The 118,772-nt window shown below is 40.8% G+C and overlaps 2 protein-coding genes across 8 annotated transcripts; both read right to left on the bottom strand.

Moving 5' to 3' along the window:
• Positions 1-14,740: 14,740 nt before the first annotated feature.
• On the bottom strand, positions 14,741-70,845 carry adamts3 (ADAM metallopeptidase with thrombospondin type 1 motif, 3). The gene is made up of 22 exons (XM_018758914.2): positions 70,734-70,845; positions 70,184-70,205; positions 68,392-68,810; positions 57,258-57,414; positions 45,548-45,735; positions 39,821-39,904; positions 39,513-39,669; positions 35,575-35,680; positions 34,550-34,693; positions 34,149-34,281; positions 32,777-32,890; positions 32,386-32,531; positions 31,115-31,290; positions 28,203-28,336; positions 26,744-26,867; positions 22,622-22,702; positions 20,498-20,661; positions 19,298-19,454; positions 18,623-18,755; positions 17,610-17,817; positions 17,218-17,335; positions 14,741-16,226 (listed from the first exon to the last, which is right to left on the bottom strand). The coding sequence occupies exons 1-22, from the start codon at positions 70,812-70,814 to the stop codon at positions 15,700-15,702; spliced, it is 3,573 nt and encodes a 1,190-aa protein (XP_018614430.1). The 5' UTR covers positions 70,815-70,845; the 3' UTR covers positions 14,741-15,699.
• Positions 70,846-89,070: 18,225 nt separating this feature from the next.
• On the bottom strand, positions 89,071-118,400 carry smarca2 (SWI/SNF related BAF chromatin remodeling complex subunit ATPase 2). Of its 7 annotated transcripts, XM_018759235.2 has the most exons (36): positions 118,305-118,400; positions 116,452-116,711; positions 115,672-115,801; positions 113,776-114,105; positions 113,600-113,701; positions 113,041-113,287; positions 112,643-112,769; positions 112,243-112,416; positions 111,027-111,200; positions 110,623-110,793; positions 110,460-110,510; positions 110,120-110,250; positions 109,621-109,678; positions 109,303-109,403; positions 108,606-108,753; positions 106,262-106,425; positions 105,919-105,985; positions 105,612-105,722; positions 104,915-105,157; positions 104,434-104,547; positions 104,241-104,348; positions 104,079-104,165; positions 103,502-103,548; positions 103,123-103,289; positions 102,579-102,742; positions 101,871-102,098; positions 99,712-99,738; positions 98,634-98,711; positions 96,802-97,020; positions 94,053-94,270; positions 92,448-92,553; positions 92,074-92,175; positions 91,204-91,342; positions 90,967-91,103; positions 90,705-90,718; positions 89,071-90,483 (listed from the first exon to the last, which is right to left on the bottom strand). In XM_018759235.2, the coding sequence occupies exons 2-36, from the start codon at positions 116,677-116,679 to the stop codon at positions 90,432-90,434; spliced, it is 4,764 nt and encodes a 1,587-aa protein (XP_018614751.1). In that variant the 5' UTR covers positions 116,680-116,711; positions 118,305-118,400; the 3' UTR covers positions 89,071-90,431. The 7 variants fall into 7 exon arrangements, with proteins under 7 accessions (XP_018614751.1, XP_018614758.1, XP_018614757.1 ...); XM_018759242.2 differs by lacking the exon at positions 90,705-90,718; XM_018759241.2 differs by lacking the exon at positions 99,712-99,738.
• Between the last annotated feature and the right edge of the window lie 372 nt (positions 118,401-118,772).

The following is a 118,772-nucleotide window of genomic DNA, read 5'->3' as shown; positions in this document are numbered from 1 at the left end:
GAATGCAGCTCAGCACAACAATCACTCACATGAAAAGCTATGCAGCACATGAACATTTTAACAGCGAATTCCACCTTTTTCACAAAAAAATAATAGTTGGTATAGCACTGTGTTCCAGTTGGCTACAGTAAAAATGTCTATAAATATATTATTTTGCACAGATATTGAATGATTTTTTGAGATGTTGAAAACTCAAAGAAGCTTTGAAATTGTAACTTTCCAGGTGACCCAGGTACTGAGAAAAGAATACAATATATGAAAATTTGTGCGATGAACATCGGTGCATAAAGTGGAAAGAAACAAACTAGATTTACTTAAGAATCACGTCTGCAACTACGTCTCTCTCCTAATGTAATGTACAAATTGTATTTCTCTGAGATGTACATCGCTTTGGAGAAAAGCGTCTGCTAAATGAATAGATGTAAATGTAAAATAACTGTGTTTTGTGGATGCACGTGCTCACCAAATAATAATTATTAGCAGCAACAGCAGCACAGATGAAAGTGAATTATAACAATTTTGTGCAACAGTGAATGTGACACGACCACTTTTTCGCTCTTCGGACAGATTCCCCGTCAGAAAATTGCCAAATGTCTGTCAAATCAAGCGGGTTTAGGTGATGATTGAAATTTTCCACAATTATTTTTTCATGTAACAGTCTGGTGTTCTTATAATATTCTAGATATTGTTATTCAGTCTCAAAGGACTTCTCTACAAATCTTGAGCTATTGAGCTTCTCTTGAAAGTTTTGGGCCCTTTGAAGCCTGGGAAGGAAAAAGTAACAAATGTAGAGGATTGCCACCTTAGTGTATATATAAATAAGTATAAACACTGGGAAAAATGGGAAAATATGTGTACAAACACTGGGAAAAGAGGGAAAACATGTGTACACACAAACACTGGGAAAAAGTGGTCACAACAGAGCAGCTGGGGTAAGAATCACTTTTGGGGTTTATAAGGGTGGAAAATCTCTGGTAAATATACTGTATGTGTTAGAATTGCTCGATAAGAAGGGCTGCATTTTTATCTTGGAAATTATTGGCCACGGTTACCATGGCAATTTGCCAAAATATCAGGTGACATTTATTAAGTTTGCCTCAATGGCAGGGTCTTAAAATGAATTGGATGATGCTGTAGGAATGAGTGGGATTGTTATATATTATTTATATTATACTTTATAAACTTGTGGTGATTTTTTTTCAGTTGGACTCAATAAACAATATGTAGCCTACACAGTGTACAAGTTGTGCTTTACAGTAACGTGCTGTACTAGTAAGAGTTGTAAAACAAAATGCTTACAATAAAGTAAAAAGTGGCAGCAATGCTCAACCAGCTGCTGCTGCTACTCAAGTATAAGATCAGGTTTATTGTTGTTTTCATATCCATAATTACTTATTAATCACTATTGTTTATTGAGAAGAACAATTGCCCTTTTTATCACGTCAATTTTCACAACTCTCTTATTTCAGACACTCTCTACGAAAACCAGCATCAGACAAAATGACATCAGTTGCCAAAGTCCACAGTTCTCCTCAACAGGAGTGCGGCTAGGAATTCAGTGACCCTTGAGATATTTTTGCTTTGGCCTTCCAGAAGAAAATAAATTAATTACATCTGGAATTTTTTGTGGACCCTCTGCAGCTGTGGGACCCCAGAATTCTTATTGCCATTCACCCCACTAGTGACTTGTTCTTAGAAACTGTCAATGAACTATCAGTCCTGATGGAAAAATGAAATACTGCACTCTCAATACGCTTAAAGAGCAACAATAAATCCAACATTTATAGTTATTCTTCTGTATCTATATTGAAAGGCAGCAGGTGGCATAGTGGCTAGAGCCATCACCTTGCAGCTGCAAGTTCTGAGGGTTAAATGGCACTCCTGCTGTAGTGTCCTTGAGAAATGTTCTTACCCTGATGTGCCCCTGTTGAAAAATACACTGCTGCATAAATGGATACATTGAAGTTCAAGGAGCAATGTATTAATATGACATTTGTAGTGAGTTTCATGTACTAAATAAAATCTTCCGCTTTCACATCATCACCTGAGTTCATGAACATATACGTACCAGCGAGTTTTAGTAAAACACTCTGTTCTATATGAAGTGTCTGGCTGTATTACATTCCTTTTAATTTCTATTAGTGGAAGACATTTGCACGAAGCTGGCAGTGGCCGTCCATCCCTGAAAGTCTGAGATGTACAAACGTGAGTGCATGGCCAGTGGTGTAGTCCACCGAGTCACAACACATCATCCTCCTCAGCAGAGGTGATCCATTTTGGTGTGAAGAAACATCTCTGGGGTCCCTTTGTTCATGGATGAAGCGAAATGGATTGTAGCCAGGAAACGATAACTGGAAATATGTGCCCTGCAGGTTGTTTTCAGAAAAGCTTGTATAATTCCAGCTTTAAATAGACTAAAGGGAGTGTAAGTTCAGGTTGCCCAGTTCAGCGCACCAGAGGAAGCCTTAATGGGAGCAGTAGGGGTTTTGGACTCTTAAAGAGGAGGGTGAAAAGCTAATGGTGTGGTAGTTTCGCACTGAACACATCTTTTATTTCTATTAATGTTGGCATGTTGTACTAGTCATAGGTACAGTCACATTCATTTGCACGAAAGATTGACACACAGGGGTACTGCACATTTATCTTTGCTGGTGAGATGTTGACTGACAGCACTGCTGACACGGTGGTAGCTGACAAATTACAAATTACAATTACACATGTATCTGACAAATGACAGTTACAGAGGTATCTGAGAAATTACAATTACACGGGCAGCTTTCAAATTACAAATTACACTAACACGTGTAGCTGATAAACATCACATCACATCATATCTCTTCTCACACTCCCTTGCATTTGTAACTAGTGACTATTTTTGTATATAATATTGGGTACTGTATATTTTTATATATTTTTCATCCCCTATTCACATACTCTATCTTCTCATCTATCTTGCCACTGTCATTCTGTCTGTGCTGTGGAAGTTCCTGTCACCAAGACAAATTCCTTGTATGTGCGAACATACTTGGCAATAAAGCTCGTTCTGATTCTGATTCTGATTCTAAATTACAATTACAAAGGTATCAGACAAATTACAATTACACATGTATCTGACAAATTACAATTACAGAGGTATCTGACAAATTACAATTACATGGGCAGCTTTCAAATTACAAATTACACTTACACGTGTATATGATAAATTACAATTACAAAGGTATCAGACAAATTACAATTACACAGGTAGCTGACAAATTACAAATTACAGTTAAACAGGTAGCTGATGAATGCTCCACTTGATGCTTTTTTCTACAGTTTGCTCTGCAGTTCACATTAAGGATATGAAAAAGATTAAAAGGAATAATTTGTCGTTCAAAACCGAATTTTACCAAGGAATAATTTCTGTCTTTGCCACGTTCACGTTTAACGCAGCACATTACAAGAAGTATGAAAACAGCTTACATTTGCATTTATTCGATTAGCAGATGCTTTTCTACAAAGTAACATACAACTGACAGAAAAAAATAGGTTAATGTCACCAACAAAAGAGACACATGGAGACATGTGATCCTCGAAATAGTCAGCTGTTTTTGAACTAGCAGACATTCCACAGGGAGCTGTTTATAGATTGGTCCAGAATTTAAAGCTCCTGTATGAAATGACAACCATATTTTGATATAATTTTAATTAAATTATATTCATAAGAATTTGCCATTTTCTGCAGGTTTGTTCATTCCCACTGTCAGTAACAATATGCAGATTAGTCAATTCAATGTATCTGTAGGAAGAATTTAATGCAAATGGTTAAAATGTGGATTGTTTCATTAAAAATGTTGCTTCTTTCTTCATTTGTCTCGGCAGGTTAGGTATGATCTATGAGATTTTTAGGAGAGAACACCTTGGTACACAGAGGAAGGGAAATACTGCAGTGCCTCTTATCAAGCCATTCACTCCGAAATCTGTGCAGGAGCTGCTGCTGCTGTTCAAATTCAGTTCCGTTCTAACAGGCACAAGTGTAGTGTGTGCAATGTGTCACAAGTAGTGTGTCAGATTCGCTCGTTTGATGGTATTCATAATTCTGCACTTGGAGTTTGACTCTCAGGAAACGGATAGCTTGGCAATGTGAATGTAAATATTGAAGATCATTTAGGGGGGCACGGTGGTGCAGCGGGCTTGGCCTGTGCTTGCTCTCTGGTGGCTCTGGGGTTCGAGTCCTGCTTAGGGTGCCTTGTGACAGACTGGCGGCCTGTCCTGGGTGTGTCCCTTCCCCCTCCAGCCTTGTGCCCTATGTTGCCGGGTTAGGCTCCGGCTCGCTGTGACCCTGCTTGGGACAAGCGGTTTCTGTGTGTGGTGGTAATTTACACTGTAGTTTTTCATCTGAAGCTGCACAGTATTGCTTGTTGTAATTCAAAATGCAACACCAACATACTGCTGTTCAATATTGTACTATTATTGACTCGCTTTGGGAGTTGTTATTTTTTTCTTTTCTGTACTACACAAATTGTGTAGGATGGCGGAATTTGAGTCAAAGAAACAACACCTGCTATTTATGCCATTCATTTCACTGTTACAGGTGTAGGAATCCACAATTCAGGGTCACTTTGAGATCAACCGATCGTCTGTCTGTCCCATGTTGTCATGCGAAAACATCAGGGTAATACACATTGCTTGTGGGCATTCGAGACAACGTCCGCTGGATGATTAGATCAAACCTACAGTTGAATGGGTCTGCCTGTTGATGTGATCACAGTGATTGCTTGTGATTGATTGCATCTAAATGAAACTGTGTGAGAATGTTGACATATCCCAGTTTTTGTCGCTGGATGGTGGTCACATCATTAGATCATTTGGCGATGAGGAAGTTTGGGTTAGCTAGCAGTCGGGGGTTGGGTCCTGTGAAGGCTTCCTTGCCTTTGATGCTTTGTTTGAAGGTATCACCTCTAAAGCTTTGTGTAGGGTTACACCTTTAAGGACTGCCCACAGAAAGCCTATAAAACCACAATGCATATCCCCCTTAGTTAGACTTGATGACTACGGCGCGAAACGGCACGTTCTGACGTTGCGGGCCGATGCTCTCGTCTGCAGTAAAGAATCCTGCTGAAGATACTTCCAAGTCTCCAGGTCTTCTCTGCAAAAATTCACAACACAGGATTATGCCCCTTCAGTTTCCATTTTTAAAGCTTTCAGTAAGAACAAGAGTACCTTTAAACAGATTTTTTACAGCTTTGTGGTTGTACTGAAAACTTGAAGAAGTGAATTTTATATATAATTCACTGATTTTTACAGTAATTGGCTGTTTTAAGACACCAGCTGGTGCCTTTGCAGTTTAGTCACAACCAGAAAGGCTTAAAGTCACTTTCCTTTAACAATGAATAATTTAATATTACTTATAATATTTACGTGCTGGGTTTATAAGCAAAGTACATTGTCAGATTGGATGACGGCATCCAGCTGCGTTATGGAATTAAACAGTTGGCTTGTATTTCTTCTGGACACATTTCAAAGCACATCCCTCAGGTCCGCAGCAGTGCTTGAGCAGCTTTGCCTTTTCAGATTTTGAAAGAGCTCATATTCGGTCCCGTGATGCTAAATTCAGGCTCCTCTCAGCAACATACCGTCTGAAAAAGTACTTGTGATTGGCAGCTCTCGACAAAGACATTCTAAAATCCTCTTCTGCAAATGCTGCCACTTGCATTTTGGATTAAGTGGAGTTTTGAAAATATGTCTAGTAGAAGATACAGTGGGTTTGGCCTGTGCCTGCTCTCTGGAGGGTCTGGGGTTCAAGTCCCGCTTGGGGTGCCTTGTGATGGACTGGCGTCCCATCCTGGGTGTGTCCCCTCCCCCTCCAGCATTGCTCCCTATGTGTCTCCTGGGTTAGGCTACGGCTCACCGTGACCCTGTTTGGGACAAACGGCTTCGTGTGTGTGAGTGTGTGTGTGCATCCAGTAGAATGTGTGCGGGGTTAAAGGAGGATGGTTGTGTAAGAGGGAACTTAGAAATGGTCACCAAAAGGCCAAAATCAAAGCACCAGCAAAGGGAGGAACAGTAGAGCCAAGGCAGACTGTGCGAGTTGAAGAGTAGAAGAGTGAACTTGGGCTCAAAGCTTGCAGTAGACAGAAGATTCACAGTGTTCTTCAGAGTATTACCGAATAGTGAGAGCATATTACTGGATTGCTGAAAATTATGTGTTATCAAACCCGTGAGAGTCTTATGATCCCGGATGACTGCATGATGCTGTCGGTGAAATTGTGACTTGGAGCAGCAGATGTGGCCACACTCCGACTGCAGGCTACGCACATCTTCAATCCATCCCCCTGCATCATACACTGTATTCCACAGCTCATACGCCACCCTAGTATGAAGTGCCATTAAAATGACATTTTTTAACAGCATTTAAAAAAAAAAAAAACTAATTGGGAAATTTATAAATATTATGGTGGAAATCAGACATCACAGAGACAAGGAAAAAAAGTGTGTGAGACAGGCAGACCACTCAAAATGCGTTACCACTTCTCAGCAGCCTCACCTCGCTGACAGTCCGAGTCCTTTCGCGGGGACCGGCTGTCAGGCTGAGCAGGCATGGGCGTCCATCTAGCCGACCGTCACACCGATCAGCAAGTTCCAGCTCTTCTCCTTCGTCTTCGGCTCTCCACCGCACACGTGAATGTCCAGAGAAAAAGGATTCTGTGCAAAATTACATTAAATAATTAATATGCCATGTTAGCCACAACTTTGACAGTGAACAAGTATAAACGTGTGTAAGAAACCTTTTTTGCTGTATTAAATACTGTATTACATTAACAGACTGTAGCCGTTATGTCAAATGTATATTTTGGAACGTAGTGTGAATCGTGTTACTGCTGCGTCTCAAGCACCGTGATCTTTCCTAATACGACACCCATTCTGAGTATCAGGGCTGTTTAATCCACATCTCAGAGATTCGGAGCCAGTGTCAGGCAGCCCAAGGTCTAAAGGAAAGAAAACATGACTCATCCTTCCACGCCCGTGTATTTACAGTGACTGCAGGGGCAACGTAGCCCCAGGTTGAGTGGAGAAACACAGTGAGCAGCTGTAGGAGGAAATCCCTTCAACACTGGGACAACATAGAGACTGACTGTGTCTGGCAGAGTTTAGTCACGATCTCAATCCAAACTCTCCTGGGTCACGAGGTGGCGGCACTGCCGCCAGCCCCAACTATATGTCGCCGCCAAATCGAAACACTCAGATGTCTTTAAAAGTTTCCAGCACGTTCAATCAACTTCTCGAACGCGACCGAAATGAATAAACCCCCCTTTATTCTGACAAGAGAACAAAATAAAACACGTTTTTGTTATTTTCTCCTTAGCAATGACTGATGATAATATTAAAGGAAATTCCAGGAATGTTGCATACATAACAAAAGTACATGTGAAATAAGTGTCTTTGGCTCAAGAGTTGGGAGTTTCGGGTTTGCGCGTGAAAAAGGTATGAAGGTTGCAGCGCGGTGAACTCATGCACCAGTGAGTTATAGTGTATAACAGGCAATTCAGCAGCAGCTCTTACCCCTGCTGTGATTCACTTTACACTTTTAATAGAAGAAAAGTGAAGAGGGAGCAGGAGAACTTGCGTGGTTTTGGTAACCGCCGTCTCTCGCTCACATTATACTGGAAAGCGGAAACGCTGCCACAGTGACGGAGCGCCTGGCACTTTTTTCTCACTGAGGGATAGTCCTTAGCAGGATGAAAAGGCCATTTTTCAGGGCTCTTTTGACATTTTCCAAAGTAACACTTTTTCCGATGCCTGCAGAGAGGGCGCTGCAATTTCGCTGTTAGGTAAGGTAAGGTGAAGGTACCTTTTCCGCCAACTCACGCCAGCATACGGCCGTTCTCAATTTTGAACTTGTGGAGGCGAACTTCTTCAAAAGTTTTTCTTTTACTCTCTAAATTATAATATTTAAGGTGTAATTTCCCAGAGGTGCGGTGGCGCAGTAGTGCAGTGGGTTGGACCAGGTCCTGCTCTCCGGTGGGTCTGGGGTTCGAGTCCCGCTTGGGGTGCCTTGTGATGGACTGGTGTCCCGTCCTGGGTGTGTCCCCTCTCCCTCCAGCCTTATGCCCTGTGTTGCTGGGTAGGCTCCAGTTCCCTGTGACCCCATATAGGACAAGTGGTTCAGAAAGTGTGGGTGTGTAATTTTCCACTTGTTCTCCTTTGCAATCTTTGAAACATTTTTCTCCGGTTCCCACAAGGTCTGTTCTTGTGCAAGACAAGTTTTTCCTATTAAATTCCCACATGTTGGGAGTTTTTAATGGTTCCACAACTTTTTCAATGTGTCATCTGTAGTTTTTTCTTTTTTTTTTTAAATAGGTTATGTTTCTAGGCATTGCTGTTTAATTATCATACAATGATGGCAATGTGTCTTTATTGAATTTCCAGAGGAAAGGAAAGCACTAAATCAAACACAAGTCGACAATTTCTTGAATTATCAATACTGGTTCTCCGATGTTTTGATTTGAAAGGTTAATAACGGTAATAAAGTTACTGTTTGGAATGGAGCCCACAGGAACCTTAGGGATAGAGGATCCAAAAGGAAAACAGAAAATGCAAAAACAGTGATAAAAAGCACAAATAAATTTTTTAAAAATTTGGCTCCGTTTGTATAAATTTGTTTTTGTTTTAAATGCAAAACCAACATTTAACTTTTGGTTTTATAAAATAAGTGCTCTTTGTATTAAAACAACAATGAAAATAGCTGATTATACTCATAAAAAAGTCACTGAAGCATAACTTGCTTTTCAGAATACATGGGAATGTGTTCAGGTGGGAGGATGAATAGAAGACTGTCACTCTCATGAACCACCTGTCCTGTTGGGGGATATGACAGTCTGGAGCCCAGAACCACTAGATGCAAAGCTGGGGGGTACACCAGTCAGTCACAGGGGAGCAACACATTGCGGGCAATTTCAAGTGGTCAGGTCACCTGAACTGCATGTCTTTGGAATGTTGCAGAACCTGGGGAAGCCACACAAAAGCTGCAAAGCCACAGGAGGAAGATGTGAACTCCAGACAGACTCAAATGGATTTGATCCCATGTCCACACAGTGCCAATTCTATGAAGCAGCAGCACCAGCCACTGTGCCACCATGCCACCCATGGGAAGATGAATAGATTCCAACTCCATGCAACTTCTTGTCCAGGCTATTGCGTTATTCCACCTGGACCACTTCATCTCTCTCCTGTTGGAGCTCTGTCATCCAACCTTAGAGTGCCGTTGTACAAGTTGTGTTTGAACAACCAAAGAATTCCCATGTCCCTCCACTCCTACTTGACCCTCTCCACTGACTTCCTGTAGCTGCCCACATCAAGTCAGCTCTGGTTATGATCTACAAAACTTTGAATGGACCTACTGCCCAAAACCTGCAAGACCGAATCATTCGCCTCGCCCCATCTAGACTGCTCCACTCCTTAACTCCTGCCAACTTCGTGGTCGCACGCACAAGGCGTCCAGAAGCACAAGATTTTTTGGTTCTGGCTCCAGTGTGGTGGAATTGTCTTCCTCTCTCACTTAGAACAGCTGAATCCCTCACGATGTTCAGACAGAGTCTCAAAATAGCTCTCTTAACATTCACTGCTCTCCAATGCACTCAAGAAATTTAGACTACATCACAAATCCTCATCTATGTCTGTTGGTGTAAAGCACTTCTGTTCTCATTGACTTGTACGTCACATTGGAGGAAAGAATGTGCTAAACTAAGTAATGTAAATGTAAGAGGTCTATCAGGTCAGAGGTTCAAAATCAAATCAACAGGGAGAAAGAAAATTAAAAAAAAAACCCACCAGTAGAAAGGTCCACTTTTAAATTCCTTTAACAAGAAGCACCTGGAGCTTATTTCTTCTTAAAAAACCCACCATCAGCAGTGATTTTATGTTACTTGACAGGCATTCATTTCACACATCACTCAACTCATATGCTGTGGTTGAAGGAATTGAATGAAGAAGACTTCATGGCTGGAATTAGCTGCTGACATGTATTAACTCATCACTTAATTTAATCACTTGCTTGTGTGAAATCTGTGCCTTCCTAAAGACACCATGAGGTGCTGCCCACTCACAGACTTTAGATGAGAGCCATATGTCAGGCAGAAGCTTGTCTTTCATGAATAACTTCTTAATGGCTGATTTAAGGAAGGAGAGCTTTTACACAAATAATGAAAGTAAACTTTACAGCGATTCATTTGGAACCTTCAATATACAAGACTAATAAAACCCGCTAAAGATGCATTATAGCCGAAATCTAGAAGTGCAGTCCAAGTAGTTAACATTTGTAGGCTTCTGGGACTATACTTCTACATTCCTCTGAAATAATTGTTTTCTTGAATAAGGACAATGTATTTGACAAAACTGAATGAAAATATTTATTTGCAGTCTTGGAAAATGTTGCTTTTGATTCAGAAACCTATGCATTTGTTTATTTAGCAGATGCTTTTCTCCAAATCGACTTCCAATGAACTCAATGTAGTGTTATCAGGCCACGCACCTTATTCACCGCGGTGACTTACACTGCTAGATACACTACTTACACTGGGTCACTCATCCATACATCAGTGGAACACACACTCTGTCTGTCACTCACACACTATGGGTGAACCTGTACAAATTTTTTACTGATATGATCTGTACAATGTACTAAAAGCAAATGACTTGCATGGAGGGGTGCTACACTAAAATATGTTAATGAAATAATTTGTATTTAACATACATTGTAGTGTTTATCTCAGTTTTAGTTTGCCAAATCTATAAAAGTCTGGGTTTGGTTAAAAAGTAAAAAATAATTAAATATAAACCTATCTGCTCCTCTGAAACTAATCCATTCCATCTGTCCAAGAGGATCTCTGTAACAAATAAGGGACCTCCATTAGTTCTTGTAAAATACATTTGAATTATTTTCCAAACTGAAATGCAAAGACACACTGGCTGAAACTACTTATCCAAAGCAGGAGTTGCAAGGCCGGAGGGTGAGGGGACACACCCAGGACGGGACACCAGTCCGTCGCAAGGCACCTCAAGCGGGACTCGAACCCCAGACCCACCGGAGAACAGGACCCGGCCAAACCCAGTGCACCACCGCGCCCCCCCTCAACAAGTACAGTAAATACAATAATGTCATAAATCTGTCATTTCTAATTTATTGCTCGAGCACCTTCCAGGTTCTAAATATCAGACAAGTTTTTTACTTCGCGAGACCCATTCATACAGGTACCTCCATCTTCTATCCTTGCCAAGTATCCTCATACATAAGGCTGATCAAATATGCTTATCATGTAAAAATCAATATCATAACTACCAGTGATCATTCGGAATCTATCCTACATTCACTGCACTTTTAGATCTTGCGAAAACCCTCAAGTATCGGTGTGAACAGAACATTTTTCATGCTTTTTAACTGGTTGCACAGAGTTCTCGAGTCAAATTATTAAAATTTATTAATAATTTATTAATTTTTTTCAAATACAAAAGGATATTTAGGAAAAACAGTTCAATTTCGCGAACCGTCAATAGCGCAAGCATAAAATTTTAACCTGATGTTGTGAAATTAGTGAGGATTCTAAGCTGTAATGTCAATGTATGCGAGAACCGTCCCGTCAGAGAATCTGATATGACCAAGAAAATTATTCTTGTGGGAGTAAAGAGTCGTAATCACTCAAATGTGACCAATATGACACACTTGTTCGGAGTACTACCGTATGCCTTCGCATGACTGATGGTTCAATGTGAAATAAATAAGCAGACGTGGCAGGTGTGCGGCAGTGGCACCAGGGACACCCATCTCTCCACATCTGAGTCTAATTAATGAGCTGAGACTTTGTTAATCAATCTTTTTGAGCCGAACCCTTTATATAGGCGAAGGTACACTAGTTTCTAAATTAAGTTATAAATTATACATTATAAATTATCTTTAAGCGTAAAATGTTCAGGTTAACATGTCTGATATCTTACTTTTCCTCCCTTTGTGTGCGGGTCTAAGTACAGTATATAATAAGCAAACAAATAATAATTAGCATTCCGTTGCAATAAAAAACACTAAAAAGAGCGGGAAAGGTGCCCGACTCATTAAGATGAGTAAATGATGTTTAGTGAAGTGCCAGCTGCTCTTTTTTCATGCGAAAGAAAAAGGTTTTATATCATGTTCATTGTTAGTTTGTGTATTTATTAGCGTTGACTTCTAGGAAAGTTAAGTATGTGCTCACCAAAAGAAGACATTAGGAACTCTTACATCTGGCACTGAAACCTCTAGAAAAAACTGAAATAAAATGTTATAAGATTAGCACTCAGTGGTAAATACTTTTTTTTTTTTTTTTTTTTACGCGAAAACAAAAGTAACGATATCAGTGAAACACGTCTCGGCCACAGGCCTTCCTTAGCGTGTTATACCATTTTGTCATATACCCACGGCCACAACGCCTTCGCCTTGTATCATTACCTTTGTGTTGCGTCTTTGCATCGCAGGAAGAGTGCAAGTCAAACATCAATGTCGTGGCAATAAATGCCATTTTACCAAATTGTAGTCCTCTTGTATGAAAAAAGTACACGTATGTTCACAAGCCAGTGTAACAGCTTTTAAATTGTACCGGACCCCTTTACGTGAAGGACACGTGTGCTTTGCAAAAATTAATTAAATTCAGTTTATAAAGATGTTGTCAAGGTCATCATGTCTGTTTACTGATTGTAAAAATCCTACATAGGAGCACATAGCTATTTTCCGAAAGCACAGCACCCTCGTTATGTTATTAATAAATTAATAACATTACTAATCCTGAAATGGACTATATTTCTTCACATTGCATTTGGTTTGCAGGTTTGAGCAGGAGATGATGAGCTCGCATTTCTTCACAGCTCTTCTTCTGCAATTCCCAGAGATGCAGGACACTTGTGCGTTGCTTTTTTTTTCATTCTTCAGTCCAGTTTATCCAACAAAAGTATTTCCCAGGTAGCCCAGGTGTACACACGTTTGACTGGTACTGTGTGTTACAAGAATGATATCTAGTGCAACACACTTTGCCAAAGAAGAAGTTACTAGAACATTCTTTTTTTAGTGCATGAAAGATCAGCTAAATTTAGTAGAAGAGTATATTACTACTTTACCGGGGCGAGATGGTAGCACAGCGAGTAGTGCTGCTGTCTCACAACACCTGAGGATGTGGGTTTGATCCTGCTCAGTCTGTTTGGAGTTTGCATGTTCTCCCTGTGTCTGCGTGGGTTTCCTCCCACAGTCCAAAAACATGCTGTGCAGTTTCCCCCATAGTGTGCGAGTGACAGAAAGAGTGTGTGTGTTCTTCTGATGTATGGATGAGTGACCCAGTGTAAGTCACCTTGGTGAATAAGATGTGTGGGCTGATAACACTACAGAGTTCATTGGTATTTGCTTTGGAGAAAAGCATCTGCTAAATATGTAAATGTACTAGGAGTATAGCAGAACTATGCTTAAGAGAAGTTCAGTTCTGCCTTCTGTACAGAGACCAGTTTCTCAGCTTTGTGTTAAGGAGTTCTGGAACATTGTTTAAAATATGCAACGCAAAGCAAGTTATGTTTTGTAGATCAACAAAATTATTGGAGAGCAAAGAAAAAATTCTTGGTTTTATATATTTCTTTATTACTATGTGCTCCCATTACAACAAACAGCATCAGTAGTGTACACAAATCTATAATGAAAAGAGAAATTGCAAGCATGTAGAAATGAGAAACTGACAGAGGAGTCAGTATGTTAAAACTGAAACACACGAGTAGTATGGGGATATACGTATAAGCCATATATCCTGTATAACATGTCTGTCTGAGGCTCAGGGATTGTCGGTTAAAAAATCTAAAAATTACTAGCTTCTCTCAACTTTGAATGTCTTGAATAATATTAGCAGCAGTTTATAGGCAGCAAGTCAACAACATTATAACAAGAATAATAAAATATTTCTAACACAAACACAATGTGCTTGAAAACTGTCAAATAAAAAACGACAACTACACACACCTGCAATGTCATTTGTTTCCCTTAGTCCTGGTTTTGGGGATCAAAACATTCTTTCTCCAGATTGACACAAAAACAAATGTGCTTGACATATTAGTACTACTATATTTGGCTGTGAGAAAACAGCTTTGTTGAGATTCAACTCTAATTTAATACTAAAACTGCTTCACATTAACATTTTTTTTCAAATGCAAGTCAATTTCTACATGCCTGTTGAAAACACTGTCAAATCTAAATTTCAGAAAATGTTCTGAGCTACATTTTTTCCATTTTTTCTATGTGACTTTTTCCTGTCTTCTGACTTTGAAACTCCATTTTTCAAACTGAATTCTGCTGGTTACACCTTCTTTGAGAAACATTATTGTTAGCAGAAGCAACTAACAAATGAAGTAGTGGATTAAACACAAACAGGATGTAAATTAAAATAAATACTTTAAGTCCTTAATTCTATATACAAGACCTATACACTGACACACAGAACAGGGTATGTGTGGTTGCACTGTGGACACAACTGAAACATTAGCATTTTTTTCTTTTCCTATTGCAGTCAGATGCATTGTGGTTGTGATACAATCCTTTTAAATAAATAGCTATCTTGACCTTTTCTCAGAAGAAGTGAAGGAAATCTTGTACTATATGTTCTACATATATGCCTTTGCAAGTCCAGCTTTACATATTCAGAAATAACCTTTAAAATTCACACACCTTTTTCAAAGCATAAGGAGGTCATAGAACATTATTTGTCTTCAATAATTTTGTTGTAAAAGAAATGTATGTCTTAAAAATTCTTCCCTTTTTTTTTTAGTTTAGCTCTTGGTTATATGTGAATACAGTACTTGTTGACAGCATAAATTGTACTAATATAACAGTAAAGTAAAACAGATTCGATGTAAGAATAAAAATGCATGTTTGACAAAGTAAATTTACCAACAGCACCAGTTAAAACCAGTTTTCACAAACACTGAGCTTATTACATCCTCACATTTTTACCTTTATACGGAATCTGTCTTTATCTAGGGCCATCCAAACTCTTGATAAGTGGTATTGTGCATTAGCTGCAATAATGTAAACTCTGTAAATGAAGTACTTTACAAAGCGTACATTGTATCTTTTATATCAATAGGAAACACGATCGTAAACACACACACACACACACACACACACACACACACACACACACACAATCCTACTGATACAGGTTTGCAATGCTTATCTGTGTATGTAAAGCTATGTTGTACCGTAGGCACCAAATGATGTCCTTTAACATATATAAAATTATCAGTTTGCCTTTTTTTAAAATAATACTGATATTTCCCATATACATTATGTACAGGACCGCATATAAATATTCATTTGTCAGACAAACAGAAGGGAACCAGTCAGTGAAAATAGCTGGATTCTGTAATTCTATACAACTAGAACCATTTCGTAGTGAGTGCTGTTGTGACATCTCATAGCTTCAGCGGATGTGCAAACCACAGCAACCAGAGCTATTGAAAGGGACAGTCTGACTATTCTTCCAGGAATCTTTGGTACATTTCCTCTTTGCGAGGCGTATCGAGCAGTAAAGCAGGAATCATCTTTGTGAAAGTGAACCAGCACTTTTCTCTTTCTCTTTCTCTCACAATGGTGCTGAAATGGAAAAGACGCAGGATGTTGCCAGATATCTACATTGACAGAGTTCAGGTGAGACCATAAGATTCCATTCATCTTTCCACCTTGGGAGATGAAGGTGGCCACTGATTCTCTGTGGACATGTCGTCCCTCCACAGCAAGGCCACTGGGGATGCATGGGCTGCTGTGCTGCTATGATTCAGGGAGGACATGTCATGGTTCACCATCACAGGCAGATTCCTGCCTCCTACAGCAGTCAGTGGCGGGGTCCGTCTCTGCGTCTTGTTCATCATGCTGGTAGCTTTCCTAGGGGTAGAACTTGCAGGGGCAATATTTTTTACAGTGCTCCCAATTGTCCTGGCTGTTTTAGGGTTGACTCTCTGGTGTCTTTCCGAAAGACTGCCAGTGCCATTAAGCCCCATGGTAGACGATGAAGTGTGGGCGGTGCCAAATCGGACCTCTTCCACAACCTCTGAAGTTTCAGGGTGGTATGGGGTAAGAGTGCTGCTCCGTTTGCTGCAGGACTCACAGCACAATTTGTTGTAGCCTGGGATGGAGCAGTATCGGGCTAGAACCTCCATTTCACAAAATATGGACTTATCTCCTGTGCATGGTTCATCTGGGAAAAAGCACATAGTTGGTTACAAAATCATGACTTTAACTTTATTCTGTGTTTTAAGTATAAACCTAGTCGGTTTACTTTTTCACAGAGAATATAAACACAAAGCTCTATTAGTATCTTCTATCATCTGCAATGAAATATGTAGTCATTCTGTTTAAGACAAGTATATCTCATGAATACAGCTGGGTAGTCTTATGGGATGAAGAATATCATATTTTTTGGTGAAGACAGAGTGTACTCTTTTTGTCCTGAAGTCCCTGCACCTCTTTGTGTTAACTGAAGAGCAGTTGGTGTATGAATGAAAGCACTCTTATCCTAAATATTCGTCATATATTCTTTATCAAGAGGGCAGCCATTTAAATGAAAAAGAGTATAAAAGTACAGAATCATTTCTGTGTAGAGTGCCATCTTTTCATTTGCCTATTAATCATATGCTTTAGTTGAAGATATAAAGAAAATAATACACTAAAAAGTATTAAAAAACATTACAAAGCTTTATGGCTTTGTCTTTAATCTCTCTAATGTCGCTAATACAGCTGCCTCGCTGTTCTCTGCATCTGGACATGTGTGAGAATCAAATTAACAAAATGAATAGGATTATTTTTATATGTAGACTATAAGAAATATCAATATTAGTTATTACGCAGCACGTCTTTCCCTAGAATTTCATTGCTAATGTATGCAAATCATTTCACTGTGAATACCTTCTACAAATAAACAGTATCAGTCCACATCACTTTGATTAACATCATTATTTATTACTGCTACGCTTGCAGCAGTGGGTGATGTAAATCATTTATCTTGCAATGTGTTTGTGAATGGTTGGGGATTGAGGTGGTGACAGACCTGATAAGTGTTTGCCTCAGGGTTGCAGAGTTACAGGGCAATGAAGCATTTCATCGTAGTTTTCAGAAAAATGCAATCATATAAATATTGCATCCTAACACTCACAAGAAGTAACAGGCAGTGGAGCTCTTACGTGCCTTACCATGGCAAGGCCCAGGTTTGCATGGCCTGGTGGCTTCTGGTCTCTCCCCGCTGCACTGGTCTCCAATCTTGCAGGTCACCGAGCGGCGCTCCACACCTTCCCCGCAAGTCACTGAGCACTGCAAGAAGACACAACCTGTTTGCACGTGTAACAAAAAGATGGCACATTTTAATTATTCACTTCAGCAATGGTTAACATAGAAGTGAACAAGACATATTAAGTATTAACTTTTGAAATCTTTAATAAAATGTATTTTCATTTTACGAACATCTGGGAAGGAGGACGCATATGTTCTTAAAGTGAAGAGCAGTTCACTTGCAACTCTAATCAGTCATACAGGAGAGAGTGTGAGTCAAGCCAAATCAGTCATCTATCTCCAGGCAGATCTGCACCTCTGACCAGGGTCCAGTCCTCCACTGAGCAGGACAAGGAAGCCTGTTGCAGGGCCTGCGGCTCTCAGGCTTCACCCCACTACAGTACTTGCTGTGGACCGAGCGGTTGGTGCCCTCATGGAGCAGCTGCATGCAGCGCACTGTGCGAATCTGGTAGCCCACGCTGCCGCAGGTCTTGGTGCAGTGCTCCCACTCCTCGGCTATCCACCTGGACAGCGCAGAGACACAGGAGCAGATTACACAGCTGCCTTCACAGGCAGACTTCTGAACACTGTCCCTAAAGAACATCCAAATATTTATTTCAGATTAAATTTGTGTTTGTCATGTCCCAGACTTGCTTGTTGTATGTACTTTGCCATTTTACTGAAACGCAGGGTGTGTGTTTAAATTTCTGCTAGAAAATTCACATTACATTATATATATTACAGACAAACTGTAGTACTACAGCATACTCATTACAGATCTGATCACAAGTACTGCAGAATATAAAATAGAAAATTTTACAATATAAAATAACAAAACAACATATATAGTAATTAAAATTAATTGCATTCATGTGATAATTTTGTCTGTCAGAGTGGGGGAAATACTGTTACAAAAATCTGTTTAAAAATTCAAGAGTCAAAAACTGCATCTACCTTTGGAAATAAGACATGCTCAGCTAAAACTGTGCTCATCAAAAACTCAACCACAACATATTTTTAACATACTTAGCAACAACCTAAAGAAAACTAAGCTTTATATAAAGTCATATCCAGTTGTCAATCAAATGCAAAATGAAAGAACTATACATTTTTAAATGGCCTCTGTCTGAACAAACCTGCTTTCTGACTGATTTTGTACCAGTATTAAACAATAATAAACTTGATGAAAAAACTCAGCGCGGTGGTTGCATACTGTCAGACTGACAACAAGGGTGTTCTCTACTGGGTTGAACCTCCTGCGTTTTAGACTCCAGGGTAGATCTAAAAGTGGGATGCAACCCTGAGGTGTTTATAATAATAATTACTCACTGTGGCTGTGCGCAGTCTTGAAAGTTACACATTCTGCGGATCGGTTTTGGTTTCTTACTGACATCGCAATAGCTTCGGTGTACCATCTTGTTGTCCCCTTTTTTGCGACATCCATACTTGGTAAACTGAAACCCTGAAAACAAATGTAAGGTTAATATTATTTATATACAAATCTTGTAAAATAATTTATGTTAAATTATCAGCTTCATCACATGCCTTTGTTCAAAGCAATTTATAATGTCAGGTTTGTACGACAACAAGCTATTGACCAAGATGCCCCATTTATACAACAGGCTATTTCTATCCATCCATCCATCCATCCATCCATCAACAACCGCTTGTCCGAAGCGGGGGGTTTGCGGCGAACCAGAGCCTTATCCGGCAACACAGTGTGTAAGGCCGAAGGGGGGAGGGGACAGCTCCAGGATGGAATGCCATCCTGTCAGAAGGCACCCCAAGCAGGCCTTGAACCCCAGACCCAGCAGACACCGGCTGAACCCAACATGCCATCATGCCCCCTTGGAGGGTATTTTACTAAAGTAATTCAATGCATTTAGGGTACTTCAGCAGAAGGGTATTTTCACTGAGATGTTTCAAATTACAAGGCAACAGGTGGCACTATAATACCTGTTGCCCCAGTGTAGTGTTCACACCATTGGTAGGGAAGGGCATTACCTCCAGCACAAGGTCTGGAGCACTGTGACCAGCTCTTCAGAGCCCATTCGTAGACATCTTCTTGGATGACGTTGTTGTTGTTGATCGGAACAGAGTCCTCATGTATTATGTACTTGTACATGAGAGCAGATCTTGTCTCATTGTCCTGGGGTATTACCTAGAAAAACATAAGATTTGTTTACCCCAGTTTGCCTCATCCTGTAATTACAATTCAAGAGCATATTCCGCTATGACAGGACAGCTATAACTATTCCAAGTATTAGCGTTCACAGCAAAAAACAGAAAATATGACAGCTTAGATCAATGTCCAAAAAAGGGAGCGAGAGGAGGGTAGAGTAGCTTGGGAGCTCATTCATCATCCTACATGATTTTACATGTCCTACAGAACACAAGCATGAGACATCAGATACCCTTCACAACAATTAGACATGACACCATGAAAAAACAAAACATACAAAGGTGATCAAAGATCTTAAGGCGATCTAAATCTCAAACTTAATTTGTCCAAGTAATGGTTCCTAGTACATAAAAGCATAAATAAGCTGTATGAAGATTAACCTTAAACAGAAAAAAGCCCAACTCAAAGTGCTACCAGTATAGCCATAGACACACAATGCATTTTTACATGGTTTACTGTAAGTTGTGTCCTGTTTTAATACAATTTTGGTTCCAATATTAGACATTAAGTTTCAAGTACACACACACACATAATCAGAACCGCTTGTCCCATACAGGGTCGCGGGGAACCGGAGCCTACCCGGCAACACAGGGCGTAAGGCAGGAAGGGGAGGGGACACAGCCAGGATGGGACGCCAGTCCGTCGCAAGGCACCCCAAGCAGGACTCGAACCCCAGACCCACCGGAGAGCAGGACTGTGGTCCAACCCACTGCGCCACCGCACCCCCCTTAAGTTTCAAGTACTTGCAGGTTATTATTTTTGGTCTCTGAATTTTTCAGTTTATTGGAGAAGGTGGCTGCACATTTGTGAAAGTTTGCTTCACAAGCAGCCCAGCTGCTTTAAACTAACAAAAATGATGAAAACCAGAGTTTGTGTAAACATGTAAAAAGTCATACAAGCATGCTGATGTAACAACAGGCTAAAATTGCAAATTATACATATGGCCTTTTAATTAAAATTGTTCTCAACCATTATGTATTATGTTTAGCTTTCATAACATGAGTCATTAGATAAGCAGTTACCAAAACAACCACAGCGTCATGCAGCGGTCCATCTGTGCTCAGAGTTTCAACACCATCCTCAGTAATATATTCCCACTGCACTCCCAGATCAATGAAGCTCCTTGATTTCACTTCTTCTCCCTTTCCATTCAAAATGTAATGTCCAGTTGCTTGATTCTTGACAGCTGAAAACAATAGTTTGTAAGAGGTCACTTTGCCTGTACATAGAGCAACATTTTAAAAAACAAACAAAAAAAAAAATTCTAAAATTGGCTAAATAAATTCAGAGTATCCTTAGAACAAGAATGTGCTTTGGAAGGCTGTAAATTTTTTTATTATCTGAAAGTGAGTCCGAAGGTATTTTAGTTTACAAAGTTATTTTATTTATTTTAACAAAATGGTGGACTTGTTTAAAGCAATGCAACAATGTAAACTTAATCAGGACATCCTTACCTTTGGTTAATTAAAATTTCAAATTTATTATCATGTGTTATCTTTAATGTCAGATAACATAAACCACTCTGAAGTAAAATGTTACTTAAAACAATAACATGGATGTCTTTGGAACATCCACAATGAATAAGAATTATTCAAACAAATATACTAGTGTATCTTCTGAATAATTGCTATTGTCACTGACTGTATGGGACACTGTGATAACGCAAAGTGGTACATTTTTAGAGAATATACATTTAAACTGGCAGATGATATACTACAAAATAACATTTTCTAAGGAGCAGCTACAAAGCAGAAGCAGGAACAAAGACAAGATGAAATATCACACAGTCTGCAAAATGAAGCTTGTAAAAAAGAAAGCACCGCTGTGGAAGCACGGGATGTTGCACATTTTCTTTAACTTGTGCAGTGTGGTAGCACAAAATAAAATGTGCTTTGCTTTCATAATAACCAAAAAACCTTTTCTGACATAATCATATCTTCACTGTACTTGTATTAACTTGAAGCACTGTTTAATGTGGATACAATTACTAGATGAAAATATGTTACTTGAATTATAAAATGGGATAGGGAATGCAATTTATTCTGTGGCAGCAAAAAAGCTGCTCAGAAACAGCCAGAAGGGCTGGAGTCATTTCTTGGGAAAAGTTGATTTCTCCTAAAATTAAAATACTTTGCAATGAAGAGGTATGCAGCAGGAGTAGTTGTAAGAATGTCACATGACATTTCTGTTCACTATGGTGTAAAACAAAACCCCTGCAATTAGATGAACAGGAGACATATGACTTCAAAAAGGGGTCATTCAAGTCTATAAGATAGCTGCTATTACAAATGAATTGCTAAACCAAATATTTCTAGTTAAGCGTTTGGCACTTCATGCGTGTTCTGAGGTTTCACATTAATATTTAATCAAAATACCACGCAAATCTGTGTGTCACCGCTCCGGTACTTTCATCCTCTTGCATAGGATTAGGAACCTTATATAATACAGTCATTAACAGATCAGTTTCAGAAGTGATGTGCAACTCACAATTTGAGCTCATGACAGCGTGCCCCTTACAACATACGACTTTAACCAAAATTTTATAATTTCACCTTAATTTACTGTGTTCTTGATGGGTGTAAAATCGGGGAAAGGTGGAAGGTACGTAACCCATCAACTAGATACACACACATGCACGTGTGATGATTTTAGTTTTTCACTTCAGTATCTGACTTATGATTTTTTTATTTTTTTGCATTTTTTAATAAAATGAGCCCATCAGTAAGCGTAACATTGCAGCTCCATAATAAAAACTGCAGTTGCTTCAAACAGGCTTCACATACAAGTCGTATTTAAAATAAATTTCCCAGAAATAAATAAGGGCATTCTCTGACATGTGCGTATAACCTGGTCCAGGAATTTTGTTTAAATCTTCAGAATGTTACAGCTCATTAATCCTTCACATGTCATCTATGTGAAAAACCACTACCATACTGACTAAAGTGATGTATCTCTGCACACCCTGTAATATATATGAATATATAATGTCGTAACTGTGAAATGTTTCTGAAAATAAATTTTTTTTTTTTTTTTGCAGTTTTGATTTTTATAACAGACTAACCAAACAGTAACATATAAAATATATATTGCTCTCAGTATCTGGTATGTCACAGCTGCTGTTAAAAGGCTGAAATTTGACAACTTACCAAGAATGTGAGGGGAAGCCTCATGTTCTTGAATGATCACATGTCTAGCACCAGGTGGGATGAGAAACATCTTAAGGTAGCCTTTGTATTTATTTGCATAAGTAGCATAAGCAAAGATTGGGAAAGAACAGAAGCAGTTAGTCAGAAAAAAGTAAGGTTTATTTACAGAAGTGGACATCTCCCTAGTTAGAAGCCATTAACTTTGTTCTATGAGCAAAACAGCATGAAATAGTCTGTATACAATCTACAATAACTTTCATTCAGCAAGGTTATGACAACTTGCAAATGGAAGTTAATTTGTTAAATTAACTGACAAAGGTTTATTTGTTCAGATAAAACTATTTAATGCTCATATTCAGACACTGTATAAGAAAAATACATTGAAATACCATTCACTTTAGTGATTTTCTACCCCGGGGTCTGTTTCATAAAACAACTGCACCAGTATGATAATGTTTAGTTCACTGATGATCTCTGATCTTTGTAGTGCCACAGTGCTTTCGGGAAGCAAACACCAGATAAAACTGCTACCATCTGTACCAGTAGCACTGACTGGTGATAATAATGGCAACTTTGTGTATAAAATACGCTGAACCGTTAAACCTTTGTCAGTTTATCAGCAAAGTACACAGAGCACAAGAGCACTGCAGCTGTACAGTGGCAACCTTTAAGCTCTACTCCATGGATGTCCACACTTCTGCAAACCTGTTAAGACTCACCAAGAAATGTTTTAGAATCCTCTGTTTCATTGAGAAACACATTTCGAGCTCCCTTAGGCAGTAAGAATGCTCCTCTCGTTTTCCCTTCAAATGAAATAGTTAGTTATTCTTTTACAAGGTGTCTTCTCTTTCATTGACTTTAGCTTGCAGGTTAGTGCATCATTGCCTCTTGATCATTTAAAAACTTCAGTGCACTAAAATATGACTCTGTCAATCCTAAATACAGGCACAACTGCATAAAGAATGTACTCTCATGACACGAGTCAAGAAAATGTGAACAAATTAGCACAAATGTTAAAGAGGGAGGGGGAAGAGAGGCAGCCAGAGCTCTAAATAAACCATTTAGTCCATAGCCAATTGATCAAAAAACCAAGAAAAACACCAGAGAAAAGGTCAAAATACTTCTTTAAAAGTACAAATTACAAATGTTTCCAGTATTTTAACATTTTAAAATATTAAAAACATTGCCTGGGTAGTTCAGGCACAGGTTAAAGTCCTGCTCAGTCTGTGTGGAAGTTTGCATGTTCTTCCTGTGCTTGCATGGGATTCCTCCAGGTGCTCCAGTGTTCTTGCACAATCCAAAAATGTACCTACCGTATGTTTCATGTTGACTGGTGACTCTGAACTGCCGGTAGTGTGAGTGCATGTGTAGCTAGAACCCTGTGATGGGCTGCCATCCGGTCCAGGGTGTACACTGCCTTACGCTTCTGTGATAGTCTCCAGACCACCCTGCACTGCAAAAGTGCTTACTAATAATAGATGTCTGGATGCAAGTATTACTCTGTAATTTTTATTGATAATAATTTTACCTGAGGTATATAGCAGATCCTAATCCAGGAATAAGAGGGAAATCTGTGTTATGTAACTTTTATTGATGATGGCTAAGTGGTAAAAGTAATGCCAAGTTAGAAACCAACTACTGATCCAAACTCTGTAAGCTAAGGAGCCATTTCACCTTGGACAGGAGTTCTACAGCAGGACTAGGATTCCAGCTGAGAACCTTCAGAGTGTAAGTCAACAGCTCCAAACACTTCACTACCTCTTGGTTGCAGCAAAAATGCTGAAGTGTGCTTTCATCCACAGCTGAACTCAGCCCTGCCAGCCCTTCTGATGGTCAGTAAAACTACCATGAACAAGTTTTGCCTCCAAAACATACTGTCTTTACATCTTTCTGCAATGTACCTTTATATTTCACAGTATCATACAAGGCACTTTAAGTGTGTGCCAAGAAATCGACAGCTGCACAAACTGAAATCAAAGGAACAGTAAAATAGCATAGTGTGGTATAATTGACAGACAATAAACTGACCAGGGAAAAAAATCTGGTGTAAACATGTTTTAAGGCCTCTCAACAAGCAACAATCCACCTTTCCCTCATCTCCAAATGTGTGCACACATCTGCATTATATATAATGTATACAGTATATATAATAGTGTAACATAATCATATACACAATATGATTATGTTGCATAAAACACTGTTAAATAAGTTACAACATATGTGAAGTTCTGGAAATATTTGGCATAAATGAATGAAAAGACGTTATTTTATTTGACTAACTCACAGAGCTAATAGTCAATGAAATAGAAAACATTACTACAGGAGAGAAAATTAAGATTAGATAACACTGGATACTTGCAGGTTTTGCTTTCCAACAAAGGGATTTCTTTTTGCCATCTCTTGCTTAACCTTTTTCCTGAAAGGTAAGTGATCCAGGTTAAAACAGGAGGTTGAGAAAAGATCGTGTGCAGCAGCTTCTCTTCATCCATTCCACCATCCACAAAGTGAGAAAATGTGTGACACTCTCTCTTATTAAAGCTTTACAGGAATTAGTGTGAAGTCTCACATATTTGCCAAAAAAAGAAATTGCTTGCATTCCCTCCTCTCTGGAAAAAACCTGTCTGCAATGCAAAGAGCACAAGGCAGGTGTCTCTTGAGAAATTATGATGCAGCAATATTGCCTTTGTTATTGTTCATTCTGTGTTCGACACTATCTGAGGGGGATTTGAAATAGCTGCCTCAAATGTGATTTTATGGTACACTAACAAGCATGGAGGGTCTCTTGCTTCATGTTATTTGCATGCAGCCAGTGAACAGACAGCACGGTCCGGTACACCCGATAGCACCAAATTAATAGTGCTGACCATGGAGTGACATTAACTGCATTCTGCGTGCTGCAGACCTGCCCTGTGCACCCCAAAGGGCTTGGTCATATTTCCAGGAGGATACCTGGTATTTTGAAGCCTCTTCTTGCATTTTTCGTCTTTTGCCATAAAGAGAATTCCTACAGCTACATGTTCAGTAAAACATAATGTCTTGTTTGTATGTAAATAGTTACTTGGTTAAATTCCAGCAAGGGGACTTTCCTCTTTTCTTTGGCAAGGTGAGCTTCCACATATACAAGTGTCTGTCCAAAAGCAGACTGCTGCAATCCGACAGGCTTTCTCACAGGAAGAGAATATCCTCCAGACACAGTTCTTTCTCTTAGAATCTTTCCAGAAATATGATGGTCGTTTTGTCTCTTTTGGAGATAAAATATGGTCATATCTTTCACTTCTCAGAGTAATAGCTTCTTTAGAAGAATAATAAAATGTCTGTTTACATCGGCAGTGCGAACTGGTGAATAGCACTTTCAACTAAAAATAATATTTATTCCTCTTAACTGACTTTTGTAGTGTACTGAATCATAAAAATTCTTTCCAAGTTCCAAGCATATGACTGAAACTTGTAATTTTTGATCCAAGAAAACATTTTGTTTAATTAAGGTGAAAATCCTGTTACTTTGCAATAAAGGCAAGATCTGTGACACACTGAGATGATAACACAACTCAACTACTGTCAGATTCTCATTAAAAATCAGAAAAAGCGCCACAGTATCAACAACAGCAAAACTGATTGCAGGCATCGTTGTGTTGATATTACAGTTAATGAATATTTACTGTTAATGGAGAACGATCTGAAGAGAAAACATGACAAAATAACCAACCGTGAGAAATGGCATCCAAAACTCCTTCTAAGACATTCCGAACCAGTCAGTAATAGATGTGGCTGCTTTTATTTGCTCATTTTAATGAGACTACAGTTAATATTGAGTTGCTTTCTGTATAACCGGTGGCAGATCGTTTAAATGAGCTCAAGCAATAACAAGCCATGGTTCTTGAGACCATTTATGCTCAAAGTGCTTAGCTAATGATTGCTCTAGATCCACAACATGATGCTGGGACTGTTATCTGTAATGCTTTGCTGTAAACTGGAACTCTGTATAAATAAAGGTATTATACAACTTTTTTTTTTTTTTTTTGAGTGGAGTGTTGCAGGATTCTAGCAGAAAAAAACACTAGTCTCACAGTGCATTTTTTTGCAATGATCTAGATCAAGTGACAAGTTTTTAATTAGACCTACCAGCTTTCTTGGGAGTACGGGTGAAGGTCCCCTTGACAGTCCTGCAGTGAGAATTGTCCCCTCCACATACCCCACACCGGTCCTCCACTTTGTTTGAACCAATCTCTCTGTCACAACCCACTTTCTGAAAGGGGAAACAGGGGTAATAATGAGGCACAAACCCAAGTATTTTTATTTCTTCCTTTTTTATGATATATTACACTGATATATTTGAAAAATTTCTTTCAAAGAGTGCATTTGTGCCAGCACTGTAAGAAAACATTTTGACTATACAAAAATGCTAATTTAATGCCCCTTAACAAGCCCAGAAAACTTCCTAAACAGACCATATGGAGAGTTTGTGTCTACTTGGCTTCATGCCTAAGGATTATTTTTGTCCTAATTTAATAACACAACATCTTTATGCTGTGTGCAGTTATAGTCAACTAAGGACAAAAACAAATGTACCATGAACTCCCTTTGAATCTACAAGACTTGCTTTATAATGTGCATGAAGGTCTTGAAACACTCGTTAAAATATGCAAACTAGCACAGTCAAAAAATTAAAAAATTAAAATTGGAATATTTTAAACTCTACTGCAGTTTGGTTTTTCTTCAGGCAATATAAAATGTGGGTGCAAATTTAGAGAAATTAATTCTCCAATCATCATCAACCATCACTATGTAATTAAAAATGCTGAATCAGTATTATCTGTGTTCCAGGCAAGCTTCTGGGCTGATACTTAAATGGGGATTTCTTAACTCATTGAGAAATAATGCAACAACTAAATAGGAAAATGCTTCAAAACAAAGATATATAGGCATAAGCAGAGGAGAGACCAGTTTTATAAAGAGCACTATAATACACATGATACTGTAAATCATGTCTATATAACAATTATGTAAATTCTTCCATATATTTGCATTATGGATATAGGTCAAATACCCAGAAAGTTCTACTCAATGAGCAGGGCAGTGAAGGAAAATGAAGAATTATTCCTAGAACCAGAAATGACTGGATTTTTATAACAAAAAAGCTAAACGTTTTAAAACATTAAGTTTTTTCTTATTTGGGAGCTATTAAAACATTATTATAAGCATTTATATGACTGTACAGAAAACAGTGTGTGCTATCTTCTACCTCTTCCAGTGTGATGCCTTTGTGTTAGGAATTTACAGTGTTAGGTTTGTACCTTATGCTACAATGATTTTACCACTTAGTATATAGCTAGGGAATTATTACTGTCATCAATTCAGGGCAATTACTTTTCTCAGGGGTGTTACAGCAGGAGCAGGGATTTGAATGACAAGTCAATGGCTCTACAGTTCAGTACCTACTGCTCTACACATTTTTTTCAAATTCAGACTTAGAAATTCATGGTTATTATAAATTTCAAATTGTTTTTCAAATGGATTTCAGTCCACGACAAGGAACTAGCTGTGTAAGTGGTGATCTAACATGAAACGATTATTTCCTTACCACACACTCTCCCCGCACACAGATGCTGTATGGATCTTTGTAAGAACAGCGAGTCCCATCATGCAACAGCTGCTTCATGTATGCTACATCCCCTGTCTCTTTTGACTGGCAGTATAAGTGACATCTTTTATTTGCTGAAATAAAAAAAAAAAAAAAGAATGAACCTCAAAATAGACAAAAGAGAAAATTGCCTACACACTATGCTTCTCCAAATTGTTTTTAATTATGAAGTTGCTATCATTTTATTAGTTTATCAGTAAAAATAGTGACTTAAAAGTAACTGAGTTCATCTATATTTGAACAGTATCTAACGCAAAGGATGAACCACATTTATTGACAGATATGGTTGTTTTATGACATGTAATATTAAAATAAAGATTACATTTACATTTATTCATTTAGCAGATGCTTTTCTCCAAAGTGACATATATCTGAAAAAATACACACACACACACACACACACACACACACATTTTCAGAACCGCTTGTCCCTTACGGGGTCACGGGGAACCGGAGCCTACCCGGCAACACAGGGCGTAAGGCCGGAGGGGGAAGGGGACACACCCAGGACGGGATGCCAGTCCGCCGCAAGGCACCCCAAGCGGGACTTGAACCCCAGACCCACCGAAGAGCAGGACTGCGGTCCAACCCACTGCGCCACCGCACCCCCCCTCAAAAAATACAATGTGTGCATTACATTAGGAGGAAGATAGTTGCATACGTGTGATTCTTAAGTACAGTTGGTGTCTTTCCACCACATGAACCAATGTTCATCATATGAGTAGCTGCATAAAACTCAATATCAACAATTCCTGATCACCTTCTAACTCATTCTTTTTTTGTTTTTTCTTTGAGATACACAAACATTTACGTACATTAAAGGATTAGCTACATAAAGGCTTATCCAGGTATGATCTTAAAGTTATGCTGAATGAACATTTACACCTTACATGAACTGAAGAGATCATGGGTGAAGTGAGTTTGGAAGAGGTGAGTTTTCAGACCCTTTTTAAATGTGGACAGAGTTTCAGCAGTTCTGAGTGAGAGCAGGAGGTTGTTCCACCACAAATGAGCCAGAACCGAGAACATCCGTGTTTTACCTCTCATGCGTGGGACCACCAAGTGAGCAGATGTGGAAGAGCGTAGCAGTCTGGTTGGGGTGTAGCGGATTATCAAGTCTTGTAAATAGCTGGGAGCAGTTCTATTGATGCATTTGTAGGCTATAACCAGGGTCTTAAATTTGATCCTGGCAGCTATACGAAGCTAGTGCAGAGAAACGAGTAGAGGAGATACATGGGAACCCTTCAGCAAGTGAAACAACTCGGGCAGCAGCATTCTGTATCAGTTGTAGAGGTTTGATGGCAGTAGCGGGAAGGCCAGACAAGAGAGAGAGATGCAGTAGTCCAGATGGGATGTCACCATGGCCTGGACATGTAATTGCACAGAGGTAAGGACGGATCCTGTGGGTCTTATGCAGGATGTATCTGCTGGTCTGGGCTGTGGCTTCGGTGTGCTGAGGTGGTGATCAGACATCCATGCAGAGATGTCCCACAGGCAGGCAGCAATAGGCACGGAAATGTCTGACGCTCCAGGTGGAAAGGAGAGGAAGAGATGGGTATCATCACCCTAGCAGTGGTATTTGAATCCATGGGAGGTGATGACAGGGCCGAGGGAGGAGGTGTAGATCGAGAAGAGCAGAGGGCCCAGTACTGAGCCCTGCAGGACAGAGACAGGAGAGAGGCAGAGAAGAAGAACGGGAGCCCCGCCAGACCACTTGATAGGATCTGTCAGAGAGATAGGACTCAAACCATCTTAGTGCCATTCCTTTGATCCCAAGCTGATTAAGAGAGGAGAGCAGAATTTTATGGTTGACAGTGTCGAATGCTGCAGATAGGTCAAGGAGGATGAGGACCGAGGAGAGGGAGGCCGCTCTAGCTGACCGGAGAGCATCAGACACTGCCAGGAGCGCTGTCTCGGTGAAGTGATCAACTTCGAATCCAGACTGATATCCATCGAGGATATGGTTCCAGGTGAGGAATTCAGATAGTTGATCACAGGCCACTCGTTCTAGAGTTTTAGACAGGAAGGAAAGGAGGGAGACTGGCCTATAGTTTTGGACTAAGTTAGGATCCATAGAGAGTTTCTTTACTAGAGGTGAAATGAGAGCAGTTTTGAAGGCAGATGGGAAGCAGCCAGAGGAGAGCGAGGAGTAGTTGAGCTTAGAGATGAAGGTGGAGAGTTGAGGGGAGATGGTCTGTAGGATTGACGATAGGATCGGATCAAGCGAGGTGGTAGCGCTGGGTGATATCAGGAGATCGGAGATTTCAGATTTTGAGAGTGGCTTGAATTCGGACAGCGTGACTTCGCTGGGAGGTCCAGCGCGAATAGGGCAGGGTGATGCTGAGTAATTGCCCATGACTGCATTGACTTTGTCTCTGAAAAACAAAGCAAAGCCATCAGCAGTGAGAGAAGAAGGAGGAGGGGGCAGAGGACACAGTAGAGATGAGAAGGTGGTGAAGAGTCTTGTGTGTTTTTAGTTACAGAATGCATTTGGTTGTGGAATAAGGTTACTTTAGTTGAGGAGACGGCAGGGTGAAAAGTAGCTAAGAGTTGTTTGTGGACACCCAGGTCCGTGCGAGTCTTGGATTTTTGCCACTTTCGCCATGTTCTTTAAAGATTAAATAGTACCACAAAATTACAAATAAACAGTAGCAATGAAAAGTCTTGTTCTTAAAAACCAAAATGTTGATTCTCTTGAACTGCAACCATAGGGAATGGCATTCAACCTTAATGCATACTTTAACACATCTGTTTGTCAGCTGTAGACCCCCTGTGCCCTGACATACTCATTCACGCACACGCACACGCACACGCACACCATGTAAATCCAGTCCACCAAGTCCCAAACTCACCATCCGGGTGCTCGTATGGCAACCAGTGGTGTTTGGTGTTCTGGAACTCAAAATTCGCATTGCGCTGCTGGCACTGTTGCGCCCGGAAGTCCTCAAAATGCCTGGGGCAGTCGTCCGTGTTGCACAGCTGATACTCATAATTCACTCCTGAGCAATCCTGACCTCCGTTAGAGGGCCTAATGGGGACATAAAAATTTAAACGTGTCCTCCACAAGCAACACTAGAAAAAATAAACATTGAAAGGATTGTTTAATATTCTCCTACTGAACTACTGTCACACTTCAACAGGTAAACTACAAAGAAAAGTGTCCATATATATGATATCTGGATACAAATAATTCAGTTAAAGTAAAATAAATTTAGATTTTCAATCCACGGCATATTTTAGAGCAATGAGGCACATCAGTATGCTGCTGTAAGACTGGTTGTTTAATGTGTGTACAGTCTTTAGCTTTGAATCCATTGGTGGAATATCACCAGGCTGCCTGAGTGACACTGACTTTTGCAAGCTTTAGTTCATTAATTGTAATTTCTTTGTAATGTAGTAATTACATGAGTCCTATCTTCAATCGATGAGTCCAATCTCCTAAGCCTGACTTCATCTGGTGAAGGATCTACAGTTTTTTATGGCATCACAATCTGTAAGACCGGTTATATTTATAATGCATAAACTTGATCACTCCCTAGCTTTCGTTAGTCACTTGTCAGAATCGCAGGAGTCTGGAGCCCCTCCCAGAATTACTGGGCACTACGCCAGAGAGTGTACAGCCCGAAAAGAATGAGAGTTCATCAAAGGCAAGCTGCACACGCTCATTCAGACACTATGGGCAATTTAGAGTTACCAAGTAACCTGAAACATACGTCCTTGAACTGTGAGAAAAAAACTCATGCACACGTGGACAGAACATGCAGGCTGAGTTGGATTCAAACCTATGGCCGAACAGCCCAGGTGCTGTGAGAGATCAGCGAAAACTGCTGCAGCATGTACCGCCCGCATAAAAACTTATTGCTTAATTTAAAAAGTAAAATAATTTACACATTTAATTATGTTTTACCTGCAATGAAATGCAGGACTTAACTGTAGACAGCAGCATTGTCCTTCGAGAACCAGAAATGAAAGGCAAACTACTCAGAGGTCCCCTGGAAAAAAGCTAGATTTACAAGGTTTATTCTGCCATTGTCACCATGTTATGTCCAAAGTGGATTACCAATGCAAAGAGACTTGCCACTGCGGAAGCAATGTGATATCTGAGGCTTTGTAGGCATCTTACACTGGGTTGTTGCATTGCCGAGTTCTGAAGCGAATCCCAGTTCCGCAGCTTCGAGAACAAGAGCCAAACTTGGTCCAGGCTCCCCAAGAACCATCTTGCTTTACCTGGTTGGCATTCTTCCACATGCAGTGACCTTTGTAACACCACTGTGAGACATAAAAACGTAGGATACAAGTGAGTAAAATCTGGCAGAATACAAAACATGTGGCCAAGCAAGTGGGACAGTTATTATGGAACGAGACAGTGGTCAAAAAGTTAATGTTTGAATTCTACAGAGAAAACCTTTGTTTTCATTCAAGGCAGTGAGCATGAAATGCTTATCATAATACCTAAAAATAAACATCGATTAGTTACAGTATGTTGTTTTGAAAAACCGCAATTAGGACATTACCTTCCCGGGCGCGCACTCAGTTCCATCCAAAGGGGGCCCTTTCTTTGTCTTGCAGAAATAGGGGTTATCAGGGTGGCTGCACCACAGCTGCTTGCATGGGTCAAATGTACGGAACTGAAATGGGTAAAACACGTGTACTTGGAACACAGATGATTCATTGTGAAGGCTCGGTCAGAGGTTGAAAAACACAGCTGGTCCCCCTGTGGGTTTGCAGGTAATGGTGCGCAATGCACTTTCATACTAGTAAAAAACATATCTTGAATAGTTTCACATCATCTTCTGGAAAGACTGGCCACCTCCACTGTTTTGTGTTGCACTGTCACTACATGCATTTCATCATATGATCAAATACTGTACACTATATGATTAAATAGAATTTTTTTTAAATATTCTGTAGTAAATTAAACACATCAGGCATGTGCTATAATTGTATAATTCGTCCTGTTTCACAGGGGAGGCCTGCTTATTTCATTACTGAGAAACTGTATCAGCAGATGGGTACTATATCTATGATTTTCTTGCTGTTTTTCAAACATAAGTGGATTTTACGTGAGCAAAAACCATAACCTGCTGGCATCCTCGTCTATTGCACTTTGCCAGCAGCAGATATGCAAGCCGTTCAAGGATATTACTTCATGGTCATGCCAACTCCTTCTAAATGAATCTTCTGTGCTTGGAATATGAGAGTCAGTCCAAACACTAAGATGTTCACGTTTACCTCTCTGTTTACACTGGGAATATAAATACACTGGGGGTTATTCATTCTGCCTGTTCTTTGACGTGGTATACGCAACTGCACAAGAAGACCTACATACTAATAAGAACAGAGGGAATGAATGGGGAATATAGGGAATAGTAGATGCTAAAACCTATAATTTTGCTTTACACACATAATAGGCACATTTATTCTCTGTCAACTTGAATGCAATTAAAACAATAGTGTGTTTTATCTCTCAAATTATTTCTGTACAACAAAAGTTTTAAAAAAATCAATAGCTGGTTTTCAGGGAAGGAAAAACTAACCTGTTGTTTTGTATAGCTTTTATCATTACAAAACATGAAATACTATATTTAAACAGTGACTGATTATGTTATATCACCAAGAGTAAGAATCCAAGTAATACTGTAATATTACTAATAATAATCAGGCTTTGCTTAGAAGTGAGAATTCTGATTATACCATTTAAGTTTTTGCACATATTATGCCAGTCAATCTGAGGGCAAACACTTCATTCAATCATTAAAACACACTTAAAATCTGCAATATACTGTATTTCCCTGCTCATATATCACAAAGGGGAAATCAAGGTACCTAAAATAATACATGTATTAGCAGCAGTGAATTATAAGGAACAGTGCAGATTGTACTCACTGATGTGCAGATTTTGTACCCTACTCCAAAATCAAACCGACACTGTTCATCCATTGAATAATTGATTCCAGGAAGTTCAGGAATTTGGGGCCAGTCGTGCGTGAAAGGATCATCTAAGAGACAATCATAGGAGCTACAGAAAAAAAATTTAAGTAGAATAGAAATAAGGGGTAAAACTTCAAAGTAAAAATAAGTCAGTCTTTTGCATGTATTGATCAACTTTTACATTGAATTGCTTAAGTAGATTCAGGACATTTCAGCAATTACTTGAACCCCCTTCATCATTTTACTACAGATGCTGTTGTTTAGCCAAAAAACTAATGAACAGAACCATGTGAAATACAACAAGTTTTTAAACTAAAATTCAGCCTATACTACATTTCTGACAAGACGTATCTTACTTTATGTATCGCTTGAGTTCCTGTCCGCTGCACATGGACCAGTGGTAGCGATGAAAGGCTGCCTGCACAAGGGGGGCCATAACACTGCCCATGGTGGTCTCATCACCACAGCGGTTTCCCTGTCCGTCATGCTCCATCCCCAGGCTGGTACAAAGAACACACAGCCAAAGAATGGGAAAATATTTTCTCATTGCCCAGTTGACATAAGCAGCTCTGCAAGTCATGCTGTGGTACTGTGTTTCCATCTGAGCATATATGCAGTCCATATTATGTATTTGAAAAATTCTGCATTCTTTGTTTTGTTGAACAATGTTAAAGATTTTTCACTTGTCACTAATATTGCACAATATTGCAGAAGTGTCAAAACTTTATGTGAAGTGGTATTATATTCTTAGATTTTTTAACATGATGTTCAGACTGTAGCAATGTAAAATAAATGCATACGCTATTTTTTCTCTTGTGGCTGTTGCCAATACGTAGAACTTGACATTTTATCAAGCTTGATCCCTCCGACAGTTAAATTAATGTAATTACTAAGTTCATTTCTGCCAGATGAATCAGATATAAATACATCAGAAAGTGACAGGCGCAGTACATTACTATAAGACATAATGGTCACTGTGATTAATCCATGTTCACACCCATCACAATTTTTCTTGTATAAAACTGAAACTGTGACAGCAGACAAAAATGATAGAATGTATATAAATCAATGGAGGCCTGTGATAACTGATAATGACACCACATGTTCAACTCAAGCTCTGCATGGCTGTTTAGTGCAGCAGAGATGACAGGGAAGGCGTTTCTGAGACCCATTGGTGCTGTTTAACATCTGAACAGACACATTGTTCCCTGAAACAATAATGACTATAATCAAGGCAGATGAAAGTGTTTATGAAGTTGGCCACACTGTTTGCGTTGCACCGAGAGGCGACATTGACTGCTGCTTACAACCCTGCCCTCTCCATCTGGAGGGCCATGGGTTACATAATGCTCCTGTATCCACAGCTGCGGGGGGAACCTACACGTGGCCTGTCTCATGGGCCACCACAAAAGCAGAGGAGAAGCCATCCTCATGGTTCAGAGTGCAGCTCCGCACAGGATGGCACATTCCCGTCACTGGGGCATAACCTACAGTCACAAGAGAAATGGACAGCATTGTGTTCAGTAATCACCTCTGTCGGAACAACACCCCTTAAACACACTGACGCTGACAAAACGTTGGGTTCCACTACTGAAAACATCCTGCATTAGTGTGAGTTTGTTTTTAATCAAGCCTTTTTATAAAGCTCTGAATTAATTCTCCAGCTGAGTTCAAACAGAATGTGCAGAATATCAAATGCAAAGCAGGTAAATGATTACAAGGGAGAATGTAAGAAAAGAGGCTCATCTATCCTTTATGCAGTTCATCTATTTCATATTCTAGCCATGTGTACACTAAATTTTTGGTTCTTAATGGTGTCCTAAATAATGATGGAATGTACATTTTTGTATGGTCTGAGGTGCTCATTGTTCAGTGACTACGTTTTGGATTTCAGACTGGGACAAGATTAATTCAACAGACTACATGCCCTTCATCTTAAAAAAAAAAAAAAAAAACAGTTGAGATGCTGGAAGTGTTAAAAATAAGTTCAAGCTTAAGAAATAGTAGTTAAATAGAAGCTGTCCCAGTGTTTTCAAAGGTTAAGGAAAAAAGATTACATCTAATTTATGTAATATGCAGTATGTATCTGATGAAATTTATATATAATTTTAGAAGAATATAAACTTCACAGGAGGGTGCGGTGGGTTGGACCAGGTCCTGCTCTCTGGTGGGTCTGGGGTTCGAGTCCCGCTGGGGATGCCTTGCGACGGACTGGCGTCCCGTCCTGGGTGTGTCCCCTCCCCCTCCGGCCTTACACCCTGAGTTGCCGGGTTAGGCTCCGGTTCCCCGCAACCCCGTATGGGACAAGCAGTTCTGAAAGTGTGTGTGTGTGTGTGTGAACTTCACATTGATGCACATTCCATACATTTGACATACAATATGACAAATCTGCGAGTCACTGTGAGCTTGATGTAGACTAAATGTTGTAAGGGAGTAATCAGTGGGGGGGGTCAAAAATGTCTTCATAGCAAAGTAGAAATATCATTATCCTTCCACAGAAATAAAGAATCAGCGTATTACAAGTCAGGTCAAAGGGTGAACACTTTCAGCCAAATCTTTCATTGGTTCAATATCTCATTGACAAAACACTCATGCTCAGTCAAATAAAGGGTAATGAAGGAAAGATAATTCTCGAAGTATTCTGGAAGGATGAAGTTGCGTTAGACTGTACAGTTTGCTGAACTTCCTCATAGCAACGCCAATGTATTGAGTCTCATATATATGCCAGTTAGACTAAACAAAGCCTAAGATTATGAACTATGTTCTGTTGATGGAACTGTTTGAGAATGTTGACTAAGATCTCTATTAACAATCACTTTACAAGAAAAAAGAAATGTCTTAATCTTGTCTTAACTGGCAAGAAAAATCTTGACAATTAAATAAGGTTTATTATATCCGGTTTGTATTAGAAGTGTTATGGTACCGTAAAGGAGATAAAACTATTAATTAATTTACACATTTCTCCAAGCTGTAGTAAGGAAGTTTTGCCAGTAAGTTATACCACACACACACCCACACACACACACACACACACACACACACACACACACACACACACACACACACACACACATACTTTCCAAACCGCTTGTCCCAAGCGGGGTCGCGGGGAGCTGGAGCCTACCCGGCAACACAGGGCGTAAGGCCGGAGGGGGAGGGGACACACCCAGGACGGGACGCCAGTCCGTCGCAAGGCACCCCATGCAGGACTCGAACCCCAGACCCACTGGAGAGCAGGACTGCAATCCAACCCACTGCACCACCACGCCCCCTCCTAAGTTATACTACAAACTATTTAAATGATTAAACACTTCAGATGACTGTAAAACAGTAATCAGTCAATCTAGCAAATTCTTTCACAGAACAGCACTTAAGACTACTTTAATTCACAAGGCTTCTTTTTAGTTGATACATATATTTTAGTTAATTGAAAATGTGTTTATGCACAAATATAACCTCTGATAAAAGGAAAAAAAAAAAAAACAGGAACATAAACAAATGCACATGCTAAAAATAATTACTAGTGATTTCAAAGTCAAATTTGCTTATTTAGCTGATACTTTTCTCCAAAGAAGCTTACAATGTTAAGTTACTTAACATTTTTACCTCCTTATACACACACAGAATGTGTACAACCGTTTGCCCCAAGCGGGGTCACGGCGAGCCGGAGCCTAACCCGGCAACACAGGGTGCAAAACTGAAAGGGGAGGGGACACACCCCAGACAGGACGCCAGTCCACTGCAAGGCACCCCAAGCAGGACTTGAACCCCAGACCCACCACAGACCTGATCAAGCCTGCTATACCACCGTGCCCCCCACTTACACAGTGTGGCAATTTTACTGGAGCAATTCAGGGTAAGTACCTTGCTCAAGGGTACTACAGCTTGAGGTGGGATCCAAATTTGCAACCTTTGGGACCAAAGGCAGCAGTCCCAACCACTAGAATACCAGCTAGCCCACACTTAATATTCTGTACTGATTTTACTTTAGTGAGTAAAGCCCCATCCTTTAGATGACAAAGAAACTCACTTTCAATGATGCTGACAACCTGCACTGTGGTGTGCAATTTAATGTCACAAAAGAAAATTCTTTAACAATTCTCTAAAAATCAATTAGTCTGAGACATCCATTCAATCTGTAGCTACTGAGACCACTTTCCTATAATGCTACATTGATATGATACTCTGCTTGTTACAGTGAAGTACTACTTTAGCTAAATGTGTTGGAGAGACAATCGTCATATTTACTGTGTTAGTATTAAATAATATTCCATCCATCCATCCATCCATCCATCCATCCATCACTTCTTCAAAGCAGGTTTACAGTATTCCAGAGCCTTCTGCAGAAGCATATGGTAGATGGCAACCACACACAAGTTCACACGCAACTGTCACCAATTCATATGAAACACATTTTCTTTGGAATGTGGGAGGAAACAGGAGCACATGAAGGAAACCCACACAGACATGGGGAGAACATGCCAACTACATGCAGAATGAACCTGTATGGAATCTATGTCTGTACACGCAGCTCCAGGAACTATGAGGTACCAGCGCAACCCACCAAATAATATGTTGAAAGCAGTAACATACCATTATACCAACAACAAAAACTGAACATTTTTTAATCCTTACACATAACTTCAAGAGATCACCTAAATGTATCCTCATAGTCACTGCTTCTGTTTTATTTAGCACTACTGCATAAATGCATATAGCTGTACCCCTCAAAAAGGAAGCTGTGTTCATCTTTTGTTTTCTATAACTGAAGATGACATTCATAGTCACTTTTTTCAGATCCACTTTCATTTAGCTAACAATTATCAAAAAAGGTGTTTTGCATCATCATTTTTTGCAGAATACAACAGGACACATTCATTACTCAGAACACCCTGAGGCACATTAATCAGACCATGAAGAAAAAGCCTCAACATAAATTGCAAATTTCCCATTGACATCAAGTATGATACAAGGGACACACACACATTTTCTGAACCACTTGGCCCATACAGGGTCGCGGGAAACTGGAGCCTAACCCGGCAACACAGGGCGTAAGGCTGGAGGGGACACACCCAGGACGGGACGCCAGTCCGTCACAAGGCACCCCAAGCAGGATTTGAACCCCAGACCCACCGGAGAACAGGACCCGGTCCAACCCACTGCGCCACCGTGCCCCCCACAATTAAGGTATCACACCTTAAATGTCGAAAAGAATTTTTTTTTTTTTTTTTTTTGGTAAATGTGTGTGCTGTGTGCATATCAACAGTGTGGCTTGCGTGATCTGAAGCTCAGACCCTGCACCACTACAGCATGCATTACCTTGCATCCCAGTAGGACCAAAGCCCTGCCTTGTCAGAAAGATAGCGTGGTCATGGTGCTCTGAATGTTCGGGGTCAGCTTTCTGTTGGACAAAGGCCCAGCGGCAGACGTTCTCCAGGCTCCTTGAAGGGTTTCCTCTTTCAATAAGGCTGATTGACTGGTCAAAAAATTGCATGGGATACAGTAGCCTGAGCATTAAAAGGTGTAATTATGCAGTGTGTTTATACATGCCATTGTTCTATTCAGAAGATATAATAATGCAATTTTTTTTACATATGGGTAACAACATTCTGTAATGAAGCTCTTACCTTTGCATATCCCAGCATGATCATTCGCACAAGCACAACATTTATATGAACACCTAAGGAGTCATCATGGTATATTTCATTAACCTGAAAAAGAAGTATTAAGCTAGATGTTAGGTTATCAGTGTACAGCCTAAACAGCATATGAAACAACTTAGTCAATAACAAACCTTTGAATGTATGTATATACAGTAACTATGTTACAACCCCAGGTTGTCTAGGGGTGTAAATTAAAACTGGTTTTGACAGTGGTGGAATTTGGAAAGGGGAATACAAATAAAAAAGCTAAGAAATAAGGGTGCAGTTGTGTGGGACTTGCTACATACAAGTTAATATGTCTAATAAGAAATTATATACAGTATATACAAACAAAGGCAAATAGGGAAAAGGAAAAGAACAGTGTCAAGAAAAGAGCATATCAAAACCAAACAATTCAAGTTGGCAGAGCACAATCTGACCTAACTAATGAAGACAAAATACAAAAAGAAAAGGTCTTTGGCATCTTCATGTGCCCTAACTAACGAACTCCAAGAATCCAAATGGCAATGCAAGGACGGCACTCGCACCCAAGTGTCCAGACAACTGAAACAACTTACAAGTTTGCAAGGTATACGTCACACAAGTATCTTACCATTTCACTTTTTCTTCAAGGCGTACAAAGTCACAATAAACACAAAAGGCATCGAAGCCGTGAAAGAAGTGACTAATATTTCCAGTGAACTGGGAAAAGGACGACATAGAAAATGAATTGAAGGCAATGGCAATAATTAGCAAATTACTCACAAAGACTGAAAGGAGCAACAAGCCAAACTGAACGTCAAGCTGGGCAACAAGCCACCTACGATTGAAATCTTCCAAGGTTTTAAACTTGTCATGGTCAGTCGTATCGGGGGGATTTGTGACATCATCACTTACGAAAAGTGATAGGACAACAGACCAGTGAGAACAGGGGTACCTGTACTGAGTGAATGGGCATTAAGAAAGAACAAGAAATGCACACACACATGTAAAAATGTATCCGTACTTGTCAGGCTTCTTTTATTTTCCTTAAGGCATGGCTATTAGCTAACATTCTGTATGTCTAAGGTACTTTCTTCTGCCCTCAGGCACCATCTGTTGAGTAGAAATGAATACTAAAATACTTCTTTTTAAGCTGAATGTGTCCGAAATAACTGGTCAGTTACAGCGTTGGGTCAATGAAGTCGAATCAAGTTTTACACCAAAAACGGTATCCTATTATTTTTTTTCCAGTACTTCAGTCTTGCACCACAAGCAGCTTGCACTTATTTGTTCTTGTCTGCATCTAGCTGTACTTGTGTACCTGCACCATCTCAATGTGCAAATATATTAAAAATACTTTCAAATACAGAAATTAAGAAATTAAAATTATGCTAATTTCAGCATACACTAATCAATATTTGTGTGTCATACTCTGGATTCAGTCCACATTAAGAAACTGGCAATGTGACCTGTGGGGTGAATACAGTGAAACTGTAGAGGACAACACACAAATACTTAACTTAGAAAGTGGGTCCTTCTACAGTTCTAAATCTTTCTTCACTATTCCTTATACTGCTTTGTTCTCCACTTACTTCTTACATTATGTTTACTCACAGAAACAAACCACCTATGCAACTTATTAAAACTGCTTTCTCTGTAGAAAAACTTACTGGTAGCTAGTATTTTCACACATTGCGGTAAACATAATTAAAAATCCTAGAGGTCAAAGTATATAACTTGGTTCAATTAAAAATATTACAATACAGCTCTCTTTGAAAAACTTCCTGCCCTCTGAGTTTTAATTAAATCATGCTAAAGTGCAGCGTACTATGGATTATGCATTTGTGCCTAACTGCACTGTGACCCCTGCAGATGGAGCTGTACCTACATGCTTACAGGAGAGGAAGACAGTCCGTATGTGAGGTTTTCAAAGCAAACATCTGGATGCCATAGTGTTTGTTACTGTTCCTCTGTAAACAATAGTTTGACGCAAATGTGCATTAGTCCTCTTCAATAAGTATACAAGACAGAATAAAGTAATTCCATGTTTTTCTTTTTTATATACCATTGCACATTAACACAATGAAGCAAGCAAATTAAACAATAGTGAAACATGTTTAACCGTGTTTCATTACAAACTTCTGTATGTCAGTGTTTCATTTACAACTGAGTTGCTCTGGTACAAGACTGTCTGCTGGATCAGTGATTCTGCTGGTTCTCAACTGGTCTTCACACACATTATAATTTAAAAATGCTGTATAAAGATTGTGCACAAACGTAACAATTCCATTGACTATATCAGTCAAAAATCAGCAAATATGAAATGGCTCTTCACACATTATCTGTCAGGCTTTTAGGAGGCTGCAAAAGAGTTGTGGAGGTGTTAATGGAGGTATGAATAATTAAAAAGTAAATATTGCGAGTAAAGCTGGTTCCCGATTTATGATGGGGTTACGTTCCGCAAATCCATCATAAGTTGAAAATATTGTAAGTCAAAAATGCATTTAATATGCGTAACTTACCGAACATCATTGTCACCGCCGTCACTGGTGTGCCTGATGACCGGGCGCCTAACAACTACATGCCATACAAACACCATAACCACCCCCGTGACAACTCCGAAGACGCAGTATAAAAGCACCCATTCCGATGCACCCAGGCGCGGAACCTCAAACTGAGAGACGTTCTCCTCACCTACTTTCCAAGGCCCTCTGTTCTGTTCTGTGGGTGCAACTCCTATGTGATACGAATAAAGCATCTGCATTTGAGTTCGTCTGTCTCGGTCTCCTGCATTCACCATGACAGAAGGTTCCACCTCTTATGCGGACTCAGCGATGCTTGATCAGCTACAGTCTGATCCAGATCACGGAGGGGGATAAGTGGAAGACCGCTTTTAGCACCATCCAGGGCCATTATGAGTATTTGGTCATGCCTTTAGGTTTATCTAACATGCCCTCAGTATTCCAGGCATTTGTCAATCATGTACTAGGGGAACTTGTGGATGACTGTTTCTTGGGTGTACCTGGATGACATACTGACTGGGTGACGAGGGAGTGGTCATGAATCCGAAGAAGGTCTGGGCAGTGATTGACTGGCCACAGCTGAGCAGAACTATGACATTGGAAATATAGTTTTTGGCCATCAAACTGGCCCTGGAGGAATGGAGGCACTGGTTAAAAGGGACTTCACACCGCTTCCTGATACTAACTGACCACAGCAACCTAGAGTACCTCCAGAAAGCACAAAGGCTGAATCCGCACCAGGCCCGATGAACCTTGTTCTTCACCAGATTTAACTTCACAGCATCGTATCAGCTGGGGTGTAAAAACTTGAAGGCTGACGGCCTTTCACGGCTGTATGCCAGGGACACTCTGATAGAAAGCCCCAAACCAATCCTACCCGAGAACTGTGTTGTAGTCCCGGTACGCTGGTACTTTTTCCAGGATCTCCAGGACGCACAGGCAGCTGAGCCCGGTTCACCAGATGCACCGGAAGGTAAGGAGTACGCGCCAGTGAGGATGGAACCCACTCTCCTGCAGTGGGCCCATGAGTTACCCACAGCCAGACACCCCGGTGCCCGCCGGATGATTTCCTTCCTCCAGGGGAGGTTCTGCTGGCCCTCCATGCAGGAGGACGTCCAAGAGTACGTGGTGGCCTGCATAACCTGCTCCCAGGCCAGAATTCTGACCCAGAGACTCGCTGGGTTGCTGGAGCCACTATCGGTGCCCTCACGTAGCCTAGCACACGTGCGATGGCCATTACAGGCTTGCCGCCTTCATGCCAGGCAGTTATCTTTAGTTTCTCCTCAAGACTAATTGCCCTCCTCTTCATCTTCTCACCAGTAGCAGGAGAGACAGATGGATATTTCTGTGACATTACAGATGCGGAAAACACAACCACATGGCAGACTGGCAGATGCGATCACTGCCAGCATCACGGGAGAGAATCGCACCGCTTGCCTGGGAAAAATCTAAATAAAAAATTTGAAGTACGGTTTCTACTGAATGTCTATCTCTAGCTCACCATTGTAAAGTCAAAAAAATCATGTCTGTCAGATTTGTGAATTTTTCAAACTGAGAACTAACAGCATCAGTACATTTGTTTGAATAAAAGGTTTGGACTGAGGCAGCCCAAGCAGCACATGTAGGGCCATTTGTTGTAGTAAAAGGGTGTACCCTAGCACACGATACAGTTGTTCTCTGCCATACAAGCACATATTGCCTGCTCTCACTATAAAATACATTACACAGTTAACTGTCACAATTAAAAGGGATTTTTTTGAAGGCAGGGTAACAGCACACTGGTCAGATAAAAGCAACGGTTTCTACTGTGTTAAAAAATATAACTGAACCAATTTAGAAATTTTTGGAAGTGTGCAATTACTGTTAAAAGGCAAATTAATGATAAAACACATATCCAACAGATTAGCTGGGCAGTTAATTTGAGAGGACTATTCACATTTAAAATCTGGGGTTAGCATCCAGTATAAGTGAGTAATAATTCCACTGGTCAGTACTATCACACAATATGCTTGGCATCACTGTAGAGATGGTGCATCTTTACTGGACGTAGGAAGCCCTGCAGGGACATCTACCAGGGCAGCTCATCAGCTGATGAGACGAATGACTGTTATGCCCGACTAATGAGAGCTCTCTGCTTCTGTGGGATCACATTAATTGAGAGAAAGATCAACTCCTTATACTGGGCTGTACCAGTAGAGAGCAGTTATTGTAAACAAACTCGGCTCCACATGATGGATGAAGGAATCATAAAAATAAATATTTCCTTAAAGATCAATGTTCATGTATAATTTCAGCATATCTGACAAAACCAGCTCACTAAGGAAAGTGTTTTACTAGCATGTGTTGGAAGACAATGTCAGAACACTTGTATATTTTATATTGTGAAGTGTAATGAACATGAAAAACCCACCTACAAATTGTAAATGCTGAGAAGTACCCCAGTTAAATTAGTAATGCAAATCTTAAAGCCAGTTAAAATTACTGTCATGTTCAAGATCTCTCTCAACTGTAGTTTGAAAAAAGGTAAAACAATGTTTAGTGGCAGTAGTGGCTTGTGTCATGGTCAAATCCCAGATTCACAGATCAACGCTAGTAAAAGTCAACGAAATAAAAATATAGCATTCTGTGGGAAAACACTTTTGCAACACTATTCCTGATAATACTGCATTTCTGTACATTATGAAAATTTCTCATGAAACTTAAAATCTGCTAACTGCTTATCCATCACACCCCACATCAGAAGCACTATTAGTATCACATTATGAAGCAACTTGACATTTGTTGAATGCAGAACTGTTGGGAGGCAGAAATAAACAGCATCTACAATTCTGTTCCTTTTTCCATAAACAGATGGACAGATTATCACAGAGAGATTCATGACATACGGAGAGATTCATGTATCACATAAGGATAAACTGCTATCAAATGCAAATTAATGAAAACTTGGAAAGAACATCAATTTTAATCCAAGGTCTGTGCATTTTATGCAGCAATGTAGTAAAATCTAATTTCATCATGTAGGAAATAATTAAATACTTCTCTGACACCTTTTCAAGTCATAATTATGACTTATTTTGAAAAAATAAATGTAAAAGAAAATCATTAAAATTTTGCGTGACTAAACTTAAGTTCAAAGCTATGATATCACACATTTGGCCTGCAATTTCATCTGATATGGTCTTACACAGGCATGGGGTATGGTACTCACAATGTTCATGAGGGTCAGCAGGTAGTTCTGAACATGCTCCTTCCCATGAAATCTCACAACAGAGTCATCCACCCCTAGGAGCACCTCGATGTTGTAGTCATCATCTCCCGAATGCCTGCGTTTTCGGACTGTGCGGTTCACCTGCTTCACGATGCCATCCAGTGCTCCTGGGGCATCCAGTTCAGGCTCTGAAGCCAAACAAACAAAAAACAAAACAGTGATTTAAAAAGTCATTTTGTATCTCTGAATTTAGAGATAGTTAAATCAGCACACATTTTTTGCTGCCTGTGACTATCATCTTTTTTAATGCATGGCAAATCCGCATATAAACAGAAAATTATCAATCCCTTACAGTTTACATTCACCAGTTCATAACACAGTTCATGAATTTGCACTGTGGGGGTCAAAGTCAACACAAACTGAGCTGGATCCAAGCCCACATCTGAAAGTACCACCCAGGAGCTATGAAGCACCAGCCCTACCCTCTTTACCACTGTGATGCCCTATACTGAGACATACAATTTGCAAATGTGAATTCTATTATATTTTTTAAATATAACCCACATCTCTTCCGGCAGATTATGGTTATACTTAAAGCTGTTTATGTATGCAATATATGTAACCATTTACCATTTCAAGATCTTGTTATTTTTGCTTTTGCAAAATGGCTGCTTTATGCTACTGCCAAGAGTGATGAAAATCTTGCAGAGTAGCTAGTAAAGCAGTGTAATAAGCCACTACATACTGACCAAACTGAGGATAGCTGTCCTCTTTAAGGGCTGTAGAGCAGTGGGCAGGCCACAGACCTCTGGTCCCAAGTCCAGATCCACAAGATTTATACCACAGTCCCATGGTCCCGAGTCCAGTTCTCCAGGATTTATACCATAGTACTGCTTTCAATAAGCCACATTTTGTCTCTAAATCGCAGGACCAATTCCTCTCTCCTAAAGTTTTATTGACACTGCAATAACTAAAACCAAAAAACAAAAAAAAAAGAAAAAAACCAAAAAACACTGAAGAAATCTGCCATAGACAGAAATAAAATATGGCCACTTGCTCAGGCACTTCCAAGCTACAGTATGGGCATTGTCCTATGCTCCATCGAGACACCAGCATTTTTGCTCACCCAAAGAGTAAATATCACTTCTAAAGTCCCACTTCAAAGAACAGAGTTGCCCTCAGAGCGCTGAAGCTCCCCAGTGTTTCCATCCCAGCAGACCTTCCCACACTGGCACCACACGTCATCCTCCAGGGTACCAGGCTTGGGAAAGGCCAGGTAAACATAGCACACATGTGGCAAACTGGGCTAAGCAGTTCTGATTCTAAAAATGACAACCTCTGCTAGATGCCATCATATTAACTTGTAGTGGAAATCTACTGTGCTCTAGAAACTATGCATACTGCAGCTCTCTGTCATACCGCTGACTTTTGCAACAGTGCCATTCAAAATTATTGGCACCCTTTTGCTCATCTTTTCCAAAGGTGCCAATAATTCTGGATCCACAGCACTGTACTTCATTTATATACAGGCAGTAGACATGAATCATATGAACAGGTAACACAGTTACAGCATATTCTCACATTTAATTACATTCCCGACATAAAATATTTACAGCTACTGCAGTAATTCCTCTTCTTGTCCAGCTGTGGACTGGGTTTCATTTCTCTTAGCTTCTTGTGAAAAGGTCTCAGGTTAATCAGTTGCACCTTGATGTTTAGGGGAAACCTCTGTATTTTCCTCCAGCTGAGCCTAAAATTAACAAAGGCCACACGAGTCCAACGGTTGGATAGAAAAGATGCTGTAGAAGGCAGTTTATACTGAAAAACAGTAAAACACCCATGCAATTTTATACCTGAGCTTCTTGTAAATATTCACGCTGAGTTTGCACATGCAGCATTAGTACAGACATTAAACAGCTAAGGAATGTGAACTTTAACTGCCCCATAACCAGTTTTTAGTATATATTAAACACTTCATGCAGGGATGAATACCAAATAAAACAATGCTGTCATTAGAAATTATGATCAAATTAAAATGCAGACCTGTAAGTGTATGAGAGAGCAAGTAAAAATGTAAAAAGAAAACATACATACAGAATTATTGGCACATCAAGAAAAAAGAGGGAATACAGACAGTGCTCACAAGTTACACTGGTTAGCAGGTACACACGAGGATGAGTGGTTTAGTTGCAAATGTTTCGGCATCACACAAGATGCCATCTGCAGCGCATTCGGAGTGAAAAAGAGGTAGAAAATGTGACACTTTTTGGACAAAAAGAATTACTGCGCTAGTTGTAAATACATTAGGAATGTGTAATTAAATGTGAGCATATGCTGTAACTATTACCTGTGCTATGATTCACATGATTCTACTGCCTGTATATACATTATTTGCAGTACATTGCTGTCCAGGATTACTGGCTCCCTTGGAAAAGATGAGCAAATGGGCTTCAGTCATTTTAAAGGGTTTCTAAAACTACTAAACCACTCAGCTGTCACATGTTCTACCTCTTTTTTCCACTCTGAATGTGCTGAAGATAGTATCTTGTGTGATGCCGAAACATTCGCCACTAAACCAGTCAGACCCACGTGCACTTAACTAGCATTAATCAAGATACACTATTTCAACTTACACTAATGAGCTAAAACATTAAAACCACTGACAGGTGAAGTGAATAACATTGATTATCTCATTACAATGGCACCTGTCAAGGGTTGGGATATATTAGACAGCAAGTGAACAGTCAGTTCTTGAATTTCATGTGTTGGAAGCAGGAAAAATGGGCAAGCATAAGGATCTGAGCGACTTTGACAGAGGTCAAATTGTGATGGCTAGATGACTGGGTCAGAGCATCTCCAAAACAGCATGTCTTGTGGAGCTTCCTGGTATGCAGTGGTTAGTACCTACCAAAAGTGGTCCAAGGAAGGACAGCCAGTGAACCGGCAACGGGGTCATGGGTGCCCAAGACTTATTGATGCGCATGGGGATCAAAGGCTAGCCCATCCCGATCCCGGTCTGATCCCACAGAAGAGCTAATGTAGTACAAATTGCTGAAAACCTTAATGTTGGCGATGATAGAATGATGTCAGAACGCACAGTGCATCGCAGCTTGCTGTGTATGGGTCTGCATAGCCGCACACCAGTCAGAGTTCCCATGCTGACCCTTGTCCACTGCCGAAAGCGCCTACAATGGGCACGTGAGCGTCAGAACAGGACCATGGAGCAATGGAAGAAGGTGGTCTGGTCTGACGAATCACGTTTTCTTTTAGATCGTGTGAACGGCTGGGTGCATGTACATTGTTTACCTGGGGAAGAGATGGCAGCAGGATGCATTGTGGGAAGAAGGCAAGCTGACGGAGGTAGTGTGATGCTCTGGGGAATATGTTCTGCTGGGAAACTTTGGGTCCTGACATTCATGTGGATGCTACTTTGACACGTACCACCTACCTAAAGATTGTTGCAGACCACGTACACCCCTTCATGGCAACGGTATTCCCTGATGGCAGTGGCCTCTTTCAGTAGGATAATGTGCCCTGCCACACTACAAAAATTGTTAAAAAGTTCAAAGTGTTGACTTGGCCTCCAAATTCCCCAGATCTCAATCCAATCGAGCATCTGTGGGATGTGCTGGAAGAACAAGTCCGATCCATGGAGGCCCCACCTTGCAACTTACAGGGCTAAAAGGATCTGTTGCTAACATCTTGGTGCCAGATAACACCTTCAGAGGTCTTGTGGTGCCCATGCCTCGACGGGTCAGATGGTTTCAATGTTTTGGCTAATCAGCATAAATGTAAACTAATGTATGCAGCAGACATTGTTTCAAAATGTTAGGAAGTGACCCACCAATAACATCACCACGGTGGCCATTGAACCATATGTGGTACACCTATGTCATTACCATGTACACTGGTAGTGTAAGTGAGCCCCAGCAGATTCCATGACCACTAAGAGAACTTTCATGTTAAAAACAAGAAACCTGAAGCTATTAAAATACAAAAATGTATCCTTCTCTGTTCATTCACACCAAACTGTGTGTGTGCAAGACACACAGAATATATTTACACAGACTATTTAAAACAACAGTACTTCCACTCAGTAAACTTTGAAAACAGACCAATGACTAAAAAGTACTACAAAACTACCATGTAAGTGTTTGGTAAATATCGATCAAGGGTAAAGAAGACGTTTTAGCTGTTATATTTGCCGTATAATGTAGAAGGAACAAGGATTACAATATAATACATATATATGTTCACTGCAGCAGTTTTTACTGGGACAAAACTAAAACTGGCCATTGCTCTGTAATCATATATGTAGTACTCTTTATATAAAATAGGCCTCCTATGAATACATTATTTGTGCAAATTATGTCCACTTGGAAACCTTGAGGAATTACTAGGTGAAGGTTGTAATATAGTTACAACTACTCTGAATTTTTTCCTCGTTACACAGACAAGATTACATAACCACGTGTAACACTGACAAAACATTACAAAGAGAATTTAGTCTGTGGTTATTTCACTGATTAAATAGTATTCAAGGTATGTATGTTTTGTTTGTTCTACAATTTTTTCCTGTTTTCCTTCATATCAGCCCACATTTAAATGATGACAGAGGAATTCCCCACCCACAGACCTCCTTGATGTGCATGAATGAGCACCCCCTACTCATTTGAGGAGGACATTCTTTTTCAGCCATTGCACTTTGTTAAAGAAAAACAGCTGTTGCCACGCTGACAGAAACAGAGCAAACTAAAGATTGTTTACTGAGGTGCAACACACTGTCTTAGTAGAACAGTAAACATTTAATGAAGCTGGCATGCAGGAACATGTACAATTAAGGTGTTTACATTTAATTTATCTAATTTTTCTACTCTTTTCATTCATCTAAACTAATATAACAAATATAACTAACTAATACACACACACACACACACACACACACACACACGCTAGCTGAAGCCGCTCGTCCCGAGCAGGGCTGCAGTGAGCCGGAGCCTAACCCTGCAACACGGGGCGTGAGGCAGGAGGGGGAGGGGACACACCCAGGACAGGACGCCAGTATACGTATTCTTCTTCTTTCTTCTTCTTCGAAGAATATATATATAAGGGGGGTGTGGTGATGCAGCAGGTTTGGTCAGGGCCTGCTCTCTGGTGGGTCTGGGGTTTGAGTCCTGCTTGGGGTGCCTTGCGGTGGACTGGCGTCCCGTCCAGGGTGTGTCCCCTTCCCCCCTCAGCCTTGCGTCCTGTGTTGCCGGGTTAGGCCCCAGCTCGCCCGCTCAGGACAAGCGGTTGTAGACGGTGTGTGTGTGTGTGTGTGTGTGTGTGTGTGTGTATATATATATATAGCAGTAATTGACAATCGTCATTTTGATGTAAAACTGAAACTTGTTTACTAGTGACTTCCCAATACCTTGAGAATGGCACATGCTCAACAGCTCAAATACTGTGCAAATATTTAATTTGTATTGATCTTATGTGGCCAGGACAATTATGTGACCAGCATAATCAACTGCCACTGACCTGATTTTCACTTCACTATACTACCATATAGACCATATGTAAGTTGCCTTGTATAAAGGCATCAGCTAAAGAAAAAAAAAGACAAAAAGCTTCCAGCCCCATATCAAAAAGAGGGAACAGGAAAGGTCCTTCAGCGATTACCTACGACGTGATTGAATGTGGCCTATCTTAAATTGAGAAAAATATGAAAGCCAGACCCGGGGGATCTGTCACCACCTCCATTCTAGCCTATTATTCCCCCAGAGTGTGATGACTGTAACTCTTAATTGGAAACATGTACCACACTTCTAACATTAAATTTCACATGCTTTACTCTCACTTTTATGAGATGCTGTTAAAAATCAAAGTCTTTTAATTGGCCTTTAAGAAAAATGTGCTGTAGTATTTCATTTTCAGAACCGCTTGTCCCATACGGGGTTGCGGGGAACCGGAGCCTACCCAGTAACACAAGGAGTAAGGCCGGAGGGGGAGGGGACACACCCAGGACGGGACGCCAGTCCATCGCAAGGCACCCCAAGCGGGACTCGAACTCTAGACCCACCAGAGAGCAGGACTGTGGTCCAACCCACTGCGCCACCGCGCCCCCTGTGCTGTAGTATATTTTTCAAAATCACATATCTTGCAAAAGTGATATTAGGTTAACTGCCAGAACATGGGTATCACAAGTGTAGATCCTAGCAGTTAAATCATGACTGAAAATGACCAGTATGTTACCAGTATGAAAAGTCTCACCATTATGTAGTGGTTTTCTGAACGTTACTTCAGAAATGTTAATCAGATCAAAAGCTGACACATGACACACTGCAGTGACACTCTGGCTAAGCTCTGTTGTGTGGCTGTTCTAGGGTTGGTTGCCACTGCTTGGATCCTCTCCAAGCCACGACTCCGCACAACTGAGGGACTCCTGGGACACGTACCAGTAGAGGGAGTGTCTGTGCTAGTGCACATCGACACTCAATATCGATATTGATATCAAAATTCTCATGTGCTGTTCTCTCTAAAAATGTGAATTTCACACGGAACATATCTCCTATAAGCGTTGCTCGCATTGTACTGAAACTAAATAAATAAATAAATAAATAAAATAAATACTGTGATTGCCGGACTATAAGCCGCTACTTTTATCACACGCTTTGAACCCTGCGGCTTAAACAACGATGCGGTTAATCTATATATTTTTACGGGCTAACGGCCTATAGCGGGCGCTCTAGCAGGAAGCGCAAGAGCGTGACAGACAGGCAGGAGAAATAATGCGCCGAGGAAGTCGCTAGTTTGATTGACACACGTTAATTGTGTTTTGAACAGTCATTTTGCGCGTCATTCTGAGGCTGTTCAATTCCGACACTGAAGACGACGAATTCAGTGGTTTTAGTGAGGAAGATGAAGAGAGCGATCAATGACTTTTTTAAAAGGCTAACGATCAACAGCTGGTAGGCTTGTTATTTTTTTTAACCGGCATGTCACTATAATGTAATTTCACTGCTGCGTTACTGCCGTGTTAAGGCACTGTTCGGAAAAAAGCCGGTATGGTTATCTCATTTTACTGCTGTGTTTAGTAATTAAACATTTAAAAAAATCTTTCTATGTACCATCTTTCTGTGTACCATAAAGATATCGTGGTTCAGTGTGAACCTGCGGCTGATAGGCAGGCGCGGCTTATAGTCAGGTGTGGCTTATGTGTGTAATTTTTCTTAAATTTTATGAAATTTGGGTGGTGAGGCTTATAGTCAGGTGCGCTCTATAGCGCGGAAAGTAGGGTAAATAAATAAATAAAACAAACTTTTGCACAGCATTTCCCATTCTCACAAAGTGGGAAAACCCTACTCTTACATTACCAATTTTCAGGCCCGGGAGACGTGAACGGGAAGGGAGTCAATTCCCTTTATTTAGCCCTATAAAATGCACTTGAAAGCACTTTGATTCTACTACAGGAAAATATTTATGTGGAGCCATAGAAAACACAATACAGAGACTTCCAAATGCCCTTCACCGAAGCTATGACTCACAGTATGGCTGGGTTTTTACAATGGCTCACTTCCTTCTAGAGTACCACTACTCCGTTGATAGTTAATGTGCCAGAAAACCTGATTGTCCTCAGTTACTGGCCTGTCACTAAGTGGATTCCAGGCCTCCGACATTCCAGAGAAGATCAGATGCTCCTGCACAATGACCTCTGGATGGACCGAGTACACCTGCACTGCCGCGAGCAGAGTAACCACGTCAGTTTGCTCAATGCCACCGTAGGGACCAGCTGAGCATCCAGAGCCAGCTGTCAAGAAGAGATGAGTATTAGGGCCCAAAACACCTCAATCTTGCTACCACCCTGAAAGCCAGACTACTGAGATGTTTCTACACCAAATGATGACTGTCACACAAGCAGTACAGCTGAGATGCATGGTTCATTTCTTGAAACTTTCTCGGAAAAATCAGATTCGACCGTAGCCCTTTAGGCACCATACTGCATAAGAAAGCCCTCTGTATAGCCATATGTAAAAACAGATATATTAATTGTATACCAATCAACAACACAGAACATTTGTTCTGGCTAGCATCATCTTTGTACAGAGATGATGACAAAAAGTGCACCTGCAGCACAGAGCTGCAACCGACATTTCAGCTCTTAAGGCACTTAGTCAAAAACTTTGAGAAGCAGCTTAACATGGACTAAGTGTGCTTTCTTAATAGAAAATACAGGGTTGGCCTTCATCCACGAACCTATGTAGTTTCTTTTTGCATATTTTTTGTATATTAATTTTCCTGTAAAGTATAAATGGATTAGTCATTTTAGAGAGCAGTTTCCATTTTCCTCTACGCTGAATGTTTTTCATTCCTGCCAGCTCACCAAATTCCTTCTTGCAGAACAGCCCACACTCAGCCTAACACAGCTGTGTGACAAATATAAATCCCAACTTTCCAGGAAGGAGTTTCCTCACAAGCTATTGTGAGGGGATGCAGTCTTGTATCACCAGTCTTCTTGTTCCACATCTTTTTCATTCAGTAATAAAATAAAACTTTTCCTAAACGTGCAATGTCTCATTTTTTGACTAATTTCTTCAGCACATCCTTACAGTGCAACAATGCACTGCATGTGAATGAGGGCCTATATCCTTCCCCGGTGGCGCTCTGCAATTTGTTAGCTCTTTTACAGTATATTTCAGGAAATAACTGTAAATTTCATCATTGTTTATGCTCTGGTATTGTGTCCAATTGTGAGGCCAGGCTCAATAAGAGCTTGCAAAGACAAATGACAGGCAGCACAGTGGCAGCAGGTCCCTTTCAGAGAAACAAAGGGCAGTGATCCAGCGCTTGGCTTCAAATAGACACTGAATGAGGCCAATCAATGTGGTGATGTTATCTGTTCCTCAGTTTGTCCAAAGGGGGTAACACAGGAATCTGAGCTCAGAGCCTACAATTTCCTACAATGACTGACTTCATACTATATATTTTTTTCAAAGACCTCTTCATGTGAATGGCGACAATTCAGCTCACTCGTACTTCACACGAGTCACGACATTTCATTTCTATCCCAGTTTTCTTTTATGTAACTGCTGAAATAAATATGAACTGTTCAGTCCTAATCATTTAATGGTAGTCCTTTGTCGCAGTATATTTTAAACTCATTAAATTTTAGCAGGGGTGTGGTAGCACAGCAGGTTTAACTGGGTCCTGCTTCCTGGTAAGTCAGGGGTTCGAGTCTTGCTTGGGGTGCCTTGTGATGGACTGGTATCCCACCCTGGGTGTGCCCCCTTCCTCTGCAGCCTTGCACCTTGTGTTGCTGGGTTAGGCTCTAGCTTATTGCGACCCCACTTGGGACAAGCAGTTTCAGTCAGTGTGTGTGTGTAAGTTTCAGTAAAAAGGTAAGACTGAAAAGCAGACAACCTTTAAGTAAAATTGGAGAGAAAAAAAAATAAGGGTAATTTTTCGTATTTGGCAGTTTCAAACTGATTTATGGCAATAAAAAGATTAATTGCACTATTAATCATCACATTTTTTAAAAAAAATTGTGGCCTGCATATGTTTATAGTCAGTGCATTATACAACAGATGCAAAATGATTTAACATGTTTTTATTCATGTGTTGTTATTGGTAATCCATCATTTCCTGGAAAATAAAAAAAAAAAGAAGTTCCAGGACGACTGCAGTGCTGGTGTAAATAATTACGGCTTTGAATTAGCTGTGGTTGTTTGTGCATTAACAGCAGCAAAAATGCACAGAAGTGTATCTCTAAGGAACACTTTTGGTTTTTTCATACATATGATTACTGATGTTGCAACAGAAAAATTAATTTTATATTTGTACACAGTTGAAATTATGTTTGGGGGACATGGTGGCACAGCAAGTTTGGCCAGGTCCTACTCACTGGTGGGTCTAGGGTTCAAGTCCTGCTTGGGGTGCCTTGTGATGGACTGGCATCCTATCCTGGGTGTGTTCCCTCCCCCCTCCAGCCCTGTGCCCTGTGTTGCCAGGTTGGGCTCCAGCTCGCCACAACCCCACTTGGGACAAGCAGTTTCAGACAGTGTGTGTGAGAAATTATTTTCATCTGATCTGGTTTCCTTACTCAAGTCAAGGCTGCTGAGATTCCATAATCTCTAAATCAGCTCCTCTGCCATAAAACATTAAAGTGACCTGCGAATGCCTATTTCAGAGGGAGCTATAATTGAGGCTATAATTACATACATTCAAATTTATATTACAACTGTTCAGCTCGTCAGTGGGAAGTCAATGAAAATCTCATATGAATGCAGTGAGTAAAAATAATCCATGTGGCTGGCTTTGTATCTCTCAACATCCCACACAAAGCATTGTGCTATTGCAAAAAAGCGTCACGGGCTACAGTACGGATATGAGCATGTCCTCCCACTGTGGCAAGATGTTTGGGAAACTCACAATGATCTGCGTGGACAACAGTCAATTTCCCTGCCTCTTGCCTTCTTCTGGTCAGAGATTTCCAGGCAACCCAGAGAAACTCTGTAATCATCTCTCACTCTTGCGTGTTTCCCACCTGGGACAATGCCACTGAGGTGCATTGTCATGGCAACTTTAACAAGCACACAAGAACTCAGCTCCTTAGAGACAGTGAATGAGGAAGTCCTGAAAGGGAACTCGTGCGATAAAGCCCTGCTTGCCCTCTGTTTCCCACTGTTTGAATGCAATTACAAAATTACTCCAACAAAGAGCCGCTCCTGAATGAATGTGTGCCAGTCACTATCACTGAGGCCTTCTGAAGCTGAATGGCAGAAGGGAGCACATAATCTGGTAAAAATGCTGTTCACCATGAATGAGACGTAATAGAGAGGGCCACCAACAGTGAACAAAAAGTATTCTGAATACCTGAAAATTGCATCTTTTATGTCGCAGTAAACATTATTTTTGCACTTGCTTGTATGTTTGCTTGATCTTTGTTACCAGGGCTCCAGCAAAACCACATTTATTTGAGCTTACAGAGTAACGAGAGAACAGTGAGAAGTACTATAATTGCAGCTAAATGTTTTCTCATGTCATCATTAATTGAGGATAATTAAAAACATCACTGCCAGAAATGTCTGGGTACATTGTAAAAGAAAAGGTCTTTCTGCCAGTACCTTTCTGAATAAACTTTCTAAGAACTGCTGCTTTTCAGTCTAACTTCAAACTGCTTCAGTGGACTGGGTCCTGTCCCGATTGTACTGTCTGCTTGGGAAATTGTGCAGGAAACACAGTACGTTTCAAGGATAGACTCCGACCATGGCCGTGCACTAGAGAAGCAGTTATTGCTAATTAAAAGATGACTGGATCTTAAAACTGTTCAGCTGTTAAAATTGCACAACGTGACATTAGTTATGGGCTATATCTAAGCACTGAAAGTATTTGTTCAAGTCAAAACAGCTTTGTAAAGAATATTTTAAACTTCACACTTTCACTACAAAAAAGTTAATATTTGCAGAACCCCCCAAGTACACAGGCAGTTATGTAACACTTCCAGTTCTTTGTGTGGTCATGTATGTGACATAAAGGCTTTGGAGAGGAAAGTACAGTTTTGTGCCAAAAAACTTGTGGTGCTATGTTGAAGGCAAGATAAGGGGTTCTGTTGAGTGTTGAGGAATGTATGGCGTTCTGCTGAATGCAAAGATAGGAGGGCATTGGAAGATAATTGGTCTTATGTAGAGCACTTCCATCATTTATCAAGCACGTCCTGGGGGGAACATACCATTGATCTGATAATCCACAGAGATGTCCGACGGAGCACGCAGAACAGCAGATCTCCGGTAAACCACATGGACCCTCCCATGTTCCTCGTGCTCCTGTGTACCCTTTTCCAGTGGCTCAATGAAGTACTCTTCAGAGTCAGTGCGAATCATCCCGGCCTGTTGGCACAAAATAAGGTGAAGAGTTAAACACTGTTGTATTATTCTCACCGATTACAGATATCTCACTAAGTAGAGGTAAGATGAACTTTTTACTATATATTGATTTATTTTAGTTTTGCATTATATTGAATATGTTTATTTACATTCTCTTGACACTATGGAAGAGAATTTAACCAAATTAATATTTTACTGCACATATTTTTAAAGATAAAACGAAGTCATTCAGATGTTTATAAATTGTCACATTTACTGTGCTGTGTTTTTACAATTCCTGCTGTGAACAGAGGCAGCGCAAATACTGCAGTGCTAATGAGAAGTTCCCTGTTGGCAAACAGCACATAGTAAATGGTACACATAAACTTAGAAATGTCTCACTATCAATACTGGTGACCTCATACACACAGGCAGCTGCTCTTTAATACTATTCAGTTTCCACACTTAATACGTAAAGAGCACGAAATACAGCCTTTTTCTCTTTTGGTGGGTGGGCTTCACTGTTAGGACCATTCAAGTTGGCTTTGCACAATTGAGCTGAGTGATGCACTAACATTAGTTGTTATCTTCTGCATTTGCTTGCATTTGGGAGCAATGGTGCCAGATTGTACAGCTACTCATACATAGTTAACGCACAGTGGTCAGTCAGTTCATCTTGAGCACCAGCTGTTTTTCACGTGACTGGTCAAGGTTTCTTGTTAAAATGTTCTATTGCCTCTAAGCTACTGAGACTTGAAATACATTCCCCACGATACATTTCTCTGAGAAACAATCCATTCTTTGTCCTGCACAGACTGTGCTGCTGGGCTCTTCGCCTCACTAGTGCCTTAACTGTTGACACATTCATATAAGTCAGCCCATTTAGGTACGCTTAGTTTTTAGCATGTAAAACATGCACGCTGAACAGTTTGCCTGTAGTGCATGCATGCATGCATCTGTGTTGCATGAGTGCCTGTGTGTATTCATTTGTGTATATGTGTACGTGTGTGTGTCAACCCAGCCTCTGGAAACCGTCCCTCGGTTACTTAGTTCATTGAGCCCCAGCGCAGGCCTCTTGTATCGTGCCTTGGCCTTCCTGCTGGAATGCAGACAAAATTTTATTTCTCAGTTCTCGTCATCATACCTCAGCCTGGCCTCATCAGTGCAAGCCTGTGTACACTCCAAAACCGGCACATTTGCTCAACTCCTCAAAGACCTTGCACAATGTTCCTTCCCACTTCCTCTGACTTTAAGGTCTTTCTGACCAAACAGTACATGATAGCTCAGTGTAAGACTGCTCTGCGAGAAAGGTTCTCTGGCGCTGGTGAAAGTCTTCTCTGAAAGACAAATTCTGATGTAACCTAATAGCACTATCTTGGCCTCTAATGTAACACCAGGATAGGCTATTTTTTACACTTTAGCCTGACTGACATGACAATATGATTTCTTTGAAGGAGCTTATACCTTTTACACTTCTAAACAGCTCTGCATATTTGCTGCAAGTTAAATATCTTGGTTAACATTAATATGGCAGGACCTCTCTTGAAACCTGAACTGAAAACAGAGGTCACAAGTGTTTGTCCTAGACCGATCTGTTACCTGCATCTCCAAATAAAACCAAATGCAATACCATTAAGTTTACACAAAATGTATTTGATAAATTCTCTAATCATGTGCACACTGAGATATTACATTAACATTCATTCATTTAGCTGATGCTTTTCTCCAAAGCGACTTACAATGTTAAGATTACAATTCAATAAGATATCTTATTCAAAAAATTACATTTATAGAAATTGTATTAGCTTACCATTTAGTACGTATTTTTGCTCATTTTGTTTGAGAAATGTATGCATATTAACAATAACAATAAAAGTAAGTAGTTTTGTAGAGCGTTACATAATTCAGGCATGTACTGTGAACTGACAAGGTCAACAATATTAAATCCTGAAATGTATTAAAAGAAGTAAAATGCAGTGCTTTTCTAGCTCGATGGAATGCCCCCGATTTGCTTCCATGATTAGAAACAGAGAGCGCTTGAGCATGTGAGTTCCTAAATCCCGTCTGTTTGACAACTGGGCAGAGGCCCTAGAGGGGCAGAGCCCCCCCCCACCCATCCATCCATCCATCCATCCATCCAAAGTCCTACTTTGGCATCATGGTAAAATCCATGTTCATGATGCACGACGCAATAGTTCCTATGAGTATTACACAGCTGCATGTTTAAGGCATCAGTATCAAATTTCGCTGTATGATTATTTTACAATACTGAAGAGATACCATATGAGGAATATCAAATCTGCTCCTAACTACCTTTGAGGCCAATGTGTTATTTGAGGGACAGTGGGGTAATGTAGTGGGAAAACTATCTTCCAACATAAGATGTACATTAAATTCTTTTGTTGCTCAGATGTAATAGTTAACAAAACATGACTGTCTCAGATATTGCAACTATTCTGGAAATTTAGCCCTGTTGAAGAAAATAACTTACATGAGAAATCATGAATCATTGTCACAACCAAATGATTTCAAACAAAAGTTTCTCTGAGAGGGTTTAATCAGACCATTTGTAGTGACATCCAATATTGCTACACTCTTACAACTGGCTTCAATTTGCAGAAAATAAAGTAATGCAGAATGGTGCTCTTACGTATACAAAGAATGACTTGATACTGACATGGGACGCCCCTTGCATCCTCCACCTCTTCCTGCAAATTAAAAAGTCTTCCCAAAAACACAATATCACAGTATCAAGAGTGCGCGCGCACACACACACACACACACACACACACACACACACACACACACACACACACACACACACACACACACACACAGCTAATCCCAAGCAGGATTGTGGCAAACTGGAGCCTAACCCAACAACACAGGGCATAGGGGTGGAGGGGGAGGGGACACACCCAGGACAGGACGCCATTCTGTCACAAGGCACCACAAACGGGACTCGAACCCCGCTCTAACTGGCTCTAGTCTCCATTTAATCCCTGAAATCTCAAATCTGTACTGAATCGCTGAATTTTAACAATTCATTCCTGGTGTCAGTCATTGAAACACCAAACAGGATAACTCCTGCACAACTTTACAATACCTGCAGGTTACATAAAATAGTCACTCAGCTCCTCGCATGAGGGTGCAGTATTATTATGATGACTCCGCATTGACAGTTGTACCTCCCAGTGTGCATGTTGGTGGGAGCAGCTCCACTGCAGGGGAAGGACAATTGCAGGTGGTTGACAGAGGCCTAAACTGCTGTCGCCTAAATAAAAGCCCTCTGAAAGGGATCAAGAGACCTGTGTTCCATCAGTTTAATATCCCAGCATCAGCGCCAGCCAAGCAGACAGCGCTACAGTGCCAACACAAACATATGGGATTCAGCTGAAGGGGTCCAGTTTTCTAAGACGGCACTGCAGTCTAAAGTTCTTAAAGAGCCCGTATGAACGTGCGTTATTTAAAAAGGCACAACCGCTTGCAAAAAAGCATGGATTCAGGAGAGACAGTGCTACCTTTCACCTTCTGTGTTGTTTAAAGGTGTGTTTGGATTAGACATGTTTGCAGACCTTCGTCATCATTACCTGCCATTTTCATCCTCTTTTAAATGGAACTTTAAGGAAAAATTACCTCAGCTAATTTCTTCTGATATGAAAAAGTTAAAAAGTAATGTATTCTACTGAGGAAGATTTAAAAGAAATTAATTTTTAAGAAGGCAAATACAAATAACCAAAACACTTGGAAAACTAACTCACGTTATCCATTTTTATAACACGGATATTTCATAAGAAGATGTATTTTAATGACATTCAGAAATAGATTAATAACATAACACCTAACCATATCTTGGATGGCCTTTGAAAATTATATGCATCCAGTTCTATGCTGTTCAAAGGAACCTTAGCACACCATTTTGCAAAGTGGTAAGGAAATGCCCAAGTGAGCTATATAAAACCCACAGGCAGTTAACAGCACTCTGCCTATCCTGATGAGCAACGGAAACATACATTTTACACTGGTTAGGTCTAGACTGTATACATGGAGGAACAAAAAAAGTATACTTAAAACTTATACTAGCTTCAGGTATACATATAAGAATAAAAACCAGCACCACACTTTGATGGACTTAATAGCCAGTACTTCTCCAGAAAAGAACATTATAGAATGGGTTGCCTCTGTATTTCCTCAGCTAGCTCCCCCTCCCTCCCCTCATGCTATATACCCAAACAGTTCTGAGGTCAAACGCCAGAAACAGGGCAGCCTTAGCTGAATCAACACGCAACATCAATAAGTATTAATGAATACACCCTTTGTGCCCACTGCTGTTCCCTGGGAACCATGCACATTTCTTTAAATTAAAAGGAACCTTTAAAGACACAAAATGCACAGCAATTCATCAGCTAAGCACCTACTTAGTGTGCTTCTGTGAGGTGAAAGTAAAACCAGTCATAGTGAGAATCACAGTACAAGGCTGATAGTAAAAAGGAAAACCAATGAGATACAAGCAAAGTGAAGGTGTTGAATGTTTAGCAACATGACGTATCTTGCTGATGTCAATGGTCCTGTCTCGTAAATGTCACCAATATGGACATGGACATTTCCACAAAGGCTTGTGGTAAAGGGGACAGCTCTTCCCAAAAAGGGACTGGGTCCAAAATGCTCTTTTTCAGGACATATGTCAAAATGGATCTACATTTACTGTGGCCTACTATTTTTGTCAAGATTTGGTAAGAATAAAGAATAAAGCACAGGACACCTTCTCTGTAATTATAAGATTCAAAGTTGGCTTAACTGAAGAATTTATGCTTAAAAATGAATGTATTGTGGATATCCTCCTATTAGTGTTAACTCCTACCAACCATGTTTGCACGGATGTACAGTAAATACTCCTTTATGATGACTATTGCTACATTTCAGATGGAATACTGATCATGTAACGACTTTATTTTGAAAAGTATATTTCTCTTGAGCTTTTAACTTTATTATGCAAAATAACAGAAAAATGTAAATGTTCCCCTTAACAACATGTGAATCCTGAGTGGGAATTCTCAAAGTGAGCAGGCACTATGAGAACCTCTAGTAGCTGTACAGTCAACTTGGATGCTGGAAAAAAACAACACATGCATCACAAAGCACCCATCTCAAGAATAATGCCAACAGGACATTTGTAGCTGATTTGTAATTTGTACATTATCATTCTGTCAGCGATATTTTGCTGTTCGTTTAGCTAATGTACCCATTTATACACCAGGATATTCTAAGTAGAGCAATTAAGTACCTTGTTCAAGAGTAAAGTGAGAATAGGATTCAGACACAAGGCTTTCCAATTGTAAGGCGACTGCTCTGGCCACTGTGTAACCTGCTGCCCCTTGTTTGATTTATATCTGAGTTTTAACTAGCTGACAAAAGAATGAATAGAACAAATGTTGCAACAGCTTCACTCACAGCAAGCACTTGTCAAAGTTAGGGTTACAGCGGTCAGGCACCTAACCTGGAAGCACAGGGCACGAGTCTAGCAAGAATACACCAGTCTATTATTGCAGGGCAGCTACACACATAAGCACATTACACTTACTTTAAACTTATCAGCCAACATGAAATACATGTCTTTGGACAGCAGAAGGAAACCCATCCAAACACCACACAGACTGATGGATTCAAACCCATACCCGCACAGCACCAGTGCTGCAAAGGAGCAGCACTACCCACTGCACCACTGTGCCACCCATATGCACTGCAGCGGTTACAGTCAGCACGCAGTGAGCCCTTCCAAAATAAATAGTACACCAAAACCATACACAACTTCTTAAACATTCATATTAAGTATACAAACAGCACTACAGGTTTGCAATAACAGCACAACACAATTACAAATACAAATGAATGGCAGGGATACAAAATTAAATTTCAGTAGGGTATTTGGAATATCTTGATATATGTGTAAACAGAAATATTATGGTATGGAAGTACATGTAAACAGGCTATGTCCTTAACCAAAATATTGAGCATAACCATAATACTGTGTTCATGTAATTGTAGTCACTCTGTGATCCACAGTGAATAAAAAAGTAATCAGCTGTGTCATTTGCATATGAGAAGGAATTGTGAAAAATAACTCAAGAAAATGGAAGAGGACCGATTTTAACATTTTAAATTCAGCATACATAAGTAAGCTTTAAGAAATACAATGTATTCAAAGTAGCAATAATATTTGTTCAAAATTATCTACTGATTTACAGAGAAAATGTGCTATAAATTTCAAGAGCAAAATTACTTTTGTCTTCCAATTTTTTCATGCCTTATGAAAACTATTCTCTCAGCTCAAACTGGTTAAGATAGTGCCTGAAGATGCCAATTAATATTTTCCAATGTTAACATAATTCAACATACATAAAGCAAAGCATGAAGCAATTCATGCATTTTATACAGATAATAGTTTACAGTTAATTAAATAGAAATTTCTTCCATCAAGAAATGTTATTTTATTGTTTTCATTTCAAAGTTAACTGATAGTGACAAACATTGACAGGTTCTATATATGTAGACAGTTTTAGAGTAAGCAGAGATGACACATGGCTTATTTAAACAGTGAAAGGCAATGAGAAAAATATTGGACAGCAGATAAGATAAAATGTCAAATGTTCATGACAGTTAAGTTCAAACCCAACTGTCCACTAATTCTGTAGTATATTGAAGTGAGGTACCTGCCCAAACTTCTCTGGCAAAAATACTCTGCTGTATGTCAAATAATGTAACGTAATTTGAATAATACAACAAACAGTAAATAAAAAAAGATCATAACAAATACAATAAATATATGTATGCAAAATATCCACTCCTACAAAATATATGAAATAAATACACTTAGAGCACCCTAGTAGGTTAACTGCTACAGAAGAAAAATTTGAAAAGCTTGTTCTCTTTGGGGACAAAATACAATCTCACATGACATTTCATGTCCTCTGCATTCCATGACTGTTTGTTATTTTACTTGCAGTGAGTTATTTTTACACAGGACTTCAACAAAAATGGAGACTGACATACTGAGGATACAGTAGGTATTTATCTCTTTGTGTATCACTCTAGCTTGTGCCTGTGAGTTTCTCATCATTAACTAATAATATGAAAGGAGACATAGCCAATTAGTAGCTTCACTGTAAGACCACAGAAACAAATACATGCTCTGTCTATGTGCACCATAAAACTTGTACTGTTGAAACCCCCCATTTCAACACTGTGTGCTTCATTAGATATCACTGGAATATCAGGCATAAACAAAGGAGGAAATGATTTAGTTCAAAGACTGACTAAATCCTGCCCAAAGCAGAGCTTAACTATTGGACACATCATCAATAGCACAGTAGCTACACCACATTAGCATATTACAAATGTAAGAATATTTGGCATTGACGATCAGAGGAACAAATGAAGTTCAGCACCCTACCCCTGCACAGGCACATGTACCACACTGTACATCTCCACAGGTTTCAACAGAAATGACACTACTAGTAAAAATAATTTAAATACAGATTGCCAAGTAAGAAATCTGGTCAAAGAACTTGTAAGACCCTGTAAAATCTAAGTATACAGCTTCTATTGATATACGTGTGTACACACACACAAACACTTTCTGAACCCCATATGGGGTCGCAGGAAACCAGACCCTAACCCGGCAACTCAGGGCACAAGGGGACACACCCAGGACAGGACACCAGTCTGTCACAAGGCAAGTCCCACCCGGTCCAACCCACTGCGCCACTGCGCCACTGCACCCCCCCCTTATATGTGTACCCTTTTCTAAGAAATATAATTGTAACTTAGAGTATTAATGGTTCTTTGTCTATTATTTTCTTTTCTGTTTTCATTTTCTTGTGTTTTTTAAACTGGAATACTTCAAAGTACGTACCTTGCTCAAGGACACCACACTGCTAGCAGTGAATTGGTCCTGTTCTGCAAACTTTCTAATCCATGTCCTTAAGAGCTATGCTACCTACTGCTCCACTATTCAATTTGATTCCACTAAAGAGGATAAGTAGCCATAAACAGACATACTATACTGTATCTTTCGAGTATTTTCTACAAGTGTGCTCAGTAATCGCATAATCAAACAAGAACTGAAGTCAAACAAGCACTTTTATTATTGTAAGTTACCGAAAATCCATTTTGCCCTTTTCCCACTGGAATTTCCGCAGGCTTCAAACACCCACGTCAAGCCCTCTCCCCCTCCCCATGGAGGACTTTTAATGACCACACATCTCTCCAAAGTCACTAGGCAGAAAGGAAGTGTCTGCTTCCTCGGCATCAGTAATGAATCTGTAGTAAGGAGTTCCAGAATCAAAATGCCTGTAATTAACAGTAAAACACCTACATATTGACTACTGTTTTGGATCAAAGATGTCACTATTTGAAATGTCTTTTTGATCACATGGACTTCTTTACATTTTTGGTTATTCCTTAAAATCGGCAGAGTCCTCAAATACACTTTGCAAATCCTGAGCAATCATGTGTTGCCATCTTTACAGAGGTTAAGTATTTTCTATAGAAAAGAAATTGCTGTCAGATGTAGGTATGTGAAGACATTTGGCCTGCTGGCATGCAGAATTGACCACAACTGTTACCATAAGAGTGCTATCTACAAACAGAGTGCCCTTAGAACCACTGCCACTTTGCTCATCCAAATAAGCACCTCCAGGTGAGGGCCATCATCCAACCGCAACACATCTCTCCAAGGACCTTAATGGATGGCAAAACATAGCCTTGCTTCTCTGATGTTTGGAACAGTATATTACAGGGTTGTACTACACTTGTACTGTACATCTTGTGCCACAACAGTACAGAACTCCTGCTGCAGACAGCTTCTTTTCAGCAGTATATGGGTGGGCTGGTAATGAAACCTAATGTGTCTAAGCACGGTATACACTGTGAGCTACAAACTATCTAAATTAACAAAACAATAGATCAATATGTTTCATCTCATTGCCATATAAGGAAATGGGTGTTGTGGAGTACTATCACTTCCAGTACCTAATGTAATACAGAACATGCCCTGAAGTCTTAAAAAAGTTTAAAGAACTTTTTTTGCTTAAATCAAGTATTCCTGAGAAAGTTGGAATATTGCCCTTGCTTTCTAGAGAGGATATATGCCATTTCTTCATAACCTGATTTGCTAGGACATTAAAGGGTCAGATTGGGGTCAAGTGAAACTTCATCAAGTGACAAGCCTATGTTTACAAGACATCTCTTATTTCTCATCTTAGACATGAAGGACTGAGCAGGCTTTTTCACTTACCTCTCTGGATTTCCTACATTTTAATTTAAAGTTACAAGGATGCTACAGAGAGGACTTCCTTCTGCCCAGATGTTTTAGCTTGAAATTAAAACAGTCAGCCAACAGAAGGAAATAAACCCTGAAACAGTGGGTTAATACAGGAGTGTTGCAGGGTGAATGTGAGTTCAGTGAGTGGCATCTTGCCCAGCCATTCACTCTGTCACATGAAACACAGTGAAACAAAACATTTTGCTTCTAACAATCCATATATATGAAAACGGTAGAGTTGTAAAGCCTCTGTGACACCATATAATCAAATACAGGGTAATAGTGTGTTGTAGACTTTCGTGAAGTGATAAAAGACAAGGACATAAAATTATCACAGAAGTCTGGCCTCTGAACAGAAATATTATCATATGGCATGTTGCTGAAATCACACACACAACACAAGTGTGTGCGTGCAAGCTCCTGCAACTGGGGCCAATTTAAGACCATTAACATCTTCATTGTAGAAATGAAGGGGACAGGGGTATAAATTGACTTGTTACATGTTAGAGATACAAATGGCAGCAGGTGGCATGAGTGGTTAAAGCTGCCATCCAGCACTTGAAGAACCCAGGTTTGAATCTTATCTCCTGCTGTAGGAACCTTAAGCAAGGAATGTACCTTAAACTGCTCCAGTCAAATACCCAGTTGAATAAATGTGCTAAATAACTGTAATTATCTCAACATCGTAAGTCACTTTGAAGAAAAGTGTCAGCTAAACAAATAAGTGTAAATTTAACACTACTAGAAAACAAGTTGTGGGATTTATACAACTGAGCAGTTTTCTGCAAAACACATGTAATGTAATTTCTGACCTCTACATGGATTAATAAGCATGAGTAAAAACTCTTCAAAAAGTCTTAATCTTCATAAAGCATGAAATTATGCTTCCTTGCTGTTGCATGAAACGTAATACTTATGTTTATAATGTAAGCTCCTTCCTAAGAAAGCTCCAGTAGTCTACCAAAAGCTTTCTAATCTTACCACCGTGAGTGTAAACTGTCATCTAAAAACATAAACAGAAAGTATAGTAAACTTTGGCTCAAGAGGCCTTCCCATGCACTCACAACCCACATGCCTTGGGCTGTACCTTGCAGGCATGTGAAAAGAACTTCAAGGAGTATGTGAGTGCTAGTAAAAATTTACATGCAATGGTTAAGAAGTGTATATGATGAGTTCTGGACTTTATCTTCCATTAGTTCTTCTGTAAAACGGTGTCACCTTTCTAGATAGCAAGGTCAAGACACAGTGCCACAAGCCCTTGAATGTAAACCCCCTCTTCTCAAACACCAGCCCTCAAATCTACTGAGTGTAACAGGTGACATTTTCTTTTTCCTGTTGGGAATGGATGTTTGGACAGGAACTCAATAAAAACATCAAATTACTACACAACACTCCCCTTGCCTAGGCACCACTCATCTACAGTGCAAAATACAGTAGCCTGTTAGGAGTACTGACAATTAAAATAATCATGTGAATCCGTTTGTGGTACTTTTAAAACTTTGTTTTGTCTCTCATACTAATCTAAAAGTGCAGGATGAAATTTTGACTGATGCTGATTAAATGCTAAAAAAATGACAATTACAAATAAAAATATCTCCAAAATATGTGCAATTTGTTCTGTGGAGAAGGCCAGCCTCTTGTTAATTCACATGCATTTTATTCAGTGCAGGAAATCTTACCAGCCCATCGCAGTTGTTAATGGCGACAGAAGCTCCAGGCACATCGGTGATGTCACCAATAAATGTACAGTCAGTTTTAAGAAGTTCTCTCTTCAGTATCCTCTCTGTCCGGATGCTGGATTGGTTTCCATTCCCACCATTGGTGTCATTCCCGATGGCCTCCACCTCATCGTGCCACTCGACCATGGCACCCGGAGCCACCAGCCTCTCATTGGGACGCAGCCGGAGGTGAAACTCCCTTCCAAATGCCGTGATGTTGAAAAACAGCTGCTCATTCTTCAGCTGGAATCCCAAGGAAACATCTCTCCGCACCCGCTGCTTGTGGTTTGCCGAGAGCAGGTGTGACAGAAAGTGTCCCTCTGAATCTGTGCTGATGGGTGTAACGAGTCCGTATTCTTTCAGTCTTTTCTTCAAGAAACCTGGAGAGGTCAGGCAAATGAGGACAAACACTGAGGGCCATCCTAAGAGATCTTACTGCAATGGTCCATTTAAAGAAGTTAACAGACACAAATAAGGACTCCATTCATGCCTTGATCTATCCAGAAAAAAAAAAAAAAAAAAAAAAAAAAAAAAAACCAACAAGGACAAACCAAGGAAACCATCTGTGAGATTGTAATTAATCTGTACTGGAAATATTGTTTACATAGAAATCCAGTCTTTTGCTTATTTGTGGTCAGTTGGGACATGAAAGAAAGTTTATAACCTTAAAACTGTTTCTTTCATTTTGAAGCAATTTTCCACCGAAAACTGGCCTGCTTTCAAGACATGTGAATGTTTCCATGCAAACTCAGGAAGCATCGAAAGAGTGTAGTTCATTTGCATAAAGTCAAGAAACACAAAGAGATGTTACTGTTTGTCACAGTGAAAACTGATTACTTGTTGCAGGACCTTGCGCAGTTTCCTGCATTACCAAAATCCTATCAATAATACAGTGGCATTTTCTGTCTACTCTGTTAATATCCGTTACAAAAGAGTCATGTCCTTTAAAGTCTTGCTGGCTTATATTTATACATATAAGTTTACCCGAAGGAAACTTAAAGGATGATTCCTTGTACTACAGGCAAAATTTAAAAAAGCCTTGGCAAAACTGCAAAAAACAATTCACTCAACCGTTTTAGTAACGTTAAGTAGATAGTCATCACCTACAAAGCTGAAAACTTTTGATGTGATAAGGGAATTCATACAGGAACACTTTTTTGGTAGTTATCAAGGCAATTACAGTAATTTGGACTACAGCACTTTGTCCTTAACTTATTATGTGCTTCATTTTTTGAGGTTCTCATAACATTCCCATATATTGCTTTCTCTGTAGTACATGACAGAGAGATGATGGAAGTGACAAAGGTAAGGGACTCAATGGGTATAACTGGAGATGATTTTTTTTTCCCAGCGATACTGGAACTTCACGTGCCACTTTCACAGTCAACAATAAGTCCGTGCACTGCTAACCATAACATCCATCTTCGCAATATCTCCCCAAATATCTGTGCCACACGTGAGGAGCACTGAAGAACCCCAGGTGGTGCAGATGATCTGCCACCCAACCCCAAGTCATGGTGTAACAATGAGGAAATGTCAGCCATGCCCATGGTCGACAGGACCAAGATGAAAAAAATACTCAATCGTCGATGGCCTCTTTTGCACCATGCTGTCCAAACATATTATATTTCTACTTTATATTGCATATTTGAGCAGCAGTATCATTTGCAAGGGGCAAGGACTGGAGCAGGAGCCCAGTGGCTGGACCTCTTCAGCAAACTGAGGCAAGAGTACAGAGCAAATAAAGTCTTACCTTCTCTATCTACTTCACGAGCCTGAAAAGACAAAACACAGGACACGTTACACATGACTGAAACACATCTTTATAGTACAAGCTTGAAGCTTGTTAAAATGTGCAATTCTGGGCCGCCAAGGCCGACAATTTGTGGCACGTCAGAGGCTGTTGGGACGGGAGAAGTAACCGAAAATGCTTCTTTTTGGTCGCACTCACACTTCTTCTTGTCAGCAAATTAATACCACTGAGCTGAGGCGAAGATGAACTTCAACTTTCGCGACAGTTTATCATGAGGAGCCCCTGGCCGTTTGTGGAAATAATTATTTTTTTTTAAAAAAAACCGCGCAAAACTGAGGCGAGCGACTAGTAGTAGTAGTAGTTCACAGCCGTACTGTAGTACCGTACTGACTCTCTGTACTGTACTGTACTACCGCCTGCAACAGGGACTGGACTCGCTTCGCGGTTGCAGTGACTCGCGACACTAGTCTGCGCGAGTAACTGTGACACACGGCAGAGTCGCGCTCTTTGCGCACTTTTCCACCAAAAGACGCCTGAGCTGCTCACTTACCTTGTTGGCTGAAGTCAGAGCGGCCAGGAGCAGCAGCAGCAGCGCCACCAGGAGCAGCAACCTGTGTGACAGGAGCCCCATCGCGAGCCCCGCGTAGCCGCTCGCTACAAAAAAGCGCGAGGGAAGTTGAGCCTTAACAGCCTGTCCTCGCGCGCACTGACTGCACGGCACGGCGCGGCACGCGCTGGCCCCGCACTACTGCCAGTGACCGAAAAGTCACTGCTTCAGTTCGTAACGGAAAAGTGACGTTCACGTTCCACGCTGAAACTGAAAGGTCTGCAGCGAGCGTCAGAGTAAAACCGAAGGCGACTTTTACTTCGCTGCGGCACTCGGCTCAGTGTTTTCGCGGTGTGATCACTGTGTTCACGAGCTCATTCGCATCTCGCGCGTTATGCTGATGGTAACCCGCGCGCGTAGCCCTGACCGCCCTGCAGAGCCCAGTCTGTGGGAGCCTCCGCGGCCCGCCGCTTCTCCCCCGCCTAATAAAGTAGAGAAGGCAGGCGCCCCGTGACGTCATTGCCCCCTCCCCGTCCCGAGCCGTCCCGTCCGGTCCCGCGCGCTCGGATCGCCCCCACCGCAGCGCAACAGGCTAAAGACATGTGAAAGAAACACGTGGAAACACTTTCTTTCGTCAGTGGCTAATGTGGGAGCAAAGGGATTTTTTACTACAATAAAGCTGCCCCTAAAATTTAGAAAGGAAACATTAAAAAACAGAGATAAAGTCAGTGATGAATTTCATTTATCCCATGTATTATTGCTCCCATTACTCTTTCAGTACGTTCATTGTTTTATGGTTTTACAACAAAGCAGCTTTTAACAGCGTATGAGGAAACACTGAGGAATAACGGAACAACAGTTTCTGTTGCACTGGAAACCCTGGAGCTGCACTAAAAGTGGCACAATCTCATTTTGGCGCCTCTCCACCTTTTATTTATTTCTGCTTTTGTTCATGGCTACGTACAGTGTGAGATACAACACTTTACAACGATTGGCTCTTGTGCAGAGAAGGATATGGAAGGTTCATGTATCAGCTCATTGTAACCATGAACCCAGACAGAGAAGGAAGGTCCCGAGCAGCATACTCACCACCTACTGAACTCGTCTACTTAATAAACTACCTTTGTGAAAAATACGTCTGTTCCAAAAAGTCCTTACAACTCTTTATTGGTCGCCGTATGGCTGAATACCAAACAATGTGAATCAGTTATTCCAGTGACTGTTCAGCAATTACAGATATGTGTAATGTCATCCACCTTACAGAGTAATATTTTTTATTGTAAAGAATGTGATTCTGTAACAAACCCAGAGACTCAGATTGGCCAGAGGACCTTTCAACTCCATCCTCCATCCACCTTCCACCTTCCACCATCCACCACCTTCCACCATCCACCAGCCACTTTCCACCACCATCCACCAGCCACCTTCCACCATCCACCACCTTCCACCATCCACCAGCCACTTTCCACCACCATCCACCTTCCACCAGCCACCTTCCACCCCCTTCCACCATCCACCAGCCACTTTCCACCACCATCCACCTTCCACCACCCACCATCCACCATCCACCACCTTCCACCATCCACCAGCCACTTTCCACCACCATCCACCTTCCACCTTCCACCATCCACCACCTTCCACCATCCACCAGCCACTTTCCACCACCATCCACCTTCCACCAGCCACCATCCACCATCCACCACCTTCCACCATCCACCAGCCACTTTCCACCACCATCCACCTTCCACCTTCCACCATCCACCACCTTCCACCATCCACCAGCCACTTTCCACCACCATCCACCTTCCACCAGCCACCTTCCACCCCCTTCCACCATCCACCAGCCACTTTCCACCACCATCCACCTTCCACCAGCCACCTTCCACCCCCTTCCACCATCCACCAGCCACTTTCCACCACCAGCCACTTTCCACCAGCCACCTTCCACCTTCCACCATCCACCACCTTCCACCATCCACCTTCCACCATCCACCACCTTCCACCACCCACCATCTATCATCCACAGTACCTGTGATCACTAGACTGCTTTCAGAATGTTACCTCAGTCTTAGATGCACAGAGTTTTACTGTGCGTAAGTAAATGTAAATTTCAAACCAGGTGTGTTTAACCTCCTGGCTGCTCAAAAAATTTCTTGCAGTTATCCAAATGTGATCAGATCACACATCTGCAGACCTCATGGTCCATATATTCAAGAAGGAATTGTGCAGGAACCCGGTTACTCCAGTACACGGAGAACTGCGCACCCCAAAACTGCAGCAGCCAGGCAAACCGGGAGAGCAGAAGACAGGAAGTTGTCTTGAGCACAACGGTTACACTCCTCAGATTAATGGCTAATATGTGTGTGTGTGATGGTCATGTCAGAAGAACTGATCAAATGAAGAAAGTATCGCTGCTTTATCAGTCAAAGTTTTCTGCCAAGGCTGAAACTTGTAGACATTTCAGGACCACAGTAACTGCGTGAATGGCCAGACAGAGGCAGCTCCTAATCCCTGTGCCCCCACAATATTCAAAAAGTAGTCAAATGGGATGGCACTTAGTCTTTCAGCTTCATATTTTATTCTGTTGTTCTATTACTCTATTATATCACACACAGACACACTTTCCGAACCGCTTGTCCCATACGGTGTCGCGGGGAACCGGAGCCTAACCTGGCAACTCAGGGCGTAAGGCCGGAGGGGGAGGGGACACACCCAGGACGGGACGCCAGTCCGTCACAAGGCACCCCAAGCGGGACTCGAACCCCAGACCCACCGGAAAGCAGGACTGTGGTCCAACCCACTGCGCCACCACGCCCCCTCTATTATATCATTCTTGTTATTTATAATATAATGACGTATTTCATTCTGTAAAGCACACACACATTTTCAGAACCGCATGTCCCATACGGGGTCACGGGGAACCGGAGCCTACCCGGTATCACAGGGCGTAAGGCCGGAGGAGGGAGGGGACACACCCAGGACGGGACCCCAGTCCGTCACAAGGCACCCCAAGCGGGACTCGAACCCCAGACCCACCGGAAAGCAGGACTGTGGTCCAACCCACTGCGCCACCACACCCCATTCTGTAAAGCACTTCCTCAGAATTTAGTTTCTAAAAAGGAACTTGAAATGATAAAACTAAATAACAAACTAAAGAATAAATAGAAATGGACTACAACACTGTTGAAATTTGTAAAGAATGTTAATTATTAACATACTGCTAACATTTCTCTGTTCGACTGCTTTATTTTTAATTCCGCCCAAAAATCAATCCATATACTCTGTGCCTGTAACTTTAAATGTGAAAATAGATCTATTTTGTTAAAGGCTCTTTAAGGCATTTTTTTCTTGTTGGTTTACAGTTGATGTTTTAATACTATTCTTATCCAGAGTATATTACACAAATTAAGAGCTAAAAGCACAAAATAAGTTCATTGATGCTTCCTCCAGCTCCTTGTCATGGAATCCTATTTTTTCCATACTTCTCCTCACAATAGTTCTTAATAATATTCAAGTGACCACTAAGAGCTGACTTCCCAGGGATAAAATGCCGTAGGGAGAAAGTGCATCTAAGCAGTGAGACAACAGCGAGGTCCTCCTGGGATCAGCGAGAGTTTTGTCTCTGGATTTCGGTCTGAGGGCTTGAGAAACGAAGCAGTAATAAAATTCTTTGGCTCCCCAAGAGGTGTTTCACTGGAGCCACACATATGGACATAATTTAAAACATCCCTGTCATGCTGTCAAAAGGAGCTTTTTGTTTTTCTTTCTGGGGTATCACAATTTATCCTTGGTTATTTCCCTCAATTTCACGAGCATGAATGCCTATAAATAGCCTATAAATAGCATTACAAAAGAGAGAGAGAGAAGAAAAGCAGCCACTCGAAGGCTGTTTATGGTTGTTATCTGTCTTTTGCTTTTATCTCCCAGATGGGGAGAACTGCCCACAACAAGCGCAGCGATGCCGTCTTGGGTTCAGTGACTCTCACAGGGCTTTGTGTGCCGCGATGACTGTCTGATGACTGTCAGCCCTGGGGTCTCGCAGCGTTGGAGATGCTGAAGGGAATGCAGCTGTCGTGATGCTTCTTAGCCCCACACCTTCAAAATATGCTGATGACACAGAGCTCTTTTTTTACGCAGAAACAACAAAGGTCATGCAATGTAATATGTACATTACATTACAATTGGTCCCAGTTAGGAAATAAAAAGGTGTTTGAGGCATTCAGACGAACTGGAATTTTAAATATCAAAAGGGTTGTGTTTAATTGGAATGCAGTTATTGGGAAAAATAATTTTGCTTGCAGGAGCATTGTAATGTTGTTTGGATTTATTTCCTTCAGGTAATCTAAATAAATATTACTGTCCTATTTTATGTGACAGTTTTTTGTATGGTTTTCATCATCTTTCTCAATCATGAATAATCTGAAAAATTCAGACTAATGTCCACGTTAATGTCTGAGCAAAAACCAAAATGGTCAGTATCAGATTTTCTTTCAGTTCAACGAACCATCATTTCTAAATCAAATCACTGTCCATCCTTATGGTTTATTTGTAGTACCCCGAATATGGCACTAGTTAACATTGATATTCCTCTTTTGTTCACAGCCGTATGAACCAGCGTTTCTTCTACCAGCCTTTAAATTGTTAACCCCATTAATATCCAGAGGCGATCCTCCATTATTTATAGACAGCTCGGGAAGGTACTGGACAGCTAACCTTTTGAACAACCATTTCTAGGATGTTTGCCCGTTTTCCAGCCATAGCACCACTAACAGAAGCCAGGAACATTTCAGAATTCGCCAGCGAAGTGCAGTTTGTTTATAAGGATGTTCATGCATATATTAAGCATTTGAACACTTTATTCCTTTCAGTCACGTGGATATATATTTCATTTTAAAATAATGCACTAGGAAGATCTCCTCAACTAAATTAAACATAGTAGCATTTTATCATCACCTATGATCACTATACTCTCAGTTTTGGTCTACATTATTCTTTATATACAAGCGATATGAAGAATGTACGGTACCACTATAAATTAATACTATATATTACTAACACTATATATTACTTATTCAGCGCGCACAATGCCGACATACTGTGCAGTACCACAGTGAACCTTGAGAACGACTCTGAAAACCCACCTTGCGGTGAAATAAGGATTTATTTTCAAGATCCTTCAGAATGGCTGTGTTCTCTCCATTAGTTCATGAAGATAAAATTATTAGGATTTTGTCTTCTCTAGGTTTATCTTTTCATTTATTTTGTGTACGTACACTAAAACCTTGATTTAGCATTTCTATCAACCATACCTCTACATCTTTACAGCCACTTTCTTTTCATGGACAGACTACATCTTTGTGATAATCCTGAAATTCCGGAACTCCGTGTTTACAGTAATCTTTTGTGATGAAAAGTAAAGAAAGCACTGTGGTGTGTGAGTTACTCTAATTTTGATATTTACCTCCCTGAAAGACTTAATTGCTTGCTAATAAGATGATAATTTGTTTGAATATGTCTCACATACAGTATGTCTGTTTCATATTATCTGCTAATATCAGTAAAATGGTTTCTAGGAAAGGTGAAGAGCCTGTGAGTTACAGCAAAAAGTTCCATACCACCACAAAGATGCACATCTGAGCATTTCTTTTAGGCACAGTCTGAATATAGACGATTATTTGATGTACCGCGTGCGTTGTATTGTTCATGCCCCGTCAGGTTCCATCTCCAGAACCCCTTCGAAATTGTAAACATGTTTTTTTTTTTTTTTTTTAAATATCAAACATTGTTCCATCCGTTCATTTTCAAGAACCACTTTTCCAGTGCAGGACCATGTCGTTCCAGAGCCCGTTCCAGGGACATTGCTCTTGAGGCAGGGTTCGCTCTGGACCGGAGGCTCGCACTCATTCACATTCACAAACACACACTATGGGCAATTCAGAGGTAGCGGTTCCGGTTCGTTCAAACAGCTGCTGCTGCTGTAGTGGTTAGAGCTGGTACCTTGCACCCTGAAAACGCAGGTTCGTGTGTCACCTGCTGCTGCAGTAGGTACTTACCCTGAAGTGCTCCAGAAAAAAAAAGCAGCTGCAACCAACATCTACAACCACTTGCCCTGTGCAGGGTTGCAGCGAGCTGGAGCCTAACCCAGTAACACAGGGCACAAGGACAAAGGGGGAGGGGACACACCCAGGACGGGATGCCAGTCCATTGCAAGGCACCCCGAACAAGACTCGAACCCCAGACCCACCATGCAGCAGGCACTGGCCAAACCTGTCGTGCCACCGCACCCCCCAATAGCCAGCTGAATAAATGTGTAAATTGCTGTACGTTGCTTAATATTGAAAGCAGCGTTGGGGGAAATGTGTCAGCTAAATGAATATCATGCAAGGGAACTGGAACACCTGGAGAAATCCCATTGCAAGCATCTAGAAACATGTAACCTCACCAGAGTGAGCTGGATTTGAACCTATAGCCCAAGAGCTGCAAGGCACGAGTACCACTACGCCCAGCCCACCAAACGTTGTTATTAAGTGAAAATCTGTGTCTTTATTAAAAAGCAAGCAGTTCGCAGAGAGAGAGATGTGAAAACGAAGAATGTACATTTGCCTGAAGGAACTGATGGGCCATACGGGAGATGAACTGCAGCAAGAAAGTCACCCATGGAGAGCTAAAGAAGGTTTGTCTTGCTGGTCTTGGGAGGATCTCCTGAACACTTTCATATCACAAACCTGCGCCACCTCGGTACCTCGGTAGCTCGCCGCAGACTAGACAGAAGTGCTCTTTGCACCATCCCTGTGTTCATGTTGGCCAGTTAAGTAGCCATGAAACCAGCCTCGCGGGAAAGTCTAATATTTGAACTTCTCATTCTTTTTTTCACTGCGACAGACTGCTATGCTCTTCCACATCTGCCCGCTTGGTGGCCCCACGCACGAAAGGTAAAGCACGGATGTTCTCGGCTCTGGCTCCGTTGTGGTGGAACAACCTCCCGCTCTCACTCGGAACCGCCGAAACGCCATCCACATTTAAAAAGGGTCTGAAAACTCACCTCTTCCAAACTCACTTCACCCATGATCTCTTCAGTTCATGTAAGGTGTAAATGTTCATGCAACATAACTTTAGGATCGTGCCCGGATAAACCTTTACGCAGCTACTCCTCTGATGTACATAAATGTTTATGTGTATCTCCCAGAAAAAAAAAAAAATTGCTAGGAAGGTGATCAGGAATCGTCAATATTCTGATAGTTTTATGCAGATACACATGTGATGTGTATTGCTTCATATGGTAGAAAGAAACAAACCGTACTTAAGAATCACGCGACTGAATCTAAGTGCCTCTTTCTGCTAATGCAATGAACACGTATTTTCTATGAGATGTACGTCGCTTTGGAGAAAAGCATCTACTAAATGAATCAATGTAAACGTCAATTTAATGTTGACTTTATTTTTTACAGAAGTTGTGTAATCACAACGCCAATAAACAATTACAATTTTTTCACGTTATAAAAGTGCCACTCGTTGATCGCAGTTCAATAATTTACTATCATTAAAAGTGGGGTGATATACTGCCCCAATGGCTACAGTCATGGATTCAACAGTGCCAATAAATGAAAATAACTGATCGTTTCATATTGAACGCGGTGTGCGCTCGTTCAAAAAATTGTTAAAAAACGTATGTCGGTGGTCTTAAACATTACACGTATTTGTTTTAAAAACTACTGAAGCGTTAGGGTCAACAATATTGGCCAGCTCAGCTTTTAACTTGAAGACCACAGAAGCAAGAACTCGACCAAATTTAGCTGAAGGTAACATGCCAAGAAATATCAGAGGCCTCCATAACCTTCACTAGCAGGCAAAGAGCGGCTTGTTTCGGAGAAGGTCAAAGCAGAGGCAGTGAGAGGCTTCCTTGTGCAATAATGTGTAATGAAACGGAACAAGGGCCCGCGGTGCAAAACGTACGTTTGTGGGCAACACAATCTGCGCGCCACAGTAGACAAACTTTAGGGTTCGTTGTCATGAAGAAACATAGAAACATTCGCTCTGTCGCAGGGAAATACCGGAGAGTAAACTACGGTTTGAAGCTGCTTCCTTTGCACCGAATTAAAAGTTGAAATATTTCATGTATTTATTTCAAGTATTTAATGTGCCTCATCAGAACCACCGTTTACGCGTTACCCCACAGGTAGACACGGGTACCATAAAGGCCAGAGTCCATTGGCAGCCTGTGATTGCATCGCTGACAGCTGAGATCGCACCGCACAGCATCCCGAAACTTGAACTGAGAGTTGCAGAGCAGGTATGAATCCTGTTTGCACATTGACGCAAAGACGAGAGATGTCCCTCCACAACTGAGCATAAACATAATGTAGGGCTGTGCTCACCTGTACTGATAAAACATAAAAGGATATAGTACGTGCATAAAGAGAGCTCCCACATGTACACTACAGCATGTACATGGTTATACCGTGGTAGAGCCCCAAACACTGGGATTTCAACTGAAAATCTCACCTATTAGCAGTGTCTAACATCTGTTATAGAATATCAAGAAAAACAATGGGGCAGTTGCGTCTGGAGCCATCGTCACCTCCTAAAAATATCATTTGATTCATACCGAAGTCCGAAAGCACACACACACACACACACTGTCTGAAAACGCTTGTCCCATGCAGGGGTCGCGCGGAGTCAGAGCCTAACCTGGCAACACAGGGGTAAGGGACACACCCAGGACAGGACGCCAGTCCATCACAAGGCACCCCCAGCAGGACCGGAACCCCAGAGCCACCGGAGAGGAGGCCCCGGTGAAACCCGCTGCGCCACCATGCCCCCCTAGTCGGAATGCAACAAAATTGAAATGAACAATGAAAAATTAAAAGAAACGCGCCGGTCGAGTTGCGACGACGGGTCATGTCGACTCGGACCATACTGACTGCGTCCCCTCCCCCTTCGGCCTTGCGTCCCGTGTTGCTGGGTTAGGCTCCAGCTCGCCGCGACCCCGCTCAGGATAAGTGGTTGCAAACGTTGCATCGCATATTGACTGTGGTATTTTGACTCCGAAAACAAGAGTCGGGATCATTGGCGGAGCACGGAGAAGATCACGTGAGCAGACGAGGAGCTAAAGGTGCTCGGTCCCCACGGCGAGGCTGTGAGCCGACAGAGGACACTGTATGAGAAGCCGGTCGTTTCCTGAGAGCCCGGCGAAGCCGGGGCCCTTCTGATGCCATGACACTGCCTCTTGTGCAGTGGCAGAAATTAGCTGAAGAAACACAAACAAACTGCCCTTGAAATGCAACCCTAATCCAAGGTTAAGAAAGTAGACAACATAAAGCGGTGTCCCGGCTGCACAGGGCGCAATCCACAAGAGATCCCTTTCAGCGGCTGCCAGAGTAAATTTCCCTCCTGAGTGTGCTGGCTGAAACCCGAGCGCCCGGAGACGACGGGCTGGGGGGGGCACGGCGTGTCCAGCGGCGCACTCGAGGCCCCTGCGCTCGCCGTTCTCCGCCGCAAAACCCAAACGGGGAAATACGGGCACGGCTGAGAAGGAGAAGGAGAGTCGCCGGCGCCGTAGACGGTGGCACGTTTGCGCTGGGCCGTTCGGCACGCTTTGGACACATTTTCTTCCGCAGGACGTTCCGTTCCTGCATTTGCTCTCTAGCTCAGTTTGGATCGTACGCTCAGGATTGCTGGGTCCCGTGTCTGCCAGCATCATCATTTATCTTCATCACGAAGGATGGAATCGCACAAGGAAAATCGAAGGCGCGTTTTCTGAAACGAACGTGCCGAGAGTAAGACGGATCGATCCAGAAGGATCAACGGGAACAGGTGCTTCGGCCTCATATTCACACAACGGTTCTGTTGCCCCAGGATCTATCAAGAGCGTTTAAAAAAAAAACTCCAGCTCACAGTGACCCTACTGACGTAATCACACACGCACATTTTCTGAACCGCTTGTCCCATACGGGGTCACGGGGAGCCGGAGCCTAACCCAGGAACCGAGGGCGTAAGAGGACACACCCAGGACGGGACGCCACTCCATCACAAGGCACCCCAAGCAGGACTCGAACCCCAGACCCACCGGAGAGCAGGACCCGGTCCAAATCGCCGCACCACCGCGCCCCCCAACTGACGTAATCATTTCAAACTGCTTTTCTGCATCGACTTCCAAAGGTGCCAAACGCAAGAACGTTCCCCCTTCGATCTTGACCTCTTCGATCGGCTGGTGTCAGTATGGAAACATATCATTGTTCGAATAAACGAAATCCCTCTCGGCACATTTATGAGTGCACTTGAAGCGGCTGAAACCACACGCTGCGGCTTTAGCAAGACCACTTACGAAGGATTTAACGTTTCCTTCGTGCCCCAGGTGAGATAACACACATGACGGAGATTTCCTCCAAATACGCTGAAAGGAAATACTGCAGCTAACTGTGGTCTTTTCGGCTTGTGCCCTTTAATTCGAAACAGTCGCCGTGGTAAGAAGATGGCCCTTAGAAAGAATCGTAGACAAAGTCCAGGTTGCACATGAGAACAAATAAAGCAGCAGGATTTCAAAGCGGTATTTTATCAAGAATAAAACAAAAGCTTTGCAGGGAGCAAACATTGTGTCACCTTGACCTTTTCACTCTCGATTCGCTGTCCAGCATATTGAATCCAAGTTTGGCGAAGTTACCACATAAAAAGACATTTAACTCAACGGAACTGAGCTGAGCTGAAATGTATTCAGGTGAACTGTGGCTGTAATGGTAGGAGAAAAAGTAGAAGTGCAGGAAAAGCTGTGAAACGTGAAGCTGAAGAATAGGACGTCGCTCGTCATACTGCCGGATCTCAGCTACATGTTCTTAAATTAGCCCAAGACTGGATCCTTTTCGATCCTTTGACTTAACGCTTAAGATTGAATTTAGAAAAATGCTCTTTGTGTATCACGTGTCATGTAGGCTGATTAAGACTAGTTTTCACAACGTCTGAGGTCGCCGCTCAAAGGTTCTTTGTAAAAGAGTGCCACGGCCTCATCAGCCGCAGTCATGACTGAGAAATAACACGTTTGTCTGCTTACTTTGGCATAATTGAAACAGCACATAGTTTATATTTATCCAAAGTGACTCCCAATGAACTCTATGTAGTGTTATCAGCCCACACACCTTATTCACCAAGGTGACTTACAGTGCTAGATACACTACTTACAATGGGTCACTCATCCATACATCAGTGGAACACACTCTGTCTGTCACTCACACACTATGGGGGAACCTGAGCAGCATGTCTTTGGAGTGTGGGAGGAAACCAGAGCACCCACAGAACATGCAAACTCCACTCAGAGTGAGTGGGGATCAAACCCACATCCTCTCACACCACCCAGACGCTGTGAGACAGCAGTGCTACTCGCTGTGCCACCAGTATTCAGAATCATTTTTACATCAGTATTCATTTTTATTACAAGTAGCCACTTAAAAACTTAATTGGAAAGAATTTTTACTCTTTATCGCTTGTCATTAATTCATTGTGAGGTGTCAAATCAATCGAAATTCATTCAAAAGAGTTGTGAAACATAACGATTCTCCTTGAACAAAGAACCACTTTATGGATGGCGGTGGAGAAAGTGCCGCTTCTGCTGCTGCCGCACGCGGTCACTCCACATTTCCCAGTGCTGGAAACGGCAACAATATTTTCATGAGCTTTTGTCAGGATCAGTTAGATACCTTACGAAGAGCCGCCGGTTCGCACAAGTCAAAATCATACGTAAAAATATAGCCTGCGGTGGAAAGAAAGTCGCAAGCTTCTAACGTCCTTCATTTGCGCTAAAGAGAAGGAGTTTCGGATCCGCGGAGAAAGCTTTCGCTAAACGTGAGCGATGCAACGTTTTGAAATGAAACGTTCCTGTGGCTTTTTCAAACATGTGCACATGTAGTAAATATGACAGGTAATACAGCCATGGATGGTGGACTTCGCTTTGTTTGTGTGTCTATATTTAGGGATACTGTACAACGTGGACCCTGAGCAGTGCTGCAAGACGTCACCGTGCGTGTGTGTGTGTGTGTGAAAGCACTGAGATAACGTGAGACACGGCCCGCTGTGAGACAGCTGGGCTCACACACACACACACACAGTTTCAGAACCGCTTGTCCCATACGGGGTCGCGGGGAACCGGAGCCTAACCCGGTAACACAGGGCGTAAGGCCGGAGGGGGAAGGGGACACACCCAGGACGGGACGCCAGTCCGTCGCAAGGCACCCCAAGCGGGACTCGAACCCCAGACCCACCGGAGAGCAGGACCCGGTCCGACCCAAGTGAATGACTACTATGAGTTAATTCAAAGAACTAAGCCAACGTGACTCGACACACCACAAACCGGTTTGCAGTTTAGAGCCCATGTCCTGTACTCATCTCACACTGTGTGTACTTGCACTTTATATAGTCCTGTGTACCGTGCTGTGGTGCACCGTGGTCCTGGGGAAACGACATTTCGTTCTACTGTATACAAGCTGTGTAGAGGAATGACAATAAAACCACACACACACACACTTTCTGAACCGCTCTCCCCACAAGGGGCACGGGAGCCTAACCCGGCAGCACAGGGCGTAAGGCCGGAGGGGGAGGGGACACACCCAGGACAGGACGCCAGTCCGTCGCAAGGCACCCCAAGCGGGACTCGAACCCCGGACCCGCCGGAGAGCAGGACCCGGTCCAACCCGCTGCGCACCTCACAATAAAACCACTTGAACGTAATGAATTGCGGCTGAGCGTGCCCTTTGCCGCATAAGCTGGAACGTCACGAAAAAGAAAAAGGAATATCTGGAGTCAGGGGTTTATAGGTGGACAAAGACGACAGCTATGCATACAGTTTGAGGATGAAAAGAAAAAGCGAGGCCGTCCGCGGCGACCGTCTTCTCCCGCAAAGAATGACTTCAGAGGCGGCTGTCAACAAGATCGTGCGAGGAAGCGTCGAGGGCCCGTGAATCGATTGTGCCCTTTGAAACGGCGCGCACCTGCGCTGCGTCTCTTCTAATCCGCTCTCTCTTTGAGGGCGAAATTCCTCCAAAGCACATCAGCTGCGAAAGGGGCTACGTTTCCGTGGGCTCCCCGCTCCTCTGGCTTGCGCACGCCATTCCTCGCCGCAGCGGCTCGCTGAACTCCCGCTGAACTCGGCTCGTCGCCTCCAAAGTCCCGCGAGCCGCCACGCGGGGCATCGGGGCTTTTTTAAATACACCGCTCGTGCAATAAGGCGTTTTTCACAGCGGCCTTTAACACGGGAGCCTTTTCAACGGTTAATGGAAATAAACTCCAGAGGTCATCCGCCAGGTACAGCTTAAAAAGCACAAATGGGAGTGGGATTTAATGGACACAGATCATTGGATCACATGGAAGGAAAATAAATGCTGAGGGAAGTGAAATTGTGTCTGAATGAAATATAGGACATCGTGATATCTTGCTGTTGTATTTCAACTGGCCGCATATCGTGAGTTACGCGAAATAAATTTCCAAATTTTCCATATTTACAACTAAAGTACTAGGAAAAAAATTACAATGACTATATGTTACACCATTCAAACTAAATTTACATTTACGTGTATTAATGTAGGGGATGCGGTGGTGCAGTAGGTTGGACTGGGTCCTGCTCTCCGCTGGGTTGGGGGTTCGAGTCCCGCTTGGGGTGCCTTGCGGTAGACTGGTGTCCCGTCCTGGGTGTGTCCCCTTTTGCCCTGTGTTACTGGGTTAGGCTCCAGCTCCCCGTGACCCCATATGGGACAAGTGGTTTCAGATGATGTGTGTGTGTGTGTGTGTATTAAGGTAGCTCTCTCCTACAAAATGATGTACATCTCATAGAAAAAACATTGTGTGCATTACATTAGCAGAAAGACACATGCAGCTGCAGAGTCAACAAACAGGCTAAGTAACCCAACACTCAAAGAACCAGATTAGTTTTAAGAATCAGTTTCACCCAAACGTTAAAGATTGTCTCACATTTCTGCCCTCCAAAACCAGCATTACCATACAAACCACCTACACCGCATGCTTTTGCACGGGGCCTCGTTGTCATCGTGCGCCAGTGCTGCTCCTTCTCCTTCACCCACGTCAAGGACTGCAGTCACTTTGTTATTACCCTCCATTGTAAAGTTTGCTGACGATACCGCCATCGTGGGTCTGATCACCAACAACGATGAGACGGCCTACAGAGAGGAGGTGAGGCTCCTGGGAGAGTGGTGCCAGGACAACAACCTGTCTCTCAATGTCAGTAAGACTAAGGAGTTGGTGATTGACTTCAGGAAACAGGATACGGTTCAGGCACCCATCTACATAGGAGGGGACGTTGTAGAGAGGGTCAACAGCTTCAAATTCCTCGGGGTCACCCTCGCTGCCAAACTCACATGGACTGAGCGCACAGCATCGACCATCAAAAAGGCCCATCAACGCCTCCACTTCCTCAGGCGTCTGAAGAAAGCCAGGATGTCGACTACAGTCCTCACCACTTTCAACAGGTGTGTTGTGGAGTCCGTCCTTACAGGGTGTTTTACATCCTGAGGTGGCAGCTGCTCCATACAGGACGAGAAAGCCCTACAGAGGGTGGTCAAAAGAGTTCAGGAAATCATGGGCACACAGCTTCCAGCAGTCAAGGACACCTACACCACACGCTGCCTCAGGTAGACGATGCGCATCACGAGAGATCATAGTCACCCCGCACGGGCACTTTTCTCTTCCCTGCCATCTGCAAAACGGCTCAGGTCTATTCGAACCCACACAGCTAGGTACAGGAACAGCTTTTACCCCACTGCTCTAAGAGTATACAACACTAACCAATGTGCCACCTTTACTAAATAGAGTTGGACTGCTCCTCCCAAGCACATTGGTGAATTACACTGCCACTTTAAGCATTCGCATTCTCGCTCTCACGTTCTGAGTTCTCTGGCTGTCAACTGGTATTATTACTACTGTTACCATTATTTATTGCTGTTGCACTACTCATTGTCATTGTCACTGTTTTGTTTGTGCAGTATTTCTATTGTCTCTGTCTTTGTCCAGAGTCTGTGGAGAAGTATTCAGGAAGATTTTCATGATACATGTACATGGTACTTGCATCTATGACAAGAAACTTGAAACTTGTTCATGTAGCCCACTCAGGGTACAGCTTGTTGATGTTAACCCCTAGTCCTCAAAAAACAAGGTATTGATGCAGCTACCAAGGTTTTTTTGTTTTCCTCTCCTCAGCCGCCAGCATGTCTTACTTGTCACACTCAGCAATACATAATTTTTGTTTTTGTAACTGTCCTATTTGCATGTGATGTTCAGCACTCTGTGTCAGTCTGCAGTCAAGAGGGCTCTGTAAATATAAATCCGAATTAATTGAAGAATTGAAGCAATTTCAGTGCAGACTCCTTCTCGGCAGTGCTCGGGGCTCAGCGTACGTTCAACAGCCTCCTTGTATGAATTGTAGTCCCAACCACCCGCACAATAACCTGCTTAACATGGACACACTAACCTCTACAGTGTCCGCAAAGTGCTCAGCCTCTCTTCGGTGTTAGTCCATCAAGTTTTTTTGGCGGTCAGCAACCTCACTTTAAACAGGTACGAGCCCTTCAGAAGACTCTAAGCACACATGGAAAGTACATCAAGCAGCTGGTCAAATGCACAACTAGTCCAACACTTCTAACTCTTGAATTAAATCCCTTGGAAGCTGCATCTCAAACCTCATGAAAAGCCTAGGCTGTGAAAGTGCAAAATAAATGCGATACCATCAAAGCAACTCTGTACTCGTCATTTATTCACTCGACCGCCACTATAAAACTTGCGGTGTGGTTGTCTTGTTTGACAGAGAGTAAAGAATTCCATTTCTGATGGTCAGGTTAACTCCAATGATCAGGTACATGATGCTCTTCCACAGTCTACAAAAATTGTGGGATCGAAAGGAAAGCTTACAAATCCAGTGGGATCTAAGAGGATGTTGAAGGATACAGCAGAAACAATGATGCTTTCTCTTTCAAGATCTTGTAAGTGTGGTTACCATCAAACTGGAGTTCAGAAACCCCCAGCTACTATTCTTCACTCTCTGTGAACTTGACAACAAGAAACTATATAGTGTATACATATGGTATACACAGTATACGAATTGTGAATATATACGTATATAAATTCATATATATTTATCAATTTATATACAAATTTATGTAAATTGCATGCAACCCCATGTCCTAATTATATTGTAAAGTAAGACTTTTCAGACTGTGCTGGAACCTCTGCCCATACTTCCTAGGATTGAGTGATCAGGCCTATTCCCATACCATCAGACCATATGAAATGACCGAAGATCATTTATTTCTGCATACTTTATTTCATTAATGCACATTTAACCTTGTCCGAAGCCAAAATCACTTTGGAGATATTTGTAAATAATAGGAAGCTCAACAGCCCAAGTCACTGAGACAACTCCCCAAAGTACAAGTTACATCTCATCTGAATTAATGAGACAAATATGTACAGAACTATGATTTTGCTAAATCATTAAGAGTAATATGGATACAAAACTTTTTGTCATCATACTCTGAAATTATGTTTAAGAGATAGGGAAGTAGCATTAAAAAAAAAATTAATGAATTGAATATGTGCCTAGGAGTTGAAAGCACCTTTTCAGTACACCACCAATTTCCCTGTTCATTACTACAATGCTTAGTAACAGCAGGTTTTTGTACCCAGTTCATTTACGGGCCTTTACTGACTGATGATTACAGTAACTATTTGTAATTAATGCATAAATATAAAATTAAAAAAAAAAAATAAGCAAATAAGTGAAAATGAATTAAAATAACTTTAAATCCTGTTTATTTTAGAGTCAGTGATGTAGAGCAACTTTTCCAGCCATGCAGTAAACCAGTTGTGAACTCTGGAATCTGCGAGGATAACACATTCTGTGCAGGTCCTTTTAAGTGGTGCAAATTCACTGGTAGTTGCTTTGCCGTGCAAAATTTTCATTTCCATGTTGTTTCGTGTCACACTCGGTTCTCATAACAGAGAACACCTGGTACATTCACTCACTTATGACTCATCTGAATTGTTCCTCAAATAATTCCTTGGAAAAGCAGCCAATTCCGAGCACTTGCTACCACTGCTAAATGTGATGAGGGCGAAGCGGCCTGCAGAGGCTCTACAAGAGCAACAGCGGAATAGCAGAGATTGCGCTGGCACCAGACCAGTTCCAGCTGACATCTCTGGCTCTCGGACGAGGATTAATGTCCAATTGATCCCTTTCTTCCGCGGCTTACTGCTATCGAAACAGCTAAAAAGTTCAAAGTGCAAAACAAACAGGGCAGCATGCATGTGTACTCTTCAGCAGAATGGGCTTAGTCTAGTAGCTTCAACTGCTGGAATTCGAAAAGTAGAAATGTTTTTGATCTCGGGCAAAGACCAGTCAAAGACGGCCACTGAATAAGGCACATGTGGCGCCCTCCGGTGCGCGTCATAGAAGTAGCATTTTCACCAGAAAAAAAAGAACAGAAAAGGGTTGCAAGTTCAGGAGCAGATGGTACATTGATAGGCAAATAGAAATCAGCCAAATAGCCCAACTTTAGCAATAACCATACTCATAAACCTTAAATGCACTTGCACACAGTTTAAACCTTTGGCAGAATGATCATAATCCTGCATGATCCTGAAACGCATTTTCTTTTAATTTTCTTGGATAATAGCCAAACTGTCTTGACTGACTCCAAGTCTTGAAGAGCTGTATTTAAAGGGAATAAATATTTAAAGCTGTGCGGGGAAAAACTCCCAAAAATGAAAAGTTCCAGAAGCAGGTCAATATTGGTAAATGTGACACACTAACCCCCGTTTGACAAGTTGAGTGTTAGGAAAAATAGCATTTAAATACTGATTTTGATTTATTTGCTGGTGCTGCTTTTCGCCGAAGTGACTTACTAAATAATGTACTACGTTGCATTTAGCTCATACGTTTTCATCCATGGTGACCTGAAAGTGTTAGATACACCAAACTACCTACAGTGAATCATTTACCTACACAGCATAAGAGCAACAGCCCCTCACGCACTGAGTAATTTAGAGTCACCAACAGAATTTGGTCTTTGGGCACAAACCCACATGGGCACAGCAAGAACATGTAAACTCCACACACTCTGAGCAGGGACCAAACCCATGGCTTCTCACACCTGCCAGGCATTGTGATGTAAGAGCTCTGCTTGCGATGCTACTGTGTCGCACACTAAGGGGTACGGACAGTACTCTAAACAATTAAAAAGTACTTTTGGGGATGACAGATGCTGTGCCGCATGAGTCAGAAAGCTTCTTCTGGAAACGGAAGTGGAGTGTGAAGTTAAAAAAAAAAAAAAAAATTAAAAAAAAAACAAAATGGAGTCAAAATGTGTGAAATTTATTTGCCTTGGTTGATGAGCTACAACCACAAAGTCATTGTGCAAAGAAAGCAAAGGTTAAGTTACACTTAACAAGAAGATGCAGACTAGCTCTACTCACAGATATAGCAGGTATGCCTAAGGGACAGGGGTAAACCAGCATGTACCACAAAGAACACACACAACAATCAGATAAAATGTGAGCTAATATTAAGAATTTGTTCATCAAGAGAGATTAGCATGTTTTTACTTGGTTTAAAAGCATACAAAGCAACGAGTGAAAGGCAAATATTGTCAAACATTCAAAGCATTCAATAAAACCATCTTTGAAAGGGAGTACAAAAATATCCATAGCTGCAAGGCTAATACATTGGGAGATGCCTAGATAATTGCTATTTTAACGCAACAGAACAAAAGATGTCATGTATTATCTGTCGAGCACCATCCTGCCAGGATCACATATTCCCCTGGGTCATGTTCTACAGACGATTTTCCCTGTTGAAGTAGGATAGTAAAATTCTGCCATAGAAAACCAAACAAAACCCTTGAACTTATTTTTATTTTTTAACATTCAGTCATTTGTTGTTCTGAGTAGCTAAATAACTCATGCCATTTTACAACACAAACCTGAAAATGTAGATTTAATTTGCTTCTGAAATCCATGAATTACAAATGATAAACCTTTACTGGAGCTAGAATATAAACACTTTGGAAACTTTAGATTATACCGTTTTCTCATATTAATAAACAATGCAGCCTTCTTAAACTATTATTCAATATTTTTCTGCAATAAAGTGGTTATATTTACAAACAAAAAGTGCACTGAACAAGTCGCCTTAAAGGGGCACTATGATTTAAAAAAAAAAAAAAAAAAAAAGTCATCCGATATGCTGAACACGATGGATGTTTCCATTTTCCATAATGGAGGAAGTGCTGCATTAGCTTCTGAACTGTGTGCTACACATAACACATTTGGCATAACAGCAATGTGATTGACTGCTGCAGCTATTAATGAGGTCTGACTAGTTTGATACTAAATGCATTGCATATATTGATGACTGTACATTTCCCAGATGTGCTATCAATGGAGATGACAAAGACACCAGCACATGGAGACATATAATACTCCACAATCCCCAAAAACACTTCGCCAGAAATTACAGGCACATACACAATGTTCCAAAATTTCATGTCATTACACTGAATTTATTGGTAGAATAGCAAGCCAATCTGTGACTGAAAGTTATCTAAATTAAATGACTAGATATTGCTGACAGGGGCATTAAGAGGTTGTTCTGTATAAAGAGGGGGAGAAAAAAAAAAAAGTTAGAAACAATATAAACAACAAATACGATGTGCATCAGCTCCCCTCTTCTTCAACCATCATCGCTCCCAATTCCCTCGGATTGATCCTGCAAACACACAAAAGAAAACAGAACTCTGACCTACAGCTTTCTACACAACAACACAGTGATGCATGATAAGAGTTCGAGAAAAACCCATTTCTTTCAAATGAAGATTCATACGTACATAAAGTATAATTAGCATGTAATTATCGACAATAAGGTGTGGTTTCACATCACAATACATAAATATTACTACAAAAATGAGGAAAATTGATCTAAAAACTTACTTTCTTCTGTAGAACTGAAGCGGATAAAGACAGAAAGAAACACAGTTGAAGGAAGAGGTTTCAAACTAAACCCTACTTAAGCACCAACATATTATTTCATTTTTTTCCCCCAAATAGGTGAACTGATGTTTTAGAGTTTAAACAAAGTACATATAAAAGAAAAATACCTGAACTATGAAGACAAATGACAAACATGAGAAGGCATTTGAAAACAAACCCAGAAAAAGAAAATGTGGTATAGTACCACATGTTCCAGACCTACATTATCATCCTGGTCATCTTCAGTGTCATCGTCGCTCACCACCGGCTTGGCCTTTGCCCGACCGTGCTGTTTCCGTCCCTTTTCAAAGCTCCTCTCATCCTTCTTGCCAAGCTTGATTTTCACTTTCATAGACTTTGCTGCAGTAAAAATGTGTTTTGAACCAGAGATCCACCAGCACATGTACACTTTTACAAAAAAATTGCTTACTGAAAAGATGTATTTGAAAAAATTAAGGACCTGTTGTCTTACACTCGGACTCAGAGTCCTCATCTTCGTCGTCGTCGTAGGCACTCTCATCTTCACTCTCGTCCTCCTTAGCAATTTTCTGTCGGGCACTTTTGAATACTGACTGGAGAACTATGGAATCCTCATAGATCTGTACATATCACAGAGGTAAAGTTTAAAGGAGCTCCAGTGGTAACATTCCTTTAAGTAGAAGGCATTAAGTAGTAGACTTGCATATCAGGATCCTATAACTGCTCACTAAGTGCATTGCAGTATTATCAATAGGTGGATATAAGGTAAGCCTACTAGATAACTTACTAAAAGTGAAAACAACACAAGGATGCTTTCATATGCTAATTTGCATGCTTTCCTGTTTGCAAAATTTCTATACAATGCACCCATTAACACAGGGTTAGTCAAAAGTCTGGAACCATCCAAATATTAAGACGCCAAATGTTTCATTGATCTAACCAATACCATTTTACATGACACCAGTGGGTGTACGCATGAAATGTGTGTGAAGTAGCAGAAAGCGTTCCCAGGTATCGGAGAACACGGCGTATGCAACGAAGATCCAGAATGCAGACAATTCAAATCCACTCATCAGTGAGGCTTGCGCTAGAATCCAGCCAGATGCCCTTTTGTCCTTCAACATGTTCAAACTGACTGGGAACAACATCTGTTGCTGTGCCTTGCTCAAAACAGACTGACTGTGTAGAATGCACTTAACAAATCTGATTTGGGCTATGTGTGTTTTATTTGTGAGCTCAATCAAATCGAGAATGCAACCACACAAAAAATTATGTTAAGCTCACACAACTGTTAGGAAAGTGATGGTAGAACAGGTTTTACGTTCAGACTACGGTAATTACTACTGCAAACCTGGGATCCCTCCAAATTGAAGGTCTGAGCATTGTGACAAAGAAGCATGACGTCTTTTTCCAGGTCACCCACACTCCTGTATTTGTGGTTACGTACACGTTCCTAGCAAAAGAGAATACAATAAGAAAACGGTAACAGGAAGATACATTGGATTGTTTCCATATGTTCTAAATTCCAGCTGTGACCAGCAGCTAGAACATAAAACAAAATTAACCAATCACTCAGAAACAATAAGAAAGATTCAATACCTATATAAGACACTTCAAAGTGAGAATGACATTATACCATTCTGAATTTATACAATTTTATTTAGAAGACAATCATGTAGGAATTATGCTCTGAAGTATAATCAAGGACCAAGATCTTACGTATACCTTAATCTTCTTAAAATCTACAGGCTTCCTGATTAACTCATAGTATTCTGGCAATTCTTTCCTGGAGGGCAACTGGATGAAAACTTCGCTGAGCTGTCGACCTGACCTGAAATCAGACATAGGAGAACTGTGTAAAATAATTTTCAGTGAAATGTTGCCGTTCTTATCATTCTTAGCAATGTTTATTAAACACATAACAGTAGTAAGCATCATTATCTTCTATTATACATAAAATTGTCTTCCTATAGTGCAAGTTTTTACAAATCACCGTAAACAGTTTAAAACTAAGTCTCTTTGGACTAAAGAATCAGCTAAATGCAGTCAATCGTCATAGACTATTAATGGAGACCATTAAATAAAGTTCCAGTCACATGGAATGGCATTGCAAACTTTGATATATTTACTGGGAATGTGACAGGATTCAGGATTACCAGAATGCTGCTTGATGAAAAATTAACAAAATGTTTGATGTGTCCCCCTCTATATTCCCCATATTAGGTTTCTGTTTAAGCTATGAAATTAAATGTAGATTGTGTACTGGCAAGGAAATTTTTTTTTTTTTTTTTTAAATTGCTATAGTCCACACAAGACACTCCCTCTAAAAATACATACTTAACTCAAGCAGGTAAATTTCATCGACTAGAGAAGTTCTAATTTTTTTCTACATGATAAATTAAATAAATTTCAGAATGTGTACACATCCTTTAGGAACTTCATAGGAGTGATTGTATAAACACTAATACAAATGTTTATCACTACTACTGTACACTTGTACCCCATACTACTAACATCCAAGCTACAAATTTTCAAAACTGGAAATATCTCCCAGTTTATTCATTTTAATTGCATTATCTTTCACTGTTTTATTTTGGAATTTCTGCCTTCATTCCATTACAGAACGAAAATGGTCTGCATTTTCATTTTCCACCATTGGGTGACAGCAGAATGCACTCAAAACAGAACACTGTGCGGCAGGGAAAGGGGCACAGAACTTCGGCTGTAGAGCTGTGAATTCACCCAGTTTTTTTTACGCGTTATAGCTATATGTGAGACTTCTACAAAAACCACAAGACGTCAATAATACAGATAAGTTTCCATTATGCTTTTTTATTGTAAATTAAAAGTGATCCTCCTCATCGCCAGTTTTGTTAAAGGTTTTCATGACACTTTGTTCGCATTTAAGGTGAAACACTTTTTAAATTCGTTCTCCCCACATGATCTTCCATTACCCTGCAACTCACTTTCCTTTCTATATAGTATTTTGTATATTTCTGTAAGTTGACCATTTCTGTTCTGAATCAGTTAAATATAAATAAGATGGCTGTCCCTAGGGAAAAGGCTTGCATAAATTTGCATTCTTTCATTATTTTCATGTCCTTTATTAATTATTTGAAATAGTTTAAAAGCTACCAAAAACAACCGTCTCATTTAATTATGGGTGTGCTGAGTTCTTTCAGGTGGCGATTAGTAAATTTTATATCTTCTGCCACTGAAACATTATACAAATCAACATAAGGTAACATTTCATGAGAACACATCTATTGTGTTATAGCAGAAAAGACCTTATTTTGACTTCTATACTATAGCCTGCAGAGAGAATCTTACCCATCCTTGTAGTTTATCACTGTGTCAACAATTGCATTCATCTGTTTGGTAAGTTTTGGGGGGTTGGGAGACAGCTTTTCGGCAGGTGGTCGACCCCTCCTCTTCTTTGCCTTCTCCCCATCCTCCTTTCCAGAATCTTTATCCATGTGTCTTTTTCGTTTTCGCTTCTTGAGTCGGATTTCCTCTTCCATTTCTTCCAGGTTACCATCCTCAATAGCCTAAAAGGAAACAAATGGTTGGGCTTTTGTAAATAACTGCAAACATTTCAGTCATAAAGTTCATTCTTTTATGTAGATAATGGTTCTTACTAAAGAAAATGAGAAAAGTCCATAAAACATATACTAAAGTATACAAAGGTACAAAGAGGTTTCAGAAGAAAAGCTGATGCAACAGTGATATGCAACAACTGGCAGAAATGGAAAATATGTTGTTGCTTTTAGATCAGCAATAAACATGGTATTTATTAAGCCTAAATTCAGTTTATTCAGTCTTCATGAACATTTGCAAAATTTAGCAGCGAAACAAAAAATTGTAAGTTTATCCATTCAGACAAAGAACCCGAGACTAAAAATCTCTCACACAGACATCGTCTGAACCGCTTGTCCCACTCAGGGTTGCGGGGAGCCGGAGCCTAACCCGGCAACACAGGGTGTAAAACTGGAGGGGGAGGGGACACACCCAGGACAGGACACTAGTCTGTCGCAAGGCACCCCAAGCGGGATTTGAACCCCAGACCCACCGGAAAGCAGGACCCGGTCCAACCCACTGTGTCACCGCGCCCCCCCGACCAAAAAAAGCAGCCAACTGCAAAATATAACCATTCATTTTTTCATGAATTTAAAATTACACACCACACATACAAATGCTAGCAGCACATCTACTGATAGCCTTGACTGTTTAATTACGAAGGACTAGCAATCTGAAGCAAAGAATCTGTAGTCTACTCAGCAACTGAGAAAAGCAATGAAGAGCTAAGCTTTAGCAGCTGAACTTGATTAGTCCATTCTGGTAAAAATCCAGCAGACAATGTGATGTGTGGGGATCTGAGTTCAACAACAAAAACTCAGACAAAACCTGGGAAAATGGGGGCTGCTTCTTTCAGCATTGCTAGAATCTCCTCGAAGGAGTGCAGCCTTTCAGGCTGAAATGTAGAGGGATTACAGTCAACCTGTAAAACTGCTGTGATCATCCTTCCCTCCTCAGTTTCTGCACTATGCTAGCTCGGCTGTTCTTGCTGCTCCTAAACTGTTGCACCCTGACGTGTGGTACTTGTGAAGAAACCGTGCTGAAGCCTACGGATAACAAGGAAAATAAATTTAACTTACCAATTTTCCATTACAACTTATTAAAAGGTATACAATTAACAGCACCACAATGCATTGTACTAAAAGTCACAGGCCAGGAGGAAAGTCAGGAAATGTAATAAATGTTCCTCCCCCTTACTGAGAGCACATTTTCATGTGTCTGCTCTGCGACATCCAGTCCAAGCCTGCATCATTTGGTCTAGCATGATAAACTGAGGCTGCATTTTAAAACTGCCAAGAAGCACTGCATTGTAGGAAATGTATAGTAGAAAGGGGGCGCGGTGGTGCAGTGGGTTGGACCACAGTCCTGCTCTCCGGTGGGTCTGGGGTTCGAGTCCCGCTTGGGGTGCCTTGCGACGGACTGGCGTCCCGTCCTGGGTGTGTCCCCTCCCCTTCCGGCCTTACGCCCTGTGTTGCCGGGTAGGCTCCGGTTCCCCCGCGACCCCGTATGGGACAAGCGGTTCTGAAAATGTGTGTGTGTGTGTATTCCCATGTTCTCAGTTGCAGTCTGCCACTCTGCAATCTAGCTTGCATACTCATGTTTGTTTGCATCCTGTTTTACACACTGTGCTTTCATTTTAATTATTCATTTAAATATGACAGAGGTTTCGTATTCCTCAAGCATATGCAGCAAGTTTACTTTATGAAATCATTAATTTCCCCCCCCCACCCACCCACTAGACCCTTCAGGCTCATCATTTGTGAAAATTAAATTTCCGCAAGTAGCTCTGCTGCTCTACTGAAAGCAAAAACATCTAAACACTGCATCCAAATCTGCCGTTCTGATTACGTTATGCACTCTTTGTATTTTTCTTGGAGATATACATGACTTTGTACAGAAGTATCTGCTAAATGAATAAATGTAATCTAATGTTGAAGTAAAAAAAAAAAAAAAAAAAAAAAAAAAAAAAAAAACAAAAATACATCAATTGCTACATTTACTTATTTAGAGTAGGAGAAAAAAAAAACAAAAGAAATTATTAAACTCATGGCTATAAGCATTACTTCAAAGGTAGACTTTAAAAAGCTTTCAAGTGTAGAATGATGCTTTTATACACAAGCCTACGTTTGATATAATAACTGCTTGCTATTTAAAAAAGCATCGCTCAAGAAAGCTTTGCAGACACGATCAAATACAAAATGAATTTTTAAAAGTTAATTTCTGGGAACAAACAGAAAGCCAATAAAACAACATTTAAAAAATACAAACATGAAGGGATGATTGTATAATGTTACTGTTTTTCCATTCTATTTTAATATTTGGACCATTTTCAAGTATGGACTGAAACTAGTTAATGGGAATAGGTATGTGTCACTTGCATAATTATATAGCATTTAGCAAAATATGAGCTCAAGATAAAGCCAAAACTGAGGTTTGACTTCAGCTACAGAACCCATCCAATTCAGGACGGAAGGCATTTCCGCGAACGCCACACTGATCATACCCGTAGCCACTGTTTCTCTGTCAGGGCATCACTGTAGTCCACATCCCGGCGATGACGCGACCCTCGTCCAAAGATCTTCTCCTCCTCTTCCTCACAGGTCAGGCGTTCCACCTCTGCATCATCTTTGATGATCCAAGATGGTAGCTCATCTTCCTCCATCAGACGTGGCTTGCGCTTGGGGTTTCGGGCATCTTCACGACGGCGGTCCATGTCTATTCGCTGAAGAGACCAAGCAGTTGCATTTTCAAAGTAGTGCTCTGTACTCCACAGAGCTGCTACATGTCTCTTTGAAAAGAATCTGGTAATAAAGCCTCAAATAGAAAATTAACTAAAACAAGAATATGTCCAAGCCATTTATTTAGAAATGGAGAATAACCAAAACTGATCATTTATGGCACAGCCAGTAGCACAAACATAAGAGCTGTCACCTTGCAATCTAAAATGCCCATTCAAAGTCACACCTCCACCTGTAGCACAAGTGTATAAAAGGGTAAATTGGAAGAAGCTTAGAACACAAACCAAATGCTCGAGTCTCTCTGAGAAAAACATTGGCTAAATGAGTGAATACATGCTAACAATAACTTCAAAGTATCTAAACATTTTAAATTAAACCTTTGCAACAGAGGATCTATTATGTAAATAAAAACCTGACTTGTGTTTTGCATTTCTTGCAAATCATGGACCCTGAATTTTAACCTTAGTTTGAAATCACATGTTTTACATACATTAGCTCTTTAACTTTCAAAAACCATTGGGACTGGAAATCTAACTTGATTTGTTTGTAAATCCAAAATAAAATTTACCACCAACTCAAAATCAATAAAGGCTTAGCAATACAGACATTCCTTAAACTGTTCACTGGATAGATTCTGACATCACATAATGGTACAATAAATAATAAAAAAAAAAATTAATTTTTTAAAAATCTGTACAACTTATTTTTATTGACTTAAACAAAAATTAACACTAAAATTCATTTGAAATGACCAGACAGGAGCAGTACACACTGGAACAGAATTGAATTAAGACACTCCCACGCTGTTTCAGTGTTTTCTACTACAAACTAATGGTTGCAAACAGAAAATCGGGTAATTTTCCCTCAGCAGCAGACAGAAATTTTAGAAAAAGGATAAATGGGGAAAAAAAATTTAAAAAGTAAATAATTTGAAAAATATTCTCATTGAAAACTTGTAACAAGCAGTCAGTGTAAGACTTTGTCTTGTTCACAGGTTCATGCATTGGGGTGTCCCATGATTTTGATTTCACTTACCAAAGTTATTAAAAATTGTTTAAACAAAAAGGTTTCTAAAACAAACAATCAATCTCAACACCATTCTACTAGAAGCCAACCTATCCCAAACAAGCAGTATATCCCTCCCACACACACACACACACACACACACACACCTTCAGAACCGCTTGTCCCATACAGGGTCGCGGGGAACCGGAGCCTAACCCGGTAACACAGGGCGTAAGGCTGGAGGGGGAGGGGACACACCCAGGACGGGACGCCAGTCCACCGCAAGGCACCCTAAGCGGGACTCGAACCCCAGACCCACCGGAGAGCAGGACTGTGGTTCAACCCACTGCGCCACCGCACCCCCCGCAGTATATCCCAACTTGCAAAAAAAGAGAGGTTTTTCAAATAACTAAAAGAACAAATCAATTTTAATCTGAACAGATAAAGCTCACAGATTACAGAAATGATTAATAATTCTGCACAGGCTGAGCAGCATAACACTATTACTTTTACTGAAAAAAATCTGAAAGCTACTCATTTTAACAATTTCATTCAGAAACGTTAATGTTTAAAGAATGTTGGTTTTTCTTACCATAAAGAGTTCAAACTCTTCCTCATTACGTGCTATCATCTGATTGAGAGTTTCATCATCAGGGACCTCATCTTCTTCCTGAAAGAACACACACACACACAAATGAATTTCTTAATAGAACGTTTCACAGAACATGCATTACCAAAAAAACATCGTACCAAAGTAACACTAAATTCTACTGTGTAAAGCACATAATAAAATGTATACAGTACTGTATAATAATGTACTTTAACCAATTCTACAAAATATTACGGGGGGGGGATACAAAACTACTGTTGAGCAGTGAATGAAACTATATAATAAGTATTCAGATTTCAAATAGTATATGTCCTGGCAATTTAGAGGTTTTTATAATCTTTGCTTTTATGCTATGATATTAACAGCCTTTAATAACACTTGTTGAGCAATTCATGCACAAGCAAGCAAAGTTCATGCTTCCCAGTCCTGCTGCTATGAAACATTTTCAATTTTGCTTTAACAGACTAGACTCAGAAGGACTTTGCATAGAGTAAATTATACTATAGGATACTGTAGAGAATAGCTCCTCAATCCTTTTCACCATTAATGTTTTTCAGTGTTGTACCTTGTTAATATATTCAATTTCTACATTACGCATTCTTCCACTAATACTGACTGCAAATAGTCAAGACAATGTTAAACTTAATCGGCATTATTTTTAGCATCAGCTCAAGAAGTGAACTTTACTTATGATAATATTTAGCACCCGTAAAAAAAACTAAACTTAAAAAAATAAATTATATTTGTTATAAATTTTGAATATTCACAGGGGAGGGGGGGAAGAAGAAAAGAAGGGGAAAAAAAAAAAACAAAAAAAAAAAAAAAAAAACAACCCTTTTCTTTCGGTGTGCTAGACTGCTCATGCAGAAGCTGGGCCGGAGTGTTCATTCACCATTCATTCATGCAATATCCAGTCTTCCAGGGAAAAATTACAAAAAACAACATTCTCTTTCATTTCAGCCATGGCATTTTTGAGGGCATGATCAGTATGCTACATTTGCATAACATCAACAATCCCGGAAAACGTAGATGACAAGATTAAGATAAAATACTTATTTACCATAATCATCTGACCCTTTTCTTCATCCTTCACCAACATGAAAATAACAATAGGAAAAACAGTTCATATAAAGTAGAAAACTTACTGGCTGCACAATATTTATACACACCATTTATGTGTGTATGCATATGTTGTATGTACTCATGTGTATATCTGTATCTACCTGGACCCATCTCACAATAAGTAAAACAGCTTTCACAACACTCACTACCATGTGCTGTTACTTGTTCCTTTGACCTGCATGTATTTTTAGTCATCTACGTTTTCCAAAAAGTTTAATAAATTTTTTACACAATTCTGCAAAAATTTATATTAAACTACTTTAAAGAATGCTTAAACTGATCTAAACATTAAGTCTGCAATTATTTTTATTTTAAAAAATTAACTATTAGTCCATCTAATCATTTATGACCACTATAGAAACAATACAACAAAGAAAGTGCCAACTAAACTTTTACATTAAAGAGTACATCAAATTTCGAGAGTAATAAAACAAGATGGCTAGACGAGATATTCAACTCCTCCTCAATTTGGACTAGAAGTCTACCTCAATTTGTTCATCGCTTCAAACTCACAATAAATAAAAGCTATATAACATCTCTTTCTCTATACATTTACATTTTAATACTGTAAAAACGTAGGGAAATAATGTAATAAAATGCTCAAAAACAGTTCCATTTATTACTCTATTTCCAATAATTTACTACCACTGATCTATTACCAACAATCACTTGTTCATTTTAGGATTGTCATGGTCTGAAAAAAAATTCCAGAAACATACAGCAGGAAGCATGATACACAGATGCTGAACAGTGTGTGAATTGACCACAGTGTACGAATTGATCACAGTGTACCACGTTTATTTAACTTCATACTACAGAAAAATTAACTTGTTTAACATTACTGGAAATAAACAAGCCATCTTCTCAGTGCCAACTGCTGAACGGTCCATCACATATAAGTGTCCAGCATTTGCTGGCTTCCAGGCATATTTAACTTTCCTTACTATCAGCACAAGCAATAAAAGCTTAACACGACATCCTTTGATTTATCTATGGGTTAGGTTCTATACAAATCCTGAATATAGCTATAATAAACAAAATAATTGTAGGACTTTTCATCATTATGTGTTCAGCTCAATCTTGTTAATGGCTGGTCCTTGTCACAGTTACAGGAGTCTGTAGCCTATGCTGGAATCACTGGGCACTAGGCCAGCATGTCAACACCCCAGAGGGGATGCTAGTCCATCACAGGGTAGCCACACACACACACACACACACACACACACACACACACACACACACACACACACACACTTTGGGCAATTTTGAGTTACGAATTAACCTAAAGCACTTATCTCTGGACTATGGGAGGAACCCCACACAGACATGGAAAAAACATGCAAACTCCACACACGTAGATTTGAAGCACACAGGTGCTTTGAGGTGGCAATGCTACCTAATGCACCACCATACTGGCCAATTGAAATTTCAAGCTAGGTTAAAACTGAAAATCATTTAAAATGACAGAAAACAAAAACACAGTATCTACAAACTGAATGGCGAGATCCTCAACATGCGCAGCATTCATCACTGTTCACAGATACTCACAAACACCAGACACAAGCTGCAAACACTGTAGAAGTGAGTTGCATAAACGTGGTCTGACACTCCTATTCTCTTTTCTTCTCTGAATGCATTTTGCCTACCAACACATTATTGAAGAACTGCTTGCTAATTTGTGCATTAGGCTTACTTCGCAGAAAACTGGCTTATACTAATTAAAAATTATTTATACGGGTTAACTAATGCTTTTTTCCCCACAAAACACTTATATGTCCCTCTACCTTTTACATTCAGTAACTGTTCATTCAGTCAGGGACATGGTCAACAAAACCATATGAAAAATTCCAGTATGCATTTGTTTTAATGTTTTAAGCTCTACTGCTAAAAATATGATATTACTTATCAGCACTGTGACTACTACTAAATCAACTGTCAATGTAATAACTAACCCTTTAAGCAAAAATAAAATATTGCAACTTAAATGTTTAATACTGTAACATAAAGTAGAGTTATGTGAACAGAGTTTAGAATAGAGAAAATCTGGAAATATTAACATCAAATGTTAACAATATGAAGGTATCAATGGCAGCCTACCTCATTCTGTTCCTCGTGTTCCAGGATGGCCTGCAGGAAAGCCCGGCGTTCATGGCTGGAGGACTTCTGGTCAAACATGCCAGCCTGGATGACTTTCTGGTCCACGTTTAGCTTGTACTTGGCAGCAGCCAAGATCTTTTCCTCCACGCTGTTGACGGTGCAGAGACGCAGTACTCGCACTTCATTCTGCTGCCCAATACGGTGAGCCCTGTCTTGCGCCTGTAGATCCTGCAACAAAGAACCAAACTTGGGAACAATACTGACTAATGCAAACTGCAAATCCATTTTGATTTCAAAATTTTTCTAAGATCCAGAAAAAAAGGCTTTTGGATACGTTTCTAGGATTTCTAGGAAGTTGTTCAAGCCCCCTTGACATACATGTGGTATCATCTAAAAGTACAGAATTCTCTTTGTTAGCAACACATGGACTCAGCAACATAGTATTTTCAGTTTGGAAGGTACTCAAAAATGTGTCCTCTAGAGCGGACAAAAAGAATGTTTGGGTCTCAGGAGGATATACACTAACAATCTCAGAGTTTAACTTTCTAAAAGTGAATCACACCTACAGACTTGATTCTATTACTTTTACATTGCAGATCTGAAGTTTTCAAAATATCTATACTGTGTCACATTGTGTTCAGAATGAAACATGAAATTTCTCAGGGATCTTTTGTTACACATATTTAACAGTGGTTTTAAACAATCAACCTGGTGTGGGTTCCAGTCACTGTCAAAGATCACCACAGTGTCAGCAGCCTGGAGGTTCAGACCAAGACCCCCCGCTCTGGTGCTCAACAGGAAGATAAAGTACTGAGATCCTTTTTCATTGAACTTCTTGAGCAAGGCTGCACGATCCTCTGACTTAGTTGTGCCTGGTGGACAAAACAGGAAGCTTGACATCTTTTCATTCTGATTTGGGGGTCAACACCAGCAGGGGAAGACATTTAGATGCAAGAACTTTCTAAGCGAAACACACTCAGGTGGAAACAACAAGCAGACAACTAAAACGAACACTGCTGAATCTGGAGACAGGGAAGGCTGCTAAATTTTTTTTTTTTTTTTTATTTTAAACTTGAAAGGAGTCTTGTTTTTTGTGTTCAGTTTCTTAGTTTAGCTTTTTTCTAGTATTGTCTGCTAGTACACATGAAAATGTATCCTTACAAATATAAAATTTCCCTGTCATATTACCAATTCCTCATGTATAAGCTTGACACATCTGCGGCATCAGAGACACAATATAACAAAAACGCACCATCCAATCGCAGGTAGAGGAAATTGCGGTAGGCAAAGTAGTCCTCCATTATGGTCATAAGTGAAGTCATCTGGCAGAAGAGCAGAACTCTGTGGTTTGTTGCTTGAAGTTTAGGCAGAATGCGATCCAGTAACTCAAATTTTCCTGACGCTCTGTAAAGATCAGGTCTGAGTGGGAAAGAGGAAGAATGTCTAGGTTATGCCAGTTTTATTTATGTAAAATACAGCAGAATGGTTTCATACATTTCAAGATGACCCAGAAAGTGCTTTTTTTAAAAAAAAAAAAATAAAAAAAAAAAAAAAAAACCTACCTGTTTGACTCTGCCTTGCTTGTAAAGTACAAGTTTGACAAAACTAACATTACAATTAAAATAACCTACCCATTGATGATACCATTGGGGTACCCCAAATGCTCTGCAAATGATTCCTGTGAAAAGGAATATACAATAAAATGTTCAAATCTAAGCTTTCCTGAAAATTCAAAAATCTATCCATCCATGAAAAGTAACTGCTTTTGCCAGGTCATGATGGTGCAGACCAAATTGTAAAAACTGCAGGTTAAGCCATAGGATATAGCCTGGACAAGATTCCAGCCCATCGGGGACTGTCTCACACACATGCACTAACACATGCACACACTAACTCTTAGACACCAATTCACCCAAAAACATCTTGACCATTGGAAGAAATTGCAGCACCCAGCAAAAACCCACATAAACAAGGGGATAAGGTGCATAGATAGAGCTGGATTTGAACCCACGCACAAACCCACAGCTCAACAACTATGAGGTACCAGTGTGACCTGCTGTGCCTATGTGCTGCCCTACATTAGAATATTTTAACACAAAATATCCCATTCTGATTTAAAACATGATCGATTCAAGCTAAAAGATGATTTTCAAAACCCTTGTTTTTTTTGGTCCCCTTTCTAGTATCATGGTTCAGTGAGGTACACACCTCTATGTGCTGGAACATATAGGGATGGTTGCAGATTTTCTTGAGCTGCATAATAGTGTTCATCAGGGTTTTTGCTCCTCCTTTGCCCTAGTGTAGAAGAAAAATAATTAAAGAAGTTCATGACAAAATACACTGATCACAAGGCCCTGACTATGACTTTACCTTTTTGTCTTTCTCTGAGCCATCGGTGAGAAGGATGCCTTTCCCTTGCATATGACGGTACAGAACCTTCTGTATAGCTGACATGTCACATTTGATGACATACTCGACCTGCACAGGAACGAATGAAATAGTCATACAACTGTGTAATTTAAGTGAGCATAGTTTCTGATGAGATATAAGACTTTGCACTCACTTTCTCTGGCAGCTGGGATTCTACCTCCTTCTTCAGCCTACGTAGCAGGAAAGGCCTGAGCACCTTGTGTAAACGGCGAATGATGAGAATGGTTTCCTCTTCATTCAAGTCCACCTGGGAACCAGTTAACATGCACACTGGTCAGTACATAAATAAGATTAAGAGTCAGAAACACAGCAGTCGGATTCCGTCTCAGGTTTATGTATAGTACCAGTCAGAAGTCTACGAACATGCAGATAACCTGGGGAACAAAAGAATAACAGCAGAGTGACCCAGAGGTGTGCTATGTGTCTAGAAATTGTTGCTGAAGAGCTAGACAGACATCAACTCACATCATACTTAAATGCCATATGAGGGAGGGAGAAGGGGGGGGGACTCCTTTCAGCATGCTCGACTGATACTGCATTTTTGAGTAACAAAACTTACAGTAAACATGTAGAAGCACTAGGCCATTAAAACATGCAGAAATCTTATAGCATACCCTTTCCCCAGTCATGGCAAAGGGAGCATTGAACCACTGCTCAAAGGTGCTGCAACTCTTGAAGATGGTTGGGAGGAGGAAGTTGAGTAAAGCCCAAAGCTCAGGGAGTTTGTTCTGTAACGGAGTCCCCGTCAAGAGCAGGCGCCGTGGGGCCACATAATGAGTGTTGAGCACCTGAGTCAATTTACAGTGATGATTCTTCATGCGGTGTCCCTCGTCCACAATCATATACTTCCAACGTATCTGAACAGAAGATATAGTATATTCCTTAGTTTTTCGCATCATACTTCTCTTTCCTGCGTGTTTAGTTGCACCATCCTATCCAATTTATCTTTGTTCTCTTAAACGTACAACTCCAATGTCAGTTTGGGAGGGGTGGACACAGGTACGCACTCTCGTCAATACTACTGCTGTGAGCCACCGATTTCTTTTCACCCTACAGCTGCAGGCTTCAATGGGCAAACATACACTGATGAGGGTACTACTTGCTTTGTTGCATTCAGAGTGCAACAAGTAGTGGAGGACCCCAATCCATCAAGGGAATATTGGTCTCCTTTCAAAAGATGGCAAAGGGTACGTGTTGTGAGATGCACAACTATTCACCGATTGTCACTGGGGACCCTAAGTAGAACTAGCATTAAGAAAAGAAACAGTGCAACTTTCCTATAGGAAACGCTTTCTCCTGAATTTTTCATACCTTGGCAAGAATATGTTTGTCTTTGATAATGTACTCATACGTAGTGAGGAGAACATTGAACTTCCCACTGCGCAGTTGTGGGACAAGTGACCTTCGCATGGCTGGTGTTCCCTTCCAAACAACAAATCAGCACATGGAACAAAACACACAAAAACAAAATCAGTAATTACAGATTATTTCAGCTGTGATTTAAGACTAAATTTAAAGCAAAACGAATGTAAACTTATGCACAATAACCAAAACTCCAGGCATAGATTACAGTGTTTTGAAAAAGTCATGTGACATTACTTCAGAAAAAAATACTAACCTTATAGGCAATTTTGACCACAGATGGTGCCCACTTATCCAGCTCATACACCCAGTTAGACAACGTCCTACAAAAAAATATTTTCTGTTATGCAAGAAAGACTTTCTCCTACTGAGGTAATTCACATTACAACTTAAATGAGTTTTTCTCCTGCATACACACTTGATCCAGGTCAAGTAACAATGCAAGTTATGCTATATGAGGATCAAACAAACAATTCCCATTGAAAAGTAACATCATTACGAAACACAAGCCTTGAAGCAGAAATTTCATGTCTACAAAGCTGTTTATAGTTAAAATGACCAACAAATTAATAACTGTATGGTCAGCGCAAGTTACTCACGACAATGGGACAATGATCAGGTAAGGCCCATTGAGGCGCTTGTGTTCCATCAAGTAGGTGATCAGGGCAATGGTCTGGATTGTCTTTCCCAGGCCCATTTCATCAGCCAGAATCCCATTGAGATTGTTGTTGTACAGAGATACCATCCATTCCAGTCCCTGAATCTAACCAGACATAGAAATGGCAATAATATGAAAAAAGATCAATAAGCAAGAATTTATATGGGGGGGGGACAAGGACATATGTGAGCAATCAGTACCAAGATTCTGTACTAACCTTAACTTACATTAAGACATTCAGCTGTTTGATGTCTTAATATTTTTATAACCATTGCTTGACTTTGGCACTGTGTACGCAAGTGCAACAGCTAACTGTATTAGATTTCATTTATAAGGAAACTAACAAAATTTTCTGACTTACATTTACTGAATTGTAAAATGTATCAAATAAAAAAATACAAATTACTGAAATATTTACACTTTTCTACTCTTTTCTTAAAGAAAAGTAATTGTTTTACACGACAATAAGTCCACTCAAAACAATCCAATTACATCTTTAAAATAAATATTCATACCCTGAAGAACACCCAGTAGGGTTAGGAGAATACAGCTTTACAAGGAGTTTCATGTAATATCCTTATTTTAGCTTACAAGGCATTCCTTCTCATTCTTAAGGACCACACAGCACTCCTCTTGACAGCTGACCACTCCAAGACATTTTTACATTTACTAAATTTAGCAGACCCTTCTCTACAAAGTGACTTAGAATTAATTACTATTTCTCCAACACCTTCATCCAAGGTAACTTACAATAGCAGGTACACTACACTAAACTCTCTACAATCATCCGCCCAGTCATACCAGAGCAATCGAACACACGTATATTGTACATATAGACACACAGACACTAGAAGCCATTTAAAGTCCAAATCACCTGAAACACATCTTTGGACTGTGGGAGAGAACATGCCCATTCCACAAAGTCTGAGCAAGAATCAAATCCATATCAAATCACTTACCCCAGGTAATGTTGAAGCACCATGTCAACTTGCTCAATGAACATGAATTTGTTTGCATTGGTTTCTTTTCACCTTTTTTGCATTGAAGTTTGGAATTAAAATATAAACACTATCAGATGCATCTGTTTTGCTTATGAGTATTAAGTGTACCATATGTAAGTAATTGTGTCCATTTTGATGGGATTTGGTGGTATTTAAACATAATGAACATCAATTTTAAGGCTCAAGAAAGCATAAAAAGTTCTCTTGTTGAAACAAATGGTAACATTTGCCATTTATAACAATTGGTCTTACAAAGTTTTCTTCAGACACAAAGGCTCACGTACCATTAATATATTTATGTGTCTAACTTATGCTGCAGCACTTGCATGGTGCTGCTGCTTCACAGTAACTGGGCTGTTCAGGTATAAGTTTTAATCCGGCTCAGTCTGTGTGAAATTGACACGTCTTCCCTGTGTCTGTATGAGTTTCCTCTGGGTGCTCCAGGTTCCTCCCACAGCCTGAACACGTGCGTTTCTGGCGAACTGGTGACGTTAAATTTCCCGTCGTGTGAATGTGTGTGGTTACCCGATGGCAGACTGGTGTCCTATCCAGGGTGTACCCTCCTAGTAAAGGGTTCACTGATTCTGGGATAAGCACTGAACTGCTGTAACCCAGGTATGGAGGAGCGTTTAAAAAATAAAAAAAAAATAAAAAGTGACTGAGTGAGCGAGTAAGCTGCATTTGCCTAAATCTAGAGCATTTGTGCATCTGGACTAGCCTATTTATTGTTCTAGTGTGGTGTTCAACAGTACACTATTCATTAAACCCAAAAAGACTTTACATTTATTCATTTAGCTGATGCTTTCCTCCAAAGCAATTTACAATGTTAATCTACTTACAATTATTGACCCATTTAAACAGTTGCATAATCTTACTGGAGCAATTTAGGGTAAGTGCCTTGCTTAAGGGTACTACAGCTAGAAGGGAGATTCAAACCTGCAACCCATGAGTCCAAAGACAGGAGCGCTACCATTACACTACCAGCTGTTTAACTGTAATGAATCATAAAAGCTCTGGTGAGGATCTAAAAATCACCTGTTTAAGTTTCTAGCACACAAGAATCATTGTTTTATCATGATATCACAAGGATTTACAATAGAAGAACAGAAGAGGGTTTGGTGACATGTCTCAATGAGTCCAGCACAACACTACCTGCAAGTCTGAAGGTGTCCATGTGAGACATTAAGAACACAGAAAAGGCTATTTTCTCATGAGATTGTTCAATTAAGAAGACTTTGCCTTTCATTAGTTCTTCGGATGGCCGTGGCAAGGATGCAGACATACCTGATACTGCTTCAGCGTTCCATTGATAAGAAGAGAGGACTGTTTTTCAACTCTTTCTGTAACAGCATGGGCAACTCCATAGTACGACTGTGAGGACTTATCCCCAGTCTGAACGTTGTACTCATCATCCACGTCCTGCTTGGCAGACCTGGAGATCATGAAAGACTTTAACTGATTCATTAAATTTAACGCTGGCAATACAGAACACCGTAGAGTATCGGTTGTATACACTAGCAACCGCGTGGCAGACTGGGAGATACGGATCGCTGCCACTGCCCAGCATCACAAGAGAGTATCAAACTGCATATCGCTTACCTGGAGAGGGGTGGGGAATCTAAATTCAAAGTATGGTTTCTAGCAAAATTGTACCGCTATCGCACAATCGTAAAGTTGAACAATCGTAAGTCGGACTATCGTAACTCGGGGACCGTCTGTACATAGGCTAGGATGTACTCTGCCTCGCACCCAGTGCTTCTAGGACAGACTTTGACTCACGGCAACCCTGCTCTAAGGCAAGTGGTTATCGACAGCGAATGAGTAAATATTTTTACAAATTGCAAAAATATTTGTTATATACATACCTTTTCCCTCTGTGTCTTTCTTAATCAAATATAAACAAAATTTTAAAACTTCAAGTATTACTTAAAAAAAAAAAAAATGGAAGACTGGAAACTTGGTCAGCTAGCTGGTTACTCACTCAATGATATGCTTTGCAGTATCCTCTGACACCTCATCACTGTTTGGATCAATAATCTTCTTTTCCTCCGATTCAGCCCGGGAAACCGCTTCTTCCTCATCCTAGACAGAGATCCAAGCGATTTCAACCAATTAAAACGGCATTAATGGAAAACTTATTCACAAGGTAAGCAGACACCGACTGGTAAAACAGGGAGGAATTATGAAGGAATCAACCAAACCAGTATGGACTGTGGGAGAATAAGTTGTCAGTTATCAGTATGGAATGAAAAATACACAAAGAAAAAATACTGGTACTTCATTTTAAAACAAAACATACCTCTTCTTCAAAATCAGAACCACTTTCTTCACTGTCTGACCGTGGGGCAACTTCATAACTATATGCAACAAAAACACAGTGAGCTTTTTTCAGCTTGTTTGAAAACTGTTCCATCAGCTTCAGAAACTGGTGAATATATAAAAGGTTTCTGTGAAACAATAAATCATGGAATCGAATTCTACAAATAGAAATAAAGGCTTCATCTTGGCATTTAAAGGATGTCAACAGGAACTTAAATTTATGTACTTGCCAAATTTACATGATTTATTATTTTGACAGCTTCACAAAGAAACAATAAACATCAATCATTTATATCACGTCACAAATCCGAACATGGATACAGTCATCTTTTTTTACAACTCTGGAAAGCATAAACAGAAACTTGAGTGCAAAATATCTTTTTACATCAAACCACATCACCACCAGTTTCAACAAAAAAAGCAAAAGGTCTTATATTAGCAACAGGAGTAGAAACACAGAGAAGACATTCCATTATTACCCAGGATTCATCTCCAGCCAGGCCTCCAGCTGACTCGACTTGGGTGCATCTGTGCCCTGCAGCACTTTGCCTGTCTCAGTCTGAATGACCTTAACTGGAAGCTCACTCATCTGGCTGCTTTCATCCATTGGCTATTGAGGGGGGGAAACATCATGATCATCATCTTATTTTATACAAAATACTTAAGTTAGACACTCCTGAAGTATTAATCAAATATATTTCTTCAATCTTATAATAATAATAATAATAATAATAATAATAATAATAATAATAAAAAAATGTTATAACAATAATACTCTTTAAAAACAAGGGGGAAAAAAAAAGCTGCTGGCCATTGTACCTCTCCATCGGGCCCGATGGCTCCAAGTCCATCTGGATTCTCATCAACTTTCTAAAAAAAATAAAGGTGGAACACAGCTGAACCCATACCATGAAAATGACCATGAACACAGGCACACGTGTATCCTATATGAAAGAACAAAAAGGCGCGAGTCCCATCTTACTTTCTTCTTCCTTCTCTTCTTTTTCTTCTCCTTAGCAGCCTGTGCAGCCTTATGTTCATAAACCAGCTCAGTAAGGTTGGCCACATATTCATCGGTCTGCTGCAGCAGGTAAGCCAGACGTTTGTCCTTCTTCTGGTCAATTAGTTTACGATACCCTTCTTCATCTTCAGCCTGCAAGAGCGGGATATATAGAGCCAGTCTGACAAATAGTACAGTCCACATTCATAATCAAACAAAGCTCAAAGATCTGTGAATTATTCTAACATTAAGATTTCTAAGATTTTCCTTTAGTTATAACACTCTTATAAAGAATTATCTTGAATAGGTGCAAAATTCTGATCTGCACAATTTCCATAGCATAGTTCTCACTTCTGTGTCATCTAGCACGCTTGCAGGCCACATACCATCAGCCTTCTCATTCGCTCTTTCTCAATCCTCTCAGTCTCCTTCTTCTGCTCCCTCTCTGTGTTGGTATGCCAAGTGGCAATGGCTTTTGAAAGCTTCTGAATTTTCCCCGTAATTGATCGATGATATTCCTTGAAATCTTTAGCATGTTGTAATATGCTGTTAAGGTATTCCTACATAAAGGAAGGAGGAGTTAGAATAATGAATTTTTAAACAAAGGTCAAATTCTGTCATAGGAAAACCTTAAAACTCACAAGAGGAAAAACCCAAGACGAAAAGACATTGCTGAAGTTGAACAAAATAGGGGACAAAAAATGTGAGGAAAGCCTTAATTAGATTACTTGTCAAACTCAAGATATAATTAACTTAATATGTCTTTTGTGCATGGGGGTGCGGTGGCGCAGTGGGTTGGACTGCAGTCCTGCGGGTCTGGGGTTTGAGTCCCGCTTGGGGTGCCTTGCGACGGACTGGCATCCTGTCCTGGGTATGTCCCCTCCCCCTCTGGCCTTATGCCCTGTGTTGCCGGGTAGGCTCCGGTTCCCCGTGACCCAGTATGGTGTGTGTGTGTGTGTGTGTGTGTGTGTGTGTGTGTGTGTGTGTGTGTGTGTGTGTGTGTGTGTGTGTGTGTGTGTGTGTGTGTGTGTGTGTGTGTGTGTGTGTGTGTTGTGCAGAGGGACATGGTGGCACAGCAGGTTTAGCTGGGGCCTGCTCTGTGGTGGGTCTGAGCTTCAAGTCCTGCTTGGGGTGCCTTGTGGTGGACTGGTGTCCTGTCCAGGGTGTGTCCCCCCACTCTCCCATGTTGCCGTGTTAGGCTCCAGTATGCTGCAACCCCGCTCGGGAAAAGTGGTTGTAGACATTGTGTGTGTGTGTGTCTTTTGTGCTGGTAACAAAAATGGCAATTCATTAATTTATTCATTATCAACAACTGCTTGCCCAGTGTAGCACCAGGTAGGGCCTATACCTTTTTTGGTTTCTAAAAACAGCTGTTCCGTGTACGTTTTACATATTACAGAACAAGTTCAATTCTGTTCTTGTTACACAACAAGTCCAGTGACACTTTTCAGGATGACAGAATATTTCTTTAACAATTAAAAGACGTGTGCTCGGTCGCCCTGACAGAAAGGTGCAGTACAATTCCTGACACCTCCGGTGTGAAAGGACTGCATTTTTCAGATGATAATTGAGCGGTGCTAAGACACACACTAACTACTGTACCTGGTGCTTTTGTCGGCGCTTTCGCTCTTGTTCAATCTTCTGCTGCTTCTCCAGTTTCTCAGTCATGCGGGCCTCCCTCAGGGTCTGCCGCTTGCTGCGCTTGTAGGCCTTGGAGTTGAGGGCCGTCTCCAGGGTGGTGTCCCTGCGCATGCAGGCCACCACATCCTGCCTCAGCTACAGGACAGTGGCAATTATTGTTTAAAGTTAATGTGATTTTAAACAAATTTTCAACATCATTTTGAAAAGTACCAGCAAAGACTTCTTGAAAAGACTTGAGTTTTTTTTTATAGGTAAAGAATATATTGAAGCGCATGATGGGCTTCTACATAAGATTATTCAGATTTAAAAATTGCAATCCCTGTAAGAAATTATTCCCAAAATATTTAAAATTCATTGTGACCTGTCGCTGGAAGTTAAGCAGTCTTAAGGCCTTTAATTCCACGGTTGCTTTTGTCCTCAGGTCTGGGGGCAAGGAACCAGGCAAATTCTCCAGCTCCTGTATTCTGTGAGCAATTCTAGCCTGAAGCCTATGGATTAAGGAATCCAGGAAAAGACAATAAAATGTACTAAACTTTTCTACAGCATTAAAGACAATGTGCAACATACCAGAAAAATATTTATGCATTTCATTCTCATAACAGTGCAACTAAAAACAACAATCCATTATAAAATGTTAAACTGCATGTATAAAACATATGGCTGATTAATTGATCACTGTGAGAATCTGTCTTCTTTGCAAAGCACACAGCAGTACACAGTATGTAAGCTCAAGAGCCATTACACCAAACAACCGAGTACCTGTACTCTCTTTCCTGAAGAATCTCTACTGGGTCCAGTCCCTGTGGCTTCTGAATTGGTGTGATACGGTTCTGCTTCTGCTGCAGCTGGACGATAGGGGAAGGCTGACCCAGAGTTTGTGGAGTTACAGAAGTGCTGGGCATGGGTGGGGGCACAGGTGTGGCCTGAGGGGGGGCAGGAGAAGGCCTTCCGGTAGCAGCAGGAACAGGGAGCTTCTGAGGTGTGCTTGGAGCATCAGCACTTGGCACTAAAACAGAAAAAAGTCAAATGGTCACACAAAAGGGGCGTCAACTTAAAAGCAAACATTACATTTATTCATTTAGCAAACGCTTTTCTCCAAAGCGGCAAACATCTCATACATTACATTCAAGACAATACATTTCTATAAGATTACTTTCCATAAAAAAAAGATAAAATGCAGTTTCAAAGATTACCTGCAAAACATCTACATGTCTCAAAGAGGGGAAAAAAACTGCTAGTAAAAGCATAAAACTTTATTACTACAGTTTTTATATACTGGTTCTGAGAAAAGAAGTGAAATTATACATTTCAAACATACTTTCTTGCCAGGGTTTTGAGCCTGCACTTGATGTGTGACCTTGCATTCCAGAGGAGGGACATGGACCTGCAGGGGGTCCACCCATGGGATGCATCGGCATACCTGCATACACATGAAAACTCTGTAAAGGGCAAGACTTGTTAACACAGAAAAACCAAGATTTTCACAGCACCCACCTGGAGGCCTGTTGTAAGGGGTGCTCACTGGCTGCTGTTGCATGGTTGGCAGGCTCCGCTTGCCCTGCACTGCCAGTTGTAAGTTCTCTGGAAGTGGCTGCCCACGGCCCAAGATCTTATAGGCCAGAATCTGGGCTCTTAGCTGCTGCAGCTGGACAGGACTGAAAGCAGAGGGGCCACGCCCCTGTTGATTCATTGCTTGGGGATCCATAGGCATCATAGATGCAGACTGAGATGGGGGCATCTGGGGTGGCGTCGGACCCCCTCCTGACATGGGACTGGAGGCATGTTCTGGGACTCCAATTGGAGAAGGATGAGGAGACATATAACCTGAAAAATTTAAAGAGCAACAACTTTCACTTGTTTTTAAATATACTATTACTATACATCTTAGTAATTGCAAAAATTACTACAAACGCAAAGGGGAAAAAGGTTTCTATGGAAAGTGTGACAGAATACAGTGCTTTCATAAAAGGTTTTCGCTAAAGTCACGTTCATCTCCTTATAATACTTAATATATACATGGTCCTGTACACGACTTGCTTTGAGCAACTTGCATCCAGGATACGCTTGATCTTCGACAAAATCTTTCTGCGACTCAAACTATATAATACTACAATAATTACATTTAAAACTTTATCAAACTTACAGTGCTAGTTGCATCAAACTGGCTTTATGTTATGATTAGCTAAATTTCTAAGTGGAAAAATTAAACTTCATGAGTAGTTAGTACTGCTTTTCAAATTGTCTATCTGCAATCCCAGGATAACAGAGGATCACTGAAATTGGTATACAATTAAGAGAGTCCTTAGATCTTATTTTAGTAATATGATACTGACAAATATTCTAAGATGCAAACCAATTTATTCTGATTGTGCATTTTCTTTGTCGATCTATTTTATAAAGTGCCTGTGCTGAGAAGCCAAAATGCCCTGCACTTCTGCTTTCCGCCGCTAGGGAGCACCAAAAGGCTGCGAGAAGGCAGTCTCCTAGACTATTTTTTTCGCGGTTTTTTCTAGTAAAAAATTACCATATACAGAAAGTACCCAAAACTAGTATGTCTGTATTATTACACCGTTTTCACTGAAATGCTTTTAATTTCATGCTCCTCACAAAATCCTCCACCAATCTACATCTACTCTCCTTTCTCTAGCAGTCTGGTGATGCCTGACGGATGAACACAGCTGGGTGCCACTTGTGCAACACAAAAGATACCACCGAATACGAGGTTGTGGAGATGAGTTGTTATTTTCAGTCATTTTAAAACAGACAACTGGAATACTGCTTTATGTTAATAAATGGTGGTATGATGTCCTGTTCCTGGTGTATTGTCGCTTCCCTAAATTGTTTCCAGCATTCAGTTGAAGACTGAATAAATAAATGTCTTATCACAAATTTTCAATCTATTTAACCTTTATCTCAAATTTTTCATCAGAACCAAGGCCATGCATTAATAAGGGATTGTGCTGCATTATCAAGCTTTTATTGACTATGACATAGTGGGTGGATTTAGCTAGGATCCAACCTAACTTCCATCTATAATTAACTTTCCAAGTTGAGGTATAAATATATTATTAAATTGGTAACTGGCATTTATTCATTTAGCTGATGCTTTTCTCCCAATCAACTTACAATGTTAAGGTTACAATTATTTTACCCATTTATACAGCTGGGTAATTAAGGGTAAGTACCTTGCTCAAGGGCACTATAGCCAGAGATCCAAAGGAAGCTGCTCTAACCACTACAGTACCAGCTGTCCAATCAACTTCTGTTCATCTAACCGTGAAACGTTGCATTAGCAGTGCATAATGTGTTATCTGTGGATTTAAGAAAATAAAGAACACAAAAAATCTACTGTATAATTTTGTTTACTACAGCTGCTTCAGTACTCCTTACCTTGACTGTGCTGATCCATGGGACTCTGAGAGGGACCCATTCCACTGTGAAGAGACCTCATCCCCATACTCTTCATCTGGCTGAAATGCATGTCCTCTGCCATGCCTTTGTCATGTATACCTTCCATTGGCTAAAATACAAACAAAAAAATTTCTATAAATGAAATGGTCTGTGGGGGCGCAGTGGGTTGGACCGGGTCCTGCTCTCCCATGGGTCTGGGGTTCGAGTCCCGCTTGGGGTGCCTTGCGACGGACTGGCGTCCCGTCCTGGGTGTGTCCTCTCCCCCTCCGGCCTTATGCCCTGAGTTGCTGGGTTAGGCTCCGGTTCCCTGCGACCCCGTATGGGACAAGCAATTCTGAAAGTGTGTGTGTGTGTGTGAGAAATGGTCTGTCTTCACTATTATGGGTGTATGGTTTATTGCAGAATCAACGTTTATTGGAAAACACATACCAAAAAAAACTGTACAATATATAGGCTCTTCGGGTGCCCAAAAGATTAAGCCTTGTCATGCCTTTAGACTGAAGGAGGAAACCCAAGAGCACCCAAAAGAAGCTCATGCTAAAATGGGGAGAAAATGCAAACTCCACACAGATCAAGCAAGATGAAGACCTACACCTGAACAGCCCAGGTGCTGTGAAACAGTAGCGCAAACTGAAGCAGCACCCGTCACAAAAATGTTTTGTGAATTATCTTCACAACTCATCAGCCAAATCAACATTTTAAGTTATATAAAGTGAAAGAAAGAAAGTCACAAAATCTTGATGAGGCTGCACAACATACCTTGTGCATCTGATGCATGCTGTCCGGCTGGTAATCTCCTGCTCCTTGGCCTGGCATGCTGTGGGGCACACTGGGCGGGCCTGGACTGGGGCCCATCATGCTGTGTACTGAACTCGGAGACGGGCCAGGACCAGGACTGGGACCCAGAATTGGTCCAGGAGAGAGGCCTGGTCCAGGGGAAGGCCCAGGGTGCGACATTCCACCCGATGGGTCCGTAGGAGTTGACATCTATTACAATGATGTCCCTCACCTTTTGAAACCTGTATTTTAAATATAAAAACAAGCATATACATTGAAGAAAAAAAAATATATAAACTGAGACAAAACATAGTCGAGTGCGGGGCAAAGAAATAAAAGTTCCGCATTTATTTGTAATCACCGTCAAACAACTTAATAATTTGAATTTCATGTAGCATTTACTTTTTGGAGGCAACCCGCCTTCAATAGGGAAAAGTTGAATAAATCAATGAATGAATGCAACGACCCCGCCAGTCAGTAAACTTTACTGACATCTGCACAGAGTTGGTCGCACACAGTTGACGTTTTTAAATTCTTTTCGGGCTGAGCACTACGAGTCCGCGTGATCCGCCGACGGCCGACAGCGCCCACCTGTGCGTTCGTTCGTTACGACGGCGCTCCGCGAGAGCCGCACGCGCCACGCCTGCAAGGCACCACCACGGCCGCCGAGGGCGCGTCTCACCGCGCGTGGCAGCGTTTCCGGAACGCCGGGCTCCCGTTATGTAGATCGTACTATCATAGTATATGTATTTACACGTATACGCCTAGCACGTGTAGTTTGTCTTTCGCAATCAAATCAAATGTGCGGGCCGATTGTCGATTCCCCCCGTTTTTGGTAGTGTAGTTAAACATTCCGCGCCAACAGCAAAGAAAGAACGGCAAGACCGTATTTCCGTTTCACTTACTGATCTGCAGAGGCACGCTAAGGCAAATAACATACTCCGTGAACTTACCACACTGCCCGCACGTAAACGAGTCGCGACGCTTGTGTTCCTGTGAAACACTGAAAGCCGCTCTCGAATGTTCGAAAATATTAGTCTAATGATTTTACGGTATTAAAAACACGGTGAGCTACAAGCGTTACTTTTTATCCTTCAGCTCAGTCCGTGTGCGAGTTTCATATCGTTTCAACCGTTCCCTTCTCGAGTTAAAAACAACGCTGTACATGTTTACTCGACCACACGTCAAAGGCCTAAACTTGTTCACCCGCACCGGAAAACTTTGATCTTCAAAACTTATGCGATATATGCCAACTAAATTAAAGTTGGTAGGACCTGAACACGCCGTTTTCCTTATTCTGTTCACCCAGTGTCTGCGCAACTCCAGCAAGCAAGGACTGCAAAAGTCATTATGTCATGAAAGTACAGTACCGACCACTGCTAGCTGGTTAGCAGCACTATTAGCATACATGTGATAAAACAGACGACCGGATCATGGCTTCCCGGAGTACGTGTGCTGTGCCGTGCCGTGCCGTGCCCTGCCCTCTCTCGATTAACTTCTCACAGCTTCTCAAAAACCTGGGAAACTACTTCGAACAACACCGTGTGTCCGCAACCAAAAACACTTATTACGAACACACTCCCGGTATGGCATGCATTAATAAAGGTCCGCTTTCATTTTACCCTGACAAGTGGTCACCATAAAATGCGGCGTTTCAGAGCATCAAATGAAAAAGCCTTGAGCGCTGGCATTACGTAGACAGCCATAACATTTTTACAGTCAGTGTTTACAGTAACTACCAACTGCTGCATAATATGCACAACAAATCATGCCTCTTTTGAATTACAAGCATTTTAAATGAAATAACGTGAAGTATACAAATATACCCTGTTTACCTTATTGAAGAAACAATTGAATTTAATAGATAAAAATATATATGCTATACCGTCTTCAAAATATGACTGCCATCAACAGCTCCCCTCCCCCTCTATTTTCGCTGACATCTTCAGTTGAGATTTTTTTTTTGTATTCGTATCGTTTGATTTGTTCAGAAGACAGGAAGTCCCGCCCTTGTCTGAACGTTATTGGTTGGGACACCAATCAATCGGTTTTTTTGTTGTTGTTGGGCGGAGCACTATAGACTCTTCTTAACTGCGCAGAAGGTACTGGAACATAACTAACAGCCAGGAAAGGTCCAATATGTTGAGAGAGAGAAAAAAAAAAAAAAAAAAAAGATTTGGGCACAAGGATGTGCGAAAATGTAGCGCAGTATTAGTGAGGCAACACGCATAATTTAGTGAAATGTTGCAGCGCATGCCAGTTACCAAGTTTAGTCGTGTTCGAATGTATTGTTACACTTCGGT

The sequence above is a fragment of the Scleropages formosus genome, chromosome 17 (assembly GCF_900964775.1).
Source record: "Scleropages formosus chromosome 17, fSclFor1.1, whole genome shotgun sequence".
NCBI classification, from domain to species: Eukaryota; Metazoa; Chordata; class Actinopteri; order Osteoglossiformes; family Osteoglossidae; genus Scleropages; species Scleropages formosus.
This window is presented reverse-complemented; position numbering and strand designations above follow the sequence as displayed.

Bases quoted from the DNA above. Each gene is read 5' to 3' on its own strand.
- adamts3 (XM_018758914.2), bottom strand. From the start codon at position 70,814: ATGGGGCTCCTGTCACACAGGTTGCTGCTCCTGGTGGCGCTGCTGCTG. The intron at 34,282-34,549 runs GTAAGATACGTC...TTTTTTCTGTAG, and splicing joins GAACTCAAGCGATACATAAA to CTCCTATGATTGTCTCTTAG. The intron at 32,532-32,776 runs GTAATGTCCTAA...TATGTCTCACAG, and splicing joins CTGAGTGCGCGCCCGGGAAG to TGGTGTTACAAAGGTCACTG.
- smarca2 (XM_018759235.2), bottom strand. From the start codon at position 116,679: ATGTCAACTCCTACGGACCCATCGGGTGGAATGTCGCACCCTGGGCCT. The intron at 102,743-103,122 runs GTGCGTTTTTGT...TTTGTCCACCAG, and splicing joins CCTCTACCTGCGATTGGATG to GCACAACTAAGTCAGAGGAT. The intron at 102,099-102,578 runs GTTGATTGTTTA...TCTTTGTTGCAG, and splicing joins GTGACTGGAACCCACACCAG to GATCTACAGGCGCAAGACAG.